At 41.1% G+C, this 121,896-nt stretch overlaps 5 protein-coding genes across 9 annotated transcripts; 2 read left to right on the top strand and 3 right to left on the bottom strand.

Annotated features, from left to right (window-relative positions):
- Window positions 1-18,784: 18,784 nt before the first annotated feature.
- hnf4b (hepatic nuclear factor 4, beta) lies at window positions 18,785-22,443 on the top strand. Its single transcript, XM_076109754.1, is given in 7 exon segments — window positions 18,785-18,806; window positions 19,073-19,119; window positions 19,121-19,236; window positions 19,754-19,847; window positions 21,496-21,592; window positions 22,275-22,334; window positions 22,337-22,443. Coding segments are annotated over 7 exon segments (543 nt in total).
- A 19,117-nt stretch (window positions 22,444-41,560) lies between these two features.
- Window positions 41,561-56,700, bottom strand: crispld2 (cysteine-rich secretory protein LCCL domain containing 2). The gene is made up of 15 exons (XM_076110316.1): window positions 56,465-56,700; window positions 54,147-54,494; window positions 52,910-53,028; window positions 51,394-51,526; window positions 49,385-49,500; window positions 48,856-48,956; window positions 48,577-48,768; window positions 48,433-48,493; window positions 48,250-48,316; window positions 48,025-48,155; window positions 47,837-47,880; window positions 47,648-47,720; window positions 47,304-47,379; window positions 46,204-46,334; window positions 41,561-43,402 (listed from the first exon to the last, which is right to left on the bottom strand). The coding sequence occupies exons 2-15, from the start codon at window positions 54,414-54,416 to the stop codon at window positions 43,351-43,353; spliced, it is 1,566 nt and encodes a 521-aa protein (XP_075966431.1). The 5' UTR covers window positions 54,417-54,494; window positions 56,465-56,700; the 3' UTR covers window positions 41,561-43,350.
- A 5,103-nt stretch (window positions 56,701-61,803) lies between these two features.
- Window positions 61,804-85,144, bottom strand: usp10 (ubiquitin specific peptidase 10). 2 transcript variants are annotated; one of them, XM_076110315.1, is made up of 15 exons: window positions 84,878-85,144; window positions 78,970-79,038; window positions 78,596-78,641; window positions 78,144-78,203; window positions 74,075-75,289; window positions 71,892-71,983; window positions 71,332-71,441; window positions 71,187-71,245; window positions 70,993-71,096; window positions 70,452-70,551; window positions 69,834-70,014; window positions 67,585-67,750; window positions 66,706-66,850; window positions 65,852-65,917; window positions 61,804-64,987 (listed from the first exon to the last, which is right to left on the bottom strand). In XM_076110315.1, exons 1-15 carry the CDS (start codon window positions 84,896-84,898, stop codon window positions 64,800-64,802), a joined length of 2,622 nt encoding a protein of 873 aa, XP_075966430.1. In that variant the 5' UTR covers window positions 84,899-85,144; the 3' UTR covers window positions 61,804-64,799. The 2 variants fall into 2 exon arrangements, with proteins under 2 accessions (XP_075966430.1, XP_075966429.1); XM_076110314.1 differs by having other exon boundaries at window positions 74,075-75,292.
- A 1,087-nt stretch (window positions 85,145-86,231) lies between these two features.
- On the top strand, window positions 86,232-88,893 carry marveld3 (MARVEL domain containing 3). Of its 4 annotated transcripts, none has more exons than XM_076110164.1 (4): window positions 86,232-86,715; window positions 87,202-87,435; window positions 87,590-87,687; window positions 87,991-88,893. In XM_076110164.1, the coding sequence occupies exons 2-4, from the start codon at window positions 87,212-87,214 to the stop codon at window positions 88,599-88,601; spliced, it is 933 nt and encodes a 310-aa protein (XP_075966279.1). In that variant the 5' UTR covers window positions 86,232-86,715; window positions 87,202-87,211; the 3' UTR covers window positions 88,602-88,893. The 4 variants fall into 4 exon arrangements, with proteins under 4 accessions (XP_075966279.1, XP_075966280.1, XP_075966281.1 ...); XM_076110165.1 differs by having other exon boundaries at window positions 86,232-86,655; XM_076110166.1 differs by having other exon boundaries at window positions 86,232-86,609.
- Window positions 88,894-90,488: 1,595 nt separating this feature from the next.
- phlpp2 (PH domain and leucine rich repeat protein phosphatase 2) lies at window positions 90,489-121,636 on the bottom strand. Its single transcript, XM_076110162.1, has 18 exons — window positions 121,362-121,636; window positions 117,495-117,628; window positions 110,026-110,216; window positions 108,895-109,020; window positions 105,365-105,519; window positions 103,935-104,081; window positions 102,807-103,037; window positions 101,508-101,710; window positions 101,292-101,352; window positions 100,435-100,530; window positions 99,770-99,925; window positions 98,453-98,653; window positions 98,204-98,366; window positions 97,982-98,112; window positions 97,731-97,844; window positions 96,959-97,153; window positions 96,595-96,826; window positions 90,489-96,497 (listed from the first exon to the last, which is right to left on the bottom strand). Exons 1-18 carry the CDS (start codon window positions 121,634-121,636, stop codon window positions 95,211-95,213), a joined length of 4,098 nt encoding a protein of 1,365 aa, XP_075966277.1. The 3' UTR covers window positions 90,489-95,210.
- Window positions 121,637-121,896: the final 260 nt, after the last annotated feature.

The following is a 121,896-nucleotide window of genomic DNA, read 5'->3' on the forward strand; positions in this document are numbered from 1 at the left end:
GGCAGGTAATGGAAATTGGTTTTAAACCACTAGCCACATTCCTCCTGAGATAGAGATGGCTTGGGCTAATGAACCCCGACAGCCTATTCCACAGCAGTTCCACATTTACAGCACATTCACCTCCGACACCGTCTCCTCCCACCACCAGGACGAGCCAAGGTAGAGAGGACAAAGTTACAACTTCACACCGATTAACTACTCCCAGTTATCTAGTTATTTAACACCCAATCGAACTTGAAAGTGTGCAGCGGCAGCATGTCCTCACACCACACTGACAATTTCCTCATTTGGCACAATTAAATAAGTTTAGCTCGAGCCAAATGAAAATCTTTACTTAAAATAAAATACAAAACGAGTCATCTTGGTTGAACCAAAACATCAGCAACCAACAGTTAAATCTACAGAAGGAACTAAGCCACATATCTCCAAGCCAGTAGAGCAGTAGTCCTTAAACATCTACCCACTCTGATGTGTGTCTTACAGAACAGTGTACCAAAGGGTAAACTTTAACCAATTGCTGATTAGTATTTCCCTTCCCTTGTATTTGTGTCGTATCCGATCTTATTAAATTGATTAGGCAGACTTATACAGAGTATCTCATGATGTTATAAAATTGTTACAAAACCATTTTTAAATCTCTACCTCTGTCAGCTTGATATAGTGAAGAATACAGAAAAAGAGAAAAAACACCAGATCTGTACTATACCCAGAGTTTAGGTAAAATAAAACATCTTGTGCAATGTAAATGATCACCGTCATAGACAGTCTTTTGGTACTGGATTAGAATTTCCACACACTATTCATTAGTGATTACAGACCTTAGGTGATCTATTTACAGTACCATGGAGATAACTATTTTTAGACAATTAACACTTAAGGCTTACATTCTTAGGGTTAATTGCATTGGTGCTATTGTGTGATAGAATAAGGGCAACCATGTCAAGGAGGAGGAAAAAGACTCACAAATCCTGACGTGAATGTGGAGTTGTTCAATGCTTTTGTAGGTTGTGATAGTGGAATGGGATTATGGATTATCCAATAAATGCTCCAAATTAAATGACAAGATGATGTCATTTTACAAATCATTGTTGGAAAAAGAAATCCGTTTCATGATGTCAAAAAAGTTGACGATATCAAATCTACTACCACAGCATATCTAATTTCAAGGAAACAACTGGATGGATCACATTGGCAGTCTAAGGCTTAAGGTCTGTATCATTGACAGAGATGACCTCTTGACTTGTTTTTCTAGACAATCCTCACAAGAGCTGAAGTGCTTGCCTCTCATTGAAACATATTAGCTCGTCTTTGTAGATAGCAAAAATGAAGACAGAATTTGAACGAATAAGAAATGGTAAGAAAAAGAGTTGCAGTTAATCTATATCACATGGCATGACAGAAACAGAGAGAGAGCATGAGCTTCCCTCCTGCCGTGCACTTCCTCCAACCTCTCCTCTACCTCCCTCTGTTTCTGTTCAACGTCAATGTGGAACTAATGCGTTGTTTATTTCCCCCGGTAAAGATAGTGTCTGATGTGTTCTGCTCACGCAAGTCGTCTTTACTTGTAGACACCCTAACGCAGGAGTGATGGGAGAGGCTATGAAAAGATGTTTCAGACACCTTGTCACAAAAAAAATAAAATCATTAACATTAATTTCATCATCTTCAGTTGTTTTGTCCCATAATGCATCTGTCTGCAGTTCAGAGTGTGTGCTTTTGTTTTAGTTGATGGAGAGAAGAAAAGCTGAACATTTCTGAGACAGGCCCAGTCAGCTGCTTTAGGCACAGACAGCTTCTTTCATAGGACGTAATGCATGCTCTTTCAAGATTCTCTGGGTTAGAAGACATAATCTAAGATTGCATACACTGATAAAGGTTCTCCTGCACACCCAAGTGGAAACAGAAGAGGAATGTTTGAAGTGAGGACACTGGGGATACAGCAGTCCCCTGATGCTCAGAGCATCAGAGACAGAGAGAAATATAATCTAGTCCCACCTCCCCTGAACATTCATAAATAAAATATCAAGTAACTGAGACCCTAAAACAATCCCCGCCATGCTACAGTGGCAGAATCAAGCATGGCTGGCCATGAGGGGGGAAGCCAGGGGAGAGTTTGAAGCCCAGCCGCGTAAGATAGTTATACTTAATGAATTGGAAGCAGGAGCAGTTTTGCTGGGTCCCTGTGCCCCAGGTTGGCCCCGACTCAACCAGGCCCAGCCTTCAGAAAAAGGTGCTCTGTCTAATCTAGCCTCATTTTATGCCTCTTTAACCATGACCAATGTATTTAAATGGCTGTTTCTTTGACAGATGCTCAGTTCAAATTATTCCTAACTGGAAATTTGTAGGGGTGATATTAAATATCCTTCAGGCCGGGCTGCCTAAAGAGAACATAGGAACATCAAAAGGCCAAACACTTCAAAAACTAAAACTAATGATTCTAGCCCACCTCCGGGGAGAAGGAGGGCTTCAACTTTGTCCAGCATCCCCCTGGCCACAAAAAAACATCACTTCTTTAAATTGAGATTTGAACATTCCCCCAACCCTACCGCATTTAAACGTGATTTAACATGAGATACATAATGTATATTTCCCCGTGACTGAATCCACAGGGGAGCAGTTGGGGTGAATGTGCACCATCCTATCTGACACATCTAGCCCTGTCTTTGCAAAGTAAAACCTATGATATAACCCAACCAAATGAGACACTACACAATTTCCTCCCTTTCATCTGTGCTGCAGTGTGCTGGACTTTTTCCACCGCAATTTTAGAGAATTTTAAGAACTTGTTGGCTGAGTCCACAGTTTAGTTGTACAGTAAAGTACTCACCACTGAAGGAGCTTGACCACCACCATGAGGCCGCTGCATGTGGAAATCTGACAAGGAAAGAGAGAAAAAGACAGTCAGAATAGCAGAGAATTAATGAGAGCCGGGAAACAGCTGGCAACATTCATTTTAAACCCTGATGGGAGCCGACGGCAGCAATTAAGTAATAATAAACTACCCAACCTGCAGTCATTAGCAGGGTGACTGAACAGACACACCTGGGCAGACGGGTGGAGGTGTGATAGAAGTTAAAGGGGTTAGAAGCCGGGAGGGTAAAGTTGACACGCCGCCATCAGTCCTACATGCACGGGTAGATAATGGGTGAAGGACAGAAGCCTAGAACATAAGCGTAAGTACTTAATCACTTTCACTTATGGTAATCCATCAGGGTTTACTCTAACATGCAACTATAAAATCAGAATACAAAAACTACTAATTTAGTAGTAGTTTACTACTAAATCTAGTTAAATAGCACAAACAAAACATGTTGTACATCAGTGAATGGTTTCAGGTTACATTTATTCTCACATTTTCTACCCCCAGATACGTGAAGACAATTTTCGTTGATCGGTTCCAAGAACATGTCATATACTGTAGTACTTAGACAGAAGAACAGAAGCAGTGCTATAGAGAATAACCTATATGCGCATTAGTGAAAATTTGAAATATTGACAGTGAAATGAATAGCCACCAGAGTGTTTGTTTTTTGTTCTAATGAAATGCTTTCTCTGTGAAAGACATTTTCTTTCTACAAGCTGTGGGGCTAAACAAAAAGCAAATGTTAAACTTCATTTCTGTGAAGTTGTGACTGGCTGGCTCTCCAGCCTAAAATCACCCATCGCTTCATGAGTCAGAACCAATATCTACACGGATTAGTGCAAATAATTTATGACACTACAGTTCAAACACTACTGACATGTTTCTGTTGCAACAGCCAAAGAGCCAAGAGAGGCAGAGTGCCTGACTGTAACATTTCAGGCAGCTATTTCAAATAAACAGAGTATGGTTTTTTTAAAGGAAGCTGGAGAAGGAAGAACCACACTCGGGCTGCCCGGCCAGTGTGCTAATATAGAGTAAACGGATGCCACACAGAGACAGACTTAACACAATGCATTTTATTTGGTAACTCCAACTCTTAGCGACGCCATTGCTATACTAGGTCAGAAATATGAATACAAAAGAATATGTCTAAATTTAAGAGGCTATAATTCAAAAGAGAAAAAGTCTATTGAATTTCTTGTAATATGGCAAAGTAAAGCTTGAAAACTACTGTCAGATTCCACCAAAGAAACTCAGCTGCCAAAAGGACAACATTCTTCTATTTCAAGTTCTTTGATGTTACAAATACAAATCTATCATATGTCTGCAGGCCATAAAAAGGACCAAGTTGTCTTGTGAAATATCGCTACGCTACTTATTATGGAGCAACACTTTTCTCAAGGCTGACCTGTTGAGGACTGTTGCATAAGTTGTTTGTTTGTACTCCACCGAACAGAAAGAAATCGACATAGTGCTGTTATTGTGTATCAATGAAAACTTTGTTTGTGTCAGCGCCAGCCGAGTTCCTTCTGCCAATCACCTAGAAGTCTTTTCAGCCATTTAAAGTAGAACCAGTTGGCACTTAGACCAAAATGTTTCAGGGCTTTGCCTGAAACTACCCGAGCTCTCAGGGGCCACAAGTCTTTAAGAGTTTGGTTTCATCCAACCATTTAAAGTCAATCAGCCAATTGTGCTCTATTGCAAACTCCTGAGTCCTGGCCAATTTAAAGGAATACGATTTGATATGTGTACTGTTGCAAACAACAGTAACAGCCCATAGATATGCAACACAACTAAAGTCAGTTTCCCCTGAAGGAAATCCATTTAAAAAAAAAAAAAAAAAAATCTTAGCTATGGCTGGCTGGATGTAAACCTGTAAGTATTAACCCGGAACAGCTGTCCTCTAGCCCGCGAGAACTCCTGGGTCCACCATCAGAAGAATAAGCCCACAGTCCTGTTAGCCACATGCCGCATGTATTTAATTTTCAACATCTGCTGGCTTCATGCTTCTCTGCTTTCCATTCCCACTGCACATTCTTCACAAATTCAGTAGCTTCCTTCTTCAGCATTTGTAAATGTTGTTGATTGTGGAAACCATCCATGTTTACTTTGACTCCCTGGCCATTCCTGGGCCAGCTCTAATTACCTGCAGCTGCTCACTTTGCTGTTTCCATTGGCTATGTTCGTTAAACACAGGGTTAGTATTTTCAATCTAAATTATTTATATATTACTGAATAAAAAAGCCGGATTGTTACAAGCATGTAGTATTTTCAAATTATGTTTCGACAATTATCATAATTGGCACAAATCCACAAGTGGCAAAATACTGGGTGAAATAAATGTTCTTATCATTTGGTTTTGCACCCAGCTGTAGCTCGGTTGACCTTTTACTCAGTCATAAATCAGTGTAATGACTGAGTGAACACACAATGTCAGTTTCAATATACAGCACATACACTACACTTGCTTTCATTGCTTGCCAACATCACTGTTCTCTACAGTATAGAAAGTCCTACCCTGGAGACATCTGTAAGAAAACGTTGGTATTTTTTGAATAACATGTTTATTTATCCTTTCATGCCTCTAATTTCTGACTGAAAAGAGAGAAGAGAGAGGTAAAAGAGAGGGAGGGAGAGAAACTCTTAGGGAGCAGTCAGCTGCTCTTTGCCTGAGGACCTTGTCTGCTCTCACCTGCTCGGTTTGGCGGCAGTGTAACAGCAAATTTTACACCGTCTGGGACAGAAATTGGCATTCTGAACTCTGGTTATTCCTCCAGTATAATCTAATTAAAAGACACTGCCAGTGGGGTAGAAATCAGAGCATTATAAAGTTTGATAGACAGACAGACATAAAAGTGTTTGCAATTTCACAACATACCAGGTACATGTGTAAAACTTCAGAGCCTTGGCTGGAAGAGGTTTGGGCTAACTGAATTAGCCCAACTACACGCTCTGTGGCGAGTAGAAGCACAATATTAGGTGCTGAAATATGAGTTCACCGTATTTTCAGCTTTGAAGTCCAGCAGAAGATTTTGTAACTGACATCAGATATCATGTTATGGAAGGATGAGTGAACTGGGAGCACTATGTGCACCAAAAGTGTTTTTGTGTTTTCTTTAAAAGCATTGCTAAGTATAGGGTTTCCTGGGCACATTCTAGTTTTGACATTTTGGTGTTAAGGCACATTTGAAAAACGATGCACAAATGCACAACATGACAACTTTATACTGAAGGAAAAAGCTTTAAAAACACACAGGGTCAAGTTGAGTGTCATTCGGAAATCTGCTGCAGGTACTAAAATCTTTTATTCAAACAATTTACATCCATTTTGGATGCCTTCTTGCCAATATAAATTCTTTTCATGTTTTTACCTCCATATTTCGATACACATGGGTCGCAGGGGCTAGAATCTAGCCGAGCACACATTGTAGCACGACAGGTACACGGGATGTATCTGACAAATAATCACTCAACACATTTGTACAATTTCTTCTAGTGAGTCTCCAGCTCTGAAGATGATGTTAAAGTGTTGAAGGAAATTAGATCACCTATTCAAACTGAGAATCATGGCCAAACTCCACACAGACATAGGAACTCATGTGTTAGAGTTAGGGCATCAGCCACAACATGATATGCAAGACAGGACTACAGTGAATTCTGATTAAGACAACTATAAATACTCCTAGTAAAACACTGTTTAAAAAAAAAAAATGTTAAAGGCAATACAAAAGAAAATATAAAGAAAGAATGCAGAATATAGTAAATCCTACTGTCAGGAAGCGTGAACAAAAGCTGTCAACATGAAGAGGAAACACTCATCTCATATTTTACTGTAGGAGACAAAAGTGGGCCCTGAGATTGTCCAAACAATGACAATACATCACTGCTGCCATTCGCTGCATACAGGCTGACAGAGGCGCTGTTCAATTTCAATGCCAACCTTGCAAGATGATCACCTTTGACCTATACGTACTGATCTGCACGCTATTCCCTTGACCCTAAGGATTGTGATGGTTAGAGACAGAGTTATGCCCACATTGTTGAAATGTGAGGCATGACCAATAAGAGGAAGCATCAAAAATAAAGTTTTATAAAGTGAAGGATGAGATACTTTAATTGGATGATGTACTTCAATCTAAATACATGTCTCTCAAGGCAAGAATGCAACTAGTATATTACCATGTTTGTCAGGTTGAGGCCAAAACAACCCACGGGCATCTCTTCCCAAAAGATTCCTTGAGACATTAGCAACATATTTATTTCCAAAGAAACTTTCTTCAAGACTAGTACCAGTGCAGCAGTCTAATTTGATGGTATAATAATTCCTTGAGCCAGTTGTAAAACAGATTTCTTCATGACACACCGCCAAAGCAATACTGATAGATATGCAGGTTGAAAAAGAAGAAACAACTTTAGTGCTGAGGTTGGGTTTCTTAAATTTTAATCTCAGTCATTTTTGCTCCATCAAGGTCTCTTGACCTACTCGGGTCTCACAACTTGCCGGAAGGCATGTTGTTTAAGAGACAAATGAGACAATGAACCATGATCCTGGAAGTCTAGCTGGAGTTAACGGATTCAGTTGAAGGTTTATCAGACGACAAAAACTTTGCAGTTTATAACGCTCAGAAACAGGATTGACATTGCTGTAAACTTAGAACGGTGCCAACTATTTAATCTTTCATCACAACGAATGCAATAAACAGAAGAAAAAAACGCTACTTTGTAACGTGAACAGCGTTTCTACAAGGAATGTGCGTTTGCATCTATTTGATTGGCCCGCGCAGCACTTTGCTGGATGACGTTGCGTTGCAGCAGAAGTTGAACCAGACAACCCTGTGACGGCATCCACGCTGCATCAACAGACTGGCTCTATTCAAATGAAGGAGAGCCTCAAGTCGGTCTGAGCGCATCCTTACAGTTTACTCAGGGTGAGTGCTGATCATTAACAAAGCAATGGGAGGACTGGAGTAAGGATTGTTAACTTTAGTTAATTTGGGTTCTGTCCCTCCACTAACTCTTGTAGTCCGTCGACTTAGCCAAGTGCCTACTTGTGGTAAACAAATGCCAACAACAAATACCCCTCCACACTGCAAGCTTGTGAAGAATAACATCAATGACCATGACAAATGGTACAAAGTTTAAATCAATAACTAGAGACTCTGGGATAACAATTGATACATACACTAGATATATACACACACATAGAGAAAAGGCAACATCATATCAAGCTTTGTGTAAGAAAAAATACATAAAGTTGATTGATATTTTTGTTAAAGTTAGATAAAATGACTCTCAAAAAGGATTAAAGCCTTGCTAATGCCGTTGGTATGAGAATTGTATTGGACCTTATAGCTATTTCAACTCAAATTTGTTAAGAACAGCATGTTTTTAGACGGAATTATGAAAGAAGCTTTTACCAAGAATCTACTTCGAGAAGCTACTGGAACAGAACGTAACAAATACCATTTAACGGAGCTATAAGAGTAGCCTCAGACAGGTTGTTCCAAAGCCAAAGTCACAACCTTTCGTCTTTAAACAGGATAAAGGAGTAGTTAAGAAGTGTCTGCATGAGGCTGCACTCTGCTCTCAACTGTACTATAACCATAAGATTATAAAATCAGACCTTTTAAACTCAAACAAACCTGCCAAAGCTTAACCGAATGTAATCAGACCACCTTTCTCTTGGCGGAGCAGCAACAATGAGTGAATTTCCTTTCTGTGAATTTGAATGTGAAAAAACCTGAATGTAATTGTGTCTCCATTTACTATGCATCAATATCTTGTAGACATTGTGTCCCTTTCTTCTTTTCATAATTTCACATGGAAAATTTCCTGAGACCGTAATGAGAAAGAATGAAAGAAAAGCAGAGCATGAAAATGGCTACCGGGTCTCCTCTCCTTCCCTTTCTCCTCAGTCTGTGCTAGCCAAGGATTCTTTTTTATTAATTTTATTTAATTATACCACAAAGCTCTTTTTTTTACACTGGGCCATCTCTGTCTGTGTCCTACTCCCACTGTGTGAGCTTTGTAATTTAATAAAGCTTCATTTAAGAGAGAAGTTGATTAAAAAAATTAAGCTCCAGTGATCACCACAGCCTCAGCCCTCCCCATCGTATGAAAAGATCCAATATTTCATATTACGAACATGTCGGGCACAAATGATCACCGCAGGACAAGTTAATGCTTTCCATACAATCATATGACGATGACAGCACACCCCCACCACAGATAATGTCACCCTAAAATGTGGAGAAGGTAAGACATTTTTCCCCTTTTCCACTTGTCCCTGCTGTCTGCCCATCATACGTGTGTCGTTTTTTTTATTCGACAAGAACAATGCCAACGTGCTGCAATCGTGGATTTAGGAGAAGTAGAAATTCCAGCCTACTGCCCTCTGCTTGGTTTCCCTGTACAGCCTAATTACTGATACTCTATAAGACAGAGCCTTTGAAATACAATCTCCCTAAGTTATCCCATCTGTGCAGCAAAGTGTTTACAGGCACACATAGTCTCTAATATAGAAAATGTGCAAGCTGTCAATTCCTATTATAAAAAAGGGAAACAAAATAATGATAAATGCAATATCTACACTTAAAGTTAAATACCTTCTCACTGCTGGAGAAACATAATCCACACAATTAATGCTCGAAAATTATAGCCTGGATCTAGTGGCAGTTTTGAAGCATAAGTTATTGATTTGGAAATGAAAACCTGTACTCTTCAAGGTTAAATCCAGTCCACCCTCATTACTGCTCTGTCCTTGAGAGGCCCGCACCAGGGCTGCTGCAAGGAGTAGAGAGGACTGCTTTAATGAAGGTGAATTTAATGGGATTTAATGTAGCTGGGGGCAATGGAGCAGCAGAGATATGGTTTTAACAAAGAGCAAGGGACCAAGGGTACAGCCAAGAGAGCAGCCATTTTCATTTCTTTTTATTTATTTCACATTTGGCCGAGCAGAGTAAAAGCACACCACACATTCGACTGACTAAGCCCCGAGAGTCAGTGGTTACACTTCTATGGTCGGGACAATACAGGCCCCTATAGCCTTCCATCTTAGCATTCACACACATATTGTCAAGCATGGAATATTTTTAACGGATTGGAATTCCAATGCGACACTAAATAATATTTAAGTTTTAGATATTTAATAGATGTTTTTTTTTTCCAAGATCAAATATTTGATCCTCAGTATTAATGTGCTGAGTAGTGAGGACAATGGGATTCAAGGTAATGTGATGATGCAGGCAGTATTCCACATGCACAGCCTTGTGTAACACATCTTTAGGGAGCCCAGCAGGGATCACAGTTACATTTTTGATCATTCCTAGACACAACTTACTGAGGTCGATTCTCCCTCTGCTTTTACTGAGCAAGTGTTTTGATAGACTAAGCAAATGCATCATATCATGCCTCTCCAGTGAAGCTTTGTGTGGGTGCCTTAGGCTGCTCAGCACAAAGCTTTAGGACAAGTAATGTTCCGACATTTTCTTTTTTATTTTCATAACGTGGATCTATTAATAATTGTGTGGAGCTCTCACAAACGCTGGATCCCATTTGCCTCACACAGCTTGGCCCTTCAGCTGCGAGGTCACGATCCCATGGCTGTGCCCTCAGCTTTTCTAAGCTTGATGTGAACAATGTGTGCTTTCTGCAAATACCATTACATGGCCCGCTCCAACAGTAATGCCCCATAAATATGCCAGAATCTTGAAAAGCAAAAAAAAGAATTACTTTCATAGCTGGTTTTGAAACCCTTGCGCAGTCATTTCTCTTCTTTTTTTTCTCTCCCTTTCCTTTCCCTCTCTGAAGATCTGCAGGAGAGCTGACAGGGTGCTAATTCACAAACAGAAAGAGAGCAGGGAAAGCAAAGATGTGATTACAAATGCCATGATATAATGCATACAGTGTGTGTTGTTATCAGTAGCAATTCTTAATAATCATACTGGGCCAACGGCCAAACTCATTACTGATCATTGCCTTCCCTTCCTCTGGAGCTGGATGCAGTATAAAAATGAACTGCTTCTATCCCTCACTTCATCCACAGTCCCTCAGCAAAACACAAGCATAAAAAAGTATTTCTATCTTCAGCTTTAGTTGAATAATACTCTTCACTTCATTTTAAATGCTGAATCATACTGTAGGTGGTAGGTATGAAAAAAGAAACATCTCGGAAAGATCAAATGAGGACGACATTTCTAAAGACATATACCTATGTAACATGCACCACCTTATTAAGGGCACACTTTTCAAGAGCATCAACCCTCTGCAAGTGTGGACAGAATATTTGAGCAGAGGGCACTAAGAGATAGATGAGCAAGGGGCAGAGTCTGCCTTTTTCTGTCCTGAGACAGCTGAGAACATTTGAGGAAGAAGCTACGAGGCTCGGGTGTCAGGGGTACTGGTCCACCAACGATCCACAATGCATACACACAAGATACAGCATATTAAAGCTGAAGACAGGGCCATTATTAGTGTGGTTACATCCCGTGTGAAAGTTATTCACTGACCAGAGGATATGAAGACGCTGTGAAGCACCCAACTGCCTGTGTGATCACGGTGGCTCAAAGACAAAGTGTCATTTTGTGTACATTTAGTTTCAGCATAAAATGTTTCAAAACAAATGGTAACAATAGAAGATCATGTCATCTCCCATTATAATAGAATAAATACAAATTCACATATGAAATACATGGATAAGTCATAGCCTGTTTCAGGTTGTATTGGGCGGTGCTGATAATGTGATTGAAAAGGATCAGATGCTTTCTTTGAAATCTTATAACTTCCTTGAAGAGGTCCCCTGCTGACCCACAACCAAGAAACCTCTTCCAGCTTTTTGGAATGTCATGTCTAATTGTAGGTGGACTTAAGGAAACTTGTCACTGCCAGTTCATTTCTCAATATCAGTAAAAAAGCTAGAAAAAGAGCTGCATTGTTCGCACATCTGCATTTTCCATTTAATCTTTGACTTTCATTGGTGCGGTCTGTAATCCCTCAAACATGAGTAATGGGAAACATTAAGCACATGTTTGGGAACAAGTGGTTTTAATTAAAATGCTCACAGAGTACCTTGGGAAAATGAGTTTTTCTTCACATTGCCCTAAATGTTTTTCTTTATGTGTTGTTTTGGACACACTCAGACACACACAAATAAATCTACAAGCAGAAGAGAAAATGAAAGATTCATCCAAAATTCAGTAATCTAATCACATGTTCTCCGCTGACAATTTAGAAACAGCAAATATGCGAAGATACAGCATCAAACTATTATTAACCCTGACATACAAAGCCCCAATGCTTTTTAGGATGCTGCGTATCCTTTCTACATAATCAAAAAAGGTCCTTAAAACAGATGAGTGGCATATAAAGGCATCTTGAGAAGGCCACGCAAAGATTTGCTTTATTAACTCTGACAAGGGAAACAGAAATTAGGGGTTCTCCACTTGAGCCATTCTTTAACTTCTGTGAGCAGTTCAACCCACACATTCTCAACTTAATCTACAGCACTCACGGTCATAGTGAGACCATGGACCAAGGATAATACGTGACGACATAATCACTATAACAGCTCTGACTTTAGGAGCCACACCACGAAAATGCTGGGCTTTGATGTCACCAGCTTGTTTCATCACAATCAAAAAAGTGGCAAAAAAGCTTGTGAGATTTGTATTCATAACATAAACTGCACTTGTGTTTTATATTCATGACGACAAGATTATCTACAATACAATAAGAGTATAAGTACACAATTTTAAAGAACCAATCTCTGTTGAGTGCAGGGCCACGCACAGCTATTCTGTGGGATAGGGGCAGAAGTTACAGCAGGAGTTCGCCTTTTTGGGGAATATGCGCATTTGCTTTCTTGCAGAGAATTAGATGAGAAGATCTATACCACTCTAATATCTGTAAATAAGAAGCCACAGCCACCAGCCAGCTACCTTTTCTTAGAATAAAGACTGGAAACAGGGGGAAGAGGGCTGACTTTGTCTCACATTATATCTTGTGTATTTTGTTTAATCCATACTGAAACTGAAGTGTAAATTGTGTGGTTTCACAAGAGGTTATATGCCAGACTATTTTGTGGCCGAGCGCAGTGACTTTCAGAAATCACTACTTGTTTGCCTGGCAACCTCACAGTGATGACAAGACTTAAGTGGTACACAATTGTTCATTACCTCACTGAGGGCCAACCTACTATAAAGACAGCCCTTATACATAGTATCTGTTTCTCACCACACTCCAGAAAGCCTATATTTGGTAATCTGCATGTCAAACTATTTAACACAGTAGTCAATGAATATATTCATATGTTAAAAATGTGTTAGGACATGCTTTACTTTGACATGCAGTTATCTTGTGCGATGAACACAATGGAGCAGATGTTTAATTATGGAGGAGCACAGCAAGCATTTCTTTACCCATCTCAGCTGTAGCCTAGTATTATTCTTAACTTTCTTCATGCCTGCTTCACCTGCTTGAGCTTACCTGGTCGACTATTAGCGTCATGCCTCTCACCGTTGGCTGCTACTGGTTTGGTAGGTTGCAGTTGTAGCATAGCCCCTATTTGTGGCCTGCAGTCTCTTGAAACATCGTGTTGTGTTTACTTCAGATCATTTGCATTGATGAACAGCGCGTTAGTTGAGACATATAACGAGCGCACGCGTCACCTAGTTAACGTCAGGCATCCGTTTTCTGAAAGTGACGTTAAAAGCTAAACTGTGAAAAAACAACACGGGTCGTTTGACAACACTTACCGCTGTTTTGAAGATATTTTCAGATTCCGCAAAGCCTTTGCTTTCCAGCGTAAACAAAAAGTGTTCGGTCTGCTGCTCAATAAAGAAGACGTGCAACTCCCTTGCAAAGTTGCGGCAGTTTCAATTAAGGCAGAGACGACAGCGGGATGTGACGTTTTGCTTTGCTTGTTGAAAGTGGAACAAGAAAAATATGAACGTTGTTGTACATGACCATAACAAATAATGGAAATGAATGGTTATATCTCAAATAATCTGATAGAATATTATAAAAAATAATTTTAAAAATGTAGGAGATCAATTTAGGAAAATTATTATTATGCAACCCACGAAATATGAATGATTATATTCAACTAGGACCAGAAAACCAAAACTAAAAACTGAAATTAGCCCACATAAAAGAAATGTTGATAGAAAAAGAACATTGAACAATGAAATCAGTCACTTCATCTTGAATTTACTCAGGCACCCTGATGTGTATGTGAGTGAAAAGACTAATAAGATTAACAAATGCTTACGTATGGTGACGCACAGTTTTGATTTTGTTGTTCTTATTAGTTACCTCAGTGCAAATACACACTCTAAGTAAGGCAACACAAGTGTTGACAGGAGGTATTAATACTTCATGGAGCTTTATTTGTGCAATAGACGGGATATAGCAGCAAACAACTATTTGCAATGTAAAGATATAGTGGAGTAATATCTACTTGAGGATAGAATGAAGTCACTCTTCCCGTGTTTGTTGTAATACGAGCTTCTCCCTGCTCTGTTGATATTTTCGGGTAGGTTGTGTATGCTTTTGGTTAATGTTCGTGCATGTGAGTTTGCCCCACTGGCTAGCTCAAGGCCGCCGCTCTGCACTGCCCTCATAAGCCTGAAAACGGCCCAACCGTCGCCATGTTGAAAGCTCTTTGAGAGGCAATAGAAATGCTCCCAATCTCGTGTAAAGCACTGTTAAATTGCCAAGATGTATCTGTTTCAATGATAAAAATGTAGATGGGTTTCTTTTCAATGAATAATTTTGTTTTGTCTTATAGTTTTTTTTTGTTCTTTGTTGTTTCATAGTTGGCGCCATACTTGTAGCAAGCCAAATGTTGGTCCTTTTCAAGAGACATTTGCAATTCATTGATGAGGGTCAGTGTTGTCATTATATTCCCCAGTATTGTTACAGTGTAATCTGAAGTTACCACAATAAAGCTTCTTCCGTTTCCATCATCTGGTTCTGCAGCTCCAAGCCTTCTTAAGACCTCTACTTTGCAGTTAACAACATCCATCCCTCATCGCTTCTGTGACAATGGAGTTGCAGAGCGCCAAAGACAAAGCACTCGTCACACATCTGAGGTCTGTACTGTATGTGTCCATCTGGAAAAGACATTGGAATAAACAGGTTGTTGGATCTCTCTCTCTCTCTCTCTCTCTCTCTCAAAATGCCTCCCAGACCTGGTGGTGTCCGTGACAGGCCCTCTCCTGGTGAGCTAGCCTCCATGATGAATGGCCACCTTTCCACTCTTTATCGCCCCACTAAATCATGCGCTTACCATGCTTTTATGACCAATTTTTGCTGCTTTGTTTTACTATCCCCCCATTTTTGAATGAAACTCCAAAGGCTTCATTTGTTTGTACTGTACATCATATCAATCTCTGAGGGTTTATCATTGCACAGGTATTCAGGTGGATATTTTAGATCTAACTTTATTAATCAAATTCACTGAGACAAATGTGTCAGACTTTGTTTAGACTGGAGAGATACGCCACAGAAAATGCTCTTATCTAAAGAGCAGATATTACCATTTATTTACTGTTTTCTAACCTGCATCTGTCATGCAGCTTTACTGTCTTTCATTTCTATTGTAATTCTGGAAAAGCATAAATTATTTATGTGAGTGAGGGTCACACTTGGAGCTGGTCAGAGCCCAGAGTTTGCCAGGCAGACAGTATGTCAAGGCAGGGGAAACGGGCCAAGAAGATACTGAATGTTCTTCTCCCGATGTGTGATAGATTACTAGACAAAGGATTTTGCTCAGTTTATAAATGTCCTGGTCATTTTGTGGCCCTATACTTCTATCTTTGAAAACCGCATTCTGTGATGAATGCAAGACGGCTAACTTTGCTGTTTACACACATTGCAAGCTTTAGTGTTTCATTTTTTAATATGTAAAACAAAATGAAAATGTAATTTAGCTTGTAGTTGTGGCAGTGCAGTTCAGAGTGGAGCTGTATAAGTGTAATCTTAACTGTGGTTAGCGTTTTTTATTCCAAGTATAGAAAATACATCTTATTCATTTTATATACATGTATAAAAGTCAATCACAAGTCTACATTATGTAACTTTTACCCAAATGCAGGGTATGCTATGGAATGTAACAAACTAACACATTTTCATTTAGGATAAAGAATCATGATCATGGTATTACATCTGTAATATGTTTGATTAATTCAAAACGCATCAATGAATATTACGTAAAAAATGTTTATGTTTATTTAAAACAAAAAGATGTGTGGATGCTGACACTTTTGGTTTTGAAGAATAGTATTTAGGCAAAAAGCCAATGCTGTTTGTAAACACACAAATAAATATCAAGGAGATTATACCTATGAAAGTGTTTTATAACTACCTTTGTGATGCAGTGCTTTATTCAGCTTTGCCTCTTGCATAGATTCAAAGTGAGGCAGGTTAGGCCAGATATGTTGTACTCTCTCTCCCCCTAGTGGACAAAAGAAATCCTGTTCTGTCATTTGCCCTTAATGACGTTTATCCGTATGACTGGTTTCCTCATCCACAGGGAATCGATTAAAACAGATGGACGGAATTAACAGCAACAGTTTTTGTTGTAATTGATTTATATGATATTCAATTAAAACAAATTGTTAAGCGTTCAAGGGGATGAATTAATTGTTTCAGAGTTGAAAACATTTGTAGTTTATAGTTATAGTGTATAGTTCATGGCATAAGGGCATAGAATACATATTTTATTTTGAAGGTGATGATTTCAGATCCACAAGCCAGACAATCAATATTCATGGGTCATTTTTAACCCTTTCCTGATATAATCTCACAGAGCACAAAAGCCTATATTCTACAGTCATCATGCCTCTTTGAGGTTTTGATGATCCATCAATCACCTAAACAAAGCTTGAGTGTGCGAGCCACTGCCAGGGGAGGTCTGACCTGCGGCCTAGCGTGACATTCAAGGAAGGAGTGCTACTCACCCAGGAAATCCTATTACACCAAAGTATGATGGATATCAGTGCTGGGAAAGCTCATATGTGGTCTGACATATAATTTGTTATAATTTGTAAAAAAAGAAAAAAATGTATGACCACGATCACCTTTATCCCTGTCTTTCACTTTTTCAAAACTCTGTCCCAATATCTCGTATTCCTAAGACCTAGAACACATTGAACTTCCGTATAGCCTTTCTATTTGAAGTCACGATGGCCTCTGAGATATTGAATTGGTCATTTTAATAAACAAAATGTTGATAAAATTGATTGTGCAACACTAGATTATTACACAGAAAGTAAACATGTAAACTTGCATCATGACATTTTTTTCTTAAACCTGACCACAATCTGCTCTCTTCGCCACAAAAAAATGAATACAAACAACTTATTCAAGTTTTCAATGAATATTAATAATAATGAATGCACCGTGATGAGTTATCTTTGTCTTCTGTACGGCATTTGTCCAAGTTAACATGGTATATCAAAGAATGCAGAGCCCATAGTTTTGATAAGTCATAAAGACTCTCCTGGAGTTAAAGTAGTGATTGAACAGACAGAATACTTGTGTTATCTGACTCAAACAAGGATAGATTCACTTGAATCCATGTAAGCATGTAGTAGGACTCCAGTGCTGATCAATAACACTAAAGATATGATGGTATGCTACTTATGGGCAAAGGTGAAAATAGAGTCAAGTCCCTCTCCATCATGAAAGTAAAATACTCTTTATCAGCACGGAGATCGTAAAGAAATCAGCTACACACTGTAGGCAAATGTCACTTCACTCCCTGCGACGGCATTGTACAATATCACTTTCCCAAAAACTAAAGGTAAATTAATCAGGCACCGTCCGTACTCTTAACAAGAGACTGTGTTTGTTTGTGCTATATCAATCTCCTGTGCCATATTGATTGTCCAGGATAAGAATTTGCTGCTCAAATTCAATAAAATATTCCAGCATGCAGCCTTTGGACTTGTCTCCCTAATAAAATGAACTGTAACATGTAAGTCACATGTCTTTCTCACGGTTTGTTCTTCACAGTGAGTTTTGTTTACCCGTCTCTGAACTGCTTGCTTCAGAAATGATTCCAATAATAAATCAATGATCAAAATAGTTGCAGATTATTTTTTTGTCCTTCAGCTAATCGTTTCAGTTGGCTACATTATATTTTGATCAAATTTCCCTCATAATCTTATCCTCTGTCATCATTATAATTAGGGCTCAGTTGAGTTGAATCAGGCCCTTTTCCTTGCCACTTAAAATGAAGAAGCTTTACCAACAGGCTGCTCTTCAAATCCAGATAACTGCAAGGCAAATGTATTCTAATCTCTTAATTCAATCTAATTGATCTTTGACCACAGTAAGCATTTTCCTTGTTAAATTGTAATCCCTAGCTGCTTCATCTCCCCAAACTAAATATGCAATTTACATACATTATAGCCTGGGGTCTGTACAGTACGAGCATCAGCGCAGGAACACTGCACCATGAATGTGTATTTGACGGTCAATGCTTTTAAGAGACAATCTTGCAGCAATCAAACACTGGCAGGTTGCAATTTAGAGCAACATGGAAGGAGAGCGAATTCAAACAGAGTGCCCAATGAAAAATTAGCCAGAGGAGAGTAGTGGACTTTGACTTGCCGCTGACCTCTAACTGTTTTAATTAAATGGGGAGTTTCCTCTTCCTCTTGAGTAATAAGTAGCCGTGCTCCTCCGTGGCCCATGGCACTGGCAGCCACATAGAGCAGTGATATCTCTACCTATAACCCTGCTTTTATTATCCTCACCACTGCTCCTGCCAGACCTATGAAACAGTGCCCAGCTGATTCTCAAGGGGCCGTAAATTCAAATCAACACCTTGGTGCAAAGTTCTGTTCATGTGCAAGGTTATTTCTGTTCGCAAAGGTGGAACCATATTATTATGTGCCTTCGTTGATGAAAGGGATCATGAATGATCGTCTCTGTCAAGGTGCCTGTCTACTCCTAACAAAGCTGATGTTCTCTCAGCTATGTGATCTGTCTCAGATGCTTTTGGGGCTTATTAGATCAGACTCAGCGGTATTTACTTATTCATTAGCAACCAAATAGAAGGCGTCAATGTCTCAAAGGTCATAGAGAATCCTACTCCCTTACAATGCTAATGCCTATCACTTGTCTCCCACGCAAACTTTTTCCACAGGCATTTTCACTGTCTTTTTTTCGTGTCTAGTATCTTTTAATTGACGGACTGGCTAGTGTCAGCACTCACCTCATCACTGTCACGGCCTGATGGAGGAAGAACTCCAGTGTTCCATAGGCGCAGACAGATCCACAGGTAAACATTGTAGTGCATGCAGCTGTGATGGCTGCAAGGGCTTCTTCAGGAGGAGCATTCACAGCAACCACACTTACAACTGTAGGTAAGATTCATCATAATGAACTGATCATTATTCAGCTTCAATGCATTCATTGTTGATATCCACCAACATATTACAAAAAAGTCTTCGTGACAGACACACCACGAGCAATAACCTTTTTTTTTTTTTTCATGTGTTTGTTCAAGTTGAAATGAGAAGTTATTCTTTGGTGTTAAAGTTATCACCCATTGTGAGATGTAACATACAAGAGCAGTAGAAAATCAACCTGAAGGTCCTGGTCGCTGGGACCAGTCCAGGCATGGAAATAATAACATACAGATAATGACAGATGACTCTGAACCAATGGTGCGGCGTAGTTGTAGGGTCGTACTTTCCCATGTTAGCAGTTGATCGAGCCATGCTTTGCAGACAGCAGATCCTGTCTTGTCTAGGCTTGCATTACCACCAATTTCACACCTCAAAGTCTGTTTACAGGTCTTATGGACTACCACTGCATCTGTGGAGTGCTCTTTTAATATAATCTCAAAGCTATATGTACGAGTCTGCACATCAGAGTCAGGTTCAATATTCAATGTACTGTGGACAAAGGCAAAAGCAACAAGTGTCGTTACTGCAGACAATGTAATTATTTCAATGATGGAATGAGAAAGGAAGGTCAGCAGATTTCATTTCTTATTCAACGCAGCGCACCTTCAGTGTTACATTTTCAAAACGTAATCAAGAACCTGCATCAATTGTTTTAATTCCACCATTTGGATTTAAAACAAACAAGGGGAGCAAGAGTGGTTTAAGAGAGGTGTCTTTCTTGAGCAACAATGAGCGTGCCAGCAGTCATTACTGCAGTATGTGTGTGTTTATGTGCAGTGTGTACACCGTGGGCCATATCTGCCATTGACTCTCACAGATAAGCAAGGAGAAAGAGATGCGATCAGACGAGCCATGGTCTCTATACATGAATAATTAACATGGCTGAGCATACGCAAATATTTGCCCTGCAGTTTTAGATGTAGCGCACAACCCCCTGAAGTGAAGGCCAGGGCTACTAATTTAGATGTTTACTTCACTAATTTGCCTGGTTTGCATCACATGCTGTAGTATCACTTTCAAATTAAGACAGGAGTACAGCTGTGGCAGGAACACATAAATAAAGCATTAAACAAGACTCTTCCGGTACTTTTCCAGTGAGCACGCTCCCTTAAAATGTTTACTCCTGATGTTCCACAGAAGATAAATTGTGATATTGTCATGCAGGACCATGTCACTGAAGCACAGAGGGAGCCTCCTGCTCCTTCTCCTCCTCTAGTTTGATTAATACGCCCCTGATTGGTTGCTGAGAGGACAGCTCTGATGACTGATTACTCTGACACGCAGTCCTGTTGTCTGACTTTGTAGAACCATATTGGAATCAGTCTGAGGTCATTCAGATTGCTCCGTTTCTAATGACTCTCGCAGAGGGGTGATCAACATGTGATGATATCTCTTTCACTAAACATAACCCACACCATCAAGCATTCAAGCCCACATTTGTATTGTCAGCGGCAAATGTAAGAAACCGCCGTCCACATCTGAATATCAAATCGAGATCAATCAAATCGAGATAGGGCTACACAACAGGATTAAAACATCACTTTCTACCAGTTTGTTTTGATGTACTTCAAAGGGTGTATCAGAAAAGGTTCTCTCTATATTTGTTTTCACACTTTCTTCTTATCAGGGCAAAACCTTGGGTAGATAAGTAACAGAAAGGAGGAGATGAATGAAGAGCCAGAGGTGAGGAAAGGGAGAAATAACGTTCCAGATTCTTTTCATCAGTATTATAAATAAGATTTCTGGTCCCTATTTTTTACTCTCTAGTCACAGCATCTGTACGCACAATATACAGAAAAAAACATAACTTAAAATGTAGGTTTCTGTATGTTTTTTAACATTTCATCACAATGAATAAGATGTACTTTTCTAAACATTCATATCTCATCGCATGAGCTCCCCAAACAATTCACATTAAAGAGAAGTGCTATTCAATGACACCATACTACTACCATCCTTCACTTGAATCTCCAAAATAACATTTTCTCTCTAAGTTCTGCCGCATTCACGAAGAATAGGCAACATTTGGAATGGCTAATATTGGTTTTAACTGCAACTTCTATGTCACAGAGCATCGAGAGATCTTGTGGAGGCAAAAAGTAGGTATTTTCTTCCAGGAGACGTTTGCAGCCGAGGTGAGTTTTAAAGTGGCGAGCAGAGGTAAAGTCTGGAAAAGAAATTTCTCTGATGGTTGTTCCCTCTCTTTAATCTCCTGCTGTTCAGAATGAGAGAGACTGCATCAACAGTCACAGAGCCAAGGGACAGACAGTGGGCCCTCTGTCCATCAGTGAGCTGCTGTGGCCAGAGTGCAACAGGTAACACTCCGTTGTTTTTCATCTCAGACAGAAAAGGCTAGATAGAAAATGACACTTTATAGACATATTTCCCATACATATCAGCCAACGGATCCCTTTCCTATTTCTGGAAATCATGTAGATGAGGGCCAGAGACGGAGATGTAGGGTATATTTCAGTCAGGCAGTCATTAAATTCTGTGGAGCTGCTAGCTGTAGGCTGGATTCAGTTACTTCTTAGAAATGACAAAATTGCCAAGGGACCCCATCTAATCATAGCCCATTTAATTGCACCACTAGGTCTGGGATCGTGTGCCAATGTTCAATTACCTTCAAATGCATAATAGCAACCAGATATGTGCTTTTCCATGTAAAAGGAACGCACAGAAATAAATTAGAGGATTGGCAAATGAACCACTACAGTATATGGTTCTGGGGTGTTTTCTTTTTTTCAAGCTCGTCATCATGTGATCTCCATCCAGCCTCGTCTACCACTAGTCCATGGACAAAACCTCTTCTGCCTGGTCTTGCTTCAACCTTCACAGCTCTCCGAGTGCCAAAGCACTCGCACACCTATCGGCATGATCACCTTCCTCACCCCCCCCCCCCATTCATCTCCCTCCACGAATACACACTCACACACCTTCTCAAAAGTTCATTCCCACCTTGCAGAATGCACCGTGAACTCACATATTGCTTTGCTGCTCTCAGTTCCCAGCTCTGGTGTCACCTAGGAGTCATGACATTAACACCAAGAAGACTGTGTGTTTGAGTCCATGAAGCAGCAACTCCTCCTGCTGGTGGAATGGACAAAACACATCCCAGAGTTTTGTAGCTTCCAGATTAATGACAGGAGACCGAATACCTAGAGAACTTTTTATTCTGTCATTGCAGAATAACACTATAGCAACTGACTTTACACAGTGTTTCACAGAGTGTTCACATTTGTCGGTTCATGTTGATGCTTTGGTTGACGAGCCATGTGATGTAACAGCTGTATATGGGGCGGGGCAGCAAGACGCTCTTTATACCGTGTTACAATCCCGTCCTTCTTGGTAAGACAGATACTGGTTTGTGTCCTTTTGCAGTTCCCAATTGCCCTATTTACCTCGGGGAACTATTTGTTTTTTGTATTGCATGTATCCATCGTCATGCTAACATACTGTATCTTGCAATAGAATTATGGTTATTGAGCAGGTCACAACTTTGTGGTCCCTCTGCAAGGTGGAGAGGTAGAGGTGTCCAGAATGTTTTTTTTAAGGATACAGTAGGAGCTGGTCATCACAGACAAAGAGTGTGCTTGCCTCAGAAACATTGTCTTCTTTTCCCATCATTCCAGTCAGTCTGTGAGACTGGTGACTGTGGATTGTAATTTCTGTTCTGCCGCTTGACTTCATCCATTGCACCAGACAAAGAATTTCTTTCTTTCGATGTTCTCTCCTGTATTAGTTTATTTTCTTGCCCTGTGGTTTAGTCTGAGTGGTCAGACTTCAGAGAGAATTCTGTAATAATAACAGGATGCGATGAGGTCCTTGGCAGTCAGCTGATCTTAATGGCCCATTTACCTGAGGCAGTAGCAGAAGAGGCAGGCTGGAAGACCGAATTGATTCAACTCTGCCCCACAGCTCAGCAAAGATAGGCACCATAACCTAGGTTTGGGATTATTGCAGATGTTTTATTCAAACATCTTTTTAACCATCACACTTAAAAAGTTTTTACTTTTCCTTTACTATAAAAAAAAATACCACGGCACCAATACAGGGAGACAGGGACACTTGCCCATTCTGACTGCCTTAACTGGTACAGCTTTTCCATTGTATAAAAGTACACAAACGGGACTAAACTCTGATGTCCGATCTTAGTTTTGCATTCAATGTAATTTTATTAAAATGATATCAGGGTAACCAAAGAACTACTTTTGACCGATTAATTATACATTTGATTTCACCATCTACAGAGCAAAACAAAAATGTCTCTCCAAAACTGAGTAATTATTATCTCCTGTAACTAATGAGCTAAATCCCATTTTATAAATAAAGCTAAAATGACCCTGGTCTGTTTTTATCTGATCAGAGAAGGGCCTGGATCTTGCTGCCTTCTTTTTTCATCCCTCAATAAAAATGATTGATATGGCTTGAAAATAAATAATTTTTTTATTTGAAAATAACAATTTACAGTCTTCGGAAAATCTTTCCCACAGGAAGACTGGATGCTAGATGTGAGGGCAGCTTCTCAACTCCTTACTACATTATCTGTCAGCTGTCATCTTCTTTCGAGAAAAAGTGCCTTACAATGACACATTGGCAACTGCAAAAACTTCTGCAACTTCAAAATGTTATGGGCTACCTACGTTTTGTTGTCATGTAAAATTAAAGTCATTAGTAATTAAATCTCAACTCTTTTTTTCATTCACCTCTCTGTATCTTTTTATATGGGTTTGGAGAGTCCTCAGATGGTTCCACTTCTGTGTCTCCTGGTCCATCTGCTGCCAGAAGAAGCAACCTGTGAGCAGCAGGGAGGTTTGGGGAGCTCTTGCTGATCCTGCCTCCCCTACAGAGTGTGGCCTGGCAGATGTTGGAGTCTCTCCACTTACCATAGCTGCTGTGCGAAGCCAGAATGGACAACCTACTGCGAAGAAAGCTGCTGGGAGAGGGAGGAAGACAAGACAGGGACTGTTTACAGGTAGGAGACACTGCTGAAGTCTGTACTAGCAAAAAAAAAAAGGACTTCATTATTAAAATAAGTATGTTAAACTTTTGAACAGTACCGAGCTTGTAGCGTCATAATTGATACATTGCCATTATGAAGTTCCACATTCACACTGAGCTTTATAGCATGGACATTAAGTTCAGTTCGTGAATCAGCTCTCACTCTCATCATGGTCTGCTGCACCTTCTCCTCCTCATTCAGGCGAGGGCCTGAACTCAAGACCAGCAACATGAGCAAAGAGCTTCACCTACAAACTTTTTGAAACGGTTTTGAGCATGCATTATAACTGTGTCCTACCATCAGAAAAACAAATCTATTCAGTTCAGTATTTAGTGGGTCTCGACCGTTTCCATGAAATGAAAATGTATTGATAGACAATGAACCCTGATGTGCTAAATGCCATTGCTGATGTCCGTCTGTCTCACACAGCTCTTTCAAGTGGCTTGCCTGCTGCCTCCACAGACTGGCACTGAGGTGTACAGACATGGTGATGGTGCCAATGTGCCCACAGCATACCAGAGGCACCTGTCCACACCAAGAAATACCTCAAGAAGAACAACAACTTAACCAAGGAGTGTTATGAGCTTGAGACAGAACACAGAGTGATATATACACACACTACCACACACACACACGTTACATGTTACCAACCACTGCTGAAAAAAGAGTTTTGTTAACTTGGACCCACAACAGTGATGCTATAAACATTCTTCATTTAATAATGTATCTTTGTATCGAATATAGTTCCTTCGTCTGAAATTGTATTTCATTTTCCACAGGAACCTGTGAAACACGTGATTAATAACATTCAGCATGTCACAAAAGGCACAGTGATAAACAAAAAGTAAAAGCTGGAGTTATAACTAAGCATAAATCTCTCACTCCTATTACATCTAGTGAGTTGGACTTGTACACAGGGCTAAAGTGAACGGCCCATAAATTGTCAGCAGAGGGTGCACAAAGCCTGTTCAGAAACATGTGTTGGCCGCTGTGAGGCAAGCTTTACTTTGCAAATAAAAACCTTCAACATGGTCAAGTTTTGCTCATCATTGAAAGGGTTAATTCACTACAGTGAAGATCTAAGTAAAGAACATATCACAACCATTTAGATTTAAAAAACGTTAAGTGGCATCAATCACAACACAACATTAGCTATCCTCTTTGGACCTCTTGCTGAAGACATCTTAAGCGTGAAACCTTGATACAAGCACACTGGATGTGGATAGAGAGTCGACAATGAAGATCAGAAAGTTGTCAAGCAAGAAGTCACAGCCATGTGATGAGGGTTGAGGGTGCTCAACAGCCCAGAAGCTCAGAGATGATGACTCAATGTTATGACAAAAGTGTGTGCTGCATTATAAAACCATTTCCTTCTAGCTCCTCAGTTTGTTTTTATATCTTAATCACTGAATCCCTAAAATAAAAGAGAAAGAACCCCATCCTTCATTCTCCCCTAAAGCCAATGGCAACCATATTAACACCGGGTATAATCTAAACAACATGGTTGTTAATCCAGTTCTGCTGAAGATTGAGCATTCACGCTTTCTTAAAAATCCTCGTGCATCACAGAAATTATAGCTAAGTAGTGTTCTTTCCACATCAGGTCTGGCACATTTAGCCTAATTAGTGGAGGAATCTCTGATGTTATAAGAAGTTATATAACATTATGTAATCCCATAAGGCTAAGTGGTTCGATGTAATGAGAGCGAAGAATGAAGTTTACATTTCACTGACTGGCATATACAGTATGTGCTTGGCTTGCACTCTTTGTCAGCCGCATACAGAACATTAGCTCATATAGAACAGCCAGTTTCCACTCATCGGAAGAAAGCCATACTGCTGTGGTGAAGGGACACTGTGGAAGACAGCATGGACAGATCAGATTGAGATGAGTTGTACAGCTACAATATAACCCGCACCACTGGACTTATATTTTGTGTATTACATTACAGTATTTGTGAAATGGATAGTAGTGGCAGTGTGAATATACTGTGGCTGAAAATCTTTGGAAAGGAGTTAAGACAGCCTCCTTTTATCTACAGCATCAACAAAATACTGAACTTCAGGGGGAGTTTTCCACTTCTTCCACTTATGGTTAACTTCAACATGTTGCTGAAAAGACCGTGAGTGACACGTGGCAGGGGACAATGTGCCCAGGGATCATTGTGTTATAATACATCCATATATGAGAATGTCCATCTGTCTGTGTTTGCTTGGTTATTGACCTTTGACCTGTCTTACTATAAGTGCTTGCATGCTGATATAGGCTCCATATTGTCATGACGCAGAAGATCAGACGCAGAAGATCAGACGAACATCTGAGGTGTTTACAAAAGGACATATATCCCATCATGGTTGATATGCATTGTTTACTCATATTAACCACGACAGAGGGAAAGCTGTATTTCAACAGTCAAAAAGACAGCAGAGCTGTGACTTCTTTAACTTTCCTGATCCATGTGCTGTAACATCACAGCTCTGTCTGAGATTTAGGTTAAGAGACCTGCGTTGACCCCCATTAGAAGGAGAGAGGGAGGATTAAGAGGTAACATATCTTCACTACTTCACCCTGTAGTGGTGAAACTTGGAAACAAAAACTTAAGCATGTGTATGATGAGCATTCCTTCTGCACATGTATGCTTTTGGAAATATCTCTCTTTCACGTCGCAAAAAAACACAGCATGATATGACATTTAAAGCCAATCCAGGGTTCCATTAAAAAAAATGATTTATAATAACAAATACGAAAACAAACTAGATATTTACACAGGTCAAACCTTCAGCATATCAGAGTGATGCTGTTAATGGTTATTAAAAGGAGGCAGGTGAAGGACTGTACTTGCTCAATAATATCTATTTGAATTGTCCAATAGTTGCTTTGGACTGTTCCTTATTGGCTAAAAGTTTGTTTTAAGAACAAAGGTTACTGTAAATCAAGATTTAGTATCAAATATGTCATTGATTTCATGCTTACTGAACGTTGCTCGGATGACAGAGTAGAGCATTGGCCCACCACTCGAACAGTTAATTCAGCTTTTTAAATGGGGAAAATGAAAAAGTCGGTGCCTTATCATACTCGGGTTTCACTGTTTATCGCCGTTTGAAACCAGGACACTGCCAAACAGCTTGGAGCCCCTCTGATATCGGCTTGAGGCTATTTATTACACTATCTCCAAATGAGGGCCACAGATCTGCTTGATTCTCTCTAGAGAAAGGCATGAGGGGCTTAGCTATACCACATTTTTATTGGATTATACTAGTGTGGAAAGAACTGGGGAAACACTGACATCATCAAATCAGAGGTTGTTAAAATCAAATTTGCATCTGGTCAAGTTTTGTAATCTTACATTTAAGCTGAAAGGACTATTGAAACCTTGATGATGTGCACCACATATAGAAGAAACGAATGGAGGAAACATGGCTTACATGAGATCTGATGAAGCACTGACACAGAGGTTCAGTTCAGAGTTCAATCAGGGATTATTTCCCCTTTCTGCCTTTCTGAACTCAATATTCAATACTCATATCAAGACAGCTAGTTGCTAATGGCCATACACGTTGATAATAAACACGTCTGTCTGCTAGTAAGAAAAGACAGTATGTTTCTTTCTGCCTCGTCAGGTCAGTGAAGTTCACCATCCAGATGTTTTCACTGCCCTTTCAGGTAGCAGACACAGACAGCGGTCTTCTTTGTGTTATGGATTTATGACTGGAAACCACTCCACCAAATATAGCTGTGGAGAGAGCAGCTCTCATTGTGGTCTGAATTTTAATCAGGGAGCCTGTGAGGAGAGGTAGCACTTCAAGTTTGAAACTGAATGTTCAACCAATGGCTAATTAGTTGAATTATTCCAGAAAGAAAACTCTTTTAAGAAGTTGCTTTTTGAAACAAGTATCTGCTGGCAGGAAAATTGGGGATGATAAGGTCTGCTGTCAACTCCCCACAAATCACCCTCTTGAGGAAAAAATCTGGTAACTTTTTACCCTTCAACTTTGACAGTAAAGCCAATCAAAAGAAGAGTTACATTAAAACCCTGGAATGAATCCTTATTGTTTGCAGACTTGTAGACTTACCCAGGACAAGAACAAAAGGAATGTCTGTTTCAAGTACTTTTATAAACATATGTGTACTGGTACTGTCCAATACATTTTGTACCACTGAAGCAAAGGAGACAGACAACAACTGGGATGCCAGTACAACTTCAGGCTTCAAAGTATTCCACTCTTAGATCAGTGAACAATAAAGTTCAGCTATAAAGTGATCGTTACTAAAGCTACATGAGCCCTGTGGTCCAAATCCAATTTTTTAAATGGCCTCAAAGCCTGCTTATCTTGAACATACAAGCAAACTTTTAAGCACACTTTTATGAGACGTCCAGGTCTCTGCTTTCGGTGTATAAAGTTTCACGAGGCTCTTAAAAATGTAGAAAGCATTCCAGGCCACATTATACATCAAACAGTCTTTAAGTTCCAATGACACAACAATACTGCTGGTTTGAAGAGAGAAGCCACGTTTTAATGGTAGTGTAGTGCTATGATCTAGGTTGCAGTGATGACCCAACAGGTTAATATAGATCATTTTAGACGACCTCTGAAAACAAAAGTACTGATGTTACCTCTGGCTTTCTAGATCGTCTGTGAATGATAAAAACTTAACTACTCTGGTGAAAGCTAAATTTCTCTACAGTTTAATATATTATAAATAGAAGCATCCGATATCGCTATGTCAATTTTCAGGATTTTCAGTGCCTTCATACAGCTTTCTATGCATCTAGAAAATAAGACGCAAAAGCAGATTTCTCTGTCCACTGTACATAAAAGTATTTCCTGTCAAACAGATGGTATTTAACGGTTTACATGAATTAAATCTGAAATGAAACAATGGCCGTTTAGGTGTCAAATGTCCCCACTTTGAATGGTGGCCGTAGACAACTTTTTGTACTTCCATATGTCATTTTTTAGCTCCCTTTGCTGTTATATCGAGATACAACCAGGAATGGAGTATGATTAGGTATGACCAAAGCATTAAACTGTGATTAAAGAAACACTTTGTAACATTTAGGGAGATCTACTGGCACAAATGGAATACAATACTAACAAGTATGTTCTCTTGTAAATAACAATCTGTGTTTTCATTTACTCAAAATGAGCCCTTCGTATCTACAGAGGAGCGAGTCCTCTTCACAGAGCCAGCTGCCATGTTTCTACAGTGGCCCAGAATGGTCAGCCAAGCACTACCTCGAGATAGAGCCATATGCGTTTTCACATTTTTGTATCAGCCACCAGACTTCCACACGCTTGGCAGACAGGAGAGGTTTTCAGGTGGTTGCAATTTGAATCTTCACCACATGATTCTAAATCCTACACACTGGACTTTCAGGAAAATCTTACATAATAATGCAATAAAACTGCCTTCATCAGAGCAACTTACTCTACATGTTATATCATCAAAAACAAGGATCAATAAACACCGCCGTAAACAACCACATGTGTAAACAATTACAGTCAAGGCGGGAGGAAATGATTGCGTCTGACCTCATTGCATTGTAAAATGCATACACAAAAGGTGAACACTGATAAAACTGATATAACTATGTTGTGATTCAAGGCTAACTCATGAGTCACTACTATTGCATCTTTCTATAAAGGGTGTTTATAGGCAGTGAATCTTATTATACAAGCTGATATCCCTGACAAAGCATATGAGGCACAGAGCTCACAGAAGTCAGTGCTCAACAGAGTAGCCTTTGAGCTCTAAACTAATAGTTGTTCAGCACAGTTGAGCATAAACTGGCCACTGCTGCTGTGTTGACCTGCATGATTTGTTTGGCCAAGGGAAGTCTGGGCAAGAGAGTTCAGACCGGGAGGGGTGACATGGGGACGCAAGAACAGCTGTGTTTAAGCAGCCGACTAAGACAAGGCAGAGACATGCGTTTGGTTTCTTCCTTGTATAGCCTCCAAGTAATCAACAATGCAGAATTTTAGCCAGACTTGTTGCCCCACTTGTGAATGAGTTGAACACGAACAGAGAGAAAGCACTGGAGCAGTGTGGTGCAGTTTAACAAGTGGAGACTTTTAGGGGGTTTTGGCCACAGAGGAGCCCTGAGAGCACCTGCTCAATCAGGAACACTCCAGTGGGACCAAATCTCAACACAACCCCTCACAGTTTGTGTTTTTCCACTGCAGAGAAGCGGACTGGGAAAAGCACTGGTTTTGCACAATAAATGGAGTGTTTGAGGAAGGTACAGATCATCTTTTCTTCACAACATGTGCATGTGCCTTTTGGTGTGTAAAGTCTTCCAATGTGTGCATTAGTTTCCCCCAAATGAACACGTCATGTAAATTTATATCATGGTTTCAGAGGGCTTCCATTCTGGTCACTGGCAATGGATGCCTTGAATGTCAGATATGACGGAGCGAGTATTAAAACGTTGCGGTCTGGGCCCATCGGGGATACAGCTGGAGAGAAGACGTGGCGTTGAACAGACTGTGGAGTTGTTAGTCTTTTTGTTACAACGATGAGCATTATAAAGTCTACGGAGAGATAAAGATATAAATGACTTCCTAGTCATCCTTTAAGGTAATATTTAAGATTGAGGTTTGTTCCTCAGCAATCCTAGTGTGGCTAAGTGATAACACAGGAGTTTGTAATAAACCGTGTAGCAATTAAATTAACAAATGATTTCCAATTTGGCCAAGTCAAAGTTTCTGTAAACTTTTCTCTGCCTCAACAAATAACATGGCCTACAGTGCCCTTGGATCTGGCTCACCTCTGATAACGGTCAGATGCAAACTCATTAGTTGTGCAAACATGCATAGTGTACAACCTGATTTGACTACCTGCCTCCTTTCAACACCTAGCAATGCCACATGCTACCCATGATTCTTGGACACTCGACAAGAAAAATAGTAGAAAAGCAAGATTTTATTAGCTACAGCCCACTTCACCATCCCGGCACTTTTACTTACATTTGGCTCAAATCTGTAAACACATGTCTGACCTTTTGCAAGAGTGTGAGTTTTCTAAATCATAAAAATAGCACAAGTGTCATTCTATATTAAGGGGACATCTTTTTGTGCTGGTATAAGGATGATTAGACTACTTCAGTGAAACAGGTAAGTTAGTAGAATTTAAAAATATGGTAAACATAGCGCTGTAGATGAGGAAAATGCTTTATGTACATCAATTGACTTTTTTTTTTCAAGTTGTCTCACACAGAACCTGACTTAAACGTGTCTCTTGTGTGCAACAAATTTTTCCAAGAAGCCCAACATTAATTGTCAGACATTTTTCCATGTCGGCCTCAAGGCTCGGGACCATACAGGAGCTTAGGCTGTCGGAGTGATTCATCTTCTCAGTCTCATCTTCAAACATATTTTATAGTCATGTTTATGTGGTGAAATGGTGTTTGTTTTATGACTACTGTATTTGTATTGGATACATTATTACTTTATGATTACATTTTGAATTCATGTCAGCCTTGTTACATGCGTTACTGATCCTGCGGTCACATTTGTATTGTTTAAACTGGTTATAAACTCCTGAGGTTGCAGTGGCACCAGCAGAATATCTATAATAGTAATAATAATAAAAACAGCAGTAGCGGTGGTAGTGGTTGTTTACACAGTACAGAGGAGAACACAAAAACGTGCAGTATCACCTTTGAGGGAAGTACAGTAACATGTTATCTAAACAGCCCGAAGTCGCACTAAATTGTTTACTAACTTCAGTGTGTTCCTGTGTTACAAAATCACTTCACAGACGCTCAATTCTAAAGCGGAAGGTGATGATATACGGTACTGTGACAGAGCACATCCAAGACAGCATAATCCACACAACTACCCGAGCTGCCAGAAAATAAGTTGTGTTCTTTTTCCTGGGAAGGACTTATAGCCGTGCAGCAATGGAAAGACAAATGGAGGAAGACGATGACAGATGTTGAAAAACAGACATCGTGGGTTGACATGAGCAGAAAAATGTGTTCATCATGTGTGTATCAAAGCACGTGGAAAGTAACTGCCGGCCTTTTCAAAAACTGTTTTACAGCTAAAGATTTCTTCCCACAACATTTTGTGTCTGAGACGCAATTTGAACTTAAAGGTTGGGAATTTCCCAAAGAATTCTAGTGGGAATGTGATTCAATAAAAGCTCTTAATACACAAAAGTGATTTGTAAACCAGACCAGAAACCCAAAATCGTAGCCCCTTGCCACGAGAAGCTTATCCGACCCCAGGCCGATGGCTGCCGGGTTCAAAGATTGTACAGTAGGCAACCCCGTGGCATCTAATATGAACCTTAACACAGAAGTTTTAGTTTATTTGGATGCTGTGTGGGCCTACATTTTACACAGTCCTTACTGAATGGGATGCTGATTAGCAGATTGCTTGTTATTTCTTTGGTTGCCTCTGTCTGTGTGGTTTTAGCTCTTGAAAGGGAGAACAGTCTCATTAACAATAAATCAAACATCTCAACAGATATTATGTGATCATGAGGTAAATCGAAGCGTTTAAAGAAGTAAAGCACTCACAGAATGAACACATCATGTTTGAGGGTCAAAGAAGGGAGAGCAAAGGGAGTAAGGCAGTATTGATAGCCTCTCATCAAGCCGAAGTGATTGCACCTGAAGAGGGGCGGTTCCTTTCCCGGCAAGCGTGCTTGTTTTATCCTCCCTGCCTCAGGTATGGTCATGTGATCTCTTTCTGGGGACTTTTAACACAAGAGCTGCCTGAAGGGGTTTTGAGATGAAAACAATCCCAGATTTATGTCTACCAACACATTTTTCCTGAGCTTCCTTTTGTCTGGGGGAAGGTCTTTCCTGTCACCTACAATATTTAATTTCTGTCTCTGGACCTCCCAAGTATGATCCTGTGTGTCCTGTGTTTTCTTGATCTTCTAGAAAGACTTTAGCTTGGTCTTCTTAAAGTGTCGGCCCACGAGCTCTATCCCTGCATATATCCTATGTCAGTGCTATAAACCTGGTTAATTTCCTCTTTGTGTTATTAGTTTGTTATAAACCTCTGTGATCTCAAAAGTTATATCTTTTCAGATGCTCAGAGATACTCTCTCCATGTACTGTTTCTTTATTTATTTTTTTCTCAGCAACATCCGCGCAAATTCCTCATTCATCCACCAACCTACACTACTGATACAGTGAATCTATTTTTGCAGTTCAATGTATGTTCAGTAAATAAAACAGTTAAGCACATATTTAGTTTCTCTCTCTTTATTTGCCATAGCCTAAAAGCTGGTCTTTCTAACTACTCTCTCCTGTATGCTGTGGTCAAAGTCTTGAAGGACATACTCAACAAGTACAAGCTTGTTTATCTGGACTGTTAGTCTTTTCCAAGTCCTGGAAAGAGCATGTTTAACAGGCATGGCAGATACATGTACTATATGTCAGAGCAACCGTAAAACACTGAAGATGGGGCTCAGATGATTTCTGGGCTTTTCTAATTTCTATCAACAATTCCTCTGTCACAGCTTTGTCACAGCGCAGCTCAACCCCTCAACTTTTTCATCTCTGAAAATGATTCCCGTATCAGAAACTGTTGCCGCTGTTCGCTACGTGTCAAAGCTAAGTGGTTACTCCTTGACTGAATTCAATCTGTCACAAAGACAGATATGGTGAGACATTTGCTGAGGAACACAACGTTCTGGATGGACCCCTCCACTGTGGCTGCAGTATTTTGAAGCATGTTTGTTTGTCACACACAACTAATGAGTTCCAGCAAAACATCTTGGCTGAAGCATCCATTGGTCTGCTTGAAGTTGATGTGCGTCAGCGGGCCTGTCGGTATGGTTTCACGCATGTGGTGTCAGCAGTCTGATCTCCTGTCACTGCTTACTACGCACTGCAAAGAGACAATGCCACAACGAGTGAGTAAGTTGGTTTGCTCAGACGTCAAAGACAAACCACCACTCCCAAAAACATAATATATGGTTCTTATAGAGACAGAAACAAGATTTTTTTATTCTCCCCCTCAGACCGGTTGTCTGGACCAGATTTCAAATATAACTGCACTTGTAAATACAGCCATCCACTAACTTTCATAATTAGTGACTATAAATGACAGAATGGAAGAGAGAAACACTTCTGGTTTATGTTTTATACCATGATAACATGCTGGATGGCTATCTTAACAAGAAACAGTGTATGCCAAATGAAGTCCGGATACAGCTAGAGAAACATTCCTCTAGTGAAAGCTGCTACAAAATCATGCATAATCACACAGACAAAAGCAAATTTAACATACATTCATCACAGCTGTCTGTGATGGATGTGTAAACCTAAACGCAAGTCGCTCTCAGCCTTAAATAGGAATACTGAATTATTCGACAATGGCCCACATACTGATAAGCTCTTGAGACTTTCACAGTTTGTGTTAAATGAGATCAAATGTGGGAATTGTTAAATGAATTTAGAGTAGTTTTTTTGCAGCGCCCATCACTCAGCTGTTCAAACCTCCAGGGGAAAAGGTCACCAACAAGTCTAGAAAACCTGTCTCCCACTAAACGTTGCCTTTTCTGTCTGGGAACGAAACCTTTCCCAGAGCCCCTACGCAAAATGCAACTTGCAAGGGATTTTCAAGGTCTGGTATAATAAACTCACGACTACAAGCTGGGACTTGGGCAAGGCGGCCCGGGCTGACATTTGTCTTGGCATACGCAGGCAGTGCCAACATTAGTGCAGATAGCCCACTGACATCAGTAACATGGGAAAAGTGGCCTCAGGGCATTCATTGAGTTGCTGATTCCATTTGGCTCTATGAGAACCCACATTATTGACATATGACTGGCAATGAACCTTATTTACAAAGTTGCAGCTGCAGAGGATTTGTGTAATGTAGACTTCATTTTACATGTCATAACTGACTGATTCCATGATCAAATGTTGCAGCTACCAATAAGTCTTACATATAATACAGAACACATCCTACAACATAAAGCCGGTTGTGACTGACCTTTTAAAAATGATGTTTCTGGCAACATTTGCAAACTCTCCAGACAACAGATCCACAGAGTGGTCAGTGTTCTGACCTTCTGAGTCTAACCAGCTCATCCACCCCATCCCAGTTTAAGCCATATCTGGAGTGGAAACTTGGCCTGAATTCATGACCAGATTTCATATAATAACATGGACCTCCATGTGCCAACTGAGCTGATCTGTATGATTAGATAATTGTACAGTAAGCGCTGTCTGTTATAACCTGTCCAAACTTCATCAATTAGAGTCTTCTTCTGCAAGTGTGATGTATGCATCACATCTGTGTTCAATTTGTGTTAAATATGTCACCATGTAAAAACAAATGTTCTGCATTGTACACTACTTTCCAAAACATGTCCTTCTAAATCCCATGTCCAGAGCAATCAGCAATGCTTCTTTCTTAAAAGGAGTATTTGCTTGTTGTTGCACCCTGCCTCACTTCTATACTCGCTGAGAGTAAATGTTTATGCATTGTTTGATCATTGCTTTCAGGACATCAGACTGAATGAACACACTAAGAGCCCATAAAAGGCCTGGGTCAGTTTCATCCAAATTCTCAGAGCCTCTCACAGAAGGAAAACTTCAACAAACTTTGCAGAAGTGTCTTATTCCTTCTTCTTCTTCTTCTGCGATTCACTGGTTGTGTACTAGCACAAACCCTCTGAGGATAGAACTATTTAAACAGACAATAACACCGGCCCTCAAGTCTTGTTTACTTAACTCTCCACTTGTCCCACTGCTTCTATCAGAACAAAGTGGTGACAAACTCTTCTGCTACTCATTTGATTCATATGTTCACCAAGCAGGGCACTAACTGGCAGAGGAGGTACAAAAGAAGCAGCCAACCATTATCAGTGTGCGATTATACTGTATGTCGGTACCAGTGTGTGATGCTGGAAAGCAAAACTGGTCTATGAGTGTGCTCTTTGTTATATTGGGTCTCTATATTTAGATTGCTTTACTCAGTGTGTTTATGAAGCAGTTTTTCATGCACCCATCATTAGCTAAATATTGGACTAATGATCTTGAGGAATGTCATATGGAGGAGAGACTGAGACCCCATGATTTAATACTCTATCATTGAGAAAAGCAACGATGGAAAAACATAATAATAATAATAATAATAATAATAATGCATTCTATTTGTAACGCATTCGCTTCCAGGACTCTTTCCGTCCCCAATAAATATTGTGAGATTTCTAAAGGCTTCAGTTGTGTGTTTCTGTGGTAGTAACATAATAACCATAACTAAGTAGGGACTTCATAGGCAGACCTCAACAACTATTGGTTGCCATGAAATTCATGGTCATTCATTGTCCTCAGTGGATGAATCTAAAAAGACACTGGCTGATTGGTGAACCACTGTCCTTTCCTTATAGCACCACCACAAGGTTGAGATCTTTAGTTAGTAGTGACTTGTGTCAACGCTATTTGATGGATTACCCTAAAATTTGGTACAGATATCCATGGTGCCCAGATGGTGAATAACAACAACTTTCGTGATTCCCGGATTTTTTATCTTGCAACAGGAGCAGGTCGTTTTTCCTCTTCCCCAGTGAAATATCTCTGCATTTACAACATCAATTGGTACCAAATGTTGTACATTCATGGTTCCCAGATAATAAATCCTCAGGACTTTGGTGATCACCTGACCCAACATCAGCATGTTAGCAATGCAAATGTGAGCATGTTAGCGTGCTGATGTTAGCATTTACTGTAGTTTAAAAGACACCTCTGGGATTCGGTAGAGCCTAAAAGAGCCGCATGCCTTAGCAACATTAACATGTATCAATAGTTATCACATATGAAAACTACATCACTCTCCATAACAAACAGATTCTGAAACTGAAGTTAAAGGTTTAACTCCTGAACTTAAAATCAGTTCACACACAATGTCAAATGCAAAAGTAAAACTGAACAATCCTTTAGATCAATGTTGGGCCCAGCATCAGTTATCTAAGTACAAAAACTTGCAGTAAGCACGATGTGTGCCCAAAGATTCTTTCGATGAGGACCTTCTGTTTGAAGGGAGTCACGGTTAAGGCAAACACATCCATATAAGTATATCTTCCATATAAATATTCATCCTGGAAAAGAGACAAAAGTATGTCTTCAAACCATCATGGATTATGGTTTACACCACAAAATGCTGACTGACACTCTTGTGTTTGATCATTGGGCAGTGAATCGTCAGCACACTTTTCCCAAAATGGATGTGCGTCACGAGGGAGAAAGAAAAACTACCACTGAGGTCTTATCGTTTCAGATGAATGGGTGGAGCCTATAGATTTCTGGGCAGTGAGGCTTTGTTTAAGTTCTCCTGTCCACATTGGTTGACTACACACCATCACCACAGATTCCTCATCATCTCTCTGACAAACAGCCTTTGTTCTCACGCTTGGAGTTGCCTCCCTGTGGGCCAGAACTGACACTGAGTCCCGAGGGAACCAGCCAAGGATTCACTGCGGTGGCTCTAATGCCAAGAAAAAACACAGAAGACCCAACCAAATAAAACAGTGACGAGGATACATTACTTAGAAAAGCGTCATTGCATGAATTTCCCTGAGTGGTTTGCCGGTATTAGTGCAGGATGTTATCACTTGTAATTCTGTGTTTTATGGCTTTGCAAAGTAATAAAAAAGTAAAATATTCAGTAGACTATTACCTGACGGAATTATTAGTATTATTACCATATACAGTATGTAGGGTTCTGTATGAGTTGATTCTCTTCACGCACTTTGTGCATTCCTAATATTAAATGAACAAGTGTATGTGTTATGATGTTAAACTTGGAAAGTCTATTCAGATAAATCAGGTTCTACTGGTTGTGGCATATTATTCTTTTTTTTATTTCTTGTATACTTTGGTTTACCTCCTCACATACTGTAGGTATATCATTTACTGCAGTTCACTCACACTGTAATCCTAGTATTCAGTTTGGTCATCATAATGTGACAGAAACAAAGGCCACGCAAACCAGGGCCTGGAATGCTCCCATGACTGGAGGAAACTAGTCACCTATTTAAATCTGCTTTTAACCTGTGATGCAATTTACATATGCGTTTGCTTTGTTTATTACTGTTATAATGTCATCTATCGGCCTTGTTCATATTGTTAGTGCTTTTATTGTTTCTGCCTTTACAATGTAAAGTGTCTTTGAGTACCTTTTAAAGCGGCACACATATAAAATGTATTATTATTATTAATATTATGCAACAATAAAAAATGAGCCATCAGGAACCTAACCCATGGCTGAACCACAACCTTTAGATCACCAAAAAATATTCAGTAAAATGATGCTGGAAGACATTTTAATAAATTCCAAATACATTTCAAACGCTCCCTTTAGATTGATGGTTTTAGTAAAGCCTCTATCCTCCTTTTGTATCTGTAAATCTTATCACATTCTTGTGATGAACAACCAGGCCAGACAAAGTCCTGTCATAACAACATCAGCCACATCCCTGCTTCGCCTGTTATGGTAGATAATTCCAGTGTCTCTAAATCTGAAATTCCTCCACACAAACTGCCAACTTGCTTTCTATAAACTATGTGCTGTACTATAAGGCCTCTCTGACCAGAGCAATATCACAATCATACAATTTAGACTCTGTACAGTGATCAAGATCCTGCCTGAAAGTCTTGTCTGGAGTATATGAACTATACTGAAATAAGTTCTTGTGCGATCTTCCAAAGAAAATTCAAAAATCAACTCAGTGACTGTCGTCTAATTTCTATCACCATACAGATCAGCTAGTCAGCAAATTATGCAAGAGTGAATGAGATCTGTCCCAAAAGCCAGAATGTCAACCTGCCATTGTCATTATAATTTATCTACTGGCAACTATGAACAGATATACTGCATGTCATGGAAATCTATCCCATAGTTGTCTAGACAATTCCCGAAAAAAAAGAAATTCTCATTGTGCCAAAGTGGTGTATCGACCTGGAAAGTCTTGCTTCTGAAGATGAAGCAAGACTGAAAAACATGCTCACGTATACAGTGTCATCACTTAAGAAGAGAATTCAACACTAGGTCACATTTTGTTTGTCAATTCATGACACATTTAAAGGTTAATTTAATGTCTGATTATCAATGATGTGACCTTAACCGCAACGGCTGCAGAACAAAAAAAGTCCACTAAGGTCAGTAGGACTTATCTTCTGATGAAAATGTTGAATGTCAGAGCAAAATATAATGGCATTCCATTTCCTTACCTCTGGTTTCATCCAAAAGCCCTCTTGCAAAGATACTGTGCATTACTTTGTGACTTTCTCATTTCTGTGGTGCTCTGAAGCTCAGCCAGTGTCAACAAGTCGTGCAAAGGACTCAAACGCAAACTCCGGAGGCAGGTCAGCAGAAAACACTTTTTTCAAGCAAGGTTCGCTGCACAGGTGATCAGTCAGGATAGGCGAAAGTACAAAGTCATTAGGCTGAGGCAGAGTCCAAAAATCCCCAAACAGGTCAAAGAGAGACGAGAGACTAGAAACTGGGACAGAGAACAGAAATGCAGGAACGCTAACCACCAGGAGTACAGACAAAGTGGCACAGACAAAGGGGAGAACACAGAGTGCATACACAAGGGAGGAAGGGTAATCAGGAGCAGGTGAAGCCAAACAAGGTGGGGCAGGTAATCACACAGGTGAAAGACAACAGGTAAGTGCCCAAATAAAACAGGAAATGAGACAAATGCTGAAAAAATAAGAAAACATAACTTATACAGGGATAAGTCAAAGCTTTCCCAATGAACTCTTACTTAACACTACTAATAATAATAAGATACTGAATTTACACATAAAATGAAAAGCTGCAGAAATGCTTGAAAACCATCGCTCACCAAAGCTCTGCCAGACGCAGTGTTTTGCCATCCTTCCCTTTGAACTCAAGACTCTTTACATCTCAGATCTTTAGAGCCCAGATCACTAGAGACATTTATTTCCATGTCCTTTAAGTTTAGTAGATAGTTGGAAATATGTGTCAATCTCATATCCAGTTAATTTCTTGTGATAGACCTACATTAATAATGGACTTATAAGAAAATGTTTAAAGTGATGGATCAAGTTCACCAGTAGAGCCGAAGGAGATTTGACACATAATAGACTTTAACGATAATCACGTAAAGCAAATAAAACTTTACTGCTACCCTTTGAGTCCTATGAGATATACAGTACAACCAATACAATATGTTGTGCAAAGCACATTTAAGGACAAGAAAGTTGGAATGAGTTTTTTCTCTGAGGAGTCTGGGGATTTATAGGGTGAGTACAAATCCTTATCTCCATGGACAATAGGAGTAAAATAGTCATCACACAAGCCAGTTGCAGCTGTTTATCAGTAAAGTGGCCAAAGCCTTGTCCAACCAAGACTTAACTGAAACCGCACATCTGCCTCAAATAACAGCCCTGGAGGTATGAAGAATTATTAACGCTTAAAATGTTTCCCTGGTCGTCTCTCTCCTTTCTTCTTCCAATGTCTCTGCCCCTTTCTGAGGGTTTGAGTAAATGAGGCATTTATTGGTGGCATGTATACAGGGATCTAGTCATCTCAGTGAGCTTGTCACAAACATCCGTAAAGTGGCAAATGAGAACAACACCCTGGAGTGTGAAATGGGAAATTAGTTTCTTTCTTTCTTCTGAAATTATTCCACCATAAACTAAAGCCATATTGGCAGATTACGTATGTGGTCCTTGAGTAAAAGTGATTGCTTCAATTTAGTGTTCCACTTCACTCGGCATGAAGCAGAGCCAGGTTATGAACATGGTCAGAGATATTCTTCCAAAGATAATGAACAAATCTTGGGTGGCCTGCATCTAAATTTCATTCAGAAAGCATGATGTACAGACTTAGCTTGATGCGCTGGTCAAAGTAGATTTAATAAAGTCGTATAACAGTTACACAGTTTTTCTCATATTATGTGACTCACTACCCCGAGGATACAATCATCCACTTGGGTGTTGTTTTAGCTATATGTGTGTTACTGTGGATGACAATTAAAAACGATTCTTCACTTTTGATGATCCATGAGATTATATCCTGTATCCTGGTTAGTTGATTTGTTTGGTTAGGCTGTGGTAAATATAACAAGGCAGTCCCCTCCCCAACTGCTATCAGAACATAACCAAAGTATAATAGAACCATTAAACACTGTTACCCACCCTCATTCAAAATAATCCGTCGATTTCACCTCATCTCAAAGGCCACTGTAGCCCAAAGTATGTGCACAATGCACAAAATAATCATGTACTCACTGGACACATCTTTTACTGAAACGGACACAGGTATTGTAGCATTTGTATGTCGTACTTTATTTTCAAATTGTGCAAAAATGATAGAACCCTTCCCACAACTGTATAAAAACAAGACAATTACAAAATACATTTAAACAATTGAATTATATCTTACTGCATTAAGGATTGTTCAAAAACAGGAAAAACAGTATTTACACTTCCCATAACTCTACAAAACCTTTAGCATTTCCCATAAAAATTCCCATATAGAAGAGACTTAAATGCTTAGCGTAGCAATAGGACTGAGGTAGAATAGAGATAAAGATGCTTTTTTTTTTCTTGGCCAGGTATTTGTGATATATTTACAGCCTTGTCTTGTACTTTGAAAACACTCTCTGTTTGCATGTTTTGCATCCTCAAGGAAACAAACAGATAGAGTGACACTACTTAATGATACAACTGGACACCACAGTCCTGAAGTACAAATTAGACTGAAAGTCCGTTTAATTACTTTACATGGCAGATGCTTACTACACTAAAATGTATTTTTTGTTTCTGTGCATTTAAGAGACACAGCAGAAACACTGTAGAGACCTATGTCAAGACTGGTGTAGTAGACTAGTTCTTTGTTTTTTTTAAACAAGAAAAGTATTCAACTCAGGACTGAAGCATTGGCAACAGTGCCTCAATCCAGTATAGTGATAGACATTACAGGTGTCTGTATCTCGTCTACACTGCATAGTGTATATTGTTCCAAAGTGAATAAGCTGCAGTTTGATAATGAGATTCTTTAACACATTAACACACCTCAAGATATGAGCTAGTCTTGACACATACAACTCTCTGACCTGAAACATGTGACACATTCATCTGTCTTAGGTGGGGAGGGGGCAAATTTAGCATTTTCATAAATCTTTCAGAAACAAGAGAGATGAGAAAATGAGAAAAGCACTAAGCAATAATAAATATGAAATGACTGCGTGTTATCTTTCACATGTTTACTGTCTGCGATCGTTATTTAATACATGTACAATAAGGCCACCATTCTGAGGAGCCATCCGCAGCTACCACATGCTACATATTAAACCTAGCAATGTAACACCTTCACTAAATCACCTCCACATGTCTGGGACTGTTTGTGAAACCAGTCTTCTTAAGGTGAACATAATCTATGTACTGCCTGCTGCTGCTTCCAATTACCTCCCTATTTCTTCCTCCCCTTTTGTATCTTGTATATTTTGCTTGACGAGTTCTGGTCTACCCAGCCAACAAAACATCCTCACTCACAATGAGCCCAACGCTTAACTTATAAATACAATCTAGACATAGATTTGGTTTCACAGGCCAAATCCTCAAGAGCAAAAAGGAAAGACTATCCGGTGAGCAGAAAAAAGGCAATGAAAGGAAATATAAAATCAGAATAGACATAAAAATGTTAATTTATGGTACAAAATAAAACAATAAACAAACAAAATATCATACATTCTGTACACGATGATTAAATACAGTGTGATCAGTATACATTCTTGTGTAAGAAAACCAATCTGAATTTGTAATAGGAACATCAATGTAAACAATAATTTCAGCGAAACATGTCCAAATCAGAACTTCCAGCACCAGCTGGTCAAAGCATCATAATATGTAAAAACATTCTGTATTCACAGATAAAGTAAGTATGTAGACATATCTATATCTGGGTGGCTATTGTTTAAGAACAAATCTGCTGGGACTTTCTGTTTCCACTGAAGGCACAGAGACAGATTAACAGCCATGGTATCCAACCTGTGGGCACGTCCTGCTCTTCAAGAGCAGCTGAGGTGACTCTGTTGGTCTCAGGGATTCTGATCAGAAGTCTCACTCCCTCACAGCAAAGACTCGGAAAGAGCCTCCCTCTGTGTTGCTCTTGCTGCGAACAAGCGATACAGAAAACATGTTACATTTGGTAACTGCAAATACAGATGCAACACAGGGCACTCCAGTTATTTTGTACGTAACTTCCATAAAGGCGGGGAATTGTGAGAAATAGATTGGAGAAGAATTATCGAAATTGAAACAGCAGAGGCCGAGTTGTCCTGAATTCAATCCCTAGTTTTACACTGAATCCTTAATGCATAATTCTAAGGCCCTGATGACGCCCCTTAAAATTCAGTTACCACCAACTCTCTGAAGACACTAGTAGTTTCACTGGAGCTGCATGTGGCTATTAGCACTGATCTCTGTGAAGTGGAATATTTTTGCAACAAGGCTCATTTGCATGGAAAGGGGCAGATTTTGCGCTAAATGTATGCATATAATCTAATTTAAATAGCACGGGAGCAACAAGACGCTATTTGCTTGGCAGCGCGGTTAGGGGTGCATTTCACCCTTTAAGTGTACCTAAAAAAAGCTACCTAATCCTTTTGTGAATTTAACCCTCAAACTTTGGAAATCCACATCTAAATCTACAGACGACGTTATATAACTGTGTTCACAGGCAGAGTAGTAGTCCTTGTGACGAGTACATTGAAGTGTAGGGTGCCCGTGGAGTTAAATAAATCTTTTTGCATTTGTTTTTGTGATACTTGGAAGTCTGTTTTTTAGTATTGTCCAAGTACTGCCAGCAGCCAAGTCCATGAAAAAGCACACAATCATGGTGTTCACAGCATCTTTGTAAATGGCATGTTGGCAGTATGACTCATTGTTGTCGTATATCCGAGTCTGAACTTTTCAAGCTACCACATGTGTTAAACTTGATGACTTTATAATTACTTCGCTGGTTGAGAGACCTTGAAGCTCTGCCATGATCAATAATCATGATGGGCCTGTGCGATTGGTATCAGATCACAGATAATTGTCCACATAGGAAATCCCTGACTAAGTGGCTGCAGCATTTCCATCCTCGAGTAATCAGATAGGCTGTGATTACTTCCCCAGCAACAGTCCAAACTGGCCACCCTGCCATGATGTTGGCACATGGCACGGGCTCCCTCTCAGCCGTTTATTGACCTCCTATCCCAGTGCCCTGAGTGGGGCCTTCGCAGTTATGCATTAGATTTCATAGTAGTCCGTCTTGGATTATTTTGGCCGCTCAGCACTTTGCACACTCAATTGAAATGCCTGAGTAAAGTAAGCAAAGATCCCATGTGTGGCCCATCCACACACCAAACCACACCATTACTCTTTCAACCCCACATGCCATCAGGACTGCCCGCATGGGCTTCCTTGCCTAAGCGTAGTCCGCTGGAGCTGACCACAGTCATGAGAGTGATGTGAGAAACATGGTGTGCATGCAGGGAACCCACTACATGCAGTATAACAGGAGACATAAATCAAGGTATTGTATAGCGAATAACAGCACCTTTCTCAGGCATTTTATAGATACTCTTGTCAAATGTACTTGTCTAATTTTACAACAAGCTCCATGTTTTCATTTCAGTTGTGTCTCAAGGCTTTCTTTACCACACTCCCATGGGTCAAATATTAAACCCTGAGCTAAGCTCAGATAAACATTATCTACACATTATATAACCTCCAACATACAATTCAGTTTTAAACTGACTTTAATTAGATATTCACCTTTAAAAACACCTTTAGCACTTACATGCATGATTATTGTGAACAACATCTCAATTTTGTTTAGCAATTTAAATAAATTTGGTGTTGTGTCCATTGAAGGCTGTTTACCCCAGTAGTTAGAGAAAGGATCACTAGCTAGCTAGTAGCTACCCAGTTACATTCAATAAACAGTTGTAAGTCGTCATACAGAAATAACACTTTTAAATCCACATATTTCTTTGATCAACGTAAAAAAAAATTTGAGTTAGCTGCAAACCGCTATGGCAGCATTTGTGTTATCTACATATGAATTTAGCTTCACAGATTTGTCCCTCGCTATGATTGGTTAGACCAAAACAAAACAAAATAGGTACTCGTCTAGCATGAACACAGTCAGGCTGAATGTACCCCATTAAACAAGATGGCTATTCAAAGCCCCTACACACCGACTGCCCACCCAAACAGGTGTTCTCAATCTTGCCGAATTAGACATCTTCTTATGACTCTGTGGTCGTGTGCAGACTTGACTCTCCTGTTTGCTTGGATACACCTGTTAGGGTGGGACCCTATGTATTTTTATCATGCCATTTAGTGTAGTCAGTTTGCTGACCTTGCGTAAATCCAAGTATAATTCAGTTTGAGCTTGCTAGCGGTTTGGGAAAATATAATGCCATTATTCGGGGATCCTAACCACCAAACCAAACATACTACTGACTCCTATAAGACTTTAGCAGATTACACGCTCCACTCCTCAACCTGCAACAGTGGCAGATTTATTAGGTGCTTGTACATGTGTTATTAGCGTTAATGTGTTAATAACAAATTCCCACACTTCCCCTGGCTTCACTGATAGCGTTCATCACAAGTAAGAAGGCTTTGCAGTTTCCCAGCTGTCAAATGGTTGTTTGTTGATAGAATCTGCCACACGCCATATCTAAACATGAGTGGTTATTCTTATTTTTAGGTTTAAAAAAAACGCTTCTCTTGAATACTCTACAGCCAGACTGCTCGGAGCCAAATCTAAAAATATAGATTTCTGGAACACTGACTATCTCTATTGTCACTATTTGACATGGTGCCTTGGCAATTTATCTTTGTACCTTTTGTTATTGTGCAACAATCCCCATCTGGGAAAGATAATTACAGTAAAAATAGTTTAAAATGAAGTAGTACCTCTCAGACTGGATGCCATTTTTCAGGACTCCAGCATAGTTCTTTCTCTTGTCCAGTGGCAGAACATCCACAAAACCGCCACCTGCTTTGATTTGCCCTGCATGGATGGCTGATTTACAAATACTGGAGCTCTGTGAGGATAACATAAAAAGAGGAGAAATACTTTTACAGCCTTTTCAATTCCTTTATTTTCAAATACAGCACAAAATATATTGCAGTAATTCACAGACACACACACACACAAGCGTTTGTTTCACAATCCGAGCCAGCACAACAGACTGCACGTGTTTATCAACAGTCTGGAGCAGAATCATTAAATTCTAGTCTAAACACAGATCTCACACTGTCCATACACCCCAACAACACTTCTCACCAGATGGTTTATGTCTCATTTCTAACCAACATCCAGCTTCTACGCCACTGTAGAAACACATTTGCGTGCCTGAGATTGCTAACCTTTCCTGGGCACATTTGCTGTGAGCCACACGGCTGCCTTATTCTGTGACCGTAGTAAGACGTTCAAAATCTCTGGGGAACTGTGATTTATGTCCAGCCGGACGTCATCTAAGGTCTGTTTCCAAGATATTACCCCATTTAACACTACGTCGACCTCATGTGACTGTGCAAACTGGAAACTCCCAAATAATCCACAAGAGTAACGGGAATTTCTACAAACTGTACATCTGACGAATTTAGCCTGGAGGGAACATTACAATGACTAATCTACTCTGATTTAGGCGACTTCGGAGGGATGATGTAAACCAGTTTCATGAAACCATTTCTGTCTCCTATCTCTGAAACACAAGCACTTAGCCCGAGATAACACTTGAGTAAGCATCTGAGTGGTCCGGCCCCATGCTGGGTGATGCATCCCTGGCAGTCTCTGGCTTACCTCACCATGATGACTCCCATTCTCTATTGAGCCACAGTCATACTCTGATTCAATGGCTTTCCAGGCTTTACAACGCCTGGAAAGCCACTCTAAATTAACCATGCTGCAGATCCAGATTTATCTTAAATAAATAATAAATAAAAATGCATTCATGATTCCTGATCAAGGTCCTTCAGAACATGCAGCTCCACAACAGTGTTTAACTTACATCGGTGTAGATGTTGTTTCCAATTACAGGCGACCAATAGGAAGGCTGAGTTTTGCAGTTGGCCGGACAGAAGATCCTGAAAAACAAATTGGATATAAGTATAAATTTGCAGCAACGGATAAAGGTCACATTAATAAAAATATGTTTTAACACATTACTTTCTATTTAGCATTTATAAGCCCTACATAGTTTTACATTGTTTATCTTACAGTATAATACAGTTGTAAGGAGTTATAAGAATATCAATTATGGGTCCCCCCAGGAGGAGTAACTGTAAAGCAGAACCTTTAATTGGCTGATCATATGCTTTAGAGAATGATAAGATGGTGGATGTGAGGAGGCACCTTGGACAGTGTGAGTTGGGTGTTTTGAAAGGGCAGATTTCAGCCACTGTGGTGTAGCAGTCAGCAGTCATTTCTGTCACACAGAGAGAAGAGAAAAACACTTATTATACCCAATATCTGTTGTCTGACTGTGTGAATCTAAATGCAACCATAAGTCAAAGCTCTTCTTAAAAACTGTGCCTCACTTACCTTCCACTTTGGCCACCACAAAGGCATTACTGGGTTTATATTTACTGTAAAATACAACACAGTGTTTAGAAATTCGGAAAGAAAATGGTTCCAAGGAAATTTCGTTGTTGCACAAGATGTGAATCATAGTGAACCAGCAAATGTAATGCAAATGCAACTTATTTAGAAAAATCAGGTCCAACATCTACCTGAAGGACTCAATGCCATTCTTAGTGGCTCTGACAAAGAACGGATACTTGTCCATCCTTGTAATGTCGACCACTCCTCCGTTGTTGTCAATGACACCAAAATGAATAGCAGCACGGCAAATACTTGATTGCTGAAACAATTGAAAAAAAAATGAAGAAATATTAATTTTCAGTACAAATTGTTGCATGATGCAGAGATGTTTGTTTCATGTTGGACATACTCACCACATCGTAAAAGAGAGTTCCCCAAACTTTCCCTTTCTTATTCAGACAGTTAGCAGGACATGTATATCTGCAGAGTCAGAAAATGAAATGGAGACAAGAGTGAGTTTAAATTGCGGAGGAAGTTTATAATATATCAGAATAAATAAGACTTATTTTGTGCACATTCGAAAAAATGAACCTGACCTGTTGCAGGTAGCGCCTTTACACTTATCTCGCAGTCTAGTCTCACACTTGATGTGTTGAGCTGCAAAAATACCATCATAAATTAGTGAAGAAATGTACAACACATGAATGTTTATAGTTATTTTCAATAATTCCTGCAGCTACCAAGAAAGGTGTTGGTGGGAGTATTTGAAGATGGCGTCCTTGGTGTGGTGGGTTTGGATGCTGGTTTGTTGGGAGTAGATGCTCTAGGTTTGGGGGCAGGTTTGGGGGCAGGTTTGGGGGTGGTACGAGGTGGCAGTGGACCCTGAGGCTTCTCCACCTCATTCATGTCCTCTGTCTCTGAGCGCGGAGAGTCTTTAGATGGACAAACAGATCAGGGCTCAGGTTGGTAGCATGTTGAAGGTTAACATCTTTGAATGAAAACCATGTGGGTTTGCTCACCTTTGTAGCACTGCTTATTCTTACATCCTCCTCCATAGCTGGGAGGGCACTGGGAACAAGGGCGGCCCTGCTGGTATGGAGCCTCACCGATCCAGTTGCCCCTGCAGAAGTGAACAGTGGACAGCTTGACTAAGGTGGAAAGGAATCATCAGTCATCATCAGGGCTCATTGCGCTCTTTGTCCATTGTCAACACTCCTAATAGTCATTAATCCCACGAACTAATAAAAACCATCGTTGTCTCTCAGGTAATTACATCCTGTGGGTCGTCTGGAAAACAAGCGCCTGCTCTGCTCTTATTTTTCTTTCCCCATGCTATATTATTATTATTCTATTTTGAATTCTGGAAGAATTTTAATGGCTACAATATGTCATACAAATATATTGGACAACTTGTGCTACATATCTGTAGTGCAGCTATCTTAGGGGTACACGCTGTAGCATTTGTCAGCACTGCAAGGAGGAAGAATGTAAACACAGAAGACAAAAGAGCAGAAGTGTTGATGAACAGTGGAGGAAAACTGAGCTTACTTTGGGGAATAGTTGCACACAAGGTAAACAGAGTTCTCCCATATGTCTCCCCACACGTCCATTCTTGGACACACGTGCACAGCACAGCCCACTCGGCTAGTGGTTGCCCAGACCAGCTGTATAGAGGGAAATAAAAGAGTAGTCAAAGTTAGGATGAACAACTGTAATTATCAGACACAGCAGAGTAAACTGAGTTTGTAGCCCATTGTTCCATCAGTCATTCCAGATTGGCAGTCACGATTAATGGGACCACTGGGACCTCCAGGACTGCTTGGTCTGTTATTCTACCCCAGTTAGATGGACGTTGGGTGGATGAACCCAGTTTGCCCTCAGTGACCCAATCATGATCATTTTCATCACCCTGATAGAAGTGGAAGTTCTTAATATCTTAACTTTGAAGAAACAGAATTCCGCCTACGCTCAAAACTGTCCACGGTTAAAAGAAATGCCAAATTAAACGGAAAGCTGCGGCAGGAGTGTTCCAGATGAATGATGTGCCATTTGACGGTGAATACAACACACGCATGTTCCATAACTCTCCCTGCTCAGGAATGTTTATCTTTTCCCTGGTACAGTTAGAAGCCACTGGAAGCAGTGAGTCAGCACACAGACTGATTTGTGCTGACTCAGCTGAGTGCTGGTAGTTAAGCTCAATCTGTACACTCTAACTCCAGAGGGTCTAGCAGTTCTCAGCAGAAGTAGTTATGGAGTATGGCTGCCTGGACAGCAGGTATATCAGCACTTCCAGCCAATGAAAGATAGAGACAAGGTGATGATGCTCAGATTTGGCATCGTCTCCGATCTGCAACATCTTCTGAAGAATCCAGGTCAAGCAGTCAGTGGTGTCTGGTGTGTCTGAAAATGACTACCAGATGGCAGTGATCCGGTTTCAGGGTGAAGGCAGAGGGAGGAGTCTGGATGTTTCGGTAAACTCATCCCAGCAGCTACAAAGTAAAGTCTAGGGGAAGAGGTGGCCAGCTCAGCCATTTCTGTTTCCTTTTGATTGATTTCTTCATGTTCTCATCCACTCTTCTCTCTGTCCATTATTTGCGTCTGATTTTCCTTCCATCCTTCGCTGTCTACAAGTCACTATATCCATGTATGTCATTCAATCCCTCAGTTCCTCCACAACTGGGACAATAAATACTACAGGGTGCACACCACATGTTGTATCCCGGCAACACCTGTCAAGTGACATATGTTCCATATTACAGATAAAAGACACATGACCTGATACTAAAGAGATTTGATCATAAATATGGAAGACATTACAGCGTACGTTTCAAAAGGAAGTTGAAAAATATATTTCAACCTAAAATAACACCTAGCACAACGCCACCTTTTCAGCTTCCTGCAGTAATTGATCGATTTGAGAGTAAGCTTACAACTCACTGCCAAGTACGGAGATCGTCATACAAGGAAAAAACAACAAAAAAAAACAACCCCGTGTACTTCAATGCATTCTCATTTTTGCGAATTCATCAAATGATCCCCTGTGATCTGCCTCAAGTTTCTCGCCAAAATCAAAATTTTGCAAGATTACATTTGAACACATCATAACAATGTTATAATTTACTTTCGCCCAATAATAATTTTTACTGAGTAGAGCTTGAACGCATTATAATGTAACTCAATCTGTCATCGTTAGCTGTTAGCTTTGTTATTTAGTTAAACAGGACTGTGCTGCCCAGCGATTGCTAATAGCTAATATTACTAGCTCTCTTTCTGCTGAGTTCAACACTGATTCGTTGTCCACAGTGAAGTATTATCAGGGAACTTTTCGATCATGACTGGAAGCTGTAAGAGTCGGACAATGATTTTGGCGGTTCTCATGACATCCCTACTGCCAAGTGCTTAGTTATAGGAGTACTCCACCGATTTAGCTTTGCAGTTCTATAAATCGGAATAGAACAATACCTATATAAACCTGGATAGTGCAGCAAACAATGAAGCAGAACCAGAGATTTTGATTGGAGCCCTGCTCTGTTTTCTTTTCTTATTCATCTCACCTGGGTGTAATGGGTACACATAGGCCCAGAGCAGCGTTCTGGACACCAAGGATTGCAGTCCTGGGGGTAGGGATAGGTGTAGTGTTCCACTTCATCGTACCAGACCTGGACATGGAAGGCAGGAGAGCGGTATCTGTTGGACCCAAGTGCACGCGCACACGCACACACACACACACACACACACACACACACACACACACACACACACACACACACACACACACACACACACAGACAGACAACAGTAGGCTCAGTCACACGCCGTCCAGGTACCAGGGGCAAAAGGGAAATATCTGCGGGAGCTGCCAGGTGCTTTGGCTAGACTTGAGAATCACTGCATGAACCTCGCTGCCCTTTCTCCTCCTCCTTTCAGGCCTCAAATGATGATTCTGAATCTGACCTGGCACACAGAACCGTGTTCCCCCTCCTTAACAGGGGAAATCAAATCAGCTTGAAAAAAAAAAAAAAGAATCAGAGCAAACGTAAACATGGCTCCACAGCCAAACAAATCTGTTCATGCTCTTGTTATAAACATCTCTTTTTACGGTATTGAAAAGTGCTGAGCTTCTAAATGACTGAGAAGAGGGGGAGTGGAAAAAAAAAGACTCCACATCAGGGTTTGCTGGCACAGGAAGAAAAGAAGGGAATAGCGGGGGAGGAAAAGGGCTGTGAGAATGGGAGCAGATTCCTGCAAGGGCACCTGCTGTGATAGACATACACTGTCATGCACAGAGGTCTACTGTGTCTGGTGTCTACTCGGACACACACACATTCTCAGTCACACAAACATCAACTTTAATAGGCTAGCACTGGGTAACACCACCCATGATGCTACATAACAATGGACCGATATTTTATTGAAGGATCAGCAGTCATCACTGCAGTTTACAGGAAACAACTTCCACTTGCAACATTGACATCTCAGACTATACTTACGATAAGTAAGTACATAGAAAATCTGTATGACCTGTTGATTATGTGACAGAACACCTCTAAACTAACTAAATAGAAAACTGAAACGTACGAAAAAGTCCACAAGAGTCCACAGTCAGGCTATCGACTCTGTAAGGCTGTACATAGGGAAAACGGTGCTTTGAGCTAAATGCTAACGTCAACATGGATTTATTTAAAATCCTAAAATGCAGATGCTAAGCAGGTATTATGTTTACCATGTTCCCCATCCCAATATCACCTTCTGCAAAAGGGCTGCAGAGGACCTGGACAATAATCTACTAATTAACAGCTTATTACACATCTTATAATGAATTTGTACCATTTCTTACTGCAGTAATATAAACTAAAAAAGGCAAACAGCAGTCATATGGACGCGGGTCTTATAAATGTGTTATAACTTGTGTACAACGCATTAGTAAATGCTTAACTAACCAATTATAAAACTTGTAGCAAGAATTTGTAAATCATTTTTGGTGTCTTATCAGAAAGTGGTACAGATGCATTTGTATTCTTGAAAAACACATACTGTAGCTGACTGACTATGTGTGTTATTGCATCTCACCTTCCCCAGTGAACAGCCAGGTTTTGTCCAATAGACATGAGCAGGTCCTGCGGTCCATGGTCCCACTGACACTGCTCTGCCCACTGAGTGGCAGACCGCTCCAACTCATCATCCCAAACCTGGACACGTAAAGTAAAACACAGTTTCTCACGAGTAATTCACTGCTTTAGACATCAATAAGAAGACTTTGCAACATTCACCTGCTGCATCTGCTACAATATAAAGCATTATAACCCACATCTTGTGCAGTAGGTACCTAACCACAACTTGTTCAAGGCCTCTACTTCTGCACTTCCTTCCTTCCCAGTGAGCTGAAACTGAGCTGGATACAAGTACAAAGTTAACCTTTGACGGTGACATTTGAGTGGGGCAGCTGGCGCCTGGCCCTGGTCCACTACAAATCTCCAGCAATCACAGCTGAATTATCCAGATTTCCACATTGGGTTTCTTTACAGCGGTGGAGAGCAGGGTGGAAAGGGGAGAAGACACCTGACTGTCTTAGTGGATGAGGCGCTGTGAAGGGAGGGAGGACTGCATACAGCACGGCCCCTCAAAGCACAACTCTTCAGTAAATTTCCAGCCTTTTGGTGGTCGCTAAAACATGCACACGCAGACACCACTGTAACGCCAAACACCCATTCACTAACACAAACACACACACTGCCTGTTTGCTGGAATTTGAGAGAGCACTGGGCGGCGTAAATCTTCAGACACTTTCCTTCCCTGCTATAACCGCACTCCAGAGACACACAAGCCGCCACTGCTTCTCTCAACTTCATGGACCTCGTGGTTTTCTATAACCTCCTGTGTGTCTCAACAATAATCCCTCTTCTACTTTACTCATTGATGTGCCACGTTGTCCCAGGATTTTCCCTTCCTAGCCAAATTCTCGCTGTTTTCCTTTGACCCAGCCCCCACTCGCTCTCCTTTCTTCTCTAGCGCTGAGCTGCTTTCAGGTTGGACAGAGTCAGTCTTATTATCCTCCTTGTAAAAGAGCAGCACAGCAGGCTGGCAACAGCTTGCCATCATGACTGCATGTTTCCAGCAGAGAGAAAAAAGGTTGTTTTTATTTCAGCAAAAACACTTTAAACTCTTATCACAGCCCCATTTGAGAGGTTGCTGACACATTAAATTGAAGTTCTTTGTGAGGTAAAGCTAAAGATTACAGTTGATACATTTGAATCATCTTTAAGAGTAATAGCGGAATAGGTAATTGGGATAGTGGGACTTGTCTCACCATGTACTCCATGTTTGAGGAAGTGGGGTAAACGGAGCCCCTCAGCTTGTTGTGCAGCTGGAGGATCTCCTCACGGTCCGACCAGCGGATGGCACGTCGGGTCCTATTGCCAGCTGTGTTGCTGGGGCTGTTCTGGTCCGCTGCCTCCTCGTAGCGGCTCAGCAGCTGCCTGAGCTCATTGGAGTCGGGCAGGAAGAGGGAAGCTGAGTCACTGACGCACAACAGCAGGAGGGAGAAGACAAGGATCCAGGTCATGGCAGCGCAGGTCATTCTGACACTTCAGCTGTCTGGGTTGAACTTTCAGACTGCAGAAGACAGGCAGAGTGTGTTTAAAGTCCCAGACGCAACCTGCAGAGAGGAAATATTTAATGAGTCTTTCCCTACTGTGAGAGTCAACAAAGCAGAGTACAGATTACTAAATTAATGTCGGAGTTTTTTCTATAACCAAGTTGTGCATTTATTGGGGCTGGGATCAAATATTGATGTGTAAATGTAAAATGCTCCATTCTTTAAGCTGTATTGTGTTATCTTGTGCAGGGCTACTGGCACACAGTCGATGATGATGAGGCAAAGTAAACTGAAAGTCCTCTCTCTACTCTGGACATTTTATTCTCAGATGTTCTGCTTTCTGTCAGTTCAGCCTTTTGCCAGTTTGTGGTTGTTGTATCAAAACTCTAAACAGGAACACAAAAAGAATCTGATGCCATCCAATGCAGCAGCCATGCAATCAGTCTTTCTCCTGAGACGCTTTGCATGTTCAGCAATTGCTTCCACTGAGGTGTTAACAGGTCATGTGTCGGGTCCTTTTGAGGCTGTATAGGGTGGTCTCAATTTAAGAGCCATGTTTTCCTCTGTCTCTATCAGATACTGTGGTGAACCATAGATGTGTCTTGCAACATATTGTGCTTCCCAGATATGACTACATTATGATCCTGTTAATATATTGTGACATCATATTGTTACATTATCATTCCGAGAGTGAACCTCTTGTGAGCCCAACATGTTATAGTGAGCAACATTTAACATGAAAGTAATTTATTTTAAACAGCTTTAATTATTTACCGTGAACACAAAAGTAATATGTCTCCTCGTCTCCTGACTCTGACTATTTTCTAACCAAACTGAGCAGTATAGGGCGAGACAATAAGGAGGGAGACCTGAGTTCAGGTTGACAAGCTTTCACCCTGCTGAACCGCAAAACACTTTCTTCCTGACACATCCAGGGGGGATATTCTGTAACTGACCGTACATCTGACCTCCCTATGGAAGGCAACAAGCATTACGTCCAAGATTAGAGCTAAACCCAATATCACAAAGTATAACTCAGTCCGTCAGCGTGATCAGAGAAGAAACAAATAATAAACCAAGCTCTGGCTCGGACTGGTTGCTCTCATCCTTGATTCCCTTCACCTCTTTCCATCTGGCTGAAAAGGTTCGAGGTCTGGCACCGGCTCTGTGTCAACATGCTGTACCAGCTCTGGGCACTGTGAGCCAGCGGGCAGCTCAAGCACCACACCCTTCTCCTCTCCCCATGCCCCCCTTTTCACACTGAACCTCTACCAACTTCTCTGTCTGGGCCCTTCTCATGGCTCTCATGAATTTTATACCAGAGTGACAGACGGAGCAGATGAATCGGACACACGTATACATCCACATCTTGTCTATGGGAACTGAGCCCTCTCTGCCACTGGCTGGCTGGTGTCTGATCTGAGGAGGGACTGACCTCCTCTCAGCCTCAGCACAAGGTTGAATGTAAACACAACCTATGTCCCAATATAATTGTCTGATTTATATATTTAAATAGATGCTTGCTCACTTTTTCATTCCCTTTAAAGACACTACACCAGTTATTCTTTTTTTACAATGGCTGGCCCTAGAACTCAAAAAAAAAAAAGTATGAAGTATGGGGGTTTTATTGTCTTAATGACTTGAAATCTAGCATTACATTTTCCATAAAGGGAGCTGCTGCTCTCCCATTGACATTTGCTCAGTGAAGCTGCAGACTCAATGAATGGCAGTGTCTTGCACTTTTACAGTGGCATGGTTTGTAACCCACAACTGAAATCATCAGAGTTCATATTGTAATACTAAATCAATTTGAAAATTAAAATAGGCTTAGGGATACAGGTTTATCTTAATTTACAAATAGTATGTCAGTGATCATTTCTATTTAGTGATATCTGCACACAGTTTATCATATTATTTTGGCATTACAGATATAGGTAAAACTGAGAATAATCAACGCCTATCAACAGTAAAAACCCCGCTATACCTCAGCGTTACTGACATCTAAAACACAATAAATTGCAAGTGCTCACCTCTGTCTTTCTCAAGTATTCAGTTGAATATTTCGGAGCGGTTTCCTCTGCGCGCTGGAGAGCTGTATTATTCCCTTGTGAGAGCGCCGGGCTGCTGCTTGTTGGCGGTGTTCCTGAAGCACACAGGAGCTGTGTAACTCCCGAGCAGCTCACAGTGCCTTATATAGAGAAGGAGACCCCTCAGGACCAAGGGAAAAAATGACTGTCTCTCCTCACTCCTCCCCCCCCCCCCCCCCCCCCCCCCCCCCACTCGCCAGCCTCCCTGAAGTCGGCAATGTTCTTGGCAAAGGGCGGGCAGTGTGCGCACGCTGACGAGCACCCTAACGTCGGGAAGAAAACTACAAGTATCTTAAATCAGCAAGCTGTCAGACGAGTCAGCGGCAGGCAGTTAGATCATCACCTCTGAATCACGTTAGGGTGACAGTTATGTACCAGATATGTATCTTCACAACCAGCTACAGACAGGCTTCACACATTACAGCAGCAGGGAGAACTAAAGTCACCCAAAACTAAATAAAAAACACAATAGATATTGTTCTTAAAGTATGGGCAATACTTTTTAATGGGCACCATTTATAAAGGGCAAGATAAGTTGTAACGAATGCCTATTTTGCTAATGCTTATAGATTAGTTAGCAGCCATCAAATATTTATGGCTCGGAAAAATCAATTGGCTGGAATTTATCATTTAATTTGGTAAAAATGCAGTGATCCATTTTTATTATGTCTGTAGCAGGGGGAAACCTCTGGTTCTGAAAAGTGAAGCTAATGCTGAAGTGCCTCAAACTCTATAGACGTCTATGAGAAAATGACCCTTCTTCTCATTTGATTTATTACCTCAGTAAACATTGTAAACATGGGTTTATGGTCTCAATCGCTAGTTTGCAATTCTTCTTCAATACAGCGTGATGTTCATCTGGTAAATTATGATCCCATTAAGAGTAAAACAGAAAATAAAGCAGAGTATTCTTTAGGGCGTGGCTACCTTGTGATTGACAGGTCCCTACCAGGGTGTTTTCAGGTCTGGGAGCTAGTCTGCGTTTTCATCTTAGAACTTTGACGCTTTCAGCGTGTTTTCATTTCATGAAAGTTAATTGTAACCTTTTTGGTTGCCTCTAAATGTCTTATTCTGCGTTCAAAAAAAAACAAGATGGCGACTTCACGGTGACTACATCCATATGCAGTCTGTGGTCTGTCAACACATTCTCACACCCAATGTGTCAAACACCGACAGTTGGTCAGTGCCCCTTGGCATCGGAGAGTAACGCACTAGGTACCCCTCTGGTGTCTCTCAGGTGACAAAACGTCCACATGTACTTTTAGTTCGTATGAGACACAAACACAGCTCTCCTGGATGAAGTCCTGTGTTTGTTTGACCCATCCACCACCCCCCAACCCACCATGAGCAGACTATCATGGGTTTTAAACTATGTCACATGCTCTTACTGGCCACTAAAGCCGCGGGAGGGTTTACATTGGAGTTAGTGAAAAGCCCGGTACATCGCGTACAGCCGCGAAAGAGGGCCTCAATGCGTTGATTTCCGATGCCAAGGGGTAGCCTACTGACCAACCATTGGTATTTGATGAGTTGGGAGTGAGCACGGGTTGTGTCTGTAGGTAAAGTTAGCAGGGCATTAAAGGAGCAATGTGATATTTTGAACCACTTGATGTCGCACAAGAGCACTGCTTCTCAGACCAAAACACATGAGCACGTCGCCCACATTTCTACCTTCCCTCTGCGTTTTTTTTCCCCCACACGTCCTGCACAGCACAGTCCTCTCAAAGCGGCCCCTGAAAACACAACAAGCCGAAGAACTCAATAAAGTTACCCTTTTGCAAACGATGTCAAGTGGACGACATAAGGTGCTCGATACAACTTCAGAGCATATGGCTTATCTATTGCCGTCACATGGCTCTCAACACGATGGCTGAGCCGGCAGCTTGCAGCTAACTGCGCAAGCGGCCGCTGTGCAAACAACGGCATCAGCGCTCACAGAGCTAACAGTGTTTACCTAAAAAGGAACTAGAGGGTGGGTGCTCTGCTTCCGCAGCCAAGCCGTAGGTCAGGAGGGCTTTATCAGCTGTAACGGCTATATGAGCTCGTCAGCTACGGACAGTCGGGCACGCTCACATGAGCTAACATGTGAACGCACAGAGGGGGAGCGCCTTCATTCTCTGTTCAGGTAGACATTACTCCACTATATCATCACATAGCGAATCATGTTTTGATGTTTCTTTAATGTTCTGAATATCGCACAGATAACCTTTAAGAGTTGTAATCATCAGCCAGTTGTGCTACTGGGAGGTTAATAACTGGTTTTTGTTCCAGATCATCTGCAGCTCTTTGGTCAAAGGGTGTAAAAGGTCTTATGAAGTTTCCACAATCCGGTAACCCAGAAAAGGCCCTGCTGTGGATAACTAAAGATCACCTGCTTCATCACTTTACTGTCGGTAAATACGGTATTAAAAGACTTCACATACTTATAGGATATACGTGTTAGAGGATAAAGAGGCAAACAAGGATCTCCTGCTTTGAAAACAGGGATCATCACGTGTTACAACGCTGCGTTATGACCCAACGAGTTCACATTTTATGTCTAAAAACATCTCAGCTATTTGCAAGAGCACGTCCACTCAGAAGGAATGCCGGTTTGGGCTCTGCCCTCAGTCAAAATACATGTTTAACAGGAAGTCTGGCCCAACATGCATCTGCTCTCTTTCTTAAACGTCCTGCAGAGATGCTAGCGACGGTGGCTATGGACAATTCTTCATTTCAGTGAAATGATTTTCTTTATGCGATTGCAGGGATTGTGATGTACCAATCCAGAGATTCTAAAAATGGTGATATTTTGATATGCAAAATGTTAAGATCCTTCCAGATGTCTAATGCAGACCAGGGGCATTTTCATCCAACAATATGAGAACACTATAAAGCAAGTGTGTTTTCTCCATTGCCCTCAGAAATGACACATTTCAATTGGCTGCAGCTACCTTTAAAGATTGATTATCCAAACATGAACTCATCCAGATGTGATAATGTTACTGCTCACACAAAGTTCTGTTTTTGTGCATCAACACGTTTAACATGGAACATGAGAAACTGTTATTGCAGTCCCTGTTTACATTATGACAGAATCCAGGTTTCTGATCATCTGGTTGCAGATGTGCTTTGATTATTTAATAGCCACTTATTTCTGTACTGACTGAGTTATTTCAACAGTTGAGGTTGAAAACTGGTTTCTGGCTCTCTGAACTCTGCTGCATTCACCTAGAAACTCCCCATCTGATCACGGATGATGGAAAACATCGGCGACGATGCAACTCATGCTCTGCATTACTAAATTCAGACTGTGTGCCTTTATTTCAGCGGGTTGATCATCTCAACATGATATTTTTAGTCGTTCCAATTAACTGCAATACTTTATTACTGCAGGGTAATGTTAAAGTCTACAGAGTGCTTTATGACATTTCTGATTTAAAAAAGTGTAAACTTAACTTCCGACCACAATTAAGCAGGACCATCCACAAATACCAGACAGATTATTTGTGCTCTGAAATTTATTCTTTGCAAACAATTTTTTTCCAAACATACAAATATGACATTCAACTCAATGGCTAACCTGTATAACATCCTGTCTCACTGAGCTGTCTTTACCTGTCTTGTACTTTAAATAAAAATACGATTACCAGGCAATGGCCCAGAATGTGACTAAGTGGATTTTCAGGATTTCTTTTTTTGACTAAATCTCAATCTGCATTTCCCAATCCTGAGCAGCCCCTTGTGACAAATGTTTGTAATTGTGTTACTCACTCTTGACTTTATTCAAATATCCAAGGGACAAGGGTTTTTCTTCTCAGAAGTGTTATTCATTTCTAAGCTGCATCAAGGTGGATACATAATTCATCCCAGGCCAAATGGAAACAACTCTGCATTGGTCTCATTAGTTGAAAACAGAAGGATTACGCGACAAACATCCGTTCTCGTTTACCTTTTGATATTATATGATCTTGAGCAGGGGGGACTCTAGTTTTTCATTTTGTGAGGCTAAAGGGGAACCACCAACAAACTGTTCTCCATACACAAAACCGAGAGCTGGTGTATTTGGACAGGAGGCTCATGGAGGTCCATGAAACTCTGGTTGCCATGTTTACTTTCCTTAGAAACTATGGCATGCTGGTGGACCTCTGAACAAGATACACAAAGATAAGATGCAGAGGGGAGAAACTGGGGCAGACTGAATGAAGAGACCATATGGTGAACAAGGCTGATAATAAAAAAACCAGCGGGAGGATCTTAATGGAACAGGAAATGCACAAAGATCCCTCCTACGAGGAAAAAGAGGTGCTGAGAGGTCAGACTAGTTCAATGTAAGTGGAAATGCTGGATAAAGAAACCTGCATACTGTAGCTTCAGTGGTTAGTAACATGTTGAATGGAGGGCTGGCACCAACGGCATAAATGCCAGGCATTCCAGCTTCAAGGTCATAAAGTTTCACCAACAAACTTCAGCGAAAACATGGCAAAAGTAACCGCTATTTACAGTATGCAGCAAAGTTCTCAAAATGTGCACCATGTTACAAGGTTAGTCTTTTTATCCCCTTAACACAGTGGTTCCTGACCTTTTTTTTTGCTTTCAATTTAAAAAAAATGCATCGACTTTGTTGGGTTGGTCATCTCCACACTGAGTAATTATTTTTGATCCATCACTTTAATGATCTAAAAGGCACATTTCTGTTGATCCTTGTTCTCTGCTGTGGTGGACGCTGCAATACTGTGATCATTCAATTTACTGGCTTGTTGAAAAATATGTACTATGGATTTTCAAGAAACTCAAAAGTCTCAGAATGGCCTGTGGGGAGAAGGTTAACACACACACACATACCATCGTCCCTATAGTTTGGCTGAAGGAGACACTTGTGAGTATAGGTGGTCTGTCGGTGGGTGTCCAAACATGTACTTTGACCTTCAGACGGTAGACTTGTAGTTGCCTTCCGACGTTAACAAGGAAAATACTACACTTGATTGTCAGTTTGAGGGCAAAGCCACATTTCAGTGGACGGCCGAGCTAAAGAAAAGGGAATAAATAGTAAGCAATACTAAAGACCAGAAAAACCGTACACAGCAAATTTTTCAATGATGGGTTCTGCTTCCCATTAAAGCAAAGAGAGGCGAGCTCAGCCACGGCCCTAAAGAGAGCAGAGTGGACACTGAGGCAGCCAGCCCGACCACAGGAGGGGGGGGGGGGGGGAATACAACATACTGCAAATACTACGTATAGTATATGTTGACATGCAGGAACAAGAGACCAATTAGCAGTGTGTGGTAGACCAAGACTCGGTGGATTGTTTAGTTTTGTTTTATTGTGCACATTGTTCTGTAGGCCAGTCCAGAGTGTAGAGACTGCAGCGGTTTTCAGTATTTCCTGTATTATAAGAAAGCCAAGTAGTTTTCTGACTGCACTTCATTAGCAAACTGCTTTTTTGCACAATCCTTTATTTGAACAATTAACAAAATAGAATGCTTGGAGGCTTAAAATTAAAAGACGGTATAGATTTTTTTTTTTTCAGGCCAATATCCCAACAATTCCCAGCAGACAATAGTGTTAGGAGCACATACTGAAGAGAGAGACATCATTGAAGCATTTCACCAGCACATTTCCTGACCAGATGAGAGACGGAGATAAAACTGTACAACAGAAAGCTCAAGGTGTCCGTTCAAAGTCCCAAACATTCATCAAAAAAGGGGAAAGAAAATATGCAATTCAACAATGTCACAATTTGTGCAGATATGACTACAAAGCCAGCAGCACAACTGAAATATTAACATTAGAAGATGCATTGACCGTCTGAACGACACGCCTCCGTTTCCTGTGTGGAATGAGTCACGGACATGGCAACAAGACCTCGGATGGAGAAGGTAAAATAAAGTTTCAATACATATTGAAGGAGAGGCAGTGGGGCCTATGTATAGTAATGTTGTCCTTTGGTTTACTTGGGGAAGGTTTCTGACTTTGAAACCAACAAGAAAAAGTCAATTGAGCCTCTGCACCACATAATGTTAGTCTATCACAGTCTAGAAAATAACTTCATGTGAAATTAAGTAAATTTGGAAAATGTCATTTCATATTGAAAGACTCAACCTAATCAGTCTTTGTTCTTACAATCAAGTACTGTAAGAGCCTTTTAAATGAAGTTAAATACTTGCCGTGCTTTAAAAATAGAGGATTCACATTTTGCACCATCTCTTCAATCTGAGGCAGCAAAATGTGAGACATCCACCTCCTTACTAGTGTAGCTAGTATTACTAGCTACCTGTGAGGGAAAAACACAGACTTCTGTGGATAGAAGTCAAAGTACACTAGCCTAATTCATTTAGAAATACTTGAGCCGATTATATTTTGAGAAGTGTTAATACTGAGATACTGACACTGGTGGTTGGAATGAAATGGGTCTTGAACAGGGAAAAAAAATCAATTGTGAAAAGAAAAAAAAGTGGAAATAAATATCAAGCAAAGAACTAGTTCAATTTTATTCATTGTTGTGCTTTAGCCTGTGTAATTTCTTTTCAAACACCAATTCAAATGCAAGCATATTTTTCTGAAAGGAGCAAGAGCATGGGGACATCCAATAAATGATGAATGACGAAAAACTAACATCTTTTAGTAACTCAAACAAAAATCATCACAATCAATGAATGATCCCAAAAAAAAAAAAAAAAAAAAATCTATATCTTCAACAAAAGCAAACACTATTACCTTTTGTGCACACGTCTGGGGGTTTTATGCAGAGCTTAGCACAGATGTAGTCCCACTTCCCCTCAACACTCCGTTTCCCTCGACTAGGAGGAAAGGCTGAGCCACAAAAGAGTAAATACAGAGGTGTCAGGTACATTCCCCTAGCTCTTCACAGACATTAGACTTGCTGTTGGTGCCTGATGAGGGGTAGACTTGTACACCGAGTGGAAAAACATCACACATTGAACCTAAGGCAGCCCCCGCTTTCTGCTGAGATTGGGGGTAAGAGGGGTGGTGTGGCTCAAAACTACACTGATAAGCCACCTATACACAGGTGGAACCTTTAGACAACAAAAGACAAAGAAAATGGATAGAGAAGGAAATGTACAAAGTAAACAAGGGCAGGTTTTGCAATGGACTGTCTTGATTGGTTACCAACTCTCCGGTGCAATAACTGAGTCTAAAAACTAGCGTAGTCCTTTAGAACACAAACAAGTTCTCAGTCAGTTAGCTTTTTAGCCTTTTTTTTTTTCTTTCTTTTTTCTTTTTTTTACATTTTAATCTAAATATTTGCAAAATATTCATTTGCCTGTCATATTGTAATCATCAATCAGTTTATACTCTGTGCACAGAAGCTTATTTGTTATTAAATTCTAAAGCGCATTAATATTTCTTTAGAGTCTTTCTAAATCTAAACCCACATACCATGACGAGGGTCTCTCAAACAAGGAAGCTGTTCAGTTCTCAATGTACCACCGATCGGTTTTCTGTGGTTGATGGCTCAAGTTGTACCTAGATTTAAAAGCATCGTAAAAGTGAGGAGATGGATGAGGAGGAGTTTGTGTTGGTGGCAAAGAAGACAATCTGGCCTTGGGAGGAGAGACTCGTGATAATGCTGGTGCTGGGCCTTTTCAATGCACTCGGGCAAATTCAAATAGGCTTTTAAACTTCTGCAAATTCATTAGGCAAACTGTCCTTCACTAAAAGGCAAAACACTGATATTTTTTAGGTCATTTCCTTAAAAAAGGGAATTCAAACAAGAGAAATTACCCCGGCGGTCCACTTGCAGCCTGTGGTAGATAGTTCTTCCTGTGTGCGAGTCCACGGTTTGCTATCTGAGCCGAGCGGTGGGCTCAGGCAGAGGTGCGTCTCGGGTCCTAACCTGTAACCCCAACCCCACCTCTGTCTATTCAACGGTCCGTTCGTCGCTGCTTTAAAAGTAAAAACAAAAAAGGACAAAACAAAAAGTAGCAGTGGTGCACAGAGAAGAGAGCGCAGTCACAGGGAAATCTTTGTGAATGCAGCTTGTTTCTCTTCCTCCAAAAAAAAAAAAAAAAAAAAAAGAGACACGGGGAAAAAGGTGTTGGAAAAGCTGGTTCTCAGGAAAGCGGGGACAGGAGGGAAGAAGAGGAAAATCTTGCAAGAGAACAAGTTGGGCAGTGTTCCTGTTCATTAGTTTTATGTGTGTTCTTGTCATGTGTCCATGTACTGTCCGGTCAACGAGTGCATTTAGAGCATGTATGTTTTGTGTGCGTTTGTGGATATATTTGGGTATTCTCGTGTGTGTGTGTATGTGTGTGTCGGGCTGTGTGGGAGTGCGCGTCTACAGCAGGTCGACGCGGCGGTAGTACAGCAGGTAGGCGGTGCGCTCTGCGGTCTGCTTCATCACCTGGTACTGGTTAATGACCTTCACTGTCTGGTCGTCAATACGCAGCCAGCCGTTAAGACCGATGTGGAAGACATCCGTGGTGTAATGGCCGCCTGTCGCACTGTTCCCATGGTGATAGACAACTGGTTAAGAGACAAAGACATGAGAGAAAAGTGGGACATTTTATTTAAGCATAATTACTCATCCACTACTTCAAGGTCGGGCACTGCAGCTGTATACCATGAGCCGTTTATCCCTGAATGTGTGATGCAGCTTAAGTATCGTATACTATCGCTTTCTACACGTTCTTTTAATGATTCTATGAACACAAATTAAACTCGTCTTGCCCAAGTTGACACAAAGTTCGGGGGGATTTAATAACCAGTGTTCTATGACTAGTAAGAGGCATGCTGCAGGTCTCTTCATACATGAAAACAAGTGCTAACCGGGGTTTCGCTCATTTACTTGTAATGCTTTCACTTTCTCATTAAGTTTTCAAAAGCTCACTGATCTAAATCGTGGACCTAAAAGAAGGGAAATAACTCAGTTGATGATTACTTAGACATGGCTTTTACTCCAGCTGGATGAACCACTTCTTGGAAAACTTAGCAGAACTAAGACTTATCCCAAAAACGTGTTTCCTGATGTCAAATGAAAGGACTGTCAAACAGATGTATTCAGGTTCAAGACAGAAAGGGACAACCCTTTAAAGGGGGCTGCTCACCTTCAGGTTCATACTTTTTGGGGCATTTTTGCTATACGTTTACATGACTTAATGTAAACAAAAACTTCATTTTTCTCATACCGTTTACATGGCCACTAGACCTGCTATATAAGAAAAATATACATTAAATCTGACTTTCTTCAATAGAGGACCTATAAGTCTCCTTGGCAGCATCGTTATTTTGGGCCACATCATGGTGGACTGACAATATGATACAAACACAAAATGTGACAACATGCCTTGCAGCAGAAATAACAATGCGACTTAAAGAACTCAAACACACCTGCAAAGAGCCTGTAAGTTCTTTGGCCTTTCACAACTTTGCTCCGCACTCCAGAGGACAAGAGATCTGAAAACAGAAAGAAAAAAGCTGTCAGCAACATCCCCTTATTGCTTAAATTATTATTGATTACAGAATTTGTTGCACCATGTTCTGCTGCTGGGCAAGTGCAAAGTACAATGTCATAATATAATAATAATAATTTAATTTAAAATCAATTTAGTGCAAAATGGTAAAAAAAAAAAAAACCTTATCTGGTTTACGAACTTCACTTCAACACTGTTCTGGATTCATTGTGAACCCGATCCCGCCAAGAACGTAAACAGCCAAGATAGTCTTTAGCATCTTGATTCAATGAGTGCGTAATGTCGACTCATTTTCATGAGTCACTCCCACGAGATGCATAATCCCCTTGAGAAAAGACACACTGTCTTTTTGAATATCAAGTTCTCTGAGGAGACAGAGTGTAAATCGTAACATCTGTGGTTCATTTAGCCGACTCATCGAGGTTCGAGTTCTTAGGACTGGAAATTCAGTCTTGTATACACGTGTCTTAAATGCAACAGTGCTCTCATGATTAGGAGACTACTTAACATAAAAATACAAAAGAAAGGTAGCTTTCGTCAACATTATCATCTGCTGCAAGCAAACGTATGTACACAATCATAAAAAGGATGACTATGCTAATGAGGATACAGTATAGCGATCCACAGGTTGCACGTCTTTGGTCAGTGCAGGTAAATTGGATCATCAACTTCTATATAAAAACACTGAGCACTGTTCATGAACTTTGTGTTGAACAGTGTAAGGTGTGCACAGGTCACGTTAAATGGTGTGTTCAGAGTATCGGTGCATACCTTTGCTGATTTCCAGGTCAACGGGGTAATCAATGTTCTTGGTCAGTTTCTGGCAGCCTCCCGTCTTTTCAAAGACGAATCTCTTGAGATGGAGCACCAGTACAGGGGGCAGCTCTTCCAGAGTCACTCTCCGACTGATCTCGATCTAAAAACAGAAACAGAAAGAAGAGAAAGTCAGAGAAGGTTATTAAAAAAGTTAAATCTTCAAAAAGTCACGAGTGTTTTTCTAAGTGTAGCCATAAGAGAACGAATCGGTACAAGTACAGAACAAAAGGTAACACTCTGATGGAAACAGCTTGCTAGGCCCTTCAAAGTAGTGACTCATGAATCATTTTGTTTTGGAGCTTTTAAAAGTACAATAGACAAGAGCTGGGCTGGAGAACAAAGTTCACTGTCTCCGAACGGACAACGACAGAACAATAGGCTTATCTGCTACAGAAACACAAAGATCATCACACCGCGGTCGAGCAGATACTCCCTGCACCAGATGTTCCAACATAATGTTCACTCACTGAACAAAGTTTTCTTCAATAGCTGTTAAGTCTTGTATATTCTGATCCAAGGAAATAATTTAACATTTGTGAAAGAAATTCACAATTTCGATTCCTGCTTTTTACCATGTGTAGCCAACAATACTCTTCATCTATATGTGAAACCATCCGTGCACATGCCAAGAGCAGGAACATTTCTATGGCAGGAAATCAAATCAGAAATAAACTATACTATACATTTCTGCACACAAAAATACAATAACTCAAATACCCAAAATAATATAAAATACTAGTATGTAAAAACAGGGAGCATTTTATAACTTTGTAATTTATTAACATCCAATACTAATGAAGTTAAACGTAGCCTGAAAGTGTTCTTCACTCGTACCTCTTGCTTGGTTTTAGAGGTGTAGCCCTGGACCGACTCTCGTGCCACCAAGGTCTCTAAAGCCTCCTGGACCGTGCGGATCTTCTCCGACTGGATGTCCAGCTGCAGGGTAAAGAAAGGCTGCAGAGTGGCCGACTCTTTAGAGTTTTGTTGATATACCACCGATCTGACGGGAAAAAACAAGAGACTGTATTAAATACACAAATAAATCACTTATTTCCATAACTTGCATTGCTCAATGTGAACAAGTTTTTGCTACAAATGTTGATCATTTATCAATTATTCCGAGCATAACCTTTTGCAACATCTGACCCAGAATATTTGAAAGGAAAAATATCTAAATCTAATATCCTGTCTGCTAAAAACACGACATCATTTACAAACTGTAAAAATGATTCAGAAACCAAATACAAGGGTTGTAATGACCAAGCTCAGTAGGCGTACACACCACACTCTGTAAACACACACCCCTGTACTCCAGGTTTCTCTGGTTGAAACCATTTCTGAGAAAACCAGTGTAGACCAGGACTATGCCAGACCAGAACCTCATAGAACATATTATTTAGGCGGGCTACACACACACGGGTTCTTTCCAGTTTGTCTGAAAGTTAAGACCTTTGTTTGTGAATGTGTGCCCCACGTCTCGACTTCTGACCACACTGGCTGTTATTCTGAAGGACTGCGGTGCCGGCGAGACAAAAGCTGGAGCTGGGTGGTGGCAGACCGATTAGTGCCGCCACCGTGAACAGGTCAAAAACGTTTCGTCAGAAGCTGCGTAACAAGCACAGGGTGCACAGATGAAGATGACATTTATTTCCCGAGGTTTGTGTATTAACTTGGAACTTATTTTGTTAGCGCATACTTTTCAGTCATTAACATTGTGATATAGACTTTGCCATTCAGTAACTAGGACTATAGTCCCTGTTTACTTCCTGTCATCTACTGCATTAACAAACACTGCAACAGCAAAAAATACAAAGAAGCCCATTTAAATGTTTATGTTGTCACATTTGAAAAGGTGTGTAGCAATATATATTATAGCAAATCATTCCTGAATCACGAGACGTACATTTTTATTTTCACAAAACAAATGTTTCTTCTTCTATTCCTGCCTCTTGTGACCACAGCACAAGCGACTGTGAATAAAAGAGAACCTGCTGTACCACGCCTAGGAAGGGAGGCCGTCATTTATCAACACAGCTCCCATGGTAACGTGGACATACTTTTACACAAGTAAATTAAAACGATGTCTGTAACATCTTAAAACAATACAAATAGAGCATTAGTTTGTTCTTTCCCCATGTCTTTAAAAAGGACTTAGTTGAGAATAATGAATAAAAGCCAATCACCGGCAGGCTGATGACTGAGCTCACGTTGAAACGACCAAAGATACTAACCGAGCCATTTCTCTTTTAGAAAGGTATGTAGCTCTATCAATCGATCTAAACAGTTATAAATGTCATTGTGTCTTGCCATAAAACGCATAGCTTTTGTAGTAAACAAACAATGTGTTACATCTTCCCCCTCCACTGAAATTAGATCTTCATGTCTCGGCCCGGCAGTAAATTGTGCAAGGTCTGTCAGACACGAGTGGCTCCGTTAGTTTATAAACAAACAAATTGTGTTAGTCATGTTGTCATATTGCTTATTACTCTGAGAAAATGGGTGAAGAGCTCCAGATGAAAAGTGGGAGAGTTAATGGAGAATTTATGAAGTGTTCGGCTGATGTTCAACTGGATGCTCCGAGTGCTTTTATTCTTTTCTTATAAAACTCAAGTAGGGGAACCTATGAAGAGCCGGTTACATTACTAGTGCTAGACAAGTGGATTCAGCACCATGATGATGTCAGCACAGGATGTACGCTACTTCCTAATTTGCCAGAACTTCTCATCTTGGCTGGTTCAGCCGGGTTGCATACAATTTAAAACTGTTACTGAACATATCCTGAGGTAACTTGGTTTTAGAGCAAAAAAGAAAGAAGCAAGTATTTGCAACAGGGTCGACCCACAAAGCCTTTAACTGCTTCTTATAAGGGAAAGGTACGGCATACGGATACTAGCGACTGTACTGGGAAAAAACAACTTGAGTGCAGAACCGTGGAGCGCTTTGTGAACTTAAGAGAGCAAAATGTAAACAGTCCTCTAGTTCACCAGCCATCAGAATGTCTTCTTTTACACAGGGCTCATTATTTCCACTTCACATGAAAATGTCTTTCTGAAACACATCTTCACGGCGATCTGTCAACGTACCTGATGTGCCCACCAAATATGTCAGTGATGGGTGTGCGGACAAAGTCAGCTTGGCGAGTGATGGAAGTCTTATTTCTGGGGCCAACTTGCTCCCATTCATCCTCACTACCTTCTTCCTCCTTATCGGCAACATCTTCCTCCACACCTGGCTGAGACTCTGGCCCGTTGGGTGTGGGAGCTTCTGGTAAAAAAACATGAACGGAAATGCACTTTAGAGGTCAAACAAGCAAAGACCACTTAGTAAAATTAACTCCTCCGCACAAGTTGCAGGAAATTCAACAGAAGCTCAAACTGATATGACGACTAGATGAAAATAGGAGCTTCATTTCAGGTCACACCTGTTCAGCTGCATCTTTATAATTCCAATAAATACATTGGTGTTCATACTACCGAGCTGGTTGGGATATTGTTATTTTTGATTTCATTGAAAACCAACAAGTAGCACACAAAACTTCACAAACTTAATAGATGTTTGATCTACTTTGTTAGTTTGATTCATGCATAAAGTAATGCAATTCATCGTTAACTAAGACAAGAAAGAGCAATGGTGTGCAAAATTGAATAATCTTATTTTGCTTGAGATATGGTTGTGATATGGAAGTGGTAAGAGATGCTTACTCTCTTCCTGAGGCGAGATTAGTTTTTTCAAAGCCAGCATCTCCTCGTGCAGTCCGTTTAGAGTGAAGCCAAGATACTCCTCCGCATCCTCTTGTCGACCCTACGAGTGGAGCACCAGCAAATCGGCACCAATTTAAAACACTCTCCCAAGAATGTTTACTGTCAAATAAGACACTGGCGTGCACGCATGAATGTGCAAACACAGACATTCATTGAGGTAAACGGACAGTTAAGCATGTTTTACAAGTTAGACAGGATGAGTGTAAGCCTCATTAAATATCAAAAGATAAGCATCTCATTCAGAGTGTTTATGTAGTTTCATTCATTAAAACGGAATCAGAATTGACTCGGCATGTTTAACGCATGAACTGCCTTTATTTATGAACTGAAAACGTATATAAAGAAAACTAAATAAGGACATTCCCTTCGAGCACCGATTGTTCCAGAGGAGGCTTATTCAGAGAATGTGATCATTAAACAAACAGCGTGACGCATTACTTTGCAGTAAATATGCATTGGATCCAGAGGCAGCCATGTTTACCTTCTCAGAAAGACTCGACTTGATGAGAGTGAGGAGTCTGTAAATGTAGGTCGGTTCAAAAGGAACACCAGGTCTAATGTCTTTCATGGCCTTATCACCAACAGCTGTGGACACAATAACAAAATCATGCAACACCAGTGAAGCAGACAGGAAACGATACCAAATGTCTTTGAAATTGTGATATCACGCCTTACCTTGCTGTTTGGCTTTTGATGGCACAGGCATGTTGTTGAACTCATTCACCAGCCGAACACTGTCGGACACAAAGAAACGACGGTGAGGTCTCCGAGCAAAACAAAGGTTTGCAATTTGATATCAGCTTGCAGAAATGCTACTCACAAGTTGTCCATCATGGGTGTGGAGGTACACGGTCTCTGCGTTTCATTATGCAGAGGAATGGACTTCAACATGTGATACATGGGAGGGCAGGCGATCAGGGCCTGTAGGGTCTGAGTAGTCAGAGTCAGGGTGGAAAACAGCGTGTAGGAGAAGTTACAAAAGGCTGCTGTGATATTTATAGCTTTACACCAATGGATGAATAAGATAGAATGTAATGAAACCACAGGCATTTTGTAGTTGGCAAATTTTGTATAGCAATTAACATGATTTGAGCTTTCCTTAAATTAAAACTCTTTTTACAGCCTTCGGAGGAAATTTCCACGCAGAACTGAAACGCACTCAGCAGGTGTCAGCCAAACACAAGGTACATTTCGCGATGGCACATTATTTTAACCAGCTGGCCAAGGAGGTGCCACCATTTTTCATTGGTGCCATTTGGCTGAACACCAATATAAGAGCTAGTTATATTAACAGCCACACATATACACGTGTAACCACAGTGTTAAGGGGTTAAAGAAACAAAAGTAGCAGGTGCAGCAGAAAGCAGAGTGAAAGGATACAGCGTTGATATAGCACCAGTTTCCCTTGTTGATCAGTCCTCTCGGCTGCAAAGACACTGGTTTATGTATCAACTTCACATTCTCAATAAGTTCTGGGGATTCAAACAGACACAATGTTCTTAAACAGGTAGCCCCGTACAACGCCAACAAACCATGAAAATCAACATTATTTTCAATGTCATCAACACAGTGATCAAGTGGTTAATGTTATAGCAGATCATCAGTAGTACATTTTCACATAACGAATGTTTCTTCTTCTATTCCTGCCTCTTGTGACGACAGCACAAGCGACTGTCTGAATAAGAGAAAGAAGTTGCTGTACCACGCCTAGGAAGGGAGGCCGTCATTTAGTTACACAGCTCCCATGGTAACGTGGACATAGTTTAACACAACTGATACATAAATACATCTAATGACATATACATTTATGACAATGATCATTAGTATGTTCAAACTTGTGCATCCTTTACACCATTTCTTTAGAAAATGTATGTAGCCTAATGCTCAACGCTCTAGCAGACTTAACACATTTAAAGAAAAACAGCTTAAAAGCACAGTATTCAAAACAGTTTCCATCTGTCCGTCTATAGTCTCTCTACATTGAACCATTCTCCCACAGAAAACACGAGTCTAAAGGGTCAGTGTCCCCCAGTGCTTCTGTTAAATATATGCAACTCCAGCTGTCTTTAAAAATTTTACTAAATACTGTCAAGATATGAAAATAAGTTTCTGCAGATAAAAAAAGAGCCATAAGGGTTTCTGGTTAATAAGCATGCATACATAAAATGTACATCTCAAAAGGGAACAGTTACAGTAAAAACAATACTTTGTATATTAAATTACACCCAATAAGGGCTGGCCACCTTAGAAGAACGTGTGCACTTTTAACTCGAGTAGAAAGAGTTCAAAGTGGAGTTTGGGTAGACGGGACAGAAATGAGGTCTCTGGTAAATGTTCATTCCCTTCTGAGAGAACTGTACAGCAAACCACAAACATGTAAATACATGCAGCATAATCAGGTTTATCTAAACAGACAAATCTCAAATATTGCAGTGCTTTAAAAAAAACATAAAGCTCCATTGAAAGGGACGAAAATAAATAGTTTAGAATGAAGAGGAACAGCAAAATACTTAGAAATACTTCAATAAATGAGGCTCAAAGCGATCTCAAATCACACTAAACTGTGCTTGTTCTTATGTTCACTCCACCTGATCTTTCTGCACATTAACCCAAACCACAATTGTTTGGCCTCAGTATATTTTCTAATTTCTAAGAAATCCTTTTCTACTCTTTTGGCTGAAATTATGCTTTTTCACTTGAACTAATGTTGAAGCTGCAGACTTACTCTTTCTCTGAACAGCATGTGTGCCAGTTTGTGTTGCGTTTGTGTCGGGCGATTGTGTTCCTGAGATGCAGAAACAGAGAATGATGTCTCACTCTGTCTGACTTAAACATCTGAATGGCCAAATTATATTTAAACTGCAGCTAAACAGAAAAGTTTGGCTATTCGTGAGTGCAAATTGACCCACATATCATTGGCATCTAAACTGTATAATGGTCCAACAACCACTTGAAAACTCACTGTATGTCCCTCTTTAAATATGACACTTAAGTTGTCTAAAGTCCTTCCCTTTGTCTAAAGGAAGGTGCCTCTACAAGAGAATACAATTCTTGGAAGATCTGAAAATCTACATGTAAAATAGCTTTGTGTGGAGAACACTCCTGTGTTCACAAGGCTTACTTCTAACAGTGATGGTTAATGAGATAAATGGGTTACACAAACGTGACTAATGACCTAATATCTGACAGCTATTCTGGATGGAGCACCACCATCTAGTGTTCATTTCCTGAACTTCTTTAACGTGAGCAAAATGTCATATACATTTCCCTGTGGCAAGGAGTTATTGAACAATTTAAGCAGCTCAAAATTAATATTCAAATATAGATATCGGACAGCAGCAGAAGTTTGGTCACTTACCATGTCAACTCTTCTTAAACATTAAATGTTTAAAACCTTAAACTCACATGGGAACACAAAGTGAAGGAAACAGTACAATTGTGTCGACATTGCCATCAAGTGGAAGGGGAGAGAATTTAGCAGGAATGCACTTACAGCTCAAACATCAAACTGGTACGCTGGTCTACTTTCATTTAAAGAAATACAATACATCTTCATATAATACCTGCAAGTTTAGGGGCCATAGGATCCTCTGAAACGTGGACAGGGCCGTCTTTGAATTCCCCAAATTTCTCAGGCTGCTCTGGCGTAGCGAGTGATGGAGACACAACTTCTACAACATTCTTTACCTCCACAAAGGCCTGAGGGCCCCCAGGCAGAGGCTTGGAGTTGTGGAAGAGGCTAGCCCAAGATTTGGGGAGGTTGGCAGCAGGTGCAGCTGGAATCACAGGCGAATGGGCCTGCTCTGTCACTGCCGACTGGGCAGCAGAGTCTGGGGAGACCTGCTGAGCCAGCTCCCCACTCTCACAGTCTTCTTTGTGTTCATCTGCACTGACAGCAGTGTCGGGCTCTGCTAACCCATTAGCCACCCCACTGTCTGCTAACTCCCTGTCCTCCAGTTCAGTAGTCGTAATGGAAGTGGCGACAGAGGGCGTGGCCACAGCAGCTGGAGGAAGAGGGGATGTGGAGCAGGGGCTGTGTGGAGTATCTGAAAGTTCGGGGCTCTGTGGAGCCAAAAGATCTGGCTGCTGATCTGCAGTCCTCGGCCCCTCTGTCATCCCTCTGCTTTGAGAGGAGGATGAAGAGGAGGAAGTTGCATTGTTGCCATCTGATAAAGAGGCAGCTCCACTTGGCAAGTCAAAAGAGTCATCAGGGCTTTCACAAGTCCTCTGATTGGCAGTGGATGTCGGGGCAAACTGGGCTGCTGCAACAGCAGCTGCTGATGTTGCAGTGGAGACGGTTCCGGTGGCGGAAAGTTCTGCCCCCGACAGCGCCTTACCGTCCACATCTTCAGCCCTGTGGTGTGGGCCACCGATTGCATGTCCGTTCACCAGTGGCGTCCCATCTGCTGAGCAGCTGCTGCTGTTGCCAGTTAATGGGTCCAGGTAGCTGTAATACCCAGGAGGTCGCTTTTTCTTTTTCTTCCTCTCTCGCTGTCCCAGGCTGCCAGGGAGTCCGTCCATGTCCTGGCAGGCCTGGTTATTGTCCTGGGCTGAGGCCTCCGAGTCAGGGCCATCCAGCGAGTTGAAGTCGGTCCCGTCGGGGACATCGTCTTCTGGAGGAGCCGTCTGTTGGGCCTTCTGGGCCGACTGGCAGCCCAGGATGAACTCTGGAGCCTGGGGGTTGAGGGTGCTGGACACCTTGAACAAAGGATCGTTCAACCCGACAGGCTTGGAATCCATCACCTCGTCAACACCAAACTCAATGCGCTGATAGTCTTCTGCTGCAGATAACATTTCAATCAATTAGAAACACAAAGTGTCGTCTTCAAATACAGCCTAAATATAAGACACTATTTTACTCTCTGCTGAAGAGTTTGTGATAAATCCGTATATCTAAATAACTAAGCCATCACCCAAAAGGGGTCGTGGGAGTTTTCCGACAGGATCAGACACCCAATAAAAATAAACAAATCCTGTTGGACCCATTTTTAGCTGCAACAACTATTGTCGTGTCTATTCTCAACTACACCACATTCCTTCTGGGCTTATGTGGATCCAAGGAACGCTGCTAACATGTCCAGAAGTGGGGTGATTCAACATGTAAACAGCCTTTAAATGGACAGACTTGGATTATTTGAATGCCAGAATTAAAATGCACGAATGAGGATTTTGTGTCATATCATATCTAATCACTTGCTTAACAGTGAACTTTATGCGGTTAAAGTATAGATATAGGTTAAAGGCTTCCTTTATTGGGTTGCTGTGTAGTATATGCAGTTGCTGCCAATGCTGGAATAGCAACATTTCCTGTAAGATGAATCAAGCTTTCATCAAAGGGACGTGATCGTGCATCTGCATGTGTAGATCAGCCAATAGTAACGTCCTCTTTCTAAATTGAACTGTGATTGGCAAAAGTCTCCCGTCACGGGTTAGATCTCCTGAAGCCTGAAAACACCACGAGGAGGAGCAGATGTGTAGTTTTCTCTCAGATCACTTGAATTACAATATGCCGAAACGTTATTATGGAATATTGCCCAATGACGCCAAAAATAAACTGCCTAACACAGCTTTAACAAAGGGTGGGCTTATAGAGATTCAATTAAATAATGAATATAGATTAAAGTGAGACAATATAGTGTGTAAACAAACCAGAACAAGGCTAATGACGGCATACTAGAAGACCTTAACTGGCCCTTCTTTCACATTCATGTATGGCAATACCCACTTTCAAACATGAATTAAGTTGTTTATAATAATCTTTTTTATACTTCATTTTTAATCCCCAATAATTTCCTTTGATTCCTTTAATTTCCTTTTGATTAACAAAGTTAATCTTAGATTGCAAAATCCAGTTCTGGAGGATTCAAATATTTTCAACTGTATACAAACATCAATTACATATATTTTCTGATTTACGACCTCAAATAACACTCAAATGTAATTTGTAAATAAACCATCAATCTAAGTGAACCATATACTTCATATAGTGAATGTATTCTGATGGCAACATCTGATCAACATATATACAATAAGAATACATGTTTGCTGGTGTAGCAATTTATCCCAAATGAAGCAAATGTATTACTTGGAAAACTTAAGTTATTTCAATTTTATCCATTTCCTCAGTTGTGTTTTTATGCCCTGAAATGAAGTTGGAATAGAATAACAAACCTGATTTAAGGGACATTACATAAATAATGTCCATCAATTTATATTACTATTTTAAAGCGTCTCAAACTCCTTAAAATGTAGGACAACAATGTACACAAACAAATGTATGTCATCATCACAAAACTCAGTTATTACGTTAAAATGTGTTGCAAGCCAGCTTAAATAGTTAATTATTAAGCAGAGGCGCAAAGTGGAAGAAGGTGAACACACAGGAAACATTTGTTAGTGCAAATCAGAAAAATCATCCAAGTGGCTTTCATAATGTCACAGCTGATTGGTCACCCAAACTGTAAACCCTGATGGTTTGCAGGAGTTAACGGTAGTGGTGTAACGGACCGCTGGTGACCCGGGATCCGCACGGATCCCTCTTCACGGTTCGGCACGCATGAAAAACATTTTACAGACGACCACTATCTGCCAATATTCAGTAAAATATGTGGCATTCATGCTCTTATAGTCGCCGATCTCTGATAATACACACCAGTCCGTGTTTAAATTGACAGGACGGTGGCAGCATCGCTGACGGACGAACACGTTCAGGCTGAATATGAGTATTGGCCAAAGGTAAATTATAACGTTATCATGATGTGTTCACATGTAATCTTGTAAAAATGTAGTGTTGGTGAGAAACATGAATGAATCCAGTTGTTTGAAGGAGACGTTTTCACAGCAACATAAATAGATATTAGAGATGAATTATGACCTGTTAACACTAACAGCTTATAAGACATCAGTAAAACTAATGACAAGATTTGTTTTGATCAATGAAAATACAATCTTTTGTTTCCTAATCATTAGAATTGTGTGTTTTTACAAAAAACCTGGAACCTCGTAGACCAGGAGCTATAATCAAATAAAGGGATCTGTATCTGCCAATATGGATCATCAATGATCAGCGGCAAACTAAATGTGATCAGGGATCTCTGAAAGTTATATTTGCTCCCTTTTTTCTTTTGTGCTGATCCGATCCGAACCGTGAGTCTTATGATCCGTTGCACCACCAGTTAACAGGGTATGAAAACAGCATTTACTTCCTCTACTGGGATGAGAAGATCTTCTGTTAGTGTTACTGAAATCACACTTCAAGACTATAAAATGCGCTCAGCAATAAAAAAAAAACATAATGCAAGGCTAAATATGTACACACATGTTAGCAATCACATAAAACCATCACTATGCCCTTAGTAAATTAATTGTGATTGTTAAATCATATGAAAGTTCAATCCGATTATAATTCAACTTGGAGCCCTGCAGTGGTGAAAATGCATCCTATGCAAGAGAAGATCAGATACTTAATAGTATCTTGAGCATGCAAAGCTCTACAGATTAAACCAACAGGCAAGAGAAAGAATACAGGCGCAAGGTTTAGAAAGCCACCAGTTTTTGAAACCTGGATTTTGAGTTTTACAGCAAACGTACAACAGCTAGTCAAGCCACAGGGTGTCAGACTCCTCAACTCACCGCAAACCTGCAGTCCCATTGACTCCATAATATAAGGTACAGCAGGAGTGCAGTAAGTTCCTAAATAATCAATACAAATCAAGGTAAGGCAAATGTCATGTGCAAACGGGTATCAAAGACAGGTGGCTGCTCTTACATTTCTAATTTGGGGGCTCGAAATTTAATGAATGAAAATGGCTGACTCACTCTTAAACAAATAAAAGATCCAAAGGGATATATAATCCAGTCTAAACAATTTATGATGCATGTATGAATATATTCAACGTTTATGATGAAAGATGTATAAAAAGCATCTCCCTGCCAGGCTAGTCAGGTCCGTTCAGCCTGGGCTTCTATCTTACATTGTTTTTAGACCCGCTTTGAAAAACAGTGACGTCAACTAAGAGCATTAGAATAGTCCTCTGATGCTAATACAACTTCAAAAGAATCGAGTGTATATGAAATGTACATACCAGAAGACTGACTGACGCACGGCACTTTGTCATTGAACGGAGGAAGCTGTGTGGAGGCAAAGAATTAAGTTAACAAAAATAAACCTAAAACAAAATCTAAAAATGGCATGCAGCATTGCAAAACAACAATGGGGGTACCTTTGTAATAACATGTTTTGGCCAACCTAGAACCTCAGTTCCAAAGCAGTGTATTAGGATTAGTATTTGTCAAAATTAGAATTAACATTCCCATGAACCCGGTTGCTTCCTATCAAAAGGAGATCCCGCTGACCATTAAAGGCAAACACATAGTCTTGTAAAAAGGCCAAACATCATGGACACCCACGTAATATTGATTTATTAATGTAAAAACAAGTTATAATCCAGCTCCTTACCTCGACATAACATCGTGGAGTCACAAAAAACTGATTGATCTCATCAGGGCTGAATTCCCCGAAGATGTACTGTGGGAAGGAATCAATAGAACCATTAGTTTAAATGTTGTAACAATCCACTTTTCTTAGAAATATATATTTTCCTGCTGTGATATTGAAACAGATCTTTAATTTTCTGACAGACCGTATAAATACTTACAAAACTAAAAATAAAGAAAAGAGGGAAAAGTAAAATCATACACATGGTGGAGGACCGGGCCTTCCACTCAATAATAAACTGATTCAGAGGCCATCGTCACTTGGTATCTTGGTACAGGGCTGTTACTAGAGTCAGCCTACACTGCAATGCTAGCTTGTACAAAGGTAAAGCACAACATGAAGTGCTGAGTCATGCAGTGTTGTGCAGAAAACATGTACACAAAAACGCTCAAATTAGATTCCAGGACTTTTTGCTTTTAGTGAAGGAGGTTTTTGAGCTGTTAATACAACGCACCCTCATCCTAAAAATAATAGTGTATGTACGCTTTTAACTTCCTGTACTTTTATGACAGAATAAAACTAACCGACTCTTAGACGACATTGACTGAATGCTTGTGCTTTTGTCAGCTGGAGCAGTAAACTGTCAATTAAATGATGAATTAATAACTTAAGATAACAGTATTGGTCATTGCTTGCACACTGAACAGTGCTGCATTTCTCAGACACACACACATCTGTTTAGTTACACAACAAACAAAACATTACCAAACTATCATTAGTAGTATATTGTGTTTGTTATTGTGTAAACCACATTACATTTATATGGGGATAACATGCTTTCGGACTACAATTAACTTCAACCTAGTTACATGGCAGTATAAAATCTTAAAATGACTTTTAAAGTTTAACTTAAGCTGAACCATAAAGTTTTAGGAGCATTTTTAACTACATGAAAAACCTATTAATTGGTCAGGAGAGAGAGGTGATATCACAAGTCGATGCCAAGATTCTGGAAACGTGACAGTACTCGTTTTTCTACAGTACCTGAGACTAATATAAAATGTCCCTGATAATGCCACATTGTGAACAACAAATCCATGTGGAGATCGGCCGTAGAGCGAGCAATGTTAGCTGTTGGCAGCCGGTGGGCGACACAGTCCCGCTTGGCTAAATACCAGAGCTACAAGGTTCAGAGGTTACATTGGGGTTGCGCTCAAGCTCTTCTTTAAAAGATTGTATTGATAAAAAAGGTAAATTATAAAGATCATAAATTATCATGATGTGTTCAAATATAATCTTGTAAAATGTAGTTTTTGGCAAGAAACATGGGGCTCACTAGGGATTAATAAAACATTTGCAAAAAATTGTATGCAAACAGAAGTAAAGGAGCATTGAAGTAAGTGGGATTTATCGTTTTGCTTTTTACTGTGGTATTGAATTGGGTATTGAGAGTCATGGAATTTTACCGGTAGCAGATTTGTCACAAAACCAAAACATTTTTACTTCAATATTATACTCTGCCTAAATATCTCTATATTGATATTGAAACAATATCACGGCAAAAATCTAATAGTAATAATAAGATATAAATGTATTGATTTAAAAATGCACATGATATGCAGTAATCTGTAATCTTAATTGGTTATGGTGGAAGCGTAAAGTCACAGCAGCCGCTCTGTGGACGGTCACCATACTTTCCTCGTTTAATGATTCCTGTGCGTTACACCTTCAGGGGAAATGCTGCCACCTGAGTGTCCACGTGTGCAAAGCAAAACACAAAGCCAATGACAAAAAGGTGAAACGAACTCACTAGCCACGCCGTTAATCCTCAGTGCAATCAGCAGTGGGACGTGAAAGGGCAGGCACGTAGAAAAGAAAATGCAGCTCAAGCACATGGAACTCTTTGCAAACGAGGCCCGATGCGAGGGCCCACATTGCTGAAATGGCACTACAAGCGACAAACGGCCAGCCATAAACCAACGGCCTCAGGACGGCTAATGCAATCACAACAGAAAGAATGTCCCTTTGCTTCTTTGTGCAGGCGTGCCACACGTACCACACTAAGCTTCCCTTGCTGGTCTTTGGATTGAGGATTACAACAAATTAGCCATCTGTATGATTTCAACAGTTTAGTGACGACACTACACGCGCAAACACACATTTAACAGGGCTCGAGGAAAGATCCTAGCATAACAAAGAGCAGGGCTGATGATATTCATATTAAGCTTTTCTACCACTTAATGACTTTTAGTGATACTATGTCTCACAAGTTTATAATACGACGCAGAGCAGGAGACCAGATATTGATTCTGGTATATCAGTGAAAATCATTATTGGTACTTTCTCTTAACTTTTTTCAACTATAACTAAATAATATCTACAGATGCGAGTCATCAGTAAAATAGAAACACCTAAAACTGACTCAATAAACACAAAAAAGATCACATCTGACATTAAAAAAATAAATCTTGGCATTTATCCCAATTCAGAAATCTTCTGCATGACACCTGATACACAAAGGACTGAACTTGTTATCTACATATACACACCCGGGTTGTTTTCTTTTTAAATACCATTAAATTTAACCAATAAATCAGTAGTTACACTTTTGATTTCCGAAGTGGTCGGACTATACGTCGTACAAACCACGTTGTTTCTAGCATAACCCAGCCATAACGCCCTGTGATAAGAGCAGGAGACGGTCAGCACTACTGTGCTTGCTCTCGTAAATCCAAAGCAGAGTTATTAATGGACAACTTGGCTCAGCATGAAAATGCTGCAGCGCCACTACAAATAAGGTCAGACTAGTTTTCAATGAATCTCTGGAGCATGCCTGTGCCTGCATATAGGTGCGATGTAGTAATAGGGTGACATATGATTACAAAGCATGAAATAGAGAGGAGTGTGACAGCGAGAGAAAGGAATCCTAGTCATTTATACGGCTGGAAGACAGGTGCTGTCAGACCAAAGCAACTGCTCAACAATTCAACAATGTGGCAACACCATCATTTGTTGATATATTTTAACAATAAGCCATAAAGCAACCGTTTAATAATCTGAATTAAGTTATTTTGAACATTCTAATACCGGCTAGGCTTGAGTGATGTTAATTATTCTGAGAACTATTTGCACTGTAACGTACAAGTTTAACAGAGCGGGGGAACCGTTTTTCTACTCAACTGAATATCTGAGTTTTGGACAGATGATAAGACAAAACATTTAAAGACCCTGGACTCTGACTTGTAGCTGATGTGTAGAGGATGTCGCAATAATAGTTTAAAGTTGCAAAAGCGCTTAAGAGTCGCACCATACCATTGGGTGACAATACAATGAACACAGCTGAAGGGGTTTATTCTAAAAATTCTCCATGACTGCATTTTTAGACTCTGGAGAGGAGATCCATGTCAGACCTCAATGTGCATGGAGTGGGACAAAGCTCCCCGTTCACACCACTTCCCTAATTTGATGAGTTGAGAGGCATTAACTGCAGTGTAATAAAGAAATGTACCTTGAATGCAATGGGTTTACGTGTTTTTAACTATTTTTTGGAAGACAACACATTTCTGAGGCATAAGCTATAACATGTTGTGGCAACACATGTCACGGCATCTAGATGACCGGGTTAAACCACTAAGTTTAAATGTCAATGAGGACATTTCAGCAGGTTTCTCCTAAGTTGGTGAAGACAACTTTAAGAAAACCCAACATCCAGACCTTCATCTACAGTGGTTCACCACAAAGTACAGACATGTTTCATAACTCACTGTCAAAACTTAACAACCAAAGCAAACAAATAACTGTACTCATGCGCATGTTTAAATGTGACTTTAACATGCCGGTTTTAAAGTTTAGCTTTGATATTTATTGTATTCTTAAAATCCTGCATTGGCCTTTTTCAATGTCTGGAAATATGTTGCCTAAATGAATTACTGCAACTCTGTAAGACTTTATTGGAAGTAATCTCACTGATTGTATGTAACAAACACGGTTTAAAAGAAAAACACTAAAATAATTCATCCAGTGCAATATCTCTTAGTAGATCAGCTTTATAAATTAGACAAAATATATTTTTTAGGTGGCACATTTGAAAGGATAATGTACAATAAGCCGAATGTTGCCATGTACTGTTCTTTGTTTCCAGATGCAGAACAATATTTAGTATTTCCTAAATTTCCTGTTTTGCAAAGTTCATACTCATGAGAGCGATGACCTTTTTGCTGCCGGTGATTATTTGGCTGCACCACCTGTTTATCAACTGTTCCTTCACTGGAATTTGGTCGTCTTGATATTGCTTCTAATGTTACACTGCAGTGGGTTTTTCCACTTTTGTCAGTTTGCATTTCTCACAGACCAAATCAACGTGACAGCAACTCGTTCGTCTTTTACACAGAGGGTGGGTCATTAAACAGATTTGTTTTATAATACTGGACAAATGGTTGCTATATAGGGCAACCAGACCAAACTAAATAGTTGACAGGAGTCCAAATCTGGTTGCCAGAGGAAAATAGTCAACTGTTACTGTAAGGTCTGTTGATAATTTAGTCCATTTACAAACTTTTATATTATTAATTATAAAATATCATGCCACTCCTTCTATGCCATTGATGCATGTGATAATAAATTCCCCATAGTGGAGGGATAACTCCAATGGGTACGTTTCATGACGGTTCACTTCACTGGACCAAGACATGAAGAAGCTGACAGCTGTGTTTGAAATAAGCTGAAGCAGGTTCACTCCAGAATGTTTCCCTTTGCTCAACAGTGAGCCAATAGAAACACTTAACGTCGAGACCAGGAAGAAGCGTGAAAGCATGGAAAAGTGTCCCTTTCTATGTCTGTTAGTTGTATTCCGGCTCCTGCCAGTCAGAGTTTGAAGCCAGTGAAGCATGCATCACTAGTCTAAGTTTGAATCTCATTGTGTCAATTTAGTCTCAAGTTAAACATTAATTCAGTCAATTATTAGAAACTTCAGACCAAGCATGTCTGCATGCTTGGCTGTACTACAAAACGGGCCTTCCCCCTCCATGATGGCTAACGTTTACTTTCTCAGCAATGTCACCAAAACGTGCCGAGTTATCTACAATCCAAATGTTACGGAGACTGGAGGTGTAACAGCACAGTCGTTACGCTGCGCGTGAGCTTCATCCCGTCTTTTAATTGTTTACATGTGAAATAAATCTTCGCTGTCAAACGAGGGCCCCACACTGTCGCATTTGAGTTTAGCTCGCCAGCTAGCGGGCTGACTGCAGAGTGTAACCACACCATCTGTGCAAAGCGGTTAGCTTTTGCTAAAAGCTTTTAACATTGTTATACTGACTCACAGCTGCTCAGAAACGTGAAATTATCGCACGCAAAACAGTCCACAAAATCGTCGTTTTACTTCCTTACTGCCCGAAGCAAAATTGCCGCTTCTGCCAGTTATGAAAATGTGCGCTCGAGAGAGAGGCCTGTCGGTGCAGGTGGGCCATGCAGACACGCAGCAGTTTTCTGTGTCGCTTTTTTGCCCTGTGAAATAACACTTGTCACAAATGAGATATCACACTACAGTGTCACTGGCATGAGAGTAAGCACGCGCCCGTGCCATTTGGATGAAACGTGGCTGTCATATCCTTAAAAACTGCCGCAAATAGTGCTGCGGTCTCCTTTGAATGGAGGGACCGAGGCCTGTTAGCTACCGTTACCATGCTGGTGGTGTTTCAATGAGGCTTAGAGGGGGCATTAGCAAGCATTTTTCAGTCCTTACATTTTCAATGACACGCACGACTAGCCAGATATTTTTCAAATTACAACTTGCATCTGACCAAATTGCTGCTGTAGTAAAACACTATTTTAGGTCCGAAGCTTGTTCAACTGAGGGGCGGTCGCGAGTCTATAAATAACGCTGCAGGAGTTGTTTTGCAGGCTAACGTTAGCCAGCTAGCTTAACTACCTGGTTGCTGTAAGATGCCATGCTCCCGGTGAGATTTTCTCTCCTCCCGCTGACAAGATGAAAACTCTCCCGGGAAGGTGTTGCAGGTTTGTAATGACCGTTACAAAAGTTGTCCTACTTCGACGTCATTGTCATTTTCCCAACGTTGTCCTGGCAGTCGTAGGCTTTGATCCATGTAATGCATCAGCACTTCATGCTGCTCGCCTTGCCGTCACCGCCATTTCTGTCTCGCCTCTTCCTCGCTTGCTAGCCAACCCAGCGCGGTCGGTTGTAGTGAGCAGCCCGAGCGCAAGGAGTAGCAACAAACACTTCCGGTGGTGGCTTGCTCCCGGACTTCACAATAAAAGGTCATCCTCTTAAACGATAGATAATCCCCTTCAGTGGTATACCGTGAGCCTGTTGACCTCTGTGGTGCATGTGGAGCAACACATATCAGAACGTCCATACAGTTATTATCACCTGAACACAATTTGAAATAATCAATTCATCTAAATCTGGTTTATTGCCAAGTCGGTTTTCACTTCCAAGGATTTGCTTTGGCATATTGGAGTATAACATAAACATGAGAGAAAATGAAAGAAACATAAATATAGAATACAAAAAAAATACCACAAGGATACAATATGTACAATACATCGGAATTGAAATGAAAGAGCTGTGCGGTTTTCAGAAGTGATAGTTTTGAGCAGACATGTGATTGTCCAAGGAATGTGTAAAGGTTCACAGTACTAGGTATTAAAATAATGTAAAATATACAGAGATCCCAAAGATGTCCCAAAGTCCCAAAGATGTGTGTTAATGTTTTGCATGCAGACAGATGTCAATGTGTATATGTAACATCTTCAGCACCAGGTTCTATCAACTGATCTATCATGTTGTTCTTCATTGTTCATATTCTGAAACAGAATTTGATTTGTCTTAGAGATTTGTGGGCCCCTGAAGTCCTTACACTCTGGGTCAGTTGCCTGTATTGGCTGAAATCCAGCCTGGCTGCATAAGAAACAACGAAAACAACGAAAACCTACCATATTCAGTGTGGCTCCAGTCAGTTCATTGTGACCTCTGGTGATATACAATTATTGCTGGGCTCCTCATGTATGGCTAACTTTAGAGGAAGTGGAGAGACCTTCTTTGTCTTGCAGTTTGAGCTCATCACAACTAGTATAACGATTGACCTCTTTGCTTGAAATAGAAAATCGATAATCTTCTTATGGTCATTATCAGAGAACTGCATGAATATACTCAAACATGTCGCACGTTTAATTGACATTTATTTTGAAATGTGTCTGTGCTTTGGAAATGCTGAAAGTAAAGTCGTGGAATATTGCCACGAGCTTCACGATTAAAGTGTGACCGCATGCGCTGTGTGCGTTCACGTCCGGGTTGGGGCATGAATCGCAAAATTTTAGTTTTTGTGAGTTGAGCGACTTGAAACCCAAGTATTTGTATCCACTTTACAGTTTTAACAAAGCACTAGTGAAGCTGCATGTGTCCTGTAATTACAGGGTCAAACTGACAAGGAAATTGAATGTAGTTGTCTGTTTTAGTCTGTCATAAACAATATAATGAAGTACTTGTATTACAATATAGTACCTAGATAATGTATACATCCAACACAATATAAACTACTATAACCTGGGGAAAGAAGCCTAAAAACGTTGGATAAGCAGCAGAAAATTCCCTATTTTTTACCAAAAATCAGCCCTGAAGTAGTGGGCGTGGCACATCACAGGTGAGTGGCAGGAGGAGGACACCTCAAACACAGGAAGTTGAGAAAGGTGGGCTGTTTTTTTTTCTCTCGGCATAAACACGACCACATTGTGTACGGAGTCCAAAAGGTAGGAAATAATAATATTTTCTCTTTGGTTTTATTCATGAGCCCAGAACCAATTACTTTACATAAAAACACGTGGATGAACTTCGCAACAGGAGATAAATCCTGAGCGCTGCTATACATTGCAGGCCTGTCACAAGAATGTGCGTTGGGCTCCCATGTTAAAACACAGAAATATGCCAATGCAATCACGTAAACGTCCAATTTACTTTGCTGACATACTGCACCTCATATATATGATTAAATTCATACAGCCTACTTGAATTTCTGAGAGCCCCAAAATCATCACCACCGTTTCCCGACTACTCTACGAGTGAAGAAACCTCTCTCTGTCTTGGGCCCTTCTCCTCGCTCAGCCTTCAATCTCCCTTAAACACTCATGCATGCTGCTAAACTGTCCACAGTGGCAGTTACAGAGATACAAGCCAACTGTTCACTTTTGTTTATGAGGGTCTGTAACAGGATTCATGTCCACAATCTTCTTTTGAAGGCAGAGGAAAATGCCAGAGAAAGTAAGAAACCACCAGAGGAGCGATGAGTACAGGGGCAGGGACAGAGACCACTCACACAATAGAGACCACCCATCATATGATGGCAGAGACCGCAACCAAAAGCCAAGAGACATGGACGCCACAGGCTCTGCTGGTGACAGGAGGGCCAAACAAAACAGACAGAGGGACATGACAACTGCCTCTCACCAGGACCACGGAGGACCCTCAAACCTGTAAGGGACCGCATGCTTTCTGTTCACATGTCCCCACACTCACTGTCGTGTCCTCTACACACACTTTCACCATCTGTTGCAGAGTTATTTATTTGCATTTTTATGTAAAATGGCATGTTTTGTCGTGATATTGTTTGTGGTATTGTCCTCGTAGGTCCAGAGAGACTCCGGCCTATCACTCTGAAGGGGAGTATTATGAACGACAACACGGACAAACTCTTTACAATCTCAGATACATCTTAACCAGCAGAGGCAAGTATATATATTTTAGAGTTCTTCTGGGAGGTGTTGGTTACAATCAAAGTGCATGCTCAGCAGCATTTTCTTTAATTTGTTTGGATGGCCCCCACAATTTGTTTGAGAATATTAAATGCAATACACATTTATTAAGCGCAAACTAAAAAGTGGACATTAATTGAGACCAGCAACTTTTTGGCACTTTTGCTTTAAATAAAGATATTTGTGTCGATCAATACATTGACTCATCGTTTCAGCTCTATCTCACCGTGTTGCTATCCATTAATGTCAGTATTGTATTTCTCCTGCGTCTCTTAGGTATCTGCCAGCTCATGGAGCTGTTTTTGAATCTGCTTTTGGTCATCTGTGCCGGAGTGCCATACAGCAACAACGGGGGCTACCGTGACCTGGCCAGCCTCGGTGGAGTCTACGCTTATTACTTTGGTGGAGCCAATGCCTTCACTGGAGCCGATGCAGTCAGGGTGAAGGAGCTGGACCAACTGTACCATCAGCTCAAGCGGCCTCCGTACGCCTTCGCCATGGCCTTCAGTGGGGTTTTAATGATCTACGCATGTGCCATGCTCGGCCTGGGGATTTTCAGGGTCCCTTACCGCTGGCCCCCTGTGCTGCTCGGGGAGGCCCTGGTGAACCTGCTGATCGGCCTGGGCTACATCCCTGCACTGGCCTTCTACTTTATCAAGCTGCAGGAGACCTACAATGATCCTATCTGTACGGAGAGAGAGCAGATGTACAAAAGCAAAGGGCACAAGGGCTTTGGTTGCCAGTTTCACGGTGCCGATATCGCAGGAGGTCTCTTTGGGGTGGTGGGGGTGTTTGTTTTCATCTTTGGTGCAGTGTTGGCTGTCAGAGCTTTCAGGTCAGTGCGGGAGTTAAAGAAGCAAAGGACAAATGAGGACAACAATTTATAAGACTTTTCTCTTTGGCACATTTGAACAAAAGTGAGATTGATTAGAAATCCCTGTGACAAGACAGCATGGGAGTTTTTTTTAATCATATAAGGTGTTATTATGTATTCACTATGGTTGAATGTGATTTTTATTTTTATTTTTATCCATTTTTTATACTTTGAAGAAGTTTCTGGACTTGATTTTGTAGAATATTTGTTATTTCTACTACTTTTCCAGTTTACATACCTGTGTACTGTGTCTGTTACATCTTCTATAAACGTGTAGCTATAATAAACCACTCCAATATCAAGTATTTTTTATTACTAATTGTTCATTAATAAATTGTAAGATAACCTCAGATTAAGAGGCAGATAGAGAAACAGTCTGATTGCCAGAAATACTACCAGATAATATTTTATTCATTTTTCCTAGAGGACTCAGTTGGGTAGCACAGACAAACAGAACTTGCAACAAAGAATATCAGATGTTGCCAGTTAGTTTAAGAATAAGATATGTGATATGTCACCCAGGTGTGGTTTCATAGACCTAGATCTCTTTTTAGGTAAAATAATTTGTGGGAAGACCCAGAACACGCCTCTGGATCCCCCAGAATGAGCTGGAACATGTTGCCGGTGAGAGGGAGGTCTGGGTCAGCCTGCTTGGCCTGCTGCCACCGCGACCCGACCTCGGATAAGCAGAGGAAAATGGATGGATGGATAATTTGTGTTCCAGATTTAAATCATTGTGCATTCCTTAGATCTGATCGTGGTCAGAGTGAAACTCAGTCTGTTGATAATTAATCCTGGCAGTTGGATCTTGATACAGAAGGTTGTTGTTATAGACTGAATCAACTGTTTCTCAAAACCAAATGTCTCAAGCTCTTGAAAGGATGTGAACTCGAAAACCTACGTGTCATCTATTAAGGAAAATGGCTCCTGAAAAAGTAGCAAAACTACTTGCAGAGTGGCAGAACAACTTGTTCCTTACATGGAGTAAAGAAAGTGCAGACTAAGCAGTAATCAGAACTGGTGGTTGAAAACACCTCATGTTACCTTGAATGTATCGAAGCTGTGAAAAGTCAGCTGGATACAGCAGACAAGCCCTCGGGGCTGCTGCACTTTGAATCTAACTTGTTGCTGTATAAATAAAGGTTACATATTTTGAAGCTTTTACCACAGACTGCTGAATACGTACTCTGTTGTATACTCTTCCCTTGCAAGCGAATAAACGGAGAAAAGACAACTTTGAATCTTCTGAAGACTTTTTTATTGATTTGTGAACAAAAACTCTCTTCTCCCGATTAACTCAGAAATCTTCCACAACAACATCAAAGGAGAAGAGTGCAGCTTTCTCTGCTGACTTGGAAGATTTCATGTTGTCTTTTACAACAGTTACGGTTGTCATTCTGAGCTTCACCAATAGATGGCAGATCTACTGTGACCAGGAATTTACCCATGACTTCAACATATGAGCTGCAAGTCACATCCTTTTACATACTGCAGCTGGCCTTAAAACATACACACTGTTGCATTCAATTGGGACATACTACTTCCTCATAACGTTGCATCTTGAACTTTGACCCTCTTGTTCAACTATTCGCTGGGCAGAGGATTGTGGGTCAGAATAGCCAGGAAAGCATGCTGTTTTGCATACTGCAAAATGTGACTGGACGCAGTAGGACATACTGGTATTTTATGCATACTACCTTTAACATTCTATGTATTGGTACATACTACATTTTTTTCTAGCACACCTAATAGTATGGTAGAGTATTTGTAGTGTGGATATTGGAATCAAAAGATGGGACTTGATTGTAGGAGAAAACCTCAATAGAAAGTTAAGCATATCCTATTACATTATGATAAAAAACATTGTAGACATACATCTTATACTGACCAAAAAGAGTCATTTTGATGATATTTATTGGCATGAAATCATCATAAAATCAGTGAGCAAAATGGACACAGGACAAAAAAATTCACAGTAAAAAGTTTTATTGCTACTTGGCTTAAAGTTAATTTAAAAACAGCGTGTCTGCTTAAAACTAATGATAGCAGCATTTCAAATAAAAATACCGACCATCCTCCACTCTCAAAGTTTAAGGGGAGTACAATTCTGTCTGACACACAGCAAAAGTGCTCATTGTTAGACCTGTTCCTAAATAATACATCTTTTGATTAATAAACATAAAATGTATCAGTAATCTGCATGATAGAATAAAAAAACTCAAAATATTAGATATGCTCCATTTTGTATAAATAAATCATATTTTGTATGGACTCTATGCTTTTATGTTTGGATTTATATTTAGGGCATGCTTTCAACATTAAATACAGCTTTAATTAGTACCTTCAAAAGTACCACAACAAGAGAGAGTTTTCTGCAGACTCCCAATCACTTTAAAGTCTGTAGTGGAGAGGGAAATATAAATTTGCATGAAACAATGAAGTACAAAAATAAACACCAGATTCTTGGCATCAAGAAAAAATATTCAAGCATTTCTAGAAAATAATGTACAGTACAGAAAGGAACCGTGAGATTAAACAATGGCTACTTTGGTCACATGTTAAACAACTGGAGCATTTCGGATCTGTTTCATTCACCATACCCACGCAGAATTACAGTCAATCCATTATTCACACGGGCATGCATACACTTACTGAACGTGTGCACTTAAGCTTCATTTTGACAAACAAACAGACATTTCGTAATGTAGTGGTACAGGGAGCTTGTCAAGTTGCGCAGAGAGAAGATGATCCCTTACTGTTCAGAAATGAATCAGCAGTTTAAAAAAAACACTGACACTGTTGCCTACTCGAATGCACATACTCTCTATTTTGGTGCACAAAGGGGATGAGGAGCATTTCATCACTGGACCCCCTCCACTTAAGAATTAAAGGGAATATTTTAGGCCAATGCACTGTACCCTGCATGTGCTCCCTCTTCCTGTATCTACGCACACAGTCCGCATATGTACATGCACACTGATGGATCAATATTCAAATATACTTCAAGTTGGAAACATATATTGGACAGGACAGTGAGTGAATATATATGGTGTGAACCAGAAGACAGACGGGATGAATGTAGAACTATATAAAAAAGATGACCAAGATGATTTTGAATAGCACTAAATGTAGCAGTGCAGTGCAGCCCAAACTAATTCAACTACACTGCAAATGAGCCAAAGCAAGGGACATACTCAGAAAATAAAAAAGAGCAATACAACTTGCACACACAATCCCAAATTACACACATCATACATACTGTACATACACCAGTCATTATGTATTTTCAGACATATTGAGAAATAGGATTCTTGTAGTTTTAGGTGATGAAAATGAAGCTCTGATATACATGAATATATATATACAGTTGACACTTTGCATATTTGTATCAGCAATTCCCACCATTTCGTTTCAAACATTATGGAAAGTTCAATTTCTCCTCTCCGAACGTGCTCGACAGTTCAGTCTTCCAACTTGTTTCAGATGTGTGTCAATATTATTCACAATCATAATCTGTCTTTCAGCTTTTCTAGCTGCACCTTGTCGCGCCCATCCATGTTTCAGTGGCATCGGTCCAGACGCCTGACACCATGTGTCGGTCCCGGGTGTTTGGCATCTCCGACACTGCACAGTCTGATCAGTAAAGTGACTGGAAGCAAATTTTTAGCCGCATAATAAATGATGGTTTCCCATTCTTCATTTTAGAAAAAGAAAAAAATCAAAACGTCAGTTGGAATCAGTGTCTGAATTCTCAATAAGCACAATAAGGACAATACCGGCTCCTTGATGTGGATTATGGTAAATATTATCGTAGACTAATGCTTTCATTACATGTAATTATTATAGAGAGGTTTCAAAAAACATTTCCAGGTACGCCAGATGTCGAGGAAGCAATGAGCTCAACATTTCAACTAAATATCGATACTGGGTATAAATAAAAAAAGAATAACTGTATTGCCTCGTTTTCTGCCAGGAGGGGGGGCAAATTCATATTTATAGAGAGTAAGAGTAAAGTCAGCAGATAGTGTTAGTGTGGTTGAAAACATATATAGTGCTGTTTGTGGTGCCGATGTCAAAAATGTAAATATCATTCAGTAAAATCCGGATGTTACTGAAAGCAAACAAAAGAAACTTCAATAACAAAAGAAATATTTGTCACATTAAAAAACACAACATGAAGTAAATGTGAATTGTCTTGATGTCACTCTAAGTAAGCACATTTTGTGTTGGCTATGTATTCATAGACAAGAGGTGATATGTTGGACTGAGGGAAGCCACAATAATCAAAGCACGCTATGTTGAAAAATATCTCATATATTAAACTCAAATATACATAACTCTGAATATAACTATTTTATATGTACAAAGTGCTTTTAACCATGAGTCAAAAACTGGCAAAATATAAGAAAGGATTCAGACTCGCACATCAATTAAGGCTTCATCACTGACTTATCACTCATTCCTGTGGAGCAGAGAAAGGGCAGAGGGGCTTCTTCGATAAACAACAGCCCGGAGCGAAAGACCTCAGTCACAAAAAGAACATGAGTGGGATGAAACAAAGGGCTTCTCCTTTCAAAAATACTGAGAAGTGTTTACTTTAAGGCTAAAAGGGAACACGGAAAGGTCCAGCTATGCAACAGCTGTGGAATGCCATGAACTGCACCACTACTGACTTGGAGTGGCAAAAATATACATGTAATGTAGTAATCACTGACATGAGCAATTACCCAACTTTGGCCTTCTTATAACCACTGCAGCAGAGCTGCTTTCTCTTTTGGCACAAGGTGGGGAGGTTCAGGAACGGGCTCCATAATATTTACCTGATAATTCAAATAAATAATGTATTTTTTTTTTTTTACTTTCAGCTGAGATAAATATGATTAATCTTACAAATATTAGAAAAAAATGGAAATGATTAGGAAGTCATGATATTACCTGCTGATTAATTGTACGTGACTTAATGAGGAAGAATGCATTATCTAGTTAGTAACGGACTGAACCGGTGTATTCTTGTTGCAGTACCTTATACTGTTGCTGCACGGATTCTTTTTTTTTATATCAACTGTTTGATCTGAACTCTAAGCATTGACCCCTGATCAGGAAATGGCATATATGCAATATGTGGAAGTGAAAAATAGAATTGTTTCTTTATCCCTAAGTTCTGCTCTTACATGTAGAACTGTGGTTCAAACGTTGTGGGATTTTGTGACTACAGACCAGATTTAGTTCCGTTCATAATGGGCCAAGATAACACACCCTGGAAGTCATCTGGATGTGTGGGCAGTGCATTACAGAGCAAAGCAATGTTTGCTAAGATGTAAAAATGACAATAATTGAATCTGCATGGATGGATGTTTACATATTTTGAAAGGGTAGCAGCCCCCAAAGTTTGGATACACTAAAATATACAAACTTAGTACCAGTGGAAATATCTTACAGTACATATAAATACTGCTTTCATCCTTCATCTCTTGACAAGTAAAAAAAATAAAATAAGAAATGATATCCTGGGGTCCACTAATCTGTGACCATAAAACGGACTAAATTGAAATTAAACTTGTATTCCTCTATGCAGTTCTTAAGGAGACCATTTGATCATGCGCGGTCACAGGTAATACTGTCATGAGGGTTTTTGAACTCGACAACACATCCGCTCTGTACAGTTGAATGACTTTGATATCATTTTTGACAGCTATTCAAAATGCGTTGTTCTAAATAGCGATACTTTTCAATCTCGGTGTCAGCAGCTCAAGCACACCACGTCAGTTGGCTGCTAGTTGTGAGAGTGTACTATATTGTGTAGAATTAATTAATCCTATATCGACAATTCTATACATATTGTGTGGGAATGTTAAAAATAAAACTGAACCATAACGTCTCTGGCTATGTAAATGCAGTTATCTTGTCTTCACATCTTCCAGTCCTATGTGCCTTACAAGCATTTATATCGTCTGATTTCCTTTATAAGCCACAGGAAGAGGAGGAGAGCAGAAGCTGTGCCATTGCACAGGAGGGACGGTGTCTCTTGGAGACACCGTCCCTCCTCCAAAATGAACTAACAAACTCACATCCCCAAAACACAGCCTGGATGTGGGGGAGCTCTCGGCTGAGTCGTCTGCAGTAGGCACTTTTTCAAGTTTCAGTCACAGGGCTTCTCTTCAGGACCTCTTCAGGACCACGGAGCCCATGGAGAGGAGGTTTGACCTCACTGAACACAATCTCTCATTCACACTCTCTAGATTGCTTGCTTTCCAAGTAAAGGGAAATGTTGCTGACATGTCTTAACACATGAGGTATCCCATCTCAAGTCAGGCTTGTTTTGGTCTACGATAGCCAGCCATCATTTTCACAACGTCATTTTATAAACTGGGATTTTAGTCGCTCCTATTTCTTCCGATAATCAGACCGTGCACAGAAACCTTTTTTTTTTTTTACCTCACCTTAATGCCGCAGCATCACTTAGTGACTATCAAAGTCCCACAGGTTTGTCTTGTCCTCACAAAAGATCTGAATGGCAACTTGAACTGGAATATCTCCCATGTATGAGAAAAATCTCCACTTCTTCCCTGGAATGGCACAATCACAGAATTCCAGCCGTATGACGCTCTGATGTGTCCCCCCTCTAGAGGGCGGTATCGTAGACTTCGTGCTGTAGGATGGGGACCGGTCCTGGACCTGGGACCAGGTTGGAAGCAAATGCAGGTGGGTGTGGATGATCCCACACAGGGTCTCTTAAGGAAGGGGGTATGGATGGTAAGGGGGGGCCTGAGACTAGAGGGCTCTGGCCTCTTAACTGCTCCCTGACCTCCTGCTCCAGACTAGGAGGCACAATGAACTGGTCCTCAGGGTCCTGTTGTGCTGGGGCAGTGAAGTAGCCAGATTTCTTCTTTGGAGCCTCTAGGGCCACCTCAATGAGATTATGACTGTCCTCGGGGGCTACCACAGAGCCATTGGACAGTTTCTTCCCAAACAGGCTGGATGTGGAAGGAGACTTTTTGAGGTCTGCAATCTCTCTCCCACACACAGCCAGAAGGCAGCCGTTCGTAGCAGAAACCACCACGCTGTTCTGTCTTCGCATTTTGCCATTGGGATAATCAGAACCTCGCTTTTCAAGGTCCAGGTCTTTGGGGCTCTCAGGGGCCCCTGGCCGTAGTTGGAAAGCACAGCAGTGAATGTCAACCTCCACTTCCAACTTGCTGCCATTGGAGATCACACCCTCAAGTGGAGCTTCATCGTCACTGTCCAAGCCGTTGTCAGAGTGGTTGCTTGAGAACGTAGCGCAGGAGGGTTGCCGCTGGAATAGGCCTGGGTGGGTTCCTGCCCCAACTGAGCCTGGCACCATGATCCCACACAGTGTAGTAGCAGGGTGTAGGCTACAGCGCCTCTCTGGACGGGACGCAGGGCCAGAGGATGGGTGCTCGTCTGAGGCGGTGGAGCCCGCCTCGCTGCCCACTTCTGAGGCTGATGTCTCACTGTTGAACTCAGAGACAATACCGCTGCTGGATGACAGGGGGACCGGGTCAGTGGGGCCTGGGGTCACAGGCACAGGCACAGCGACGGGAGGGGGACCCCGTGGTTCAGTGGAAGAGATAGGTGGCTCACAGGTACAGCTGTCCTCACCAATATGCAGGGATACTACTGCAGCCCCGATGTTGTCTTTGCAGCCATAACTCTGAGCGAGTGAACACAGCTTCTTGGCAGCAGCGCGAGGATCCCGCACAGCCTGCACAGTGCACACGGCCTCCTGGTAGGAGACTCGTTCAAACAGCGCTCGATTCCCCAGGATCAAGAACTCATCCTGGGTACAGAGAGGCTCAGTGTGCACCCAGGGCTTTGGAAGCACCCACGGAGACAGATATGAGCAGCCCAGCAGGCGGGAGCAGCATGTCACTCCACTCACTTTGTTATCCTGTAATACAGAACAGACATTGGAATTGTAGATGCGCTCATAGCTCGTAAAATATACACCTCTGAATATGAAGCTGCACACACTAGCCGTGCATTACCTCGGTAATAATGGCTTTGCTGAGTTTAACTCGCTCCATCTCCTCAGTGCAGTTCTCCAAGCTGTAAACCTTAGAGAGAGGTACAGGTCGGCCGTCCCGACACAAAACTGCCTGGCAGGTGCCCACATTGGCCACAGTGAGGCTAAAGTAGCCTCCTGGATCTGAAGGCTCATGGTGAATATAACACAGCAAGGCAGAAGCTCCCAGTTTCTGGCCAGCCATTCCTAGTTTCCTGTCCAATACAAAAACAAACAACAACATTGCTGACAAACTTATAGAGTCACTGGTGTCAGCCTACAAAACTACAGTAAGAGTGCAATTGTACATTTGTACAAAATCAGACAAAAAAAAAAATCTGTCTTACCTGTGTGAGGTGAGGAAAGTGTTGCACATATACACACTGTCAATACTGGAGTGCTGCAGTTCCTCGCAAAGCACATCTCCCATGGTGCACTGCAGCAGCCGAGGCACTTCCTCATTGCGGTCTCCGTCAAAGATGCCATAACATGCTTCCACACCGTCTCCAAACCGGTCTACAGCCAGTACGGACACACACAACCTGTCCAAAACAATAGATCCACATTAACAAACAGATGACTCAGCGCCTCCCATACAGAGGTAAAAACGAATATACACTTGAGCATGCAACGCTGCAGCTCCAGGTTAAGGGGTGACAGCTGGAGGAGCAGCCAGGCAACACTGATGCACTTAACATTGTTACAGATATTAAATCCAATTGATTTATTAGGCCCTACTGCACCAGCTACTCTTTAAATGCCAATGATTCAGATATTGACTCCTTGGTCGACACTTGCTCTGTGCTTGTACAGCAACATCCGAACAGACAGATATACAGGAGTCTACCCAATGCACCAAAATGACATTCTAAGAGTGATTCTGTGCTTAACAGCACACAAGACACAAGGTAAAACTTGACATAGAAAAGAAAGACACTGAATTAATAATCGAGTGTCTTACTTAGTTGAAAACAGATTTGTTGACACAACGGGTAATTGTCATTTCATCCACTTGCAAATGACAATTGAAATACATGATGTCTGCAGTTATTGAAAATGAAGCCCTTTATTTTTGTAAACAAACAGAGAAAAAACACAGAAACACAAAGCAGTACTCACTTGTTCCGTTGCCCGCTCATTTCAGAGTAGCCGTGGTTCCATGGAGTGGAGGCACTCTGTGAGTCTCCTGCTGTCGTGGTGGATTTCTGGTCTAATTTTAGGGTGGTGATATGACTAAAAAAGAAGAAATATAGTAGATAGAATTGTAGAAGGTATATATGCAACAGTTCCTCACACAGTTATGTTCTATTATTTGTGTATTCTTTATGCTTCACATATACGAAGGAACTGGTCTGGGTTATATTACTCACCTGAAGAGGTTGAGGGTTTTATGTTCCAGCATCAGGCTGTTGTTGCCTGTCAGGTCCAGCTCTTGCAGAGTGGAAGGCAGCGAGTCGGGCAGCTGGATCTCAGTCAGCTCATTACAGCTTAGATCTACGAGCTGCAAACGTACGAAACACACGTGAGCTGACACGGGCTGAACATAATAATACACACACTGGTCAGGCAAATAAAACCAGAGTAAGTCTGACCTTGATCTCGGGCAGGTTGAGGATCTCTGGGAAGACAGTGATTTGGTTGGAGTGTGCTATGAGGGTATGCAGTCTCTTACAGCTGGACACAGTGGAGGGGATAGCCTTTAGCTTGTTGCCACTCAGATTTAGCTCCTCCAGCAGTTCCAGCTTACTCAGTTTACTGAAGACACACAAATCCAATGAGCTAAACAAGTAGAACACAAATGATCACTCACACTGATTGACATGAAAGCCAAAGTAGCACACCTGGCTGGGAAGGAGAGCAACTGGTTGTAGGCAATGTGAAGAACCCGCAGGTTCTGGTGTCCGACCAACAGAGCACCGCAGTTCTCATTCAGGTTGTTGCTCGTCAGGTAGAGCTCCTGGAGTGTGCTGAGGCTCTCCTCGGATGGGCTGCTGGGTGGAATACTTTCCAGGGCATTGGCTGATACATTTAAGTATTTTAGGCTGTGAAAGAAGACAAATAAACGTTAGTTTAAAGCCAGTCCTGTCTAATTTACAGTGGATATGGAGAAGCTGATGCTAGAAAGGTGAGATGCCTGAGTAGAAGCATCAGTAAAGTTTTAAGAGCCTTTTTCACACATAGTTCCTGGTAAATTACTGGAATAATGTTTCAGGCATCTCTATTGATTTTCCCTATTCACACATTCAGGAACAATTCTGTCGTGCATCTTCTCCCGCATGCCATGGCAATGCGGATAATGAAAATGAATAGATGATGCGAGTTTCAACAAGTTTGCGAGACAATTCTCATCGTACTGAAGAGAATACTTCTAAACACAGACCGTAAATTAATTCCGAGCATTGATTAACATACTGTTGAACCTGCACCAAGAGAGACAGTAATTTAAGCTCCGCTTTTTCCTCATGTGATTGATGCTGTTGAGTCACGGTCTGAACGTGTCACATACTGAACAGTAATAAAACCTGTCCTTCGGGCAAATGAGGGAGTGAACCTTGTCACGCTGTTGTTTCAAATCAGTCAGACATTTTTTAAAGTGCAATGATATCTCTGCAGCCCACAAACATTACAAGGCTGTTGACACCTCATTGGCCTTGTGGAAGTGTTACTTATCAACCTAGTTTCTATAGCCATTTATTGTTTCTATCAGTCCTGAGTGTAACGGCTTTCCCTTCCCTTTTCTTTCGACAACATATCAGGAAACCCATCCATCACAAAGCAGTCACTGCCATTACGTCTCAGTATCAGAGACAGTAAAGTACATTAGAGCATTTGAACTGCTAATGGGTGTTAAGTGATTTACCACTCAGGAAATAGGAGGGAAAATTAAGCTCCAGTTACGTTTTGGAATGCTCCATTGATTTTCACCACAATCCCTGCATACTATCTATACTTCATCCCCAAAAAACAATGAGCTGTGATACAATAACTGTCCACCTCAACCAAACAGTGAACACACTGCAGGGAAACATTTCAAAGCAGAGGAACCAGCTGCTGAAACTAATCTAATCTAGACTCAACTAATAGCATAAATATTCTTGAGGACAGAATTAAATAGCAAACAGAAAGAGCTGCAGAGATGAGCGGGTTGAGAGACTGACTTTAAGGCCTTGTAAAACAGAGTCTCAGGGAGCTCGGCTAGCTTGTTGTGCTGGAGGTCTAGGGCTTCCAGAGGGATGTGGTCAAGTAGGTCAGGCACTCTCTGCAAACAGTTGTTCCCCGCCAGCAGCTTTCTCAAACTCAAGCTGTTGAGCAGTCTGTTGGAGGCCAGAAGAGACATTAGAGAGCCAGATTAGAACAAGAGGAAAAAAACAAAAACGACCAACAAAAAAGCAACAAACTAAAGAACATTGTCTGCCTGTGCAGACTTGACTACTAGCTGCTAACTAATCCACCAACGACCTATTCAGCTTGGCTGCCTGCACAGACAAGCTCTGCGGCTTTTTATCCTCTCCTGAAACATCACAGAAGAGGAATATTATCTCATTTGCAAAAGCTTTTCTGAAGTCTCATTCAAATGCAAATGCCTGTGTTGCGTGTTTTCAGCGAAAGATTGGCAAGCACTTAAGGAAGGCCATATTATGAAAACATGAAAAGCAAAAGAGTGAGCAGTTAAAACGCATGAAAGGGGCACCTGATCTTATAATTCAGAAAACGATAGTTATCTGTTTATCACAAGAGGCTAAATACATTCAAATTATGCAACATTAAAGATAAAGTCTCAGCATAAAAGGTTCGGGATTAGTGACGGAATAAGGTCAGTAACCTGGAAGGAAGCTCAGACAGGAGGTTGTGCGTGACGTCCAGCATCTCAATTTTTCTGCAGTCACACACCCAGTCCGGAAGGTACTCCAAAAGGTTCCTGTCTCAACACACACACAGTCACACACATAGAAAGACACACACAAACACTCAAACTGAGCAGAGTTGGCATTTTGCTTTTACTAGCACAGATAAGGAAACAGTTTTGAAACTGTGATAAACAGGATGCCAACATAATATCCTCCAGGGTTATTTAAGCATGCATATGGTCTTTATCTGCATTTTAAAAACAGTTAGTGGCTGCAGTCAGTACTTGAGGTTGACTAGAAAAAAAGGACATTTTGCAGATGTTTCTTACACTGGCAGGTGGTTCAAAAGCAAAAGATAGCTTATTTAACCCCTGACATGCCGTAAGGTTGCGATGCATCACAGAAATTAAGTAGAGTAAAATGTTATGTTTCGGCCAAAGGTGTGTGTGGTTCACTATCTTAAAATAGTATGTTTCTTTCACAAATTTTCTAATATTTGACTGATGCAGCCTGAAAGGCAGACAAGTATCTAGACAGGCAAAGTCAAACTAGCATTGAAAAGGACGTTTATCGGGACTCGTTCCATTTGTTTAGCATCTTTGCCTTGTACATACATGCAAGCTTCATGGGGTAGATTCCACCGAATATATGCTTTTGTTAGGTATTGATTATCCAATTCTGTATAGAAATTGATTTACCTCCATTTAGCACTTTGCACAACTAGATTAATGAGCACGAAGATAAAGATACTATTTTTAGACATCAGAGCTTCTTTTCAAAGATCTGCGAACACAGAGACCACAGACATTTCTTCTTCCCAGCCAGAACTCACTGTGATAGGTCCATGTATGTCAGCTGGTTAGGGACTGGATAGATGTTGACTGTTGTAAGGCCTGTGGGCAGATAAAAGCAGCAATCAGCAGCTAAACATCTGGCCCGATCATATGTGTGTTTATAAGATGAATGTATCACAAGGGAGAAGGGCCTGAACGCACAAACAGCAGAGAGAGGCAATAATAGCAGCTAGTTGACGCTCTGTCTGACTCACGGTTGCTGCTGGCATGAAGCATCCGCAGTGTGAAACCGCTGAGTGTGAGTGTCCCCAGCTGGTTGCGCTGGCAGTGCAGAGTCTCCAGGTTGCAGACTGAGCTCAGGTCCAGTGAGTCTAAGCAATTGTCCCGTAAATCCAGCTGGGTCACCTGACTCACTGCCTCTAGACTCTCACTTTTCACCCAGTGCAGCCTATTCAATCTGCATTTAAGAAGGAGCACAAGAGATGAAACATCACTGGGTATTCCTAATGGAGCAGAGGAGAAAGTATTAGATTAAATGAAATGCTCGATACAGTTAAGAAACTCTGAAATGTCATACTTTCTTAAATTATAATAGTACAACAATGGTATTTAGGGTTGTTGCAAAATTTGCAGTGAGAGAACATCAGCATATATTACTGGAAGAATGTCAAAACTATTGAGGCATATATGGAAATGAATAATAGCAGTAAACATGTGTCCTCACAATGTTCCAGTCTGGTATATGTCACTGCAGTTTTAACTTTGGCCAGAATAATAGAGCAAAAAGTAAGTCTTATAATCTTTTAGGTCAATCAATGTGATTTAAAAAAATGACAGATGAAAGATATTTTAGACATATGAATCCCCAGGTTTCAACAAAAATCGACACACTGGAACCGATCTATTGTCTCTCCCTTTTCACTGAGGTTCAACTTCTATTAACTTTTTTGTCAGACTTGTCTATCCATATTTCGCAACCGACCTTTAAAAGCAAGTGGGCAACAAAAAGTAGTGAAATTCTGAGTTCAGGACTGTCAGGTAAGGATCTGTGCTGAGATCCAGGCTCTCCCTGACCCCATCCATCCTGTTAATAAATAACAATTCCTCTTTTATGAGAGTTGCCAGCCCGCTAACTCACCACAGATTAAATACATTCTGCCATGGCCAAACCGCAATTTCACTCCCAAGTTCCCAAAGAGGTCCCCTTGAGCAAGATACTTAGCCCCCGACTGTTCCTGTGCAGCTTGTGCAGAAGCCAACAAATAAATACGACTGCAGTTCTCGGCAGCTCACAGGTGTGAAGCAGGGCAATGCAGGAAGACATTTGTCTTCAGCAAACCTGGTATCTTAAAAAAATATGTTTCGTAAAATAAGGTGAAACTTAGAGGAGTGGCCGAGGTTCAGATTAGTGTTTGTGTCATATATCTACTGTCTATGCTAAAGGAAGACAAAAAAAGAAAAGAAGAACTTATACTGGATTGACTGTGATTGGGGGGTCCCCGAACAGTGAAAGAAGAGGCCGAGAGCTGTTGATTCTCTGGCTGGCCTCTTACCGGAGGTCGATGTTTTTCAGGTGGCTCATTCTGGCCACAGTACACAACTCCAGACTCTCCACTCTGTTCCCAGCCATGGCCAGCTTGTCCACTGCACTCAGCCTCTCCAGCACAGCAGGGATGTGAGAGAAGTTGTTAAAGGACAGCCCTAGGCTGTTGAGCTGGGACAGGCCATCCAGATCTTCAGGTAGGGAGCTGAGATGGTTTCCATCCAAAGACAGTGTCTGCAGGCTTTAGGATAGGAGAGAAAACAGTCGTGTTTTACTTCAAAGCGCAGTTGAAATATCTGCGTGTGTTAAATAACAATTGTATAACTGAGCAGCATTGAACATTAAAGCAGGCAGGCAGGGTAAAAACTGCCGGATTTATCTTTCTTGACTTAATCCAATTGCATAACAAAATACTTTAACGTAATGCATTTCACTGAAAGCATTAAAACCTCAATCCAGATTTTATGAGAACATCGTGTGCAGAAAACCACAAATTTTGACAGATCATAAAACAGATGAACAACAGAACATATTACAGAGAATAAATAATGTTATGATAAATGATTTCTTATTTCTGATTGAATATTGAATATTGATGATACCCCACTCTGCTTCAGGGCAACACATTGTATTTACTGTTTTGTTCATTTGTTTCCATAAAAATAAAATATCAACCTACAAACCACTTACAATTTTGCAATGTTCCCTAAAATCTGTTTTTTGCTTTCACCAATGTTGTTATGGCTTACACATGATAGACAGAGTATAGACGGACACAATTAAGAAAAATATGTAATATGTATATTTGCCAATCAATTAATTATCCTTACCTTTTGTGCCCAGTATGAGGCATGTTTGTGACTATATCAACTGTTTCATGCTTGTTTATACAAAGGTATTGTCTCCCTTTTAAGGTGACCTAAATTGCAATGTGTGCAGCATTTCACTGTGTGGTTGTCTTTGGGATTTACTTCTTGTATCATTACTTGTTGTACGTTTTTATGTGCTGCTGCTGCAATTACATAATGCGGTTCAAATAGAATTTTGTGTGTAGGCTACTGTTTGTACATGCATTTCCTAACTATTGTATTAATGTACTGCAATGTATGTATGTAGTGTATGTGCATGTGTGTCACACCTTTGAAGGTTGCCTATCTCCACAGGGACTGTGTGGAGACTATTACAGGAGAGGTTGAGTTCAGTCAGGGTGAGGATCTCACACACACATTCAGGGAACACACCCAGACGGTTGTGAGACAAGTTCAGACTCTTCAGCTGAGAAAACCTGAAGAAAGAGAAAACAGCATGGAGGAGCTTGCTTGCTTGCTTGTGACATCTGCCTAGTTCATTTTCACAAATATCTCGTGAACAGATGTGTTGTAACAGTGACTGAACACCTTAGGGAAATAAGTTAGTTTTATTTGTTGTTGCTTTCATATGAGTAACAGAAGGTGACTGTGATGTTTCGAAAGAGCGGTGGAAATACAGTTCGGCTTCAATGACACAGAGGAGCACGAGCATGCCAGCTGACCTGCTACGGAGGTCGACATTTTCAGAGCAATTTCTCCAGAGCTACAAGTTATGCCTCAGGCGAATGCAGTCGGCAAGAAAATATGATTGAAAAGACGATATATGTGGCACTAATTAACAAAGAGCCGAAGCTCGACATCCTGGATGAACGCGGTGGAAATTGGAAACTGTAGATTAATTCCCCTCAAGCTCACTTTGGGTTAGGGTTAGTTTTGTACTGTTATTTGTTCTTCTGGCTTGCAAGATGTTATTAAGACGGCTTTAAAAGCAGCTGGAAAAATCAGTCAGTGTCTCGTCAGGCAAGATGGGGCATTGTTCATCACCCCATTGGTGCGTTGTGTATGACCGTGTATGATGTTACCAGATTTAGATCGGCCAGTCATACAATGTCTAATACATTTAATGAAGATAGCTTGAAATGTGTGTTTGTTCATTCATGAAATAGGCTGTCACATCCTATGATATCAGGTGGCTGTTTCAAATATAAATACATCCTAAGCATCGATTTAGATTCTGTGTGCGTGTGTTAACATTGCAACACATGTCAAAGAGACTGGGCTGTGACGAATGAGGTGGTGCGATGCCAGTTCTTCCATATTAACTCCACCTTCCTATTGTTCCCCAAGGTGCTGTGAGTGGTAGTGGTGGCTGGCTATCGTGAGTCAATGGTCAGGGTAGAGACTTTTATCCACGCATCCTCTTTCTAAATAAAACAAACAAAAAGGCTGCGGCAGCACAAGGTGCACAAAGAGAAATTAAATGCACATCTTGTGCACCTGATTTAGATCACTGTCGTCACAAGTATTATCTCCTGTGCTCAAAGAAAATAAACGATGAAACGTAGTGAAATAACTGATGCCGGAGCACAGGGTTAACTACAGAATAGCACTAAAACAATGCAGCAGAGATTTTCAATTGTGCAGAAATACATTCTGCACGACAGACACATTCTGCTGCAAGGCTGTGATACCCGGCTAAAAATGGTCTCCTCCATCCCATGTTTGTATGAAACTATGCAGGTTAAGAATGTGTGATTACCTGGGGAGGTTGAGCAGGCCTCCAGGCCCCTGAACGCTCATGAAGTTGTGTCTCAGGTTGAGGTGGGTGATATCCTGACAGTAAAAGAGATATTCAGGCACTACTTCCAGACTGTAGCACGACAGGTCCACCAGACTGACTGTCTGAGACACCACCTATACACACACACACACACACACACACACACACACACACACACACACACACACACACACACATAGAGTTAGGAAAGGAAACTTTACGTGCTTGGAAAGATTACTACTATTTAATGTTTGGCATGTCAGCATCATATCTTCCATTATCTCCATGCAAGGGGACAATATTTTGGTAACAGAAGCGTTCTGTGTTCTGTTTGTAGTCAGAGTAGTATTGATCAATCCCGTTTGAGCAGGCTTTGGTAGAATGCAGGTAAATAGTCTGGGTGGAGAGCAAAAGAGGCACATTGCCGAAATGTTATCTGGGAACCCACCTCGTCTGACGATTCTTTAGCTTCTCATTGGTTTAAAATTAGCTTGTAAACTGGTTTCTTGTGAAACAATCCGGTTGTACAAGTCGTCTCTCAACTCCAACTTCAGTCTTGTACCTCATGTTGTCGATTGAACTGAAAACAATGAGCAGCGCACGGAAAAGGAATTCTTGGCCCGGATATCTGCCGGCTACACCGGAAACCCAGAGATATACATAGCCCCTTGCCCCCAGAGGCTTATCCGTCATCAGGCCGATAGCCCATGGGTTCAGAGATCGCATCTTCCATATCACAACTAGTAGCTCATACAGAAGCACACCTGAAACCTGTATGCACATGCCCTGCCAACATCTACTGAGCTGCCTGCTGCAGTGCACTTGGGCGAACATAAATGTTACATTTTTTTTGTGAGTTATCCTCATGTGATACTGATGGCATTACGATATTGGACTCAATTTCAGTGACTTTCCCATCAGTACCAGACAAATCTAATTAAGAAAACCAGTATATTTCCTAGCCTCATCATTTCAAGACGATAAAACTCATTTTCTTCTTGTAGCCTCGCAATCCTAAGAGCATTTTATCCACACAATCAGCACGCGACCACCCTAACACCTCACACCTTGTGGTGAACTCCAAATACAGCAGACAGCAGGCTCCATTTAAAGAGTTTTTACCTTAGATGAGCTGAGACAATGGACAGTGGAAGCAACTACATTCACCTCAGATTATGCAAGCAGCCAGCTGCCTGGGCAAGACATGACTTCAAACAGAAAATGCCCCAGTTTCCAGTTCAGTGAACTTTATCTTCCAGAGAAACACAGTCATCGTGAATTAAGAGAGAAATAGAATAACTCCTTAAAATACGGCAGTTACAGCCAGACCTTAGAAAACATGTGTAATAATACAGTACACTGAGCTGCCAGTATATTAAATACACCTATCTAAAACAAGTCTAATACAACGGCCCTTTAATAAATCCTACCTTCATTAAGGTCATAGCGTTTAGTCTTTGCTGAAACTGTTTTAGACAGGTATTGACAGTACTTCATGGTCATTTTGAAAACTGTAATTTGAGGTGATATTGAATTGTTTTGGTTCCTTGCACTTTCAGTGCCAAGGCAGAGTAGTTTCCCCAAAAATGAATGAAAGACACACAATGTCCTCACAAGTAGCAAAATGTGTGCGAGTGTCAAGTAGTGTTTGAATGCATCTACATGTGTGATTTTGTGCTTATTTTACCAGAGTTAAAATCTCCGACTACACTAACACTGTTACAGTACAGTTACACAGCCTTGTCTCACAGTTTCTTCATCGTAGACTACCCAGCAGTGCTCGTCCAGTCCAGTCTGATGACAGTCTCCTCCATTAACTACAGGGCTGCACACTGTGCAGCAACCCAGAAAATGGGACCGCTGCTCAGCAGAGCGTGACATCACGTCACCGCTTTTAGAGATGACAAAGGCAAAACATGCTCCCAGAAAACGAGTCATCTGCCAGCCACATTAAAAAAACAACAACTCCTCTTTAAAAGAGCAATTAAGCGACGTGAGAGTAGAACGATGGACACAGATTGACAGAGACGAATTAAAGAGGATTAGAGAGAAAATAAAATTGATGTTTTAGATGATTTGCAGAGTAATTAAACATTGTGAAGCTATGCGATTGAGGAATAAGACAAGGAATAAACCCCCATAGCATGAAAGGTGGGACAGTAATTTGACCAGTTACTGTGGTCCTGTCAGTCTTTGATCAGTGACTAGACATTGATTCAATCATTCATATGTGCAATCAGATCATTTCCTTTTAAACTGAGAAACAAGGGTTCTCTGCTTTTGTGTGATTAACAAACTTGTCCAACTAGCCCAGCTGAACACAGCTGAACACAGCTGAACACAGCTGAACGTATCACATTTCTGAGAGCTGCTCTTCTTTGCCAACTGATGCAGTTTTATTAGTGACTGTCATCATCACACACATTTTGTTAGTAGTATATTAAAAAGTAGATTTCCTCTCAATTGTAATACACTGCGTCAATTGCTAATGAGCTGTAAAATGAGTAGATCATTAGTTTTAAAATGTTCTACTATATATTTAATATATTCTGACTTCCTATGAATATATAATCACACAAATTATAAATACAAATGTCTGATATGCTGCTCTGTAATGTATCCCTAAACGCCAATATTCAGTCCGGTCCTGCAAGTGCATTTTGCAAGCACAAATGTACTTGCTTACAAACACACACACACACACACACGCACACACACACACACGCACACACACACACACACACACACACACACACACACACACACACGCACACACACACACACACACTAACAACTCGAGTAATGTAGCATAAATACTGGCCTAAACCTTCATCAACCATCATCCCAATAGTCTCCATAGAAACCTCTTGTTTAAGGCTCAATACAGTGCACGAACAGTTTACTCTAACCCAGTAATCCATACCACCATGGTAGAGAGAGATCCTGGACTTAGCGTGAATCTGCAACTAATTGGATTTTCTTTCTTTTTTTCTGTTGGCTTTCTCTTTCCATGGCTAATTGTATGCTGGCTCAGCCTCAGTGGAGGCTCTCACAGAGGCTGCTCAGCTCCAGGAAGGAGCTGCGGTACAATAGCCATTAATTCGAATATTAGAGACAAAGCAAGCTGGGCAGAACAGAAAGAACAGCTGTGAAGACCTGGCTAGATGCTTTGAAAGACACACAGCATATAACATAAATACAAAATGTGTTTGGGTCATTTAGCATCCTCTAATCCACATTGACTGGTATAAAAAAATAGAGGTATGCTGTTCAATCAATGCCAGACACCGCTGAGAGTCTGCCTCTGTAGAGCCAATCAAACGCACTCAGAGAGGCGGCTTCTGATTGGACAACTCAACAGGCAGAAAACAACTGTAGTCCCAACCTCTAATCTCTGATTTAAGTAGGACCCCAGTGGAACTCACAGGAAACAAACTGATGCTGAGACAAATCAACACATATTGTGTCCTGCACACACAGTAACACACGCCCTTTTTCCTCTTGCTTACTTTTGATGCCTGCCGATGCCATCGCTGGTAGTCTGCGAGTGTGTCAAAGTTGACAAAGTATGTCTGGGCCTGTGATCCGGCTGAGCTGAACATCAGACAGTGCTGCCTCCGCTTCACCTCCTCCACCTCAATACAAAGACAATACACAGATACGATGAGGAGGAACACTGGGAGAGAAAACACAAACGGAAAACGATGATTATAAATACTCGTTACTGCAATGATGTTGCTCAAACAATATCTAAATGTTCAGTAATCTTAACACAGTTATACATCAGTCAGTGTTCGTCTTACTGTTCTTCAATGATGTGTCAACTAGATTTGCTAAAAGACCAAACCGGTTCACTTCAGCTGTGTGAGCTGGAGAGAGAGAGGACAATGGTGACAGCTTCATAACTGTTTGATTGTGACTGCACAACTCAGGTTTACCACTAGATATCACATCAGCACAGAAATGTAAGCTGCATCTTTTTTTCCATTATAATTTCATTGTTCAGTAAAAATGTCGCCCTCATTTAACAGTTGTTACAAAGTGAGAGGAAATAGGGGGAGGGTCAGGGTTAAGGTCCCTGTCTGAACACAAATTAGAACAGTTGCAGCTACATAGCATGTAGGCCTACCAAGCTATCGGGTGGCCCTGCTTTGGGGCATTTTTAGAGATTTTGAAGCATTTTATGGTGGGTTGCATATCGTAATAACAAGCTTACTATGAAACATCACAGGTTCGGGCAAGTGGGTCAAAAAGTGACAAAAGCAGCGCTGTGAGTAAGTCAATAATTTACAGAAACATTGAAGTGCAATAGTCCACCTTCTCTTTGTCTCTCTCTCAAACACACACATTGCAAGACTGCGACGCTCAAGTCCGCTCGTCTCTGTCCTCGTCTCAGACCTCAGTCCAGTTCTAGTTAACGGTTTGCGGGTTGGGTCGGGTAGCTGACACTAAACACTAATATTTTTGTAGGTTGGGCGGTGCTAATTGTCTCTCGTAACGGCTCGGGTGGGTGCAGATAATAAAGACTGACCTGTGCATCACTAGTGTCTACAATTAGCCTGGAGTGTGGGCTCAACCCAGGCACAGTGAAAGGTTAACACCACTTCAGGTTATCTGATCTCGAAACACTGTACTCTCACCTTTCCCCCCACCAGGGGCAGGATGTGCATCTTCCCAGTCAGGCTGTCTTTGACGGAGGCCACAATTAGACAGGTGCCGCAGAGGATGACCTGCCGCTCTGCCCACTTGTGCAGCTGCGACTTGCCCTTCCTGACGCTGAATACGCCTTTCAGCAGGGTCCGCTCCAGCTGGTCTGCATTCACTGGACGCTCTGAAGGGAAAAGCCCACACACAGAGGTTAGTTTAGATCCACAGACATCGATCTAACCCCCCAGGCCTCCTGTGCTAAACAAATTCAGCAAATGAATAGCAAATGTTCTGCAGTTACCCATAGGATGAAAGCTTCCAGAAAATGAAGTCATATACACAGGTCAGTATGACATCACCTATGTATTAGTCATCTGCTTAGCTTAATAATTCCAGGAACTGATCTATCGTCAGCATTTAGGATGGACACTGCCCTATTACCTCATCTACTGTACAGCTGGATAGATCTCACCGCATGATAATAAGTTTGATGTAGTAAGTAAGGGGAAGAAAGTTTCTCCATTAAACTCCACTAAAGACATAGAAGAGTTCTGCTGTGACTGGACCCAACGCAAAACCTTTGTTGGGAACTATGAGATACGGGTTAGGTTTGGTACCATTCTAATTTTCTAAAGATTCATTCTGTGTTCATGCTTGTCATGTGTTATAAGTAGACACACAATGCTCCACTATAGCGAGTCCACTATAGCTTTGGGCCAAGGGTTAGGTTCATTCACCGGACCCGGCAGAAAGATCTTCTTCGTTTAAGGCCAGTGCAGAACTCTACCCAATAGTATCTCAATTGATCCCTGCAATTAAGGATCGAAGTTCTTCTCTTTTTCCTCTTTCAAATAATTTGTCCTCCCTCTCTTTTCAGATGAAACTTGGATGTGTGAAATCAACACACCAGTCAAAACATCAGCCCTAAGGTGCAGGTAAATTGTCAAGGTGTCCTGTAAATGTATCATGAATAATGTATCTATCTCTTCCTCCTTTCTCTCTCTCTCTCTCTCTCTCTCTCTCTCTCTCTCTATGCAAGCAGAAGCATCAGTCATATTGATGAATGAGTCAGGGTTTTGTCACATTAAATTTCACTCGCTTCAATTCAATTATGCCAACTTGCACAGCAGGCAGCTTTAGCTGGCCGATGCTGGAGGACACATCAGACAGCAGTGCTGTTGTCTCTGCCAGACTTCAAGTACATTCAGGTTAATGGCAGGTCAAATAAGCACAGAGGAGACACTGCCTCAGCCTTGTGTCCTCTGTTGTTAAATTTTCCTCAAACCAACTTATGCTGCCTCCCACTCAGAGGCTCTCATTGGCAACCTGCTCTCTCTCCCTCGGTCTGTCAGACTTGCTCTTCCTCTCCACCTTCCCTTTCACTTCACGAGGGCATCCAAACTAAATGAAAGGCTGCTCATGTTTTTCTTCGCCAGGGAAACCGGTAATGAACAAGCCAAGTGCTTCTGACAACAAATTGGCTGGCGGGCAGATCAATAGCACCGACTGATCCTCGGGCGTCCCCTCACTCAAAAAGAAAATTAGAGACACAAGCCCTCACAGCGTCAGTGATGGGTAGTGTGGACCTACGTGAAAGGGGGAAAACATCTGGATATGGAGCCGGATATTGAACCACAATGCTTTTTTGGCACGGACCGTAATGTGTCTGTAACACACAATGTTGGAAGTCGGCATTGGATTTTTAAGATTCTTACTGTTCTTTACGCTGGAATGATTTGTTGGAAGAAGTGTTTATACTCTTTCAAGAAAGACATCAAAAAAGTATGATTTTGATCTTGGTACCGAAAACATTTCAAACAATACCCAGCGCTACAGAAAAATGATTGAGTATGGAGACAAGGAATTACTATGAACTGACGCTTAAATCCATGCCAGGAATCCACACACAAATCCCTTATCTGTGTGTCAAATACCAAAAAAGTAATCACGTACTTCATGAGAGTATTTGTAATTTGTATTTGTAACATCAAAGATTTACGGAATACAGCTGACCAAGGAGAGAGTAAGTTAGAATAAACGAAGAATAACATATTCATTTAAACAAGTAATTAAGGAAAACACTCGCCCACTGCAGTGCACACATCAATAAAGTCGTCATCAGGCACCCACTCGCTACGAACTGACACAGGTAGACAAGATGCTCTCACTGGCTTCACAGTATATCACCAGAGACGAGCACAACGCAGCACTTAGCTTTGTTATGCTGTCAGTACCTGCAGAATGATAACGCACAGTCTGGTCAAGCTTATCAATGCTCTGAACATCCATAGTGCAAGAAAGAAATCCTAAACTACCCTAAAACCAGCGAGAAGTGGTTCGGTTGAAGACTTCAAAATGTCCCTCCATGTTAACACAGGTAATATCCAGCAGCTATAATCTCCTGTACTTTCATCTTTCTTTAAAATCCCACGACATTGTTAGGGATTCGTATGAAACAGGTCATCTAAGACAGACTGATAGGAGGCAGAACATCAAGTGCTTCTGTGCAGAGCTGAAAAGATCAGCGAGTTCAATCAATCGACAGAAAACGTATCTGCGGCTATTTCGATAATCGATTGGCCATTTGAGACATTTATAAAGCTAAAACGTTGGCGCTCGCTCCTCCAGTGTATACATTTTCATATTTTGAAGTCCAGAAGACCAACAAAATCTTAAATAAGTGAAATATTACCTCTATTAAATCAGTTTTCTGTTAAAGCTCTGGGTGAGAAATACTCACACAATATGCATACAAAAAATACACACTTGAGTTTTACGGTATGAGCGCGCAGGCATCCATGCATTCACAACAAACTGCTTTTGAACTTTCATATCAATACAACCACCCATCTGAAAATCATTGGCCTATTTATGCAACATCAAGTCCTGAGCCATAAAGAGCCAACTTTTAAAACAAACACACACGCGATCCCTCAAGGTCTGTGGGGCTATTAGTTGCTAAGGAAACAGGTTGTTCACAAAATCAAAGTCCAATCTGAGTTGGTAAACCTGACGTCAGCCATATCAATCTCCTCCCAACGATGACGAATATTGTTGACCATTCCTGGTGGCTCGAGAGGGGTTCGGTGACATTGTCGCAGATGTCATGTAACACTGTTTTCTGTTGCAGGATGTTGTTGTCCGAGCTCGGGGAGTATGGCGGTGCAGGGCCACAGAGAGGCCGCGCGGCCTCCACTAAACTAATCATCAGCGGGTCAAGCGGCCTCCTCGGAGGGGCTGACGAACCACGGGGACGGCGTGACAAGTGACAGATCAGAGAGTCGACTTTACGACTTCTTATCGCTGCTCTGTTCATCTCAAGTGTGGCTGCAGCCTTCACTTGCCAGCAAACTCAGTGACATCTCACAACGACAAGGTCACGACGGGTCAGATTCTGCTCACTTATCACTAAAGAATACAAGTGGACGGAGAAACAGATGTGAAGAGGGATAGGAGGGAAGAGAGAGGTGGCAGAGGAAAGGGAGCAGAAAAGGATCTGAAAGGAATGTGACAGGTATAAGATAGGATGTGATTGGGTGATGAAAAATACGAGCGGAAGTGAACTGAGGAACTAGAACTGGGTGGAGGGCTAGACAGGAATATGTCAAACTGAAGCCATTTGTCAAAATAGCTCCTTGTAAAGGAATAAAACTGGGCTTTATCGTATCTATTCCTATAACTATGAACTGCTGTATTAATAATATTACATGTATTATTAAGGATTTAAAAATATATTATTAATAACTTAATCGATAAGCTTTGAAAATAAAATAGCGTCAGTTGTTTTTCTAGCAAAAATGCCAAATATTTGATGATTCCATCCTCTAAAATATGAGTTTATCTTAGAAAATGGTCTTCAAATATATCTATAAGAGTAGCAATGTATAATTCAGAACAGCTGTTGATTAACTGGATGCCAGCATACATAATGTTTGACAGCACACTAAGAAAAAAGAAGTTGGCACCACACTGACTTCAGTCAAAATATCCGCTCTCTTGTAAACCTCTTAAGGCTAAAGAAATATTGCTAAATGCTTAATTTAAAAGGATTCATCATTGAAGGAGGGATAAGGAAATTTGAATTTACCCCAAAACAGGTAAAGTGGCCATCTTTTCTATTTTATTGTCAAACACAAACGTCATTGTGCCAATGTTCATGTCTTTCAGTTTGTAGCTCCTGATCTTGTTCTGGTGGGCGTTTTTGAAACTCTTTTAATCACATGATTGCAGGGCAACTGTCGAGCACTCAGTCGAACACAATACTGCCTGTATCCCACAGGTTTTCTGTCTCGCTCAAGATTGCATAGATTGCGTTAGCATTCAGTAGGGGGTCAGTGGAGGCGGAAACACAGCCTCATTTGACTCAGAACAGCAAGCTCTTTTTGGCAGCAAATTCAAATTCAACCCACCACCCAGATGCTCGCTTTTGGTGGTCTGTGTTTATGTGTTTACCTCAAGAAAAACCTCTCGTTTAAACTTTGTGCAAGAAATTCAAATTCTGATATCAAATATGGCAAGTCAACACTGTGAACGACACAGACAGGAGACGCACCGCTGAATACTGCTTCTGAATGCAGATGACCATTAAAATAGTGGATACTTTTCAGTGGGAGTAAGCCATTTGGAAACTAACCACGAGTCTTGGATGAGAGACAGTCTGCCAGTTTCAAATGATAAAGAGGAAATCCTCGGGAGAAACCGAGCTCCATCACAGAAACAGCATGTTATGAGGAGCTGTCAGGAAACAGCAGAGAGCCTGCCCTTCGCAGAGCTCTGTTGCTCGGGGGCAATTTTGTGGGAACCCGGATCTGAACAGAGTTTCATTTTTCTCTTAAGTCTCATTCTGACTGCTTCTCCACTTTTTGGCCCTGTAAACCAATTCTTTCTGCCTTTATACCATAAAATGAAGAAGCACCTTTGATTGGTTATCCACTGTGATTATAGCCTCTCCTCCAGGACACAATTAGTACGACTCAGTGATAAACCACTGGACCTCAGAGTTAGACATTGGTTCCCTGTCCATGTCATCACAGTTTAGGATATCCACAGTCTTCATTTAGGTTTAAATTTCATTAGTAAATCAGCACCAGCAAAATCAATAAGTGCGACACGGACCGTGGGCTTGACGCGTACTTTGCACAACAGCTTCAGGTCTCTAATCTCAAAGATGTAAGACAGAGATCACCCAGGCAGAGGTGGACCAGGGATCAGTGGAGTTTACAGCCGGCCTAGGCTGTGCTGCAGCTGCATGGGCCGACACAGACAACCACTGGCCCTCAGGTCTCTGCACTTGTTTTCACTAGGAGGGTTTTTTATTAAGTCAGCATTTGGAAATATTGACTCCCCTGTCCATGTTTGTTTTCATCTCATCTGTGCACCACAGCCGGTGTGTGTGTGGGTGTGTGCTTGTGTGTGTCTGTGGGTGTGTGGGTGGGAAGCAGGAGGTTGGAAGAAGGTTCGAGATTAGTTTCCTAAACAAATAAGAGGACAGTGAAGTTTAATAAATTACCTGCTGCATTGCCCTTTGAAACACTTCAGTGGCTTAAGAGAAAATAAGGCTGTAAAACAGACAAACGTGCAGAGCTGACACATGCAGTGCACCACATCAGGTAGTTCGGTAGCGGCTGTAGTCTTTACTGATGGACCACTGTTTCCCTCATCTGCTTAGTCAGATCATTACCCCTGACAACAGCCGAGAGACAAGCAAGCACCTGGGACAGGGATCTCAGAACAAGGCAGTTGTTGTGTGTTTCAACAATGCATCGCAGCCCACCTACAATACCACTGTGGGTGGGAACGAAAAACCAGGGTAACCTTGTGCCAGCCAGGAACTGAGATCTACTGGTGAAGCTGTATGACGGGAAAGCTCCCGAACACCAGCACAGGGAGGGTGGGTGAACACACAACCACAACAAGCTGCAAGTTATACTCCAAAACAGTACTTCTCACCACCTCCCCCAGTTCTAAGAGCAGAAAATGGCCAAAACAAAGTTGTGCCCTCAGCCTTGGCAGTGCATCAAGAGTGCCAAAGTACCACTCGTGCCTGGTCTCTGGTCCTCTTTTCCCATGAGTTGACAAAGGGAGGCAGGAAGTCTCCAAGGGGCCTGACTACACGCTGACCAATGTGGCCTGACTGCTGATAGTAGCCAAGATCCGACCAGTTCTCATGTTGGCAAGGGGCAAACAACAGTAAAGCTTCAATTGGACAAATAGGGACTAGGAATAAGACTGAGGCCACAGTGAGCTTAGGATCTGACAGCTAAACAAACAAACATCAGTTGTATTAACAGGCCGACATAAAGAGAAAGTTGTATTCATTCTACAGAGGCTAGCTCAAGTCAGAAAAACACAACACTACTGCTTCTTACCCGAGTGATGATCATCAAGACTGAATGGTGTGTTTATAAAAGACAAAGGACGCCAAAGTATCTTATTCTGCAAAGAAGTCCAAGATTCCAATTTTACACTTTTCAAAAGTCAAAAATGTCTCAGAACCCTCAGAATTATATCAAACACATTATGGGGCCTTTCTGTGTGGAGTTTGCATGTTATCCCCTAAAATACTTGCCATGTCTCCACAGTCTCCTCATGAATCAGCCAACCAGAGAGTTTCAATAGAAAGCGGTTGAGATTTGTGTTTAGCTTGTATTCTTATTCAGTGTGGCAGCACCAAACTGCAGTGTAGGGAGGGTTGTGTACTTTATGTGGGAGGACTTACGGTACATGTGAGCTCTTTCGACGCTGTGGTTTGCTCGCTGTATTCTCTGGCACAGCCGCATGTGAGGAGTTCAAACCCCAAACGTAAGGAGTTCCACTGACTCATCAGAAGTGATCAAGTGAAAACACATCACAGAACATCGTTCACCATTCTCCCTTAATGGCAAATCCCGCCATTGCTGCAACTGGAGGAGTTTCATTACACCAATGCACGGACTCAAACGGGAAGAGCTAGAGACGTCTGTGGGTTTACGTGCGCTGTATTAAGACCCAAAGAGTCCCATCCATTCTGTTACTGCATTAATATATCGCACTGACACAGGGATACTTAGTCACTCTGATCCTGGGGTCATGGGAGCGTGCTGACAGTATCAGGTGAAAGGCAGCCCACATGGGGATGGAGAATTACCACAGGATGAAGGATGGTCAGGCACTTATCATGAGGCCATGATTGGTGTGTGTTTGTGTCATCCCAGGCTATATTGGATACTAGAGACAGCTTCAGAAAGGCATCACTCTCAAGGAGCCTCAAACAACAACTGGCTTCACTTTGTCCTTGCTGAAGCACACACACACACACACACATTCATGTACACACACAGACACAAGATTAAAAAAAAACGTTTTGCCCTGCTGTGGCCTGTTTTTAGGCCCTTTGGTCAGTTTTCCTCCTGCTAGATCCCACTGAGCAGCAGCAGATTACAGTGAAGATTGGGGATGATGGCCCCTGTGGGTCAGTACTCACCACTGTAGAAACGGATCAAACAGCTGAGGTCTGAGTTGGCTGCTTCCTGCTGCACTCGTACAGGCTCTGCGTAGCCCAACGCTGCCAGGTAGTCATACAGCATCTGGAGCGGGCGCTCACAGGGGTCCAGCCGCCTACAGGACAAAAGAAAAGGAGAGGTGGTATGATGATGCCCGCCAAAAAGCAGTTACCACCAGTTCCCTTCACTCAGTATAAGGGGGATACATACACTGAAGCATTAACATCAAAGTTAAGGCGAACCGATTCTTTATCCTCGTTAAAAACAGCAGACCAATTTTGAATGAGATAGCAGGAAACTTCAGAGAGTTCAACTGCTAAGAGAAAAAACTTTAGGAGCGTTCAGGAGGTGCATAGTCCAAAGGTGTACGTTTACAGCATGTCACAGCACAAATTTAAATAGCTTCAATGGCAGATGATCTGGCCAAGTTGAAGGCACCACTGCCAGGGACTGAATCATGGTCCTTTTTTTTACCTCTAACTGTGCATTTGACTTAAACTGAGGAAATCATCTCGGTCCACTATCGCTTTAAGGACTCTCCCCTCTGATTTCTAACAGGATCAATGTCAACCCTGTAATCCAGTACCCACAGCCTGATTCAAGCAGCCTTTCACATAAATGCTTACCGTCTGGCTGCATGATGAAAGTCTTGCAAGCACGATGTGCACTATATGACTTGCAGAATCATGTTATTTTATTTCAGACAGCTGTGGCAGCAACACCTTAAAACGTCAATGCAGGATTTACACAGCTTGCGGTAGGTCAGCGAGGAGGAGGACGACCGACAGTCCCTATTGACCATTTACACTGACGCTTACACTTAGATATGCCTCATTTATTCACAAATCCTCCAATCTTGGGAAATGCAGCAAGAAGCTGTTCAATCTCTGTCAAATGCAGTGGGTTAATCTGTCCTCAGGGTGGAAGGTACATTTTGCAGCAAACTATGGAAATGTGTCCCTCGATTTAGAAGAAGAAGAAGAGAGCTGGGGTTTACAGAAACAATGGTCTATCCATACACATGTTTTACTTAATTAAACCTCTCTGGATTGTGTTTTGTGTGTACAGACAGTGGTTGATTGACATTTTTCTTTTCACTTTTACAATCGTTATTAGTTTGTGCTGGTAATTCCCAGCATGGCTCCACCCAACATCAACCAGAGTAGAGGTCTAATCAGCCAAAATATCTGAAAATGGGTGTGTAGGGTGTGTGGATTTCATCAGGGTGTGTTTTACATCTAATTTGCTGGCATGAGATGTGATGCCTCAGAAATCACAGATCATTTAGCAAGGTTTCAGTTCCCTACCATAGAGGTCGAGTGCTGAGAAAAGGTGGTTGTTGTTTGCAAAATAATCAGAGGAAAAGGAACATTCCCAACTGTTTAAACCTATTAACTAGCTGCTGTCCTTGTACTGTAATGACCGATAAGTCCTGTGAAAATCAATAATCGGACCACAATGGAGCAAAGCTTACAATTAACAATCCAAAACACAATTCTTGTGGGTAGACATGGGTTTCGAAATAGCTCGTTACAGTCAAGCCAAGCCTGTGTTCCAGACCAATCTCAGGGGTATTCTTGAATAGCAATTGGTCTGGGCCCTCACCATGCAGACTGTAGATAGAAGCAGATGAGATGAGATTCCTCTGCAGGACGGCTGGCCTCACTTTACATTTCAGAGTGACGAGCTCAGTGATTTGGGAGGCCCATGGTATCGAGCCGCTAACTCCCCTGAGAGGAGTCAGTTGAGATGTCTGGGAGCCTCCCTTTGGGAGTGTTCTGGCCATGACAAACTGGGAGGAAACCCCGGGCATACCCAGAACATGTCGGAGGGATTACATATATCATCTGTCATGGGAGCACTTAAGGATCCCCAAGGAAGAGCCTGTTGCTGGGAAAAAACAACACCGGACTGCTCTGCTCACCTTGTTGGCACTGTGACCTTGACCAAGAGTGGCTCAAAAACGGATGAATGAAAGGATGAATGTCCTCAATCAACTCCATTGTCTCAGTAAATTTATCTTAAAAGGGAGTTTGTTCCTCTCAAAATACAACGTTCCCTAAGCAGGAAAAAACCATGAACATGTCTTCCTGTAAGCCACACATTACAACAAGCTATAAAAAGAAAATCACTAAAAGAAGCTCCCATCCCTCCCATCATGTCCTCACTAACAAACCTCTCTTCAGTGCTGGTGTCAGTGCTGCCAACAGCTTTGCATGTTTCAGATGTTTGTTGACACATCTATTATCAGTCACAGTAATAAGAACTATTACACATAGAACATTTATCGAGAGAGTTTATAAAAAAGGAGAGAAATGAATAGGACTAGAAGCCCCTTTAAAGTCAAACTGAATGTATTTTCTATGGATGTATGCACTTTTTAAAACACAATACGTTAAATGAAATCTTGACTCGTCTTTACCGTGGGTGTGCTGTCCGTCTGTAGGAATGGATTTTTCCTCAACGTAAACAGAACAGTTTTCTTAAGTCACCAATACCCTGTTGTTAAATGATGAAGACTTTAATATTAGATTTAAATCCACCTGGGCAGACTGCAATTTAAGTTCTGTACTGCTGGAATGTACACTGACCCAACACAGCCGATCCACATGCTTCATTTATTACCAGTCTGCATTACTGTGCAATGCCCACAATCTTTAATCAGCAGAGGTATATTGAGGCTTGCTCATTGGCTGTGAGCTGATCACACCATTGGCTACCAGCTTGTAAAGTGATTAATAACCACCAGCACAATATCTGCTGCACGTCCATGGCATGATCTTCCAAGTCATTAACACAACAAGTATCATTTCAAATTCTCCACTTTAAATGCACCTACTCACAATTTAGCTGGTACCCAATATGTCTTGTACGATTTGAAGGTTTTGCTCCCGTCTCAATATTCCACATTATTAAAAATACCTGAAGAGACAGTAAGGCTCACATAGAATATGCTGTTAGCCTTTGTAATTTAAACTACAGCTAATCTATTTCTTATGTTAGACTGTTTTCTAATATCTTCACAAAGGCTTTCCCAGGCAAGCAAAGGAGGAATGGCCCACATTCCTTCCTGGTCACGGATCAGTGAACCAGCTTTTTATCCTTTCACAGATAATCAAGGGGTCATTTGCTATTTCTGTCTTCATATGGCTTGTGTAGCCGAGAGAGGCGCACAGGCATGTTCCCTGAGGGTATCCTGAGTGAGGTGCTGTGGGAGTTTGGGATGTTGGAGGAACTGCAGCAGGTCCTCAGTGCTGTGTTTACCTTATTTGCTTCAAGTCAAGCTTAATTAAGGTGACATTCTGTTTTGGGTTTTCATGGGCGGGATATCAAGCAACAGCTCTCTTGATCCAGGCCTGGTGTAGTTTCTTTATATTATATAAACAAGGACGAGATGTGGTAATTTACTTAAATTGACATTGCTTCTAAATTGCTATTTTTTTGGGATGTTACTGGATGTCAATATACCAATTTACGCTCTGTTTTGTGCATCCGATGGAAGAGATGTGCTTCCATTATAACTTTAGCAGCTGTCTAAACCAGTTGTACAACATCTCATGTTTCACTTGCACTATACTTGCACTATATTCGTGTAACTGCAACCCAAAGCATCTTTTTATGCTTCAAGTCAGCATTAAGCTGTGAGCACTCAGCACTGTATTGAATAGATCCAATGAAGACGCTGATGAAGGACTGCAGATGTTGGATGCATGGACCAAGGAACAGCACAAGCCTTCAAACAGTTGATCTCTGGGCAGCTATTCTAACTTTTTAGGACATTTTTGCAAAATGGCTGAAATGATGAAGTACAACTTTACTTTGACGACTTAACTCAGTGTGTGTTTTACCTGACTAAGTCGCCATGCAGCTGAACATAGAGTCCCTGTCCGTCCCTCTGAGCACACAGTTCCTCCACTGTGGTACTGGTGGAGCAGAGCACCAGCTGCAGGTCTGTCTGAGGGGTGGAGGAGGCCTGTGGACCAGCGGCAGGTGGCTGGGGGTCCACTGTCCCCCCATACAGACACACACAGCCCCGCTGGGTGTCCCCCTTCAGCCAGTCCCGCTCTCTTGATCCAAATCTGGTCTTTCTCGTCACACAGCCACGACTCCCATTCCGCTTCATGTTGCGCTGCTGACATAAAATGAGTAGTTTTAACACATAGATTGACATCAGATACGTATCAGATATGTTAATAGATAACAGCCATGGTCAACAACATGTATTCAATTTGTTTAACAGTGTTTAGAGGACTGGACTGCAGCCACATTTCCTGATATCCAACAGGATGCTCTGAGAGACACAGTGATGTAGCTGCACACCTTTCTGTCTGGACAACTGGAATGAGAAGCATGCTGAGGAATTGAAGGTGACTCTGCTGGAAA

This window comes from Anarhichas minor, unplaced genomic scaffold (assembly GCF_050575085.1).
Source record: "Anarhichas minor isolate MPS153535 unplaced genomic scaffold, ASM5057508v1 ptg000042l, whole genome shotgun sequence".
Classification (NCBI taxonomy): domain Eukaryota; kingdom Metazoa; phylum Chordata; class Actinopteri; order Perciformes; family Anarhichadidae; genus Anarhichas; species Anarhichas minor.

Excerpts from the sequence above, each read along its gene's own strand:
- crispld2 (XM_076110316.1), bottom strand. The coding sequence starts at position 54,416 with ATGACCTGCGCTGCCATGACCTGGATCCTTGTCTTCTCCCTCCTGCTG. Across the intron at positions 49,501-51,393 it reads TGTGTACCCATTACACCCAG|CTGGTCTGGGCAACCACTAG; the intron begins GTGAGATGAATA and ends CCCTCTATACAG. Across the intron at positions 47,721-47,836 it reads TGTGGTGGCCAAAGTGGAAG|AAATGACTGCTGACTGCTAC; the intron begins GTAAGTGAGGCA and ends TCTGTGTGACAG.
- usp10 (XM_076110314.1), bottom strand. The coding sequence starts at position 84,898 with ATGGCATCTTACAGCAACCAG. Across the intron at positions 71,097-71,186 it reads ATCAAAAGCCAAACAGCAAG|CTGTTGGTGATAAGGCCATG; the intron begins GTAAGGCGTGAT and ends TTGTGTCCACAG. Across the intron at positions 65,918-66,705 it reads TGACCTGGAAATCAGCAAAG|ATCTCTTGTCCTCTGGAGTG; the intron begins GTATGCACCGAT and ends TTCTGTTTTCAG.
- marveld3 (XM_076110163.1), top strand. The coding sequence starts at position 87,212 with ATGCCAGAGAAAGTAAGAAACCACCAGAGGAGCGATGAGTACAGGGGC. Across the intron at positions 87,436-87,589 it reads CACGGAGGACCCTCAAACCT|GTCCAGAGAGACTCCGGCCT; the intron begins GTAAGGGACCGC and ends TTGTCCTCGTAG. Across the intron at positions 87,688-87,990 it reads ATACATCTTAACCAGCAGAG|GTATCTGCCAGCTCATGGAG; the intron begins GCAAGTATATAT and ends TGCGTCTCTTAG.
- phlpp2 (XM_076110162.1), bottom strand. The coding sequence starts at position 121,636 with ATGAAGCGGAATGGGAGTCGTGGCTGTGTGACGAGAAAGACCAGATTT. Across the intron at positions 109,021-110,025 it reads TGCCCCTGGTGGGGGGAAAG|GTGGAGGAGGTGAAGCGGAG; the intron begins GTGAGAGTACAG and ends CTTTGTATTGAG. Across the intron at positions 101,353-101,507 it reads GCTTCATGCCAGCAGCAACC|GCCTTACAACAGTCAACATC; the intron begins GTGAGTCAGACA and ends ATCTGCCCACAG.